A 137,869-nucleotide genomic window follows, 5' to 3' on the forward strand; every position below is an offset into this window, starting at 1 on the left:
GACTGGGCAATTAACAAACAAAAGAGGTTTATTGGACCTATAGTTCCACATGGCTGCAGAGGCCTCACAATCATGGAGGAAGGCAAGGAGGAGCAAGTCACCTCTTACGTGGATGGCAGCAGGGAGAGAGAGAGCTTCTGCAGGGAAACTCCCTCTTATAAAACCGTCAGATCTCGTGAGACTTATTCACAATCACAAGAACAGCACGGGAAAGACCCGCTCCCATGATTCAATTCCCTCCCACCAGGTCCCTCCACAACACGTGGGAATTCAAGATGAGATCTGGGTGGGTACACAGAGCCAAATCATATCATGTGTGTTCCCCCAAAGTCCATATGTTGACATCCTTGCCCCAAGGTGATGGTTTTAGAGAGGTGGGGCCTTTGGGAGATGAGGTCATGAGGGCTGCTTCCCTCATGAATGGGATTAATGCTCTCAGAAAAGTGGCTGGCTGGGCACAGTGGCTCACATCTGTGATCTCAGCACTTTGGGAGGCTGAGGAGGGAGGATTGCTTGAGTCCAGGAGTTTGAGACCAGCCTAAGCAACATGGCAAAACCCTGACTCTACAAAAACTACAAAAACTTAGCCGGTTGTGGTAGCATGTGTCTGTAGTCCCAGCTACTTGGGAGGCTGAGGTAGGAGGATTGCTTGAGCCCAGAAGGTTGAGGCTGCAGTGAGCTGAGATCACACCACTCCACTCCAGCCTGGGCGACAGATTGAGAACCTGTCTCAAAGAAAAAAGAAACAAGAAAAAAGAAAAAACGTGGCTGGAGGGAGCTTGTCTGCTGCTTCCCCCATGTGAGGATGCAGGAAGAGGGCACTGTCTATGAACCACGAAGTGGCCCTCACCAGACACGGCATCTGCCAGCACCGTCCTGCGAAATGAATAGTGGTTTATAAGCCACTTGGACTGTGGTGGTTTGCCATTGCAGTGTGAACCAACTGAGGCAGGGAGTAAGGCTCCCTATGTGATGTGAAGGCATAAAGAATGGAGCCAGGTTAGAGGGAGAATGTGGAGAACTGCCCTGGGGACCGGTTAGGTGCCCCCTGCTGCAAGTGCCCCAGGAAGCTTGGAAACATTTAGGACTGACTGACAAGCTCAAAGAGTCAAGCAAGGGCGGCCGAGGGGCACCAGTGCCCTCAGAGCACCCACACTGGGCACCCAGCACCAGCTCCCTGTGCCCAGGGTCCTCTGTACTCATTCAGCCCTGTGAGGCAGGACCCTCACTCGCACCGCGCCAAAGAGGACGCTGGAAACGTGCAGTGATCTCCGCTCTGGCTGTAAACAGGGAGAGGCTGTGGGCTTGCCCCTAGACCTGACTCCAGCACACAGCAGCAGAGCGGGGCCCAGGCTGGGGGTGTGGGGCAGGAACATTCCTTCATGGGGGCCCCAGAGAGCTGGAAAGTAACGTAGGTGTTGCACTGAAATGAGAGAATTGCTTTAATCTGAACTGAACGTGCTCGTAAAACTTAGACCAGGAAGGATTTCCTTTTCTCAGGGCCTGAGAAAAATGACCTGACCAGCGGGGTTAGAGTTTTGAAGGACACGCCTAGGCACCTGCAAACTTCCCCCTCCTGGAGGCTTTCTTCATTCATGGTGTCTTTTGTTTTTGGGTTTGTTTTGTTTTGTTTTGTTTTTGAGACGCAGTCTTGCTCTGTCCCCCAGGCTGGAGTGCAGTGGCGCCATCTCGGCTCACTGCAACCTCTGCCTCCCAGGTTCAAGCGATTCTCCTGCCTCAGCCTCCGGATTAGCTGGGATTACAGGTGCATGCCACCATGCCCAGCTAATTTTTTGTATTTTTAGTAGAGATGGGGTTTCACCATGTTGGCCAGGATGGCCTCGATCTCCTGACCTTGTGATCTGCCCACCTCAACCTCCCAAAGTGCTGGGATTATAGGCATGAGCCACCGAACCTGGCCTGTTTTTTGGGGTTTTTTTTTTGAGACTGAGTCTCGCTGTGTCGCCCAGGCTGTAGTGCAATGGCACGATCTTGATGTACCGCAATCTCCACCTCCCGGGTTCAAGCAATTCTCCTGCCTCAGCCTCCCAAGTAGCTAGGATTACAGGCGCCTGCCACCGCGCCCAGCTAATTTTTGTATTTTTAGTAGAGTCAGGGTTCCATCATGTTGGCCAGGCTCGTCTTGAATTCCTGACCTCAAATGATCCATCTGCCTTGGCCTCCCAAAGTGCTGGGATTACAGGCGTGAGCCACCGTGCCAAGCCTCATCGTGTTCTCATCTGTGGTGCTTTGACATCTTGGGGTCTTGTGGACCTACAGAGGGACTCCCCTCCCAGGGTTAGCTAATTCCTAGAGACAGCTGACCACTTGCCTCTGAGTATGCCTTATTTACTGTATTTTTTCTTTTTTTCTTCTTTTTTTGAGACAGGGTCTCACTCTGTCACCCAGGCTGGAGTGCAGTGGTATGATCATAGCTCACTGTCGTCTCAAACTGCTGGGCTCAAGAGATCCTTTGGCCCCAGCCTCCCAAAGTACTGAGATCCCAGGCTTGAGCCACCGTGCAGGCTGAGCATACCTTTGATATGCAGAGCAACCATCATGAGTCCCACCTGCCTCCTTTCATCAGGCTCCTGCATTCCTGAACACTAGCCCCCTGCCCTAAATCACCCCAAGGCCAGGTACCAGCTAGCTAGATACCACCCCCCAAGCCCAGAGCCCACTGAAATGACCCAGTTCTAATTCTGCTCAGCTTGCCTCCTCTGCCTTGCCTGGAAAATGGCAATAAAGGCTCTTGCCCACCCTTTCCCTTCACCCCCTCCGTGTCCTGACTGGCCCTGGGTGCTTCCCCACGTGCCCCTCCTCCTGGGAACTGTGAGTAATAAACTCCTCTTTCAAAGGCGGTTGTCTCTGTGTTTGTCATCTTATCACATTTGATCAAAATAACTCCTGGGTACTCAATAGCCCTGTCCCCCCATGCAGCAGTCAGCAGGGGAAATGAGAAGGCAAGCTTCTATGGCCTTCTCACCTGCTGCCTGGCCTTGGGCAAGTGCTTCAATCTCTCTAGGTTTCTATTTCCTCATCTGCATAACAGGGATAAGAATAGCCCACTCTAGCACTGCGGAGTATGATGGAGGACATGTCTGGTAGACAGACTGCTCAGAAGACAAGTCCCTGTTCCTGTCTGTTCTCTGCAACAGTGAGACTTGGTGAGGCTCCAGTCCACCTTCCACCACAGAAGTCAAGGGCCAGGCCAGGACAGTGGCTCACGCCTGTCATCCCAGCACTTTGGGAGGCAGAGGTGGGAGGATAGCTTGAGCCCAGGAGTTCGAGACCAGCCTGGGCAACAAAGTGAGATCCCTGTCTCTACAAAAAATTTAAAAATTAGCTGTGCGTGGTGGTGCGTGCCTCTAGTTCAGCTACTTGGGAGGCTGAGGCAGGAGAATCGCTTGAACCCAGGTGACTGAGGCTGCAGTGAGTTATGATCACACCACAGCACTCCAGCCTGGACCACAGAGTGAGACTCTGTCCCCAAAAAAAAAAACAATTAGGCCGGGCACAGTGGCTCACACCTGTAATCCCAGCACTTTGGGAGGCTGAGGTGAGAGGATTCATTGAGCCCAGGTGTTCGAGACCAGCCTGGGAAATATGGCAAAACAGCATCTCTAACAAAAATACAAAAATTAGCCAGGTGTGGTGGTACATGCCTGTGGTCCCAGCTACTCGGGAGGCTGAAGAGGGAGGATTGCCTGAGCCCAGGAGACGGAAGTTGCAGTGAGCTGAGATGGCACCATTGTACTCCAGCCTGGGCACGACAGAGGGAGATTCTGTGTTTGTTTGTTTTTTTTTTTTTTTGAGATGGAGTCTTGCTCTGTCGTCCGGGCTGGAGTGCAGTGGTGCAATCTTGGCTCACTGCAACCTCCACCTCCTGGGTTCAAGTGATTCTCCTGCCTCAGCCTTCTGAGTAGCTGGGATTACAGGTATGAGCCACTGTGCCCAGCTAATTTTTGCAGTTTAGTAGAGACAGGGTTTCACCATGTTGGCCAGGCTGGTCTGGAACTCCTGACTTCATGATCCGCCTGCCTCAGCCTCCCAAAGTGCTGGGATTACAGGTGTGAGCCACTGCGCCCGGCCATGACTCTGTCTCTAAATAAATAAATAATTTTTTAAAACCCTTAGGGACCCAGCACAGTGGTTCACACTTGTAATCCCAGCACTTTGAGAGGCTGAGGCAGGAGGATGGTTTGAGTCCAGGAGATCAAGCCTACAGTGAGCCATGATGGCACCACTGCACTCCAGCCTGGTTGACAGAGCAAGACCCTGTCAAGAAAACAAAAGAAAAAAAAAGAAAAAGACAAACAAAACCTAACAAAACCAGAAATCCATCCCGCACGAAGAGCACTGAGGTTGAGTGTTGGTTGACACGTGTTGCGGTAATTGCTGTTCTGATGTCTGTGAATGTCCTTGGCTGATTTCTGTATTAGGGCCTGGGTGTTTTCCTTTCTTTTCTAATATTTAAGTTATGTCCTGGCTTATTGTGATGATATTCTATTGTGGGAAAGAGAGAAGTGTTAAAATTTATGCATCAAGGTCCCTCTTAATCTTGGGGCTCAGGATAACCACAGTCAAGAGGGGAGAGTTTTATTCCTGAATCCAGGTCATGCTGTGTTCAACTTCACACCCTGATTTGTCACACAATCACATATCCTGAGAATTTCCCCGTGTTGCTAAAACTGAGGCAGCGTTCTGTTTTGCTGGTTATTCCACGTCCCATGGGGTGGATGTGCCAGGGCAAGTTTTGTCATTTCCCCTGGACTGGACATTCCTTTCTGTAAGTGTTGCTGTTTGAAATATTTCACACACCTGGACCTGCGTCCCTGTTGACATTTCCAGTGTCACCTGCAGGATGCCATGGGATACCCATGAGCCCAGGCAAATCTCCCAAGACGCTGCCAGGCCACTCTGCAGAGCTGCTCCGGGTCCTGCCCCAGGTGCTGTGTGAGGGAGCTGCGCTGCCTGCGCCCAACCCAGGAGGGGAGCAGCGTGCAAGACACCGAGGATGTCATCACGACCTTAGGTCTGTATTAGGTCTAGATTAGCCTGCATTAAGGAGAAGGTGGTGATGTGTGTCTTTTTTTTTTTTTTTTTTTTTAGACGGAGTCTCACTCTCTTGCCCAGGCAGGAGTGCAGTGGCACAATCTCGGCTCACTGCAAGCTCCGCCTCCTGGATTCAAGCAATTCTCCTGTCTCAGCCTCCTGAGTAGCTGGGACTACAGGCGCCCGCCACCACACCCGACTAATTTTTGTATTTTTAGTAGAGACGGGGTTTCACCGTATTGGTCAGGCTAGTTTTGAACTCCTGACCTGGAGATCCACCCGCCTCGGCCTCCCAAAGTGCTGGGATTACAGGTATGAGCCACCACACCCAGCCATGTGCATCTTTTTATAATTTACAATTCCTGATAGTAGTGACAACTGTCTCACTTATTCTTTTGTGAATCTTTTGTAGCTTCTCTAACCATTTTCCACTGGGAATTTTTTAATGGTCTTATGGACTTGTATGATTTCCTTTGATATTAAGAATGTTACCCTAGTGAGCCGGGCACAGTGGCTCACAGCTGTAATCCCAGCACTTTGGGAGGTCGAGGCGGGCGGATCATGAGGTCAGGAGATCGAGATCATCCTGGCTAACACGGTGAAACCCCGTCTCTAATAAAAATACAAAAAATTAGCCAGGCGTGGTGGCAGGAGCCTGTAGTCCCCCCTACTCGGGAGGCTGAGGCAGGAGAATGGCATGAACCCGGGAGGCGGAGCTTGCAGTGAGCTGAGATGGCACCACTGTACTCCAGCCTGGGCGACAGACAGAGCGAGACTCTGTCTCAAAAAAAAAAAAAAAAAAAAAAAAAAAGAATGTTACCCTAGTGAAACATTCAGTATTCTTACAAAGATCATCCTCAATAGTTTGTTGCGTTGGGTGAGGGTTCCCTTTGCACGTTTGTTTTTTTCAGGACGGGGCCCAGCCCCAGCCAGATGGCGCCCGGCTCTCCAGCCGGCGGCAGCTCACCCTGCTGTGGTTTGATTTTCCCTACACAATTAATACATGTTCATCATGGAGAAAATAGGAGATAAAGATAAGCAAAAAGGAGAAACCAAATCAATGGAATCCCCATCGCACAGAGATACTTTCTTAACACTTTGGATTAATTTGTATCCTATCAATATTTTTCTATACCTGAAAATAGGTGTTTTATATGTATAATCACTAACATGTAAATACATACTGCACATGGACGTGCATTTTCACATACATTTTTGTTTTTTTGAGACAGAGTTTCACTCTTGTCACCCAGGCTGGAGTGCAGTGGCACAATCTTGGCTCAATGGAACCTCTGCCTCCTGGGTTCAAGCGATTCTCCTGCCTCAGCCTCCCGAGTAGCTGGGATTACAGGCACGCACCATCATGCCCCACTAATCTTTTGTATTTTTAGTAGAGATGGGGTTTCACTATGTTGGCCAGGATGGTCACAAACTCCTGACCGCAGGTGATCCGCCCACCTCGGCCTCCCAAAGTGCTAAGATTACAGGCATGAGCCACTGTGCCCGGCCTTTTTATTTTTATTTTTTGAGATGGAGCCTGGCTCTGTCCCCCAGACTGGAGTGCAGTGGTGTGATCCTGGTTCACTGCAACCTCCACCTCCTGGGTTCAAGTGATTCTCCCACCTCAGCTTCCCAAGTCACTGGGATCACAGATGCGCACCACCATGCCCAGGTACGTTTTTGTATTTTTGTTAGAGATGGGACTTTGCCATATTGCCCAAGCTGGTCTTGAACTCCTGAGGTCACGGGATCTGTGCGCTTTGGCCTCCCAAAGTGCTGGGATTACAGGTGTGAGCCCCTGCGACTGGCCTGTTTTTAGCTACTTTTAACTCACTATTTCTGCCAGCTGTAGAATATTCTATCAGGTTCTATCATGACTCACCTAACCCTGTTCTACTCTACAACCCCGGGGTTGATTCCAGGCCTCACTCTCAGCAGTTGAGCTGCTCTAAGGGTGACCGTGGGAACTGTCCACAGGTGCGGCTGCGGGTGCAGCGATCTCAGCGGTCTTAGAGCTCTTGGCCATCCCCCACATGGCTTCCCAGAAAATGCCTCCAGGAGGAAGGCCCTGCTGTACCTTTTTTGTGACCTTTCCTCCTCAGCCTCAGTGATGGCCACGTGCTCCAACCACGGGAGTGGACGTGGCAGGGCCTGTCTAGGGGTTCGGCAGTTCTGTCCCTCTGCCATAGCATGGGCTGGGCAGGGACCTGGCCACGTGGGGCTGCTTCCTCAACCCAGCTCCTGGCAGGAGAAGGAGTAGGGGCGCTGTGGGCTGGAGCCGCCAACTGACCACTGCTGGCCCTGGAGGAGGCCCCTCCCCCACTCCCCGACTTCAGCAGGGCCTGCTGTGTGTCTGTGTCATCTTAGCCCAGGCTGAGGAGATGAATGCGTTTCCAAGCAGCCCATGGTCCTGGCGCCCGACTGGAAAAGCCTGAGCCTTCACCCTAGGTGGAGGGACCTAGCGAAGCCAGGCAGACAGAGGAAAGGCCTCGGCCCATCCTGTCCCATGGTTGGGGGTTGGGGCTTCGTCTTTTTAATACCAATGGAATCCTAGCCAAGCATTCAGAACCTTGAGGCTTTAACTTCTTAAATAATAATAACTCCCACAACCTCCGGGGACCCCGGGCAGCACATGGTAGGACCAGCTTTCAGGTTGTCCTCCTGAGACCCCAGGGCTCTGAAGGATCCTCTTCTTGGACCTCCTCCCCAACCGTGCCCAGCCACCCCAGTCATCCGAGAGGTTTGTCTCAAACCAAGTTCCTGCTTTAAAGAAAACGCTACCAGAGAAAGCACCTGTGCTCCAAACACAGGGGTGAGGGCTCACACCATGCCAGGGTCATAGGGTCATGGGGAGGGATGCCTCCCAGCCTTCAGGGGATCTCCTCCTGTGAGCCACAGCCCTCAAGAGAAGGACCAGCACAGCGTCATTTTCCGACAGAGGAGGGCAGTGCAAATAACAGGTTCTGGCTGAAAAGTTACTCTGATCACCCAGGGGACATCTGTCCACTTGGAAAATACAGAAGACCACAGTCCCATCACCACCATCCCACCTTAAAAACAAACATAAACGTGGTTGCAGGCGTGATGCACGGTGTGTTTCGTGTCCCCGCTTTCCTGCCTGGCAGAAGCACTGATGTAGACCCACCATACGGGTACTTGGGGCCACTCTGGTACAGACTGTGTGGGTCACATCCCGACCCCTGGCAGCTGCATAACCTCACAGGCCGCCATCTCCTCTTTTGTCACTTGGGATGGGACAGAGCTGTCACATCCCTTAAGGGCTCACAACGGTGCCTGGCACAGAGGAGGGGCGCCGCTCAATGGTGGCAGCTGGTGCCAAGCCCTGCTGTGCACGGCTTAGTCACCCCGCATCTCCTCACTTGACCCCCAGTTGTAGTCCCTGCCTGGGTTAGACGCTGGCGCAAGCAGGCACCATGTGTCAGGCGGCCCATCCGTCTGACTGCAACTGCACGCTCGCCAGGTCCAGCAGCGCCGTACGCTCAGTTCTGGGGTCAATGGGTGCCTGTCTCCTGCCCTCCCATCACAGACAGCCTGTCCTCCTGGGGTATGGCTACCCCCTCTCTGGACATAGTCACTTCTCCCCCTACCCTGTCTCAAAGGTATGAGATCCACAGGCCCTCTGCCCGCCGAGCAGCTGGCCAAGGTCAGACAGACCCTCATGGCTCTCAGTGTACCACCTTAGAGGAGCGGGGGGCGCGTGGGAAACACAGAGTCCCTTGTTCTCTCCGAAGTGGGACCCTGACTTTAAGCAGTCGCAGCTGTTTGCAGTTCTAGATACAGGAGTTACAGCTGGAGGCTGAGCTCTCTCAACGGAGGAAGCAGCGGCATGAGGGCCTTTGCAGAAGGAGCTGACGGGGCACTGGGGTGGCAAGCCCCGTGGGCCAGGAAAGAAACCAGCTCCAGGTCAATTTGCTCGGGCTGGATTTGTTTCAGTAAAACTACTTGTAGACAACAAGACACAGGGCGGAGAGAAGAGCAACTGTAAACTAACTGTGAAACAAGGAAACAGAAGAGAGGCCAGAAAACCGTTTCCTAAATCTCGGCTCGGCATCTGGTGCTGGACCAGAGCCGCTGCCAAACAGATGGGGGAAGCACCCTCCCTGAGCCCCAGAGCCTACACGTCGGGCCCCAGCGGCTCTAGCCATTGCCTCCTCTTTGCTTGGGTCCCCAAGTTCACTGTTAACCCCAGGGCCAGGAGCCAGCCTTGGCCCCAGACATATGTTCTCCATTGTCCTGAGCACAACGCTGAAAAGCGGCGCTGAATAAGGATGCTGGGACGCAAAGAGGGCGCCCGGGGTCATCTGGAGCCCCGGAGGCTAAGCTCGGGAGCCTGGCGCCCCGAGTGGCTTCGAGTCCCCGCGACCGCCGCCAGGCCCGGCCACCTCCCTGCCACCACCCTGCGTCCCGGGGAACCCACGCAGGGGGGCGCGAGGGAGGGGCTCGGGGACGGGCGGGGCCCGCACAGCCGGGCCAACCCAGCGGGGGTCGGCAGGAGACAAGGGGCGGCGAGGGCAGGGGGGCGGGGAGACTCGGGGCATGGCGGGGTGGAGGCGGGAAAGTGTCGAGGCCGGGGAATCCGCGCGTGGGGAGGCGGGCATCGCCAGGGCGACGATGAGCTTTCCTTAGGGGTCGGCGCCCGAAGCTGGCCGGGACCCGGTGGACCCCCACGTCTCTCCCGGCCCTTGCCCGCGGCTCCCGGGGGGCGGGGCGGGGCGCGCAGGGCGGGGTCTGTGCGCAGGCGCGTGAGTGCGCGCTCTCGCGCACCGGCGGGCGGGGACGCCCCGCGAGGCGCCGCCGGAGGAAGCGCGCGCGCACCTCACTTCCGGCGCGCGCTGCGCCGGCGGCGATTGGGCCCGAGGCGGCGAGCTGGCGCCCCGCCCAGCCAATCGGCGGCGCCGGCGCGGGTCGGAGGGCGCCGGGCGCGCGCGGGGCGGCCGGGGGCGCGCGGGGCGCGGGCGGGGCGCCGGGCGGGGCGGGGCGGAGCGGCCGCAGCTCGTCGCCGCCCGCGGGCCTGTCCGACGCCGGGGCCCGGCCCGTCCCCTCCGCCGCCCGGCAGCCATGTGACCGCGCCGCCGCCCTCCGCGCGCCCGGCCCGCCCGCCGCGCGTCCGCGGCCCGGCCGCAGCCCCAGGCCGCCGAGGGAGCGGCGGGGCCGGCGCCATGGCCGAGCGAGGCCGCCTCGGCCTCCCCGGCGCGCCCGGCGCGCTCAACACGCCCGTGCCCATGAACCTGTTCGCCACCTGGGAGGTGGACGGCTCCAGCCCCAGCTGCGTGCCCAGGTACGCGCCGCCCGCTGCGCTTTGTTCCCGCCGGGCACCTGCTGGGGGTGTCCTGGCCGCGGCCTCTGCGCGCCCCATCCCCGGCCCGGGTACCCCAGCGGAGCCCAGGTCGCCCCCCGCGCCCCCGCCCGCCGGTTCGACGCGTGCAGCCGCCGCCCCCCGCAGCTCCGGCAAGCGCGGCCCCAGCCCCCCAGGTCCCGAGCGCCGGGGGCCGCGCTCAGCTTCCGAGGACCCGGTGCTGCTCAGACCCGGCGGGACCTTGGGGCTCCCGGGCGGCGCTCACCTGGCTCGCCGCAACCGCACCTGCACACCTGCCTCAATGCGGTGCCGGCCGGGGTGACGAGGGTGCTTCCTCTCTCGGGTACCACATGCTTCCTTTCGCGTTCGGCGACACTGTCAGACCTCGGCCTGGGAGCGACCCCCGGCGCACGGGGCGCGCAGGACTCAGTTGTATCCTCCGTCCAGCGCGCGGTGGAGATGCCCTGTCCTGCGGGGCGGGGTCGTCCTCGCGGGTACCTGGTTGGCACTGTCTCTCATTTAGAGACGTCGCCAAGCCAGTACTGCTATTTGCGCCTCCCTGTTGATCTTGCCATTGCGGAAGACTGGCTGTTCTGCACTTGGTAGGGGGGCGCCCGGTCGCCCAGCGGTAACGATTGGACAGGGTTTACTCTCCGGCCATAGCCCAGCCTTCCTTGGACTTGCAGCTTCCCTGAGTCTCCTGCTCAGTTTGAAACTTTTGTAATTTCTTCGTGACTTGGTAGTTCCTGCTCAGGAAGCTCCCAGGCTAAGGAGGAGAGAGACACGCTCTCCAGAAAAGTTCTGGTTCTAGAATAGATAGCAGGCTAGAGGAGGAGGCGGTTGGGGGTAGTGAGAGTTCTCCCTGGGGAGATGGGAGGGTGAGCGGACCTTCCAGGCACTGGAAGTGGCCAGTATGCCTGGAGGGGACCCCACGTGGCATTGAGTTGTTCCACCCCTAGTCAGCTGCAGGTGGGCCTCTCGTGCTTTCCTGTGGCTCCCACAGCCTGCATTCCTGAGCGTGGTGTTGGAGTTGCAGAGCCGCTGGACAGTGGGGCTTGCCCTCCTGGAGCGCAGGGTTGGGACCTCGGGGCTTTGGTTTTGCTGAGTGGACAGGAAGGATGCCCACCCAGCACGACTCTTGCACCTGGCGGGGCCTCCCGAAGGACCCAGTGTCCATATGAGACCTAAGGGTCAGCATTTGCCCAAGGTCTGGGGCCGAGCACTGCAGATGTGCCTGCTTGCCTCTCTTCTGGGGAGTCTCTGGGGCCTCAAAGCCAAAGCCAGGAGCATCTCCCCAGGCCTGGCTGCTTCTCCATTCCAGGTCTTGGCGATTGCCCCAATGTCAGGTCCCACAGCCCCACAGCCCTTCTCCTGTCTGCCCCTGTGAGTCACTGCCTCACCCACAGCCCCAGAACCTTCATGCTGGCTGTTGGCGCTCCCCTGCTCCAGCACTGCAGCACATAGCCTGCCCTTGCTGAACCTCTGCAGCAGCTTCCTGGGGCCCTCCGAATAAGCAGCAAAGTCTTTAACCCAAGGGAGGTGGGGGCGTGTGGCAGGAGGGGCCGGGGGCCTTATCAGCCCCCCTGTGGAGCTGTGCTCTATTCTCCAGGGGTCTAGAAAGCCCACTCTGGTGTCTGTGGGGAGGGTACGGGTAGGGCGGGTTTCGAGAAGCCTGGTTAGGACAGGCGGGGGTAGATGGGGGCACCTGGGCTGGTAGCACTAAGTGCTGGGGGGGTCCCGAGCTCTGGCCTGGACAGGGTTGGGAGGAAGGGTAGGCAGGAGGACAGGATTTGTTCTGTTGGTGTGGAGTTAATGGGCGGAGGGGCGAGTGGCGCAGCTGTCTAGGTGGGCAGATGCAGTTTGTTCGTAGGACATGCTCAGCCTCATAATGAGCTCCTGCCCTTACCTGTCCTGGAACAGGGCCCCTCATAGGCGGGCTTGCCCCCAGCTTTGCTTTGTGCTTGTGTCGCCTGTCCGTGCATCCTCGGACAGTCTGCTACTTAGTTTTGCTTCGTTCCTCCTGAGTTCTTCTGTACTCCTCACTTTTGCCCAGCCATGAAGCTTCTGGGCTGCGTGTGTGCTGATGCCTTTCGGCGTGTTCACTGCTGCATACTATTCCCTGGCATGACAGTACCTCGGCTTTGCTTCTGTCAAGGGACCTTGGCTTGTTTCCAGTTTTTTGGTTAATTGCAAGCCCCGTGCTGCTGTGGACATCCTGTGCCAGTCTTCTGCGTGTGTCTTTCTGGATGGGCAGGGCCTGTCTTAAGCATGTGCCGCCAGCTACCAGGATTTATGGTGGGGGTGTGCACGCACTCAGCGTTACTGCTGGGCAGTTTTCCAGAGTGGTTGTGCCTGCTCCGGCCCCCACTGACAGGGACGAGAGTCCCCACTGCTCCACATTTGTGCCAACACTCATTTGACTTAATTTTTGCCAGTCTGGTGGGTGTGAAGTGGTATCATGGTTTTAACTTGAATTTCTCTGATTACTAATTTAGGCCATTTGTACTTCCTTATCAGTGAAATTCCTGTTCCTTTGCCAGTTTTTCTTTCTCTTTTTTTCTGCTTGAGTTTCAGCAGTTTCTTTAGAGATAGTCATCCTTTCTCGGCTGTGTTGAGGATGTCCCCGTCCAGTTATGAGCGAGTCTTTGCTCTCTGAGCAGCCTCTGGGTGCACTCCCCGTGTCAGCCTGGTGGAGTGTGCACATTGACCGTTCGCCAGGCTAGGGTGCTGGTCTCGTTTCGGTTCTCCTTCTGGGAGGCAGCCGGAGAAGTCTGCCCCCGGGAGCTTGAACTGGGCATGCTGGGCTGTTGTTGGGGAGGCCTGTGCCCCGGGTTTCCTTGCGACGCTTTTGGCTCAGCACTGTTACACACGGTGCTCCTAGGTGGCCCACGGGGTATGCGTCAGTGCCTGTCTGTGGCCTCTGCCTGCTGGGTTCCCAGAGTGTCCTCCTGGTGCCCATGTCCCTGAGCACCCCCACCCGCTCTTCAGCAAGGGCTGGGCTGCTTTGTACCTTGCCCTTCCCACTTGATTGTTTTTTCTGTTGATGTTTATTAATTTGTTTTTATTTATGTATTTTGTTGTTGTTGTTGTAGAGACAGGGTCTCCCTATGTTGCCCAGACTGGTCTTGAACTCCTGGGCTCAAGTGATCCTCTCACCTCGGCCTCCCGAAGTGCTGAGATTACAGATGTGAGCCCCTGGGCCTGGCCATCTGTTTGGTTTTTAGAGAGAGAGCCTCACTTTGTGGCCCAGACTGGGGTGCAGTGGCTCGATCATGGCTCATTGTAACCCCTAAAACCTGGGCTCAAGCAGTCCTCCCACATCAGCTTCCTGAGCAGCTGGGACTACAGGTGTACACCACCATGTCTGTCTAATTTTTTTGTTTTGTTTTGTTTTTTTCAGACAGAGTCTCACTCTGTCACCAGGCTGGAGTGCAGTGGTGGGATCTCGGCTCACTGCAACCTCCGCCTCCCAGTTTCGATTTTCCTGCCTCAGCCTCCCAAGTAGCTAGGACTACAGGCGCCTGCCAGCATGCCCGGCTAATTTTTGTATTTTTATTTTATTTATTTATTTATTTATGTATTTTTATTTTATTTTATTTTATTTTGAGATGGAGTCTCGCTCTGTCGCCCAGGCTGGAGTGCAGTGGTGCTGTCTTGGCTCACTGCAAGCTCCGCCTCTTGGGTTCACGCCATTCTCCTGCCTCAGCCTCCAGAGAAGCTGGGACTACAGGCGCCCGCCACTACGCCCGGCTAATTTTTTTTATATTTTTAGTAGAGCTGGGGTTTCACCGTGTTAGCCAGGATGGTCTCGATCTTCTGACCTCGTGATCCGCCCGCCTCAGCCTCCCAAAATGTTGGGATTACAGGCGTGAGCCACCACGCCCTGCCTATTTTATTTTTTTGAGAAGCTCTGTCGCCCAGGCTGGAGTGCAGTGGCGCGATCTCAGCTCACTGCAACCTCCACTTCCCGGGTTCAAGCAATTCTCCTGCCTCAGCCTCCTGAGTAGTTGGGACTACAGGCGTGCACCACCACTCCCAGCTGATTTCTGTATTTTTAGTAGAGACAGGGTTTCACCATGTTGGCCAGGATGGTCTCGATCTCTTGACCTCGTGATCCGCCCGCCTCGGCCTCTGAAAGTGCTGGGATTACAGGCGTGAGCCACCACGCCCAGCCAGAATTATCTTTTTAAGTTTCACACAAAGCCACGTTTGGTTTATAATTGGAAGTTCTTTAACTCTGTAGAGCAGGTTGGGGAGAATTGACATTTGTGTGGTACTGAGTCTTCTCATTCATGATCAAGCTATTTACTTAGGTCTTGAATGTATTTTGAGAGTTTTACAAGATTCTGCTGTCATGCATATCCTTTGTTACATTTATTCCTAGATGCTTGTATTTTAGAAGTCATAGTAAAAGTCAGCTTTTTATTATGTTTGTTGCTAACATATAGAGATTCAGTTGATTTTTCAAAGAAATCAGTGATTTTACTATTTTTAACCTAGTAACTTATCTATAGATTATTTTGTGTTTTCAAAATGTATGTTTTATCTTTTGCAAAAGACAAAGTTGTTTCTTTTCAATCCTCATACTTTTCTTTCTTTCTCTTGCCTGACTGTGCCGGTTGTCATAGTACAGCGTTGAATATGGTTGGTTGCGTGGATTAGCCGTGTTCTGTCTTGACCTTAAGGAAGGTTTCCAGTGTTTTACCTTTAAGGACGATGTTTGCTGCAACTCTTTGTGGATAGCCTTTATGCAGTTAAGAAGTCTCATCCTATTCAGGACTTGCAAAGGCTTTTTAAAGAAATCATTATGAGTGGATGTTGAATATAATCAAATACTTTCATTAAGAGGGTTATATAATTTTTATCTTTTCATTACTATTGTGGTAAATTACATAAATTGATTTTATTTCTTTTCTTTTCTTTTTGAGACAGAGTCTCGCTCTGTTACCAGGCTGGAGTGCAGTGGCGTGATCTCAGCTCACTGCAACCTCTGCCTCCCAGGTTCAAGCAATTCCCCTGCCTCAGCCTCCCAAGTAGCTGGGACTACAGGTGTGCACCGCCACGCCCAGCGAATTTTTGTATTTTTAGTAGAGACGGGGTTTCACCATGTTGGCCAGGAGGGTCTTGATCTCCTGACCTTGTTATCCGTCCACCTCAGCCTCCCAAAGTGCTGGGATTACAGGCGTGAGCCACCATGCCTGGCCGTAAATTGATTTTCTAACATTAACCTATTCCTGGAAAAATACTGGTTTAAGCATGTTGTATTACCCTTTTTAAAAATTGGTGGATATATGTTTATTTATGTATTTATTTTTTGAGACAGGGTCTTGCTCTTTTGCCTAGGCTGGAGTGCAGTGGTGTGACCATGGCTCAAGCAATCCTCCTGCCTCAGCCTCCTGAGTAGCTGAGACCACAGGTGCATGCCACTGGCCTGGCTAATTTTAAATTTTTTGTAGAGACGGGGTCTCACTATGTTGCTCAGGCTGGTCTCCAACTCCTGGCCTCAAGTGATCCTCTCACCTTGGCCTCTCAAAGAGCTGGGACTCCGGGTGTGAGCCTCCCCACCTGCCCACATTGGTGGGTTTAGATGATTAGTGTCTTGTTTAGGACTTTTGCATGTGTGTCTGGGGTCTATGTGCTTCCTTTCTTCTGTAGTCCTTAGCAGATTTTGGTGCTAAGATTTCCTTGTGAAATGAAATGAGTACTTCCTCTTTTGCTGTATCGTGGTATAGCTTATGTAAAATTGGAATCATTTCTTCCTTGAATGTTTGGGATAATTCACTTATAAAATAACCTGACTGGCCAGGCCTGGTGGTTCACACCTGTAATCCCAGCACTTCGGGAGGCTGAGGTGGGTGGATTACCGGAGGTTAGGAGTTCGAGACCAGCCTGGGCAACGTAGTGAAATCCCATCTCTACTAAACATACAAAAATTAGCCAGGCATGGTGGCACGCACCTGTAATTCCAGCTACTCAGGAGGCTGAAGCAGGAGAATCACTTGAACTTGGGAGGCGGAGGTTGCAGTGAGCTGAGATGGCGCCGCTGCAAAAACATTTTTTTTTTTAACCTGCTTTCTGGTTCGGTGTGTCAATTTTAATGCCCGTTCTGTTTATACTTAAAAGGAATGTGTGTTTGGCAGTTGATGGTGCAGTGTTTGTCTATTAGATCAAGCTTGGTTTACTGTGGACTTCAAGTCCATTCCCTTTTTTTGTCTACTAGAAATGTATGTTAAAATCTTATAATCTGAGAATAGATTGGTCTGTTTTTCTAACAGTTCTGTCAGTTTCTGTTTGATACTTTTTTTTTTTTTTTTTTTCAGACAGGATCTCACTCTGCCACCTAGGCTGGAGTGTAGTGGGACGATCACAGCTCACTGTAGCCTTGAACTCCCAGGCTTAATCGATCCTCCCACCTCAGCTTCCCGAGTAGCTGGGACTACAGGTGTGCACCACCACACCTGGCTAAATTTTGTATTTTTTGTAGAGACTGGGTTTTTCCATGTTGCTCGGGCTGGTCTTGAATTCCAGGGCTCAAGCAGTCTACCTGCCTCAGCCTCCCAAAGTGCTGGGATTATAGGCATGAACCACTAACGCCCCGTCACTTGATATATTTTTGAGGCTATGTTATTAGGTACATACATGTTTAGAATTGTAATTCTAGGTATTTTGAACTTTTTCTCATTGTATGACTGCTTTTATATCTAGTAATGCTTTTTGTCTTTAGTATTGACTTTGATGCAAGCATTCTTTTGGATAATTTTTGCCTGTTAGCTATTTTTCTATCCTTTTTAAAAACCTTTGTATATCCTTACATGTTAGATGTGTCTTTGGTTATTCAGCATGTATCTAGATTTCATTTTCATTCACTCTGACCTTTTCTGACTTTTTTTTTTTTGAGACAGAGTCTCGCTGTGTCGCCAGGCTGGAGTACAGTTGTGCAGTCTCGGCTTACTGCAACTTCTCCTCCCGGGTTCAAGCGATTCTCCTGCCTCAGCCGCCCGAGTAGCTGGGACTACAGGCGCCTGTCACCACGCCCAGTTAATTTTTGTATTTTTAGTAGAGACGGGGTTTCACCATGTTGGCCAGGCTGGTCTCGAACTCAACCTCGTGATCTGCCCGCCTCGGCCTCCCAAAGTGCTGGGATTACGGGCTGAGCCTCTGTGCCCGGCCTTTTTTTATTTTTATTTTTTATTTTTTGAGACGGAGTCTCTCTCTTTTGAGATGGAGTCTTGCTCTGTCGCCCAGGGTGGAATGCAGTGGTGCAATCTTGGCTCACTGCAACCTCCACCTCCCAGGTCAAGTGATTCTTGTGCCTCAGCCTCCCGAGTAGCTGGAACTACAGGTGCGCGCCACCGCACCCGGCTAATTTTTTTGTATTTTTAGTAGAGACGGGGTTTCACCATGTTGGCCAGACTGGTCTCGAACTCCTGACCTCAAATGATCTGCCCGCCTCGGCCTCCCAAAGTGTTGGGATTACAGGCATAAGCCACCATGCCCAGCCTACCCTGTAAATTTTAATGTGCATAGTTAATTGTATCTTTACTCTCCTGCTGAACTATGCAGGGACCTTAGACCACTTTACTCTAATCCAACCCTTTCATGTTTATATTTATATGCGTTTGTTACTGTGTATCTTAATTGTTTTCTTGTGAAGCCCACAAGATGTTGTTACTGCTTTATACTGTGATATTTGATGAGCTTCAAAACTCACCACTTCCTTTGTTGCTCATTCTTCTCGCTTGTCAGGAATCATTTTCCTTCTTCTGTTGAATATTTGTTCTTAGGATTCCCTTTAGTGAGGATCTGCTGATAACTACCTTCTCTTTCTGTTTGTCTGAAGATGTTTTAGTTTACCCTCACCCTGAGCAGGGCGTGTGCTGGTTGTACGAAGCTGGGGTGGTGTGTGCTCCTGCCACAAGTCCAGGCAGGGCGTCCCTGGCTTTGACTTCCAGCTTTGCTGTAAGAGGTCAGCGGCCGTGACAGGCTGGAGGGAGACGTCTGGGTGGCTTTGTGGTCATGTCATCGTTGCCGGCGGTCGTCTCATGGTGGGTCCTGGTGTGGGTTCTCTTGTGATTGCCTGAGTCGGGGTTACTAGACTTGCTGACTTTGTGGATCGATGATTTTCATGAGTCCCGGGAAGCTCTCAGCCACTTTTTCTTCTGCTGTTGGTTCTGTGCTGTTCTCTCTCTCACCTCTGGAGCAACAGTTGGACGTGTTGCTCTTCCTGCCGGATCCTCCACATCCGTAGATGCATTGGGTGGTGTCAGTGGGCGGCGGCTGGCTGGGGCAGTAGCCTGTCTCCAGCCCTTCCCCCTGCCTCTGTCCACGTGCAGGGGCGTCTCCTCAGGACGCATGTTGCCTACTGACCGCTGCCAGCCTGCATGAGACTCCCATGGCGGGACCCTGTCTGCCTTGCTCGGTGCTGCCCAGAGCCTGCACAGTGTAGCTCCTTGGCGGACGTTCCTGTAATGGAACCAGGATGTCATGCCAAGGAGTGTGGTTTCATTTTGAGTGGTGGGGAAGTCGCTGGACTATTTCAAGCATGTGTATTTGGGAGAGCAGTGCTGCTGGAGTGGTGGACCACACTGGAGGTGGAGATTGCCTCAGGCTGTGCAGGTGGAGATGGGTGGGAGGTGTCGTGCAGGGCTTGGGACAGGGCTTTCGGAGGTGGTCTGCAGTGATCCAGGGAAGACAGGCTGCTCTGAGGGAGGGGGTGAGGACTGGACTTTCGGAGGTGGTCTGCAGTGATCCAGGGAAGATGGGCTGCTCTGAGGGAGGGGCTGAGGAAGCTGACCTGGGCAGCCAGTGGCCTGTAGGCTGGGCAGCCCTCGAGCTGGGGCCAAGGGGCAGCAGGACGGTGCCCGTAGCCCTGGAGGCCTTGGGGATTCGGAGGAACTGGCCCATCGCCGTGGCCTGCACGGTGCGTGCACACCGCCCTGTCCGCGCAGGCTGTGCCCTGCTTTCAAGATGCCTGGAAACCTCTGGCAGCTCTGTCCTGCTGTCAACACTGCAGTCACATGGCAGTGGGTCTCCTGCTGGGGACTGGCTTTTGTGCAGGAGACGGAGGGCAGGGGGCTACAGTGCCCTTGGACTAAAGGATGCTTTCCTTGGATCTGGGCACTAGAACCAGCCCTTTCCCTCTCTCTGCCCAGCATTCTCAGCATGCGTCTCAGGAAGGTTTGATGGAGTGGGGCAGCTGCGGTGCTGTGGCGGGGTCGGGGGGCTGCTGCAGAGAGCGGGTCTGCGGTCAGTCACAGTGACAGGGGTCTCTTTGGACCCTGTGACTTGTGTGTGGTGGTGGCAGGCAGTGGCGTTGCCGAGACAGGGTGCTCAGGTGCAGGTGGGAAGGGGTGGTAGGATGGAGGTTGTACAGTGCTTTCCCCAGGACCAGGGGGCAGGGTGCGGCGTGCTTATTCCTGCCTGGCCGTGGAGGGTCTCTGTAGGACAGGCTCCCACTGAGGGCAGCCCTGAGGCCTGTGAGCTGCTGGCCCCGCAGGGTGGCTGGGCCTGGCTGGCTCAGCAGCTGCTCTGAGAGTCAGCCCTAAAAATAGCCGAGCGCTGAGAGGCTGTCCCTTTCTGCTCCCCAGGCGCGCGCCGATGTGTGCTCAGCTCAGGCCGACTTAGCAGGGTTGTGAGAGTGATGAGAGCGTGGCTGCTGGTCATGGTGCTGGGGTCGTCAGCAGCTCTTCGAGGGCTCCGGCCTGTGGAGGCCGGTGGCGCCCCGTCTCACCCCACGGATGGGGGGCAGGCTCTCCAGGAGCCCCGGGGAGCACTGGCTACTGCTGGGCTGCTCTCAGGCCCGGGACATTCATGGCCGTAGCCCCAGGTCCTCTGCATGGTCAGGGGCCATGCTGGGTCCCCTGGGGTGCAGGTGCCGCTCAACAGAGGAGTCAGGACCCAAAAGGGGCAGAAATGGGCAAGGGAAGACACTGGGGAAGGGGTGGGTCTGCCCTTCCTGCTGGGGGTGCACACAGGCCTGGGGCTGAGCAACCCGCTCTGGGCCTGGCTGTTCTGCTCCACTGCCCCAACCAGCCTTTCCTCAGCACCCCCCTGGCCAAGCTGTGGGCACCCCCTGCCCCTGGACACAGGCAGCACCTGGCCAAGTGCAGAGACACTCCAGCTGGCTCTTCGCCTGTGGCCCAGCCCTGAGGGCACCGTCATAGGGTGGTGGGACGGGGTGGGGCTGGGACACAGTGGTTGTGGAGGGGTCAGTGCTGTGGCTTCGGGGTGGGGTGGGGCTGGGGAAGGGTTTGCTTCAGGGCAGCGGCTCTCTTCAGGGGTTCAGCAAGGAGACAGATGGGTTGTAATGACCCCTGAGTCCTGAGACAAGGTGGGGTGAGCTGGAGCAGGGGAGGGGACTTGGAAGGGCCTTCAGTCCCCACGCAGCCCTTGCACAACCTTTCGGGCCAACATCCTGGGCCTTGCTTGGCAGAGGAGTTTGGGATCCACGGGCTTGAGGCCCAGGTGGTCAGCTCGCTCGGTCCGATGCTGTGTCTCGCATTTCTGTCTCTCGACTGCCCCATCCAGCCCGTGTCTCAAGAGCAGCTGGCAGCAGCCGCCACGCACAGGCAGCTCAGCTCAGCAACCCCGGGAGCCAGGTGTGTCTTGAGCTGGGCAGCAAAGTGGCCATGCAGTCCAGCCTCCCTTCAGCCTTCCCCAGGATGCCTTTCATCTTGCGGAGATGGCCATTGTGGGGGTGACCAGCACTGTCCCTTCCCTGGCAGGCCAGGATGTGGATCCACAGCGAGGCAGACCTGCAGATGCACATCCCTCTTCTCAAATGTTGTTCTTGTTCTGGTGAGCACGGGGAACGGCACCAAGCCAACGCTGATGGGAAGGGCCCTGACCTTGGGCTGCTGTCCTGCGAGCTTGGCCCCTCTGCTGGGCCCCTCCTCCATGCCTTTGTTTACTCTCCAACCTTCTGGGAGGCCCACGTCTGCATCAGGAGAGAGGTGACTAGGGACCAGTTGACAGCTAGGATGCCACCAGCATCTTTTGTTTAATTTGAGCCTCATTTCCCAGTGTAATTCTGTAGCTGACCTTGCAGGAGGCATTGACAATATTTCTTTATTGTATGGCCCCAGCCAGGACTTCCCTCTTTTTAGATGCAAAATAATTGGGCAAGACTTTTCATCGGCATTGCATGCTGGGCTCGTGCAGGTGTCTCCAGGGCCGCCTTGAGACCAGCGCCCGCCTCCCTGGTCCTGGATATGGGTGGGGCAGGGGCTCCCCCGCAGCAGTGGAGTTGAGACCTGCACCCGCTTCCTGGTCCTGGACACAGGTGGGGCGGGGGCTCCCCTGCAGCAGCAGTGGAGTTGAGGCTTCCGTATGAGTTCGCTCCTGGTCAGTTTGAGGGTGGACATACCAGACATACTGCATCTTCCCAGTCGCCCCAGGAGCGCCTCAGGAGGGTGAGTGGCAGGAGGCCGATGCCCTGCTAGCAGGCAGTCCCTCAGGGCCAGGCCTTCCTGGTGCGGTGCTGAATTGGGCTGTTCGTTCCTCTGAGTGCCAAGGAGAGGGATGGCGGCTCAGGCTTCGGACAGTGCCCGCCGGTGCCTCTAGAAGGTGCTCCATGGTGGGGCCCGGGAGAGTGGCCCTTCCACATTCTCGGGCTGCCCGTGTGCCACACAGGTGTCAGGTCATGAGGCCCCTCGGTCTGGCCTAGGGCTCTCCTTCCTCCCCAACCTCAAGCCTGGGGTGTGGCCTAGCCAGGGAGCGGAGGGGGAGCTTTGGCCGTGAAGACCCACCCTGAGGTCTGGGCTCTCCTGGCCTGAGCGTGCTTTCTGCTATGAGCTCCACGTTCACCCTGCGGCCAGGACTCTGCTGTTCTCCTGGTGGGAGCTGCTGTGGTGCCCTGGGTGGCCTCCAGTCCCCGCCAGCCTGCCCCTTGCAGTCAGTCCTGCTGTTCCTTCGGATCCTGCAGTTTCCAGCTTGGCCCTGGACTTCCTGTTTTTCCCACCTAGCTGGACGTAAAGGTTGTTGCACCTTGGAAAGTTAAGTCACCATACCCGAATCGGCGCACTCGTGGCTCGCCTGGCTATGGCTTCAGCTGGAAATGGAGCTGAGCGTGGCTTATGTTTATAAATACAGCACCTATCAGGTCCAGCGTCGCTGTCTCCTGCAGGAGGTGTCGGCTTTGGGCGTGAAGAACAGCTGCAAGGCCACAGGGCCAAGGGGTATCTCACCAGCTGGGAGGCCGGCGTGCCTGACCTGGCCACACAGAGCGAGCCTCAGAAGCGAGGGGGAAGGAGGGCAGGCCTTGGGGAGGGGTCCAGGAAGGTCAAGAGGCTGCAGTGGTGGTAGCCTGAGGGGATGTGCGTGGCCAGGTCAGCGCCTGCCGCTACTGCCTGCTGCGCTGACTGCCTGAGCATTGGAGATCGTGGGCCTGAGGGGCGGGGACCTCGGCTCCCGTGGATAGCTCCTGCACCATCCTCTTGCTTCTCAGACCCTCGGCAAGTGGGGGCTGGGGCGGAGTTGTTCTCCTGCCGTGGTCCTGTCAAATGGTGCTGGGGGCCGGGCCAGGAATCACAGCAGGTGTCTGCCGCTAGCGCTCGGAGCCTGTGCTGGGGGCAGGGTGGTGCATCTCATGCCTCTGCCCCTTGCTCCCTGTACTCGCCTGGGGAGGATGTGGCAGGGGCAGAGGGCAGCTGGCCAGGCTCTTGGACTGCACCTGACTCTGGTGGGCTATCGAAGGTTTTGGAGGTTTCTTTAATTAGCAACATGATATCCAGAGATTGCGACTGTGGCTCGAGCGGTTCCCTGCCAGGGAGCAGGACCATTGACAGCCGAGCCTTGGCTCACCGGCCCAGGCCACCCGAGGTTTCACTGCGGATTCTATCAGAACAGTGCCTCCCCCAGAATTCGTCAACCTTCAGTGGACCAGGCCCTGCAGTGGTTCCAGTTATTCCCTGGGAAAATTTCCAGCACTGATTAGGGGGTGACTCTTGGTCAGAGGTTGAGTGTTTCCTTAGGTGTGGAGGTGCACGGAGAAGAGAGGGGTGCAGTTCTTAAAGGACACATGGCTTATGCCGCACCCCCTGCCCCAACCCCCGGAGTGGCCAGCTTTCCTTTGACTGGGGAGGAGGCAGCTGTCCAGGGTTGTCCTCACCTCTCCTCCTGGAGAATGTGGTCCCTTCAGAAAGGGGACCCAGTAGTGGGTGACCTGGTGCAAACCACCCACTGCCTCCTCTGGGCCTTCCTGGGGCTCTTCAGCTCTCAGGAGAGGAGGGAGCTCAGGCTGTGGCTGCTCTGTGAGTTGGACACGGACGCTCCAGCCGCTGGGCCCAGCAGTGTGAATGTCCATAGAGAACAGGGGCCCAGAGGCTGCTCTCGGGGACACTGGCAGCAGTTGCGCTCTGGGCTCGCCATCCTTGAAGCTGGAATATTCCACAAGTGCCACGCACTTGCTGGAGGTACTGCCTGGGGGTAGACTGTGGCCAGGCCCTCCCAGCAGCCCGAGTCTTGGCGCGTGGGCTGGACTCCCACACTCAGCACCTTTCTGCTGACCTGAACACCCAGGGCACAGTGGCAGCGGCGTCATTAGGATTTCCAACTAGCTGTTTCTGTTAAGAGTGAAGAGAAAACCTTGTTTGATTAGACTCATTGAAAAAAGATTCCAGTGAATCTCTTGCCTGCTGTCTTTGCAGTTGCCTCTAAGGGTCACGAGGCAGGGCGGCGTCCTCTCTCAGTGCCACTGTGACCCGGCAGCACCTCTTTTGCATATTATTGACCTAGAGAGAGAGGTCAATTGTAATTCGGAGCTGCACAGTTGGGAAATTTGTAGCAACAGAGAATTATAGGCGCTCTAGGCATTTGATGAATCTTCTCCACCTTGCTATGGGGTTAATTCAGGGGAGCAGTGGGGAGTGTGCTGGGAGTGAGATTAGAGGGAGGACTCCCTGGAGGCTGGCCCTGCGCCCTGGAGGCCAGCATGGCCCTGGTGCTGGCTACATCCTCTGGGGCTTGCCTCATCTGTCTGCAGAGGAGGCAGCTGTGGAGCGAGCGTGTGTACGGGAGCAGGGTGGGCTGCACAGAAGCCTTTCCGGGGGCGCCTGTGGTTTGCAGGGGCCTGGCTGCAGCTGCCCTGTGTGATCTCTGTCCCCGTCTTCTCCCGGCTTCCTTGGGTCCTGTGTGCCCAACTTGGCACTTCAAGATTTGCTCCCTGGCAACTGTTGCCTTTCCCAGAAGAGAAGTCCCTGGAACCAGGGCCAGCCTGCTGTCACCTGCCTGCTGCTCCTGCCCCACCAGAACCATCCTGGGTCCAAACTGGCTGAGAGTCAAGGGGGTGTTCAGGGCCTCCAGGAGCTCTGGGAGAGTCTAGGATGCTCTAGATCTTTGGGCTCATGGGGCAGTAGAGTCGGGGGCTGTGGTCCTGGGCACCCTCTGGAGAGACCGCTCTGGTGTCAGCCAAGTGGCGGGCACCTTCTGGGCTTGGGGGCGGGGCTTCTCACGATGGCTCAGGGAGGTCCAGACAGCCCCCTTGTCTAGGTGCGCACCTGGAGTCCTTTCCTGCGTGACTTGCAAACAGGCCTTGCAGGGCTCTAGTGCATCAGCTCCCGGACTGCAGGCAGCAGCAAGCTCTGCCGTGTGGTACTGCTTCTTCTCATGGACAGGAGACCACCAGGCTCCTTCCAGGAGGGCGAGGTCTCTGCAGCGGGAGTATCCAGGCCTGGAACTCGAGCTGTGGTGTGATGGTGCCAGCCCAGGAGCCAAGCACCGCCAGGAGATGAAACCCATCCCTGTGGTCTGCACGTCCACACCAGGGCCGAGCCCCCAGCTGGGATGCCCTGGGAGGGTGCAGGGTGGGCTCTGGATGCCTGCTGGGGGATTTCAGTGAGAACCAGGAAGGGTTGAGCCAGAGCCTCCGAGAAGCCTGGGGTCCGTGCGTGGGAAGGAACGGGGATAGGGAGCCTCCAAGAAGCCTGGGGTCCGTGCGTGGGAAGGAACGGGGACAGGGAGCCTCCAAGAAGCCTGGGGTCCGTGCGTGGGAAGGAACGGGGACAGGGAGCCTCCAAGAAGCCTGGGGTCCGTGTGTCCGTAGGAACGGGGACAGGGAGCCTCCAAGAAGCCTGGGGTCCGTGTGTGGGAAGGAACGGGGACAGGGAGCCTCCAAGAAGCCTGGGGTCCGTGTGTGGGAAGGAACGGGGACAGGGAGCCTCCAAGAAGCCTGGGGTCCGTGTGTCCGTAGGAACGGGGGACAGGAGGTTGTGAAGGGCGTGTGGGTTCCGGGAGGCTCACTATAGTGGAGACGTCCTGCCTTAGACGAGGTCACACAGGGGAAGCTTACTGTGCCGCAGAGTTTTCTTTCCGAGCACTCAGTGCTCACCTCCTGGGAGGGAGTGGGGCCGCAGCCAGCCCTGACCCAGCTGGGTGTGTGGCTGCTCTCTGGACCCCTGGTCCCAGGGTGGCAGCTAGTGCAGCCTAGGCCACACCAGCATGACCCCTCGCCCCTGTCTCCACGGAGCACCGTGGGACTCTGGCATCAGAATCCTGGGGCCCCACCCAACACCCACGCATTTCCTGTCTTTTCTCAGGCAATCGCCATGGTACCCAGGGCTGGCCTTGTTTCAGCTTCCTGGCGAGTGCCCTGTGGTCAGTCATTTCTGTCCTCGCCTTTACCTCAAATCCTGCTTTTTGCCTTAAGTGCATTCCCAACTCCATCTCTGTGCCAGCTGTGCCCCATGCAGCCTCTGCCGGCATCTCCTCACGTGATGTCAACCTTCTGGGTCCTTGGGGCCTAGCCTTGCTCTGGTGAACGGCTTTGTTGGATGCTGGGGTTGGCATTTTTTTTTTTTTTTTTTTTTTTGAGACAGAGTCATCCTGTTGCCCAGGCTGGAGTGCAGTGGCACAATCTCGGCTCACTGCAACCTTTGCCTCCAGGGTTCAAGTGATTCTCCTGCCTCAGCCTCCCGAGTAGCTGGGATTACAGGCATGCACCGTCACACCCAGCTAATTTTTATATTTTTAGTAGAGACGGGGTTTCACCATGTTGGCCAGGCTGGTCTCAAACTCCTGACCTCAGGTGATCTGCCTGCCTCGGCCTCCCAAAGTGCTGGGATTACAGGCATGAGCCACCGCGCCCAGCCTGGGTTGGCTTTTAACTGGCAAGTTTAGTCTGTGTTTCTGTGCGTTGATATAGTTGCATGTATTCCTGTCATTTTGATCATTTTGATTCTGTTTATTACGTATTTCCTTTCCTACGTTTTGTTATTTCCTCCTTGGAAATTAAGGAAGGATCAAGACTGATTGAATTTATTTGTATTTTTGAGACAGGTTCTCACTCTGTTGCTCAGGCTAGAGTGCAGTGGCATGATCATAGCTCCCTGCAGCCTCAAACTCTGGGGCTCGAGTCATCCTCCCATTTCAGCCTCCTAAAGCGCTGGGATTAACAGGCACGAACCATTGTGCCTGGCCTGAGTTTTATGTATTACCCACTCCAGGAAATCACTGTAGTCCTTTTAACTGTTACTGATTTGCTTAAAATGTGAAAGGCCTGTTGACATTTAAGGATAGTCAACAACCCTCCCACCCTCCAAAGGAAGGAGAGCTGAAGTGCAGGAGAAACAGCAATGCCTTTGATGACTGTGGCTTTGCTGCTACTTTGCTCACCTGTGGCCCCGCCTTTCCCAAGGATAGTTTTTGTTTTCCTGGAGCACATCCTTCAGAAGCTCTTTCAGTCTTTCAGTGCCTGAAGATGGCGTTTTTGTCCCCCTCACACTTGGCGATCACAGAGTTCTTCTAGGTTGACAGTTTTGTCTCCTCGGTACTTTGACGATTGTTTTATTGTCTTCTGGCCTCTGTTGTGGTTTTGAGGAGTCTGCGATCAGCCTGCTCCTTGTTCCTTGTGGGACACGTGTGATCTGTGGTTGCTTTTAGTGTTTTTATTTTGATTTGGTGCGGATTTGTTATCAACATTGCTTTTGATCCTCCTTGGGACTTACTGAATATGAGCATCTCTCTTCTTGTTTTGGAAGAATCCTCAGTCAGACATTGCATCTCCTTCCTTGGGTGGAAGCTGCTCGGTCACTGTCCTGTGCCTCGCCGCGGGGCTGCCTGTGCCTCTGTGCCTGCTTCTCCTTCCATGGGGAGCCCCTCCCAGCCCCTCACTGGCGCCGGGAAGCACAGTGGTCCTCCCCTCTGTGGGCTGTGTTGAGAAATGTTGCTGGCTAGTCCCAGACCCACTACACGGAGCACGGGGGTTTTGCCTGGTGCCCGTGATATCAGTGGGGAGTGAGAGGAGCAGGTGGCCCCCTCGGCTGTGTTCAGGGTGTGCCTGTGTGGCCGACCACCTCCGGGACTGAGGCCACACAGGAAGCAGTTGGGTTTGTGAAAACCCCCATGGGAAGCTGTGCTGATCCTCCCCTGAGCCTGTGACAGCTGAGGGCACAGGCAATGGTGGGGCTCGGTGCCTGGGTCTGAGTTGGGAAGGTTTGGTGTCTGACCCACTTCTTCCCAAGTGGGAGCTCCCTCCTCGAGCACTGCACGGCTTCTCTGCGGGGCCTCTGCCTGGTCCTCTCGTGGGCGGTCCACAGACCTGGAGCCCAGGAGATGGATTCTGAGGTCTGAGTCCCCCGCAGGACAGCAGTTCCATCCTCTGGTCCCTCTCCTGCCCCCAGGGGCCAGTAGGTTACAGACACCTTCCTGAAACTCCCTGGAGGGGAGCAGCCTTGATTCCTAAACAAGAAGTTGGTACTAAGTGCATCCTCTTGATGTGGGGCAGAGAAGAAATCTGAGACAGTCTCATGCCCCCACCGCCATCGTCCCCCCACTTTTTTGTGGGGGTGCCCAATCTGTGCTCTGCCCCCTCCCCAGGCTCCGCTCCTGTGGGCTGCGTCGTGGTTTCTCCTCTCTGTGGGGCGTGTGCTGGGCCCCTGGGGGTGGATGCAGACCGAGCCTGGGCCCATGTAGACCAACTGGCGTGGGTGTGAGAGAGAGAGAGAGACGCATACCCACTCAGGCACATACACATGTGCGCACACACCCTGGCCCTGTTCCCTACCAGTCCCCACCCCCTCCTGCTGCAGGTGCTCCTGGTTCCCTCTCTTCACCTGACAGCTGGAGTCATCCTCCTGCCCACAGCCGTGCCCTGTGCGGAGCAGGTGCTGGTTCTGCCCTCCCCTGGCCTGCCCCAGGCGGGGACACTACACTGGGAAGCTGCCCCGTTGCAGGCGTTCCCACGGCACCACTGCTGTGTTAGCTGCCTGCAGCACAGGCTGGCCGGTCCTGGGGTGCTGGACAGACCCTCCTGGAAGCCGGTCCCTGGCCGTCCTGTCCTGCTGGGGGCACAGTGTCTCGGCAGAAGGTTCTGGCTGCTCCCTGGGGTGCTGGCTTGTGTCACCTGGCTTTGCTGGGGCCCAGTGACATGCAGTCTGGGGATGTTCCTGGGACCCGTTGGGCTTGCGGTGGCCACTTGGAAAAGCTGAGCACCGAAAGTGCCAAAACCTGGGACACCTTCTTGCAGGCCCACTCTTCAGCCTTTGCCCCGTGGGCCATTGGGGAGGGAGGAGGTGGGAGGTTTTGGCAAAGCAGCCCAAAGGTCCACGCAGAACCAGGGCTGGCGACCAGCCCGGCCTCTCACCCTTCTCACTGAGTCACAGCCTGTGGCCCGTGGCAGGGCTGCCCAGGACAGGGGCTTGGCCCTGGAGACCTGCAGTGTGAGGCCTGGCCCACAGGCCTTCCCAGAGGGGGTTTTGGGAGCCTCCCCCAGCTGTCGCACGCGCCTGCCTGTGCCTCATCTGTGCTAAAATAGCCCCTGCACAGAAACGCCCTTGCTGGGCAGGGCCCATTCCTGCTGGGAGACACCTGTCAGGGCCCTTCCTGCCTGGGGCCATATGGAGTGTCCAGCCTGGGGGTGGTCGTGGGGTGTTGGGGGCCTGGGCCTGGATCCACGATGCCCTGTCTGGTCTAGAGCCTGGCCTGGCTTCCCCTTGGCGTGACTGCCCACAGGCAGTGGCCGCCGTCTGCTCAGCTGCATCCTCCTGCGTTGGGCCCATCTGTCTGCCTTCCCCTGACACCTCCTCCTGCCAGACTCCAGGGCCAACGGAGTGGGCCCCGGCTGCAGAGGCAGTGCCAGCCAGCCGAGTGGGTCAGGCCACAGACCCCACCTGACTCCAGGGCAGCGTGGCCAGGAGGGCATGGGAAGCCACCTTGAGGCTGACGCAGACCAGACCTGGCTCCGTCCTGAGCAGCAGAAAGTATGTGCAGGGCCTCAGCCTCTTCCCTCTGTCTGTGTAGAGCCCCACCTGAGGCCCAGTGTGTGCGTAGAGCCCCACCTGAGGGACAGTGTGTGTGTAGAGCTCCACCTGAGGGACAGTGTGTGCGTAGAGCTCCACCTGAGGGCCAGTGTCTACGTAGAGCTCCACCTGAGGGCCAGTGTCTACGTAGAGCTCCACCTGAGGGCCAGTGTCTACGTAGAGCTCCACCTGAGGGCCAGTGTCTACGTAGAGCTCCACCTGAGGGACAGTGTCTACGTAGAGCTCCACCTGAGGGACAGTGTGTGCGTAGAGCTCCACCTGAGGGCCAGTGTCTACGTAGAGCTCCACCTGAGGGCCAGTGTCTACGTAGAGCTCCACCTGAGGGCCAGTGTGTGCGTAGAGCCCCACCTGAGGGACAGTGTGTGCGTAGAGCCCCACCTGAGGGACAGTGTGTGCGTAGAGCCCCACCTGAGGGACAGTGTCTGCGTAGAGCCCCACCTGAGGGACAGTGTCTGCGTAGAGCCCCACCTGAGGGACAGTGTCTGCGTAGAGCCCCACCTGAGGGACAGTGTCTGCGTAGAGCCCCACCTGAGGCCCAGTGTGTGCGTAGAGCTCCACCTGAGGCCCAGTGTGTGCTTGGTGCCCACAGCTGAGTTAGCCCAGGCTCGTGGTCATGCTCACAGGTGCACGTGGCCACACAAGTCACTGAGCACAGACCCAGATGGGACGCAGCTCATAACGTGCACTGCGGGGGGAGCTGTGGCATCTTTTCCCAGAGCCCCTCTGGTCTGGCAGCCTCGGGAGTGTGTGCATGGTATGGGAGGTGGGAACAGAGCTGGGAGGGGCTCCCCTCCATGGGGTGGGGTTCCCCTCCAGCTGTTGGTGAGGCACACTGTACACCTGCACACCTGTGCCTGGGACTGTTGGGCTGGACGTGTAGGAACATGGAATGGCCCCTGGGCCTTCGGGTGACTGAGACAGAAGTACAGGCCCAGCACGTCTGAGGACAGGGCCTCCTGATGACTGGACCCAGCCTGGACAATGGCCGGCAGCTCCCAGCCTTGCCACAGGCTGACTGGAATGCGTGGTATGGTGGAGCCCAGCACTGAGGGCCGGACGTGTGTTTGCAGCATTGTTCTCACAGCCACCTCAGAGGCTTCCCTGCTCTGGGGCAGATGCCGCTGCTGGAGCCGTGGTGCTCCCAGAGGCACCCTGGGCTCAGCTTGGCCCCCATAGGCCAGTGCCTGGTGCGGCTCTGACACTCTGGCCGGTGCCTGGCGTGGCTGTGACGCTGTGGCCGGCGCCTGGCGTGGCTGTGACGCTGTGGCCGGCGCCTGGCGTGGCTCTGACGCTGTGGCCGGCGCCTGGCGTGGCTCTGACGCTGTGGCCGGCGCCTGGCGTGGCTGCGATGTGCTGACTCCGGCACCATCAGTTCCTTCCCCTATTCTGGGGCAGGTGGGGACCACCTCTTCACAGGTGGTCCCTCATTGACAGGGCTGGCCTCTGCTGAGGCGGCCCCTCACTGGGCCCAGGCATGGAGACCCAGTGGTCCTAGCCCTCGGTGTAGTCTATCCATGAGGCACCTGGCTGAGCCTGTTCCTCTCACTCCACAGCAGCCTCCTTGGCCCTGACCACTGGCCGACGAGGACACTGAGAAGGCACCCTGACCTTCTGTCCTCATTAGCAGGGAGCAGCCACGTCCAGATAAGGCTGGACCTCAGAGAAAGCTGAGTGAGGCTGGCAAGAGCTGGCAGGCAGCTGCCCTCGGCCACCCGGGCGAGCCTTGGGACGGGCTGGATGGTAAGTGCTGGTGATGCAGGAGCAGAGAGCCCCGTGGAACTCTCTCCATGAGGACGGCGGTGCCCTGGGGCCCAGCTACAAGGATGGCTGTGTGGGCACCTGGAGCCTGGGGATGGCAGGGCGTGGGCTGAGCACGTGGAGCACCAGCCTGTGACATTCCTCTGCCCAGGGGCAGCAGGGCAGGGAGCGCGTGTGGCCAGCTGCTGCCACAGGCCCCCAGCTCCCACGCGGGCAGGCTCGCGACTGCACCGAGGGGGCAGCTCCTGGAGACAAAAGCTCCTCAGTTTTCCCTTCCAACAAAACACAGTCAGCAGGTTTGGGACCAGCTGCCTGGGGTCTTAACCATCTGTGCTCTGTGCGCACCCCCACCCCCTTGCCTGCCTGGAGGAAAGTGGTGGGGTTGACATGCGCCTCGAGGGCCAGCCGAGCGCTGGTGCGTTTCTCAGAAATCCGTGAAGTGCTCCCTTGTCCTGCTCGGGTTCTGTGCTGCCCTTGGGAGTGGCGCGGCCGCTTGCCAGGGCTGCGGAGTTGGCCACGCAGCCTCTCCAGGAGGCCTTGAGCCAAGCACAGGATGCCGCCCAGCAGTGATGGCACCCGTGGAGTGGCTGGGCGGAAGAGATCCTGGTCCACGCTGCTGTCTGGAGGGCAGGGTCCTCAGGTGACCAGAGTCCATGCAGGAGCGAGTGAGGACAGGGCTGGGGCAGGCGGCAGGATGAGGCCGCCCAGAGCAACTCAGTGAGTGAATGAGTGAAAGCACGCACGCCCCATGCTCCGGCGGGGCCAGAGTGTGCTGTTGGGTGAGTCTGGCCTTCCTTCCTGGGGTTGAGGGCCCTACTTGTGGGAGGCCACTGTGGGGAGGGCGTCCTTGTAGAAGTGTTAATCAGGGTGAAAGCCGGTCCCTGTGCACTGCTGCTGGGAATGTAGCATGGTGCAGCTGTTGCGGGGAACAGGACGGCAGCCCCTCGGGAAATGAGACACAGAGTTACCGTCAGAGTTACCGTGTGAGCTAGCAGTTGCACTTCTCAGTAGAACCCGGAAGCACTGATGCAGGGCCTCCAGGGGAGATCCTCCCACTGTGTTCACAGCAGCCTTACTCACGGTGACTGAGTGATGGACACAGCCTGTGTCCATCCTCGGACAAACAAGTCAGCACCGTGTGGCCCTCCACACTGCTGAGCATCACTCGGCCCTCAGTCAGCACCGTGTGGCCCTCCGCGCCACCGAGCATCACTCGGCCCTTAGCACTGTGTGGCCCTCCGCGCCACCGAGCATCACTCAGCCCTCAGTCAGCACCGTGTGGCCCTCCGCACCACCGAGCATCACTCGGCCCTCAGTCAGCACTGTGTGGCCCTCCACACTGTGGAATATTACTTAGCCCTGAAAAGGAAGGAAATGGACACAGGCTGCAAAGTGGATGGACCTTGAGTATATTGTGCTGAGTGGAATAAGCCAGTCACAGGAGGACATGCACTGTATGATCCCATTTGCGCCAGGTCCCTAGAGTCGTTGCATTCATAGGGACAGAGGTAGGATGGTGCGGCCTGGTAATGCCAGGGGCCGGGGAAGGTGGGAATGGGGAGTTGGGGTTGAATGGGTAGTTTCAGTTGGGCAAGGTGAAGAGAGTTCTCGGGATGGGTGGCGGTGAGGTCTGCACAACAGCATCCACGCACGTAGTGCCACTGACCTGCACGCTGAAAAATGGTTCAAACGGCAAGTTTTATGTTACATTTACCACAATAAAAAAGAGAAATAGACATCGTCAAGCTGTTCTCCAAAATAAGGCTGTCACCGTTTACCTCCCTACCAGAAAAAAAAACAGTTAAATCCCAAAGCCAGGGGGAGCACCAGTGTTAACCTCCTGGGTTGGGGCTGGCTGAGCCCGTGGCTATGCCTCCCTGGGCTTGGGTGGCAACCCTGCGAGGAGCTCGGGCCTCTTGTCTTTTGGGTTCCTGTTCAAAATGGGAAGTGGTCTCCAAACCCCAGGGCCCACCTGAGCCCCCTGAGATGGGAACCTCTCCAGACCTGCCCCTGAGATCCTGTCCCACCCCTGGACGAGGGGCTCTGTGCCTCTGAACAAAACTGGGGGGCCTGGTGCAGAGTCCTAGCTCAGGCTTCCAGAAGTCAGTGAAGGGCTGCCCACCCTTGCTCCGTTGGGACATAGGGACGCAGGTGCCTGCCTCAGCCCCCACATGTGCACCCCCAGGGGCAACAGGGCCCCCCTCCAGTCTCTGTTTTGCATCATGCACAGGAGTGGGTGGGTGGGAGTTTCAGTCTCCCAGAGAGCATACTGTTGGGCCATGCTGTCTCTGGCCTCCTCACCCACGGAGGTCCTGCCCCACCCCCATCTGAGGCTGGGTGGCCGAGGGGTCTGTTCTCACACTGGGGCCTGGCGCTGGCCCGGTTTCCTGGAGGAGGAAGCGGGGGAGTGATCGGCGGAGGACTTCCAGCCTCCCCTTCTGCCTGCTGTGGGCTGCATGGTGCTGGGGCTCTGCTCAGCCCTGGAGAGTGTTGGCTGCTCTCCTTCCAGCTGACATGGAAATGCCATGCAGGGCACGCACGTGGGGCACTTTCTGCTGAGTCAGGTTTCTCTGACCTTCCTGAAATGTCATTTGTTCTGTAACTCACAAAAACTGGGGTGCTGGGATATGGTGCCGCCTTTCTCCCGGAAGTCCCTGCCGAGGGGGGCGGTGGTGGGGCATTCCCAGGGGGTGTTTGTCCTTTGCTGTCTTTCCTTTCCCACCTTGTTCCTTGGGCCTCCCCTGACCTATTGACCGTGCCACAGCTCGCTCACCCCAGGTCCCTGGGGGCTGTGCAGGATTCTGGGTCCTCCAGGGCCGGTGTGATCCTTGCTGGGTTCTCAGAGTGACCCTGGAGGGAGGTCCCCTGCCGACCCTCACCTCCCGTTCCCAGGTCATCTGCCCCAGGGCCAGGTGTCCATCCACCCTGACTGTGACCATGTGCCTGTGACCTGCGTGACTGACCCCTGCCCTTGGGTGCCCAGGCCTAGCAGTGCCCCATGCCACTGGGTCCCCAGGCATCCGCCAGGAAAGGACAGCTCTAAAGTGGCCAGGGCAGCAGGGGTCCTGGTGTCTGTTGAAGGCCCTTGGAATTCCCTGGCTTCATTTTGCCATCTCCCCGCTCTTCTCCCTCCCTCCTGCCTCCTGTCTTCCTCCTCTCTCCCCTCCTTCCACCCACCCAGCTGCTCTCCTCTCTGAGCCTGGCCCCACAACCAGAGGTGCTCACTCCTGCCTTCAACTGACTGCAGGTATCCAGGCCTCTGGGCTGAGGGTGCCTCTGTGGCTTTGTTGACCAACCCAGGCTGACTTCAGAGGTGCTCCTCAGCCCCTGCTTTGCAAGTTCCTGGGGACCCGTGGCTGTCACTTTGGCCCCTTGATGTTTATGGTGGTTCCCATAGCTAAGTGGATGCTGCCAAAGATGGAAAGTGGGGGGCGCTCTTCCACTGCCAGTCAGATCGAGGCCAGGTGCTTCAAAAAGACTGGCAGGGTTGGGTGTGGTGGCTCATGCCTGTAACCCTAGCACTTTGGGAGGTCAAGGTGGGGGGACCACCTGAGGTCAGGAGTTTGAGATCAGCCTGGCCAACATGAGAAAAGCCCATCTCTACTGAAAATACAAAAATTAGCCGGGTGTGGTGGTGTGCACCTGCAGTCTTAGCTACTTGGGAGGTTGAGGCGAAAGAATGGCTTGAACCCGGGGGCAGAGGTTGCAGTGAGCTGAGATCGTGCCATTGCACTCCAGCCTGGGCAACAAGAGCAAAACTCCGTCTCCAAAAAAAAAAAAAAAAAAAGGAAGAAGAAGAAAAGACCAGCAGGGCCAGATGTGGTGGCTCATGCCTGTAATCCTAGCACTTTGGGAGGCTGAAGGGAGAGGATCTCCTGAGCACAGGGGTTCAAGGCTGCAGTGAGCTGTGATTGCACCACTGCACTCTAGCCTAGGTGACAGAGCAAGATTTTGTCTCTATTAAAAAAAAAAAAAAAAGGAATGGAGATGACAAAGAACAAGTCTTAATTGAATATTAACAAAAGCCAGAAGCTGATTGGAAAAGCTTAATAAAGTAGCAAACATGTCTGGCTAATTTTTGTATTTTTAGTAGAGAGGAGTTTCACCATGTTGGCCAGGCTGGTTTCAAACTCCTGACCTCAGGTGATCAGCCCGCCTCGGCCTCCCAAAGTCCTGGGATTACAGGCATGAGCCACCACATCCGGCCAATTTTTGTATTTTTTGTAGAGATGGGGTTTCACCCTGTTGCCCAGGCTGGTCTTGAGCTCCCGGGGTCAGGTGATCCACCTGCCTCGGCCTCCCAAAGTGCTGGGATTGCAAGTGTGAGCCACCACGTCTGGCTAAGGAGTATTTTCCTTAGCAGATACAAATTTATTTAAATTAGCTATGCTAGTTAAAATATGGAATTGGCAGAAGTATAAACATTGACTAATGGAATGTACCAGCAGAAACACACGCGATCGTAATGTGCTTCAGAAATGGCCTCATTCATCTGTGGGGAAAGGATATACTTTTACGTAAATGGTTTGGTGATAACTGAACATTCATGCAGGAAATAAAATGCAATCACTCACAACACACACAACTCCAAATGGATGAATAATCTCATTGTGAAAAAGAGGAAGGAACAAATGGGGGAGTGGGATGGATTAAAGCAGTGGTCCCCAACCTTTTTGCCGCCAGGGACCGGTTTTGTGGAAGACAGTTTTTCCACAGACGGTGACGGGAATGGTTTCCAGTGAAACTGTCCCACCTCCGATCATCAGCCATCAGATTCTCATAAGCAGCGTGCAGCCTGGATCCCTCGCATGCAGTTACAATAGGGCTCTTCCGGAGCTCAGGTGGGAATGCTCGCTCCCTGGTGCTCATCTCCTGCTGTGCGGCCAGTTCCTAACAGGCCAGGAACCTGTCCTGGGGGTTGGGGACCTCTGGTCTAGAGCACAGGTGACTTTTCTGTACCAGAGCCAGGAATGAAGGGCTGGCTGAGCTGGTGCTTCCTGCCACCTGTGTAGTGGTGCAGGTGTCCGTGTGTCCGTGGTCCAGGGCTGGCCAGGGGCATCTCCTGTCCTGGCTTGGCTTCTGCCTCTGGGTCCGTGGTGGCTGCCTGGGACCTGCCCTAGCAGCCAGGGTGAAAGGAGTGGGCAGGGCCTGCTGCCCGGGGTGAGCCTGCTGCCTCTGCTCAGGGCCCCTAGTGGGGCTGCTTGCTCAGCACCCTTGCCCCGTCTCTGGCCAGGTAGCCGTCACCCAGCTAGCATGGGGAGGCTCGCTACCAAGGGGTGGGGGGCTGGAGAACGGAGCTTGGAGACAGCTGGCAGTCTCGGCCACGCATAGAGACACCCGCTCCTGAGACCTGCAGTGCCTGCAGAGGGGAAGAAACGGGGCTGGCGTGGAGAGCACACAGTGCGTTTCTGTGGTCAGGCCCCTTTATTTCTTTAAACAGATCCCAAGTGTGGAGAACATTTGCTCATTCTTGTTGGCAGGCCCGTGGGTTTTTGTGTCTCACTCTGAACTTTTCCTGTATGCCTCTCGCTTCTCTCTGTCAGAAAACAAAACAGAAGCCTCTATTCTCTGGGATTCGGATTCAAGTCGGCTCTTTTGTTCACCTATTTCGAGCAGACACAATGAAAGAGGAAAGAGATAACACTGTGGGTATTCAGCAGGTTGTCTTGGATGTGAACACTGAGTTTCCACTTGTCACTGTGATTTTATTTTATATTGAGTTGTTTTTAAAATATGCTTTGCCTCACTTTCGTTGCGTTGAATCTCTTACAGCTGCACAGTGTCCTGAACACAGTGGCAGGCTGGTGATGAATCGTCTTCTGTAGGTTTTCTGGTGTCTTTGTTATGATTCTCTCAGGGCCAAGTGTGGTGCACCTGACCTAGGCAAACCTTTAGGCCTCTCTCTCAGAACCAACTGTGGATAATAAGCAAATAACATGTTTTGTTTATCTGCACAGTTTCTGAATGCAAATGATTCTTTTTATTCTTTATTTTATTTATTTATGTTTTAGAGACAGAGTCTTGCCGTGTTGCCCAGGCTGGAGCTTTTTATTCTTCCAGTGTTTGCACGGTGGCTGTAGCTATGTGTAGTGACAGCAGAGACAGGCCTGAAAGGGGCAGCCATGTCCCCCCCTGGGCAGGATCTGTCTACTACGGGACCGCGAGCTGCGACTTTTTCCTTCTAAGTGTGCGGAGAGGAGCCCCTGCCTAGGGACGGGGAGCTGTAGCCTGCTGTTTTTGTGACAAGCATCGTGGGGGAGGGGGCACTGGGCTGTGCTGCATAGATGGTGAGCACTGGACTCACCCCCAGCCCCAAGTCAAACGAATGTAAGGAACGTGAGCTTCTGGAAACGAGCATGGAAGCCTGAGTGGTGAGGAAGGGAAATCTTGCAGTACCTGCCCACTCCCCAAATGCTTCTTGTGGATTTGTTTGTTTGTTTGTTTACAATTAGTTCATCCACAGCAGGATCCAAGCTGCTGCCTGTGTGTGTGTGTGTGTGTGTGTGTGTGTGTGTGTGTGTGTGTGTGTGTCTATGTGTGAGAGAGAGAGAGACAGGGTCCTCTGTCACCCAGGCTGGAGTGTAGTGGTGCAATCACAGCTGACTGCAGCCTCCAACTCCTGGGCTCAGGTGATCCTCCCACCTCAGCCTCCCAAGTAGCTGGGACTGCAGGTGTGCCCCACCACGCCCAGCTAATTTTTGTATTTTTTTGTAGAGACAGGGTTTCGCCATGTTGGCCAGGCTGGTCTCGAATTCCTGGCCTCAAGTGATCCACCCGCCTCGGCCTCCCACAGTGCTGGGATTACAGGCGTGATTGTGCCCAGCCACCGTAGAGCTTCTTGTTTGCAGTTGGTTGGTGTGTGTCTTGTGGCTGTCTTTAATAAAACAAAAACTTTGCAAGTATCGTCTGGTAGGCCAGGCGCAGTGGCTCACGCCTGTAATCCTAGCACTTCGAGAGGCCGAGGTGGGCGGGTCACTTGAGGTCAGGAGTTCAAAACCAGCCTGGCCGATATGGTGAAACCCCATCTCTAGTAAAAATACAAAAAATTAGCTGGGCGTGGTGGTGCACGCCTGTAGTCCCAGCTACTCAGGAGGCTGAGGCAGGTGAATTGCTTGAACCCGGGAGGTGGAGGTTGCAGTGAGCCAAGATCGCACCACTGCACTCCAGCCTGGGTGACAGAGCAGGACTCTGTCTTAAAAAAAAAAAAAAAAAAGACAGTATTGTTATGGTAAAGGTTCACCCCTCACGCCTTTTTTCGTATGCAGCTCTGAGCTTAACATCCACCACACAACCAGGCACAGAACACTGGGCAGTCCACCCAAAACAGTCCCCAGCAGCCACCCTCCCTACTGACCTGGCCTTGTCCCCCCAGCTCTGCCTTTTCCAGAGTGCCATAGAGATGGACAAAAATGGTGTGTGCCCTCTTGACACAGGCGTCTCTCACTCAACACGATGCCTTCAAGATCCATCCTGTCATGTATCAATGATCGGTTCCTAGCTGTTGCTGAGTAGTAGCAAAATGTCCTTGTCTTTGTGTGAAGGACATCTGGGTTTCCAGTGGGTGGCAGTTATGAATAGAGCTGCTGTGAATGTGCATTACGGATCTGTGTAGGGACACATGCTTTCATTTCCCTTGGACCAATTCCAAGGGGTAGGATTGCTGGGTCCTGTATGTTTAACTTTGTAAGAAACTGCCAAACTGCTTTCCAGTGATTCTGCCATGTGGCGTTCTGCGCGTTCAGAGTATATGGAAGTCCCAGTGGTTTTGCTTCCTCGCCAGCATTTGGTATTAGTTTTTTTTTATTTTTCATGTTTTTTAAGCCATTCTAATAGGTGTAGTTGGTATCTCGTTTGGTTTTAATTTGCGTTTCCCTAATAACTAATAATTTTGAGCATCTTTTCATGTGCTTATTTGCTATCAATGTATCTTTTCTGGTGAAACGTCTGTTCAAATATTTTGCTCACTTTTTTTTTTGAGATGGAGTCTTGCTCTGTCACCCAGGCTAGAGTGCAGTGGCGCGACCTCAGCTCACTGCAACCTTTACCTCCCTGGTTCAAGCAATTCCCCTGCCTCAGCCTTCCGAGTAGCTGGGACTACAGGCTTTTCTCACTTTTTATTAGGTTGTTTGTTTTCATATTGTTGAGTTCTGAGAGTTCATATATTTACATATTCTGGATAAAAATTTTGTCAAATATGTGATCTGCGGCCAGGTGTGGTGGCTCATGCCTATAATCCCAGCACTTTGGGAGGCCGAGGTGGGCAGATCACTCGAGGCCAGGAGTTCGAGACCAGGCCTGGCCAACATGTAGCTGGGACTACAGATGGGTGCTGCCGTACTTGGCTAATTTTTATACTTTTTGTAGAGACAGGGTCTCCCTGTGTACCCAGGCTGGTCTCAAACTCCTGGGCTCAAGTGATCCACCCACCTCAGCTTCCCGAAGTGTTGGGATTACAGGCATGAGCCACCCTTCCCTGCCTCGACTTTTAATATACGGTTGAATTTGCCTGGAAGTTTTTTTTTGTTTTTGTTTTTTTTTTGAATATTTAATTAATTAATTTATTTATTTTTGAGACAGAGTCTCACTCTGTCCCCCAGGCTGGTGTGCAGTGATATGATCTCGGCTCACTACAACCTCTGCCTCCCCAGTTCAAGTGATTCTCCTGCGCCCGGCCCAGAAAATTTTAAACAATTAATTCAATTTATTTAATAGGTGTAGGACTATACCAGCTATCTATTTCATCGTGGGGAGTTTTAGTAGTTTGTGGCTTTCTAGGGAAATGAAAATTGATACATTTTATCAAAGTAGTCAAATTTTTGTGCATGAAGTTGTTTATAGTATTTCCCAGTAGTCTGTAAGGTCTGTAGTGCTTTCCTTCTTTTACTTCTGATAATGGCAACTTTTGTCTACTTTCTTCTTTGTTTGGGTAGAGGTTTTATGAATTTTACTGATCTTCCCAAAGAACTAGCATTTGGTTTTATTTTATTGTTTATCTATTTTCAGTTTAGTTGTTCCTCTTTATCATTATAATTTCCTTCCTTTTGCTTACTTGGGGTTTAATATGTTCTTCTAGTTTCTTAAGATGGAACCTTAGGGCTGGGCGCGGTGGCCCAGTAATCCCAGCACTTTGGGCGTGGTGGCCCAGTAATCCCAGCATTTTGGGAGGCCGAGGTGGGTGGATCACCTGAGGTCAGGAGTTCAAGACCAGCCTGGCCAACATGGTGAAATCCTGTCTCCACCAAAAATATAAAAAATTAGCTGAGCGTGGTAGTGCACACCTGTAATCCCAGCTGCTTGGGAGGCTGAGGCATGAGAATCGCTTGAACCCAGGAGGTGGAGGTTGCAGTGAGCCGAGATCACAGCACTGCACTCCAGCCTGGGCAACACAGTGTGACTCCATCTCAAAAAAGATGGAATCTGGCTGGGTGCGGTGGCTCAACGCCTGTAATCCCAGCACTTTGGGAGGCCAAGGCAGGCGGATCACAAGGTCGGGAGATTGAGACCATCCTGCCTAACACGGTGAAACCCCGTCTCCACTAAAAATACAAAAAATTAGCCGGGTGTGATGTCGGGCACCTGTAGTCCCAGCTACTCGGGAGGCTGAGGCAGGACAATAGCGTGAACCCAGGAGGCAGAGCTTGCAGTGAGTCGAGATCACGCCACCGCACTCCAGCCTGGGCGACAGAGCGAGACTCCGTTTTGAGAAAAAAAAAAATGGAATCTTTAGATTGTGTATTTGAATCTTTTTTCTTTTCTGACATAAACACTTAATGCTATAAATTCTCATTTCAGAATGGCTTTAGCTGCACCTGGCAGATTGACGTGCTGCGTTTTCATTTGCGTTCCATTCAGAGTGTTCTCTGACTTCCTTCGATCCTTAGGTTTTTGTTTTTTAGTTTCCCAGGCATCCCAAGAGGATTTCCCCACCGTCTTTCTGTGATAGATTGCTCGTCTAACGCCATTTTGGTCAGAGAACGTATTCTTTGTATGATATCAGCTCTTTTGTATTTGTGAAGGATTTGTGGTGTGACCCAGCATATGGTCTATCTTGGTTCATATCACCTCTCTCTTAGTCTCTCTCCTCTTGCATTGTGTTGAGTAAGAGAGAGTCTGTGGGAATCCGGGCAGCCCCAGTGGAGTGGGGTGGAACCAGGGCGAGGGTCCCTGCTGGAGGAGCGCCCCCTCAGGCCAGGCCCTTCCGCGTTGCTGCCAAGTCCTAGGAGACTCTGACTTAATGCCTGACTTATTTTGTGATATACTGAGCATGAGAATGACTTTAAAGCTCACAGGTGGCCTCGGAGTGCACCTTGTGCACACAAACACTGACGGGCGACAGTGGACAGTCTGACTGCAGCTCGGGGAATGAGTTGAGGGACTCTGACAGAGATGTCTGTAGTAGACAGGCTTGTCACACTCATTGTTTAAGCTCCATGCCTGTTTACCTAAAAAGCTGGACTTAAATACATCGAACTTGGAACTCAGAAAAATAAAACATCTTCTGACCTGGGTAGGTCCGTCTTCCAGTGTTGGAAAGCAGACTCATTTCCGGGTTAGTCCTGTGCTGCTTTTTGAGCTACGCTGACCCGATCTTGTTTGGAACAGGCCGCCCTGTGCATGACTTGGTCCCATGCAGAATCACACAGCCCGGTTGGTGACTTTGGTGGCTGTCAGGCACTGCTCGCGTCTGCAGCCCTGTCTGCAGAGAGCACTCCGTGGCCCTGCGTGCACGGCTCCCCCACCCCCGCCCACACAACATCCCCCCCACTGCCTGCACAGCTCCCCCACCACCGGCACGGCTCCCCCACCCCCACCCCCACCCGCACAACTTCCCCCCCACCCCCTGCACAGCTCCCCCACTCCCACGCGCACGGCACCACCCCCACCGCCTGCACGGCTCCCCCACCCCCACCCCCACCCGCACGGCATCACCCCCACTGCCTGCACGGCTCCCCCACCCCCACCTGCACAGCATCCCCCCGCCACTGCATGGCTCCCCCACCTCTGCCCACACAGCTTCCCTACCCCCGCCTGCACGGCTCCCCCACTGCCTGCTGTCCGCTGTCCCCGTTGCACCTCCCACCTGCTGCCCTGCTGTCAAGTCAGGCGCGTCCCACACAGAGTGCTCTGGTGTCTGCCCCTTGGCTTCTCTCAGCAGCTCAGTGGAGTGTAGACAGTGTCGATATCATCACCTGAGCAGCCAGGATGCGAGTGGGGTCTCCGTGGTCTCCATTTTACAAATGGGTTGACAGGTGCTCAGGAAGCCCTGTGACGTCCTGAGGCCACCCAGGCAGTCATACACAGGCTGTATCCGTCCAGTGCTCCCGCTGCCTGGGGGCAGAGATGTGTGCTGGAAGGGCCTGGGACTGCCTTCCCACTGCCATGTCCACACCCAATGCCCAGGGGTGGAGACGGAAGCACGTGGCGGCCACTGTGGCACTGGTGGGTGGCTGCGTTCCATGGCCTGACTGTGTCTGGTGCCTGTTCTGGTGTTTTACATTCATACTTTGAGGGCCAAGCACCAGCCCAGGAAGTGGGTGCCACAAGTCCAGACTTCCCCAAGGGAAAGTGTCCCCACCACAGACACAGCCACTCAGAACTTGTTGGTCTTGGAGCCTGAAGCCGGGCGGGGCAGACAGTGCCATCCCTATCTGGATGGTGGTGCCTTCAGCCTTCTACTGTCCTGAGCAAGAAGAAAAATGAGCCAAGCTTCAAAGAGAGCTGTGCCAAAGTTTCTGGAAAGCTTGCCAGTGTGGGTGTTGCACCCCACACACTTTCAGGCATGGGTGGGTGGTGTGGGCATCTTCACTGGATGGATTTGGAGCCCTGGCACGTGTACGGCAGATGCCCCGGGGAGATGGCATGTTCACACAGGGCAGCACTAGGCAGAGTGGAGAGTAGGGTCTACACCCCTCCACTCCTCAGCAACAGAGCCCTGGACACTGGGTGTGTCCTTCAGACTGTCCCTGGTGTCTCCAGGACTCCTGTGGCCTCAGGACGGAATGATGGAGGTGAAATGAACAGAAGGAAGGGTAGGGGAAAGCGTATCCCAGCTATGGGCAGGGGGTCCTGGGGTGGGCAGGATTTGGGCGGCTGGGCCTGGGGCTGGATAGGGCCGCGGGAGAGGGGAGGCCTGTGCTCTCACAGCTGGGAGCTGGCTCAGGACTCTCAGATCTTCTCTTTGTGGCCTGTCATCCCTCCTACCTGCCTGTCCACAGGCCCACACTGAGTGAGTTCCATGGGAGGGAGGCTCACCCTCAGGGGCCTTCAGGAGATGGGACCTCTGGCCCGGCAGCCAACGGATGCTGAGGGGTGCCCACCATGTGCAGGGACAGCTGGGGTGATGTCTTGGAGCCCTGTGAGGTCCTGGGGCCGCCCAGGCAGTCACACACCGCCCTGCACCCCAGGGTGCAGGCTCCCGGGGTGACGCAGTGCTGGGACGGCACCAGGCCGCGTCCTGAGGAGAGGGCGGAGCCCCGAGGCTGAGCTGTGCCTTGCCTCACAGGTTGTGCAGCCTGACTCTGAAGAAGCTGGTGGTCTTCAAGGAGCTGGAAAAGGAGCTGATCTCCGTGGTGATCGCTGTCAAGATGCAGGTGAGGCCCCTTGTGACCCCGGCCGTGGCTGGGTGCTGTGTAGGCTTTCCATGTGCCTGGGAGACGAGTCAGGCGGTGCGCTAGCGTGGGGCCTTGTGCCAAAACAGCGGGCAGCCCATGCCATCTCCGGGAGCCGGGGGGCTGGGAATGACAGGATGCTCCTGGGTCCAGTCCTGTCCCGCACAAGGGAGGCAGGCCTGGCCTTCTGGGATGTGGAGGTCACATGCATGGGGCCTTCCCAGGGCAGAGCTGCCCTCGAGTCACCTCACAGTGATGGACGGGCCCCCAGCACCTGGAGCCAGGGCTTCCCTGCTGCACTCAGCACCCACTTCCTGCCCACTTTCTGTGGGGTGGAGGGTGTCGGTGGGAGAGGGGAGCAGGGCACTCTGGGAGGTGAGGGCCTAGCCAGAACTGCCAGCCCCTGGTGCCAGGGCCTCTCTCCTGACCCTAGTGGGTCCTGTGACCTCTCGAAGGCTTTGAACAAGTAGCTGTTCCAGAGGGGTTGTGCTGGTGTCTTCCCCATGCCTGGCCCAGGCCCCGCCCCCTCCTTGGGGTAGAGCTGCCATGACCCTTGCAGCATGGCCTTTGCCCAGTGGCCCAGACAGGGAGGTGTCCCCGCCAACTGTCAGGGCCACCCCTGCCCTTTCAGGGCCGTACGGTTCCAGGTGTGTGGCCTGTATAGGGCCACCGCCAGCGGGCTCTCCCTAGCCGGCACCACTCATGGGCAAGTCTCACCCATGTCCTCAGCATACAGGAGTGTCCTCCTGTGTGGCCGTCCAGCGTGACAGGGTGGGGTCTCAGTGGCTGTTGTGCTCCTGACCCTAGCCCATCAGCTCCTCAAGGATGGAGCCCTGCTCGTGGAGCCCATGTCCAAGGCCCCACACAGGTCCCTGCAGCTGGCCGGATTCCTGACACCTGCTGTGGCTCTGACACGGGGTCTCTGGGTCTCCCGGACCTGCAGAGTAGCACCTGAGCCTCGGCCAGCGTGGCTGAGGTCACCAGCCAAGCACTGGGTCTTGAGTGCGAGGAGGCCTGAGGCTTGTTGTCTGTCCCAGTCAATTGCCGCTGTGTGAAACCTACTGCATCTTAAATAAACGTCTGGAGAAACCCTTTTCCTCGCTGAACATGCTCGTGGGTTAGCAGCAGCCTACATCTGCGGCGTGTGTTGGTGGCCGGGTTCCCCAGGTGGCGGGGCCTTGCCCCAGGAACTTCCAGGAGCGCGTGGCTAATAGCAGGACCCCAAGAACTTCCAGGAGTGCGTGGCTAATAGCAGATAGCAGGACCCTGAGAACTTCCAGGAGTGTGTGGCTAATAGCAGGACCCCAGGAACTTCCAGGAGTGTGTGGCTAATAGCAGGACCCCAGGAACTTCCAGGAGTGTGTGGCTAATAGAACCCCAGGAATTTCCAGGAGCGCATGGCTAATAGCAGGACCCCAAGAACTTCCAGGAGAGCGTGGCTAATGCAGGACCCCAAGTACTTCCAGGAGAGCGTGGCTAATGCAGGACCCCGAGAACTTCCAGGAGCGCGTGGCTAATAGCAGGACCCCGAGAACTTCCAGGAGAGCGTGGCTAATAGCAGGACCCCGGGAACTTCTGGGAGCACGTGGCTAATAGCAGGACCCCGAGAACTTCCAGGAGAGCATGGCTAATGCAGGACCCCAAGAACTTCCGGGAGCACGTGGCTAATAGCAGGACCCCGGGAACTTCCGGGAGCGCGTGGCTAATAGCAGGACCCCGAGAACTTCCGGGAGCGCGTGGCTAATAGCAGGACCCCGAGAACTTCCGGGAGCGCGTGGCTAATAGCAGGACCCCGAGAACTTCCGGGAGCGCGTGGCTAATAACAGGACCCCGAGAACTTCCGGGAGCGCGTGGCTAATAGCAGTACCCCAAGAACTTCCAGGAGTGCGTGGCTGATAGCAGGATGGAAGCGTCTCTCCGCCTGTCCTGCCCATGGGTGTGGCCATGCCCAGGGTGCCCAGTACCTGCTGCAGTCTGGCTGCGGGTCATCCCTGGGGAACAGGGAGCTCTCTGTGGGCCGTTGCCACCAGGCCGTGAGGCTGTGTCTGGACCTCTTGGCTTGGGGGGCAGGGGTCAGGGTCTCATTGGGTCTTCAGAGCAATGCAGAAAGGCATGAAGGCAAGAGTCGACCCCTCACTGGCTTCTGAGTCTGGTGCTGTTGACCTCTAACCTCTGGCATGGGGCCCCACCCCACACTGACCCTGTTCCTTGGCCCCATTCCTTCCTCTGCCTGTCTCTGGTCCTGCCCCAGCCTGTGTCTTGACCGAGAGCTTGGCCCCAGGGCCCCTCAGAGCCCCACCTCTCCAGCCCCTCTGTGTAGCCCATGGACTGGCTGCCCATGCCCTCCCTGCCCACCCCAGCTCAGCAGCCACGTGGCCCTTGGCCTCCCTTAATCACCCCCAGCTCCTCATCTGCTTCTCTTGGGGTGTCCTCTCCGCCCAGGCCCCCTGTTGGGGAAGCAGCCAGCCTGGCCCCGCAGCCCCACCTGCCCCTCAGCCTTCTCTGGCGTGCACCTTCGCCTCACTGGCTGGTGGCACACACTGTCCTTTTCCCGACACAGCTGGGTCCCTGCAGGTCCTCTGAGGGGGGAATGCTAAGAGGGACCCGATGCAGAGCACATTTGCAGGGAAACGTCTCTGAAGGGTCAAGGGGAGGAGCAGGGAGAGTCCAGACCACAACACAGGGACAGCTGGGGAGAGGAGAGGGGACAGGAGGGCTGGCCGAGGAGAGCCGCGCTGCCCCTTGCCGCGCTGCACGTGAGGCCCCAGCGCGAGGGGAGGACCAGAGTCCCCCATGGACGTCTCATGGAGCCCGAGTACGGCCGTGCGGGCCACCCGCACCTGTCCTGAGGCCCCACTGCTCCCACCCGAACCTGGGCTGGCCCCGGGCTCCTGTTGTCTGTCCTGGACCCCCGCCCGCCCTCCAGCCACCTGGCACCTCTCATCCACTGTGTCCCGCGCGCCGGCCTCCGGGAGCCTCTCATCCACTGTGTCCCGCGCGCCGGCCTCTGGGAGCCTCTCATCCACTGTGTCCCATGCGCCGGCCTCCGGGAACCTTGTGCCTGGGACCCCACAGCGGCTGCTTGTTTCTCGGGGCACGAGGTCCCCGAGCTCATCCTTGTTGGGATGGTCCCATTTAAAACAGCACCGCGATAAGCACGTTCAATCCATTAGGAATCTATTTTGATATAAAGTTTGTGGTTGGGGTCCTGTTGTCTTTCACGCAAATGACTCGTTATCCACTTAGCACAAGTGCGTGTGATGTCTCCTGCTGGCCTGAAGCTCACTGGGTATGAACTGTGTTTTCAGGTGCTCGTGCATTTCCTGCACCTATATCTAGGCTTCTACTACCCTCATTTTTGTGACAGCATCTCCGTATTTTAAGTATTGTATCTCTGTACGTTTTATTTTCTGAGAGGACCGGTCAGCCCTGGTCATTCTTCTTTTTAGAAAATGCTTTAGGCCAGGTGCAGTGGCTCATGCCTGTAATCCCAGCACTTTGGGAGGCCGAGGAGGGTGGATTGCTTGAACTCAGGAGTTGGAGACCAGTCTGGGCAACATGACTAATCCTTGTCTCTTAACAAAATACAAAAATTATTGTATATTTTTTTGTGGTGGTACATGCCTGTAGTCCCAGGTGCTAGGGAGGCTGAGGCTGGAGGATTGCCTGAGCCTAGGAGGTCAAGGCTGTAGTGAGTTGAGATTCAGCCACTGCCCCACAGCCTGGGTGACAGAGACCCTGTCTCAAAAAATAAAAACAAAAAATAAAAAAATGCTTTAAGCCAAGCATGGAGGCACATGCCTGTAGGCTGAGCTACTTAGGAGGCTGAGGCAGGAGGATTGCTTGAGCCCGGGAGCTCAAGTCCAGCCTGAGCAACACAGCGAGACCTGTCTCTCAAAACCAAAACCAGAAGAGGCTTGGTGCCTCCAGATTTGTTCTGCCAGACAGACTTGGGCAGCGCAGTCAGGTGCTGCTGCACCTGGCCGTGGAATCTGTTTTGTGATCGCGTTAACTTCAGCAGGAGCCGCTCCTGGTTTCTCATGTCTTAGGGCAGATTCCTGGAGGTGGAACATGTGGGCCGAAGGGTCTCCATGTTTTTAAGGTTCTTGGGAAAGATGCCAGGGCACCTCTGAGAATTACCCCAGCCTGTGCCTACCACCCCCAGACTGCAGGGCTGCAATCCTGCCAGTTTTAGAGTGCAGGAGTCACGGTGTCTTTGCCTGGTTTCCTGCTGATATGCAGTCCTTTGAGCTAGAACAGGTCTTGCTTAATCACAGGGCTCCAAACGAATCCTGCGGTCCCATGAGATTGTGCTGCCCCCCAGTGGACAAGTGGAGACAGACCTGGCCCTGACCTTCTCCTTGCAGGTGAGTCTTTCACCAGTGGTGACGACACCCTCATCACTGTCCCCTGGGGAGATGGGCCCCCCTCATCACTGTCCCCTGGGGAGATGGGCCCCCCTCATCACTGTCCCCTGGGGAGATGGGCCCCCCTCATCAGTGTCCCCTGGGAAGAGGGTACCCCTCATCACCATCCCCTGGGGTGATGGGCCCCGTCATCACTGTCCCCTGGGGTGATGGGCCCCCCCATTACTATCCCCTGGGGTGATGGGCACCCTCATCACTGTCCCCTGGGGAGACGGGCCCCCCTCATCACTGTCCTCTGGGGAGACGGGCCCCCCCTCATCACTGTCCCCTGGGGAGATGGGCCCCCTCATCACTGTCCCCTGGGGAGACGGGCCCCCCTCATCACTGTCCCCTGGGGAGACGGGCCCCCCTCATCAGTGTCCCCTGGGAAGAGGGTACCCCTCATCACCATCCCCTGGGGTGATGGGCCCCATCATCACTGTCCCCTGGGGTGATGGGCCCCCCCATTACTATCCCCTGGGGTGATGGGCACCCTCATCACTGTCCCCTGGGGAGACGGGCCCCCCTCATCACTGTCCTCTGGGGAGACGGGCCCCCCCTCATCTCTGTCCCCTGGGGAGATGGGCCCCCTCATCACTGTCCCCTGGGGAGACGGGCCGCCTCATCACTGTCCCCTGGGGAGATGGGCCCCCCCTCATCACTGTTCCCTGGGGAGACGGGCCCCCCCATCACTGTCCCCTGGGGAGATGGACCCCCTCATCACTGTCCCCTGGGGAGATGGGCCCCCTCATCACTGTCCCCTGGGGTGATGGCACCCCTCATCACTGTCCCCTGGGGAGACGGGCCCCCCCTCATCACTGTCCCCTGGGGAGACGGGCCCTCCCCATCACTGTCCCCTGGGGAGATGGGCCCCCTCATCAGTGTCCCCTGGGGAGACAGGCACGCCTCATCACTGTCCCCTGGGGTGACGGGCGCCCTCATCACTGTCCCCTGGGGAGACGGGCCCCCCTCATCAGTGTCCCCTGGGGAGATGGGCACCCCTCATCACTGTCCCCTGGGGTGACGGGCCCCCTCATCACTGTCCCCTGGGGAGACGGGCCCCCTCATCACTGTCCCCTGGGGTGACGGGCCCCCCCATCACTGTCCCCTGGGGAGACGGGTCCCCCCATCACTGTCCCCTGGGGAGACGGGCCCCCCCATCACTGTCCCCTGGGGAGACGGGCCCCCCCATCACTGTCCCCTGGGGTGACGGGCCCCCCCATCACTGTCCCTGGGGTGATGGGCACCCCCTCACCACTGTCTCCTGGGGAGACGGGCACCCCCTCATCACTGTCCCCTGGGGAGACGGGCCCCCTCATCACTGTCCCCTGGGGTGACGGGCCCCCTCATCACTGTCCCCTGGGGAGACGGGCCCCCCCATCACTGTCCCCTGGGGAGACGGGCCCCCCCCATCACTGTCCCCTGGGGTGACGGGCCCCCCCATCACTGTCCCTGGGGTGACAGGCACCCCCTCATCACTGTCCCCTGGGGAGACGGGCACCCCCTCATCACTGTCCCCTGGGGAGACGGGCACCCTCATCACTGTCCCCTGGGGAGACGGGCCCCCCCATCACTGTCCCCTGGGGAGACGGGCCCCCCCATCACTGTCCCCTGGGGAGACGGGCCCCCTCATCACTGTCCCCTGGGGTGACGGGCCCCCTCATCACTGTCCCCTGGGGAGACGGGCCCCCCCCATCACTGTCCCCTGGGGTGACGGGCCCCCCCATCACTGTCCCTGGGGTGACGGGCACCCCCATCACTGTCCCTGGGGTGACGGGCACCCCCTCATCACTGTCCCCTGGGGAGACGGGCACCCCCATCACTGTCCCCTGGGGTGATGGGCACCCCCATCACTGTCCCCTGGGGAGACGGGCCCCCCCCATCACTGTCCCCTGGGGTGACGGGCCCCCCCATCACTGTCCCTGGGGTGACGGGCACCCCCATCACTGTCCCTGGGGTGACGGGCACCCCCTTATCACTGTCCCCTGGGGAGACGGGCACCCTCATCACTGTCCCCTGGGGTGATGGCCCCTCCTCATCACTGTCCCCTGGGGTGATGGGCCCCCCTCATCACTGTCCCCCGGGGTGACGGGTCCCCCTCATCACTGTCCCCTGGGGAGACGGGCACCCTCATCACTGTCCCCTGGGGTGACGGCCCCCCCCTCATCACTGTCCCCTGGGGTGATGGGCACCCTCATCACTGTCCCCCGGGGTGACGGGTCCCCCTCATCACTGTCCCCTGGGGTGAGAGCATTTGTCTCATTATTGCCACCAGTGTCCTGTGTTACTGCAGATCTTCTGTTGATTATGGTTTATTCTTAAATGATTAGAAGATTTGTATTTGTTTATTAGGTTGAGTTTTTCTTTGTTTTTTGTTTGTTTGTTTGTTTTTGAGATGGAGTCTCTGCTTGTCACCCAGCCTGGTGCAGTCTCGGCTCACTGCAACCTCCACCTCCCGAGTTCAAGCGATTCTCCTGCTTCAGCCTCCCGAGCAGCTGGGATTACAGGCGTGCGCCACCACGCCCGGCTATTTTTCGTATCTTTAGTTGAGACGGGGTTTCACCATGTTGGCCAGGCTGGTCTCGAACTCCTGACTGCATGATCTGCCTGCCTCGGCCTCTCAAAGTGCTGGGATTACAGGCGTGAAACACCATGCCCAGCCTAGTTTTTCATTCCTTATCTATGATAAAGAGAATGTAAGGCCGGGTGTGGTGGCTCATGCCTGTAATCCCAGCACTTCGGGAGGCCGAGGCAGGTGGCAGGAGAATCGCTTGAACCCAGGAGGTGGAGGTTGGTTGCAGTGAGCTGAGATCATGCCATAGCACTCCAGCCTGGGGGACAGAGTGAGACTCCATCTCAAAAAAAAGAGAGACTATAATAATGAGGGCAAAAAAACACTTACTGAGTCAAGGCTATTTTGCTCTTCTATTTAAAAAGATAGGGGAAACTCCGAGTTCACAAGCAATGCCAGCTGTTCGGGAGGCTGAGGCAGGAGGATCGCTTGAACCCGGGAGGTGGAGGTGACAGTGAGCCCGGCTAATTTTTGTATTTTTGTAGAGATGGGGTTTTGCCATGTTGGCTAGGGTGGTCTCAAACTCCCTACCTCAGGTGATCCGCCCAGCTTGGCCTCCCAAAGTGCCGAGATTACAGGTGTGAGCCACCGCGCCTGGCCCAGTGCTCCATGGTTCAGTGGGTTTTGATAGGCATGCTCAGGCATGTCAGCACCACCGCAGTTAGGGTGGTGAACAGCCCCATCTTCCCCTAAGTATTTACACTGATTTTTACTTGTGAACTCTGAGTGTCTAAGAGATACTTGTGAACATCAGCTTGCTGGAGCCCTGCTGGACAGGGAGCCTGTGGTGAGATGTGCAGGCGAGTTGGGTGCACAGGGGGCATCGGAGGGAGAGCCCTCCCCGCCCTGTGTGCCCCTCACAGAAAAGCGTCCTGGGTCACACCTTGCTGATTGCCTCAGGCACATGAGCCGCCGCACTGTTTCCGAGTGTCTACAGGCGCTCTCGGCCATCCCGAACACTGCAGCACGTAGTCCTCGTCCGCCTGCCGTGGCTGTTAGCATGGGGCGGAGCCCTCGGGGCCTGAGCTCTGGCGACTGGCTCACTCTTGGTTGTGTTGGGTAAAGGAAGGGCCCTGGGGACCGGCATGCCACTGGAATGAACTTGGGGGCCCGACTGTGGGTGTCCTTCCGATCGCATGGGCAGCAGGTTGGCCTGGTCGCAGGCTGCAGGGTGGCTGGGCCGTCAGAGGCCGTGATGCTGCCTGGGGCCCCGGTGCACCCTCAGCTGCCACTCGCACTTGTGCCCACAGTATCCTCACTTCTTGAAGAGGGAAGGCAACAAGCTTCAGATCATGCTGCAGCGCAGAAAGCGCTACAAGAACAGAACCATCCTGGGCTACAAGACGCTGGCTGCGGGCTCCATCAGCATGGCTGAGGTGAGTGCTCCATCTGGCGTGGCCTGCGTCGGGCTGGCCACCCGGGCGCCAGAACATTCGCCCATGGGAGATGGCCACCCGGGCGCCAGAGCATTCGCCGTGGGAGATGGAGATGTCTCTCCTGGGTCCAGATGTCCAGGGATCAGGTGAAAATGATGAGAGGAGCCTGGGCGGCCAGGCTCCACCATAAGGGCCGGGTGCGGCCCCAGGTGGTGCTTCCTCTCTGACTTTCCCTTGCCGCCTAGCATGGCTCCCCACATGCCTGCAGCCGCGCGCACTCCCCTCTAACGAGCCTGTCGTGCCCTTCAGTGGAGGCTGGGTTTTGGGTCAGGCTGCTCTGGAGTCCTTCCCATGGAGGAATCGCTGCTGTCCCCACACCACAGGTGCATCCTGCTCAGCACGTGCTCTGGCCCAGGATTGGCTGAGCAGGAGCAGGACAGGTGTCAGTTCTGTGAAGGGGCTAGCGACGATACCCGAGCAGGGCGGGGGCAGCATCCAGAGGTCAGAGGGGTGTCTGGAGTTCCCTGGAGGGGAAAGAAGGGGAAGTACCTCAAAAGGAAAAGAAACAGCCAAGCAGCAGCACACCTTGCTCCAGAGGACCCAGCGTTCCAAGGAGGCTGCGGTAGGGCGTGGGGGCCTGGGAGAAGACACCCCAGGCTGAGGCCTCAGACTTTCTCATGGACCCTTTCGGGGCTGCAAGATTGGCTCTGGGAGAAGGGGCAGCCCAGGGTCCCAGACCAGTTTGTCTCTTTTGCTGCAGAACTTTCCCTATCGTGGGGCTCATTGGGAGCCGGAGATGCCAGAGCCCCCCAGCCCCTCTTCTTCCCACTTTGTCCCCCTGCTCCTGGGGCTTGGGGCTAGGACAGTGGGGGTGCCCACTTGTAGCTGGTTCCCCCACACTCCCAGGCCCAGCCTGCAGGCCTCCTGTCTCCCAGGTCAAGCGCTAGATCCCCCAGATCCTCACACACCCCCACTTACACATCCAGGACAAGTGCCAAGTACTACTCTGGGCTCAGCCCTCCCTGCTGCCCTGGGAGATGGGAGCGTGGAGGGTACAGGAAGCAGCAGTGGCGTCCCGAGGCCTCGCTTCTCCGTGCCGCCGCCTCAGACAAGCTTTGCAGTCTTCCCGGTTCCTTCTGCAAACCACGGACAGCACAGGTGGACCGGGCCTCCAGGCTGCACTTCCCAGGGCCCTGGGACCCCTCTGGTGGCCTGGAGCTGCCCATCATCCTAGCCTCCCTCCTGCAGGCTGAGCGATGGGTGAACAGGTAGCTCAGGGATGCTCTCTGGGCTGTGAGAGCCTCCTGGGAGCCACCGCATGCTTCCTGTGGAGCAGGAGGGTCCAGGCACTGTGGGGAGCTCATGCAGGCTCTGTTTCCCATTAGCCATGCAGGCGATGTCCTGCTGATCCCTGCCAGTCCCTGTGTTTCCCATTAGCCGTGCAGGCGATGTCCTGCTGATCCCTGCCGGTCCCTGTGTTTCCCATTAGCCATGCAGGCGATGTCCTGCTGATCCCTGCCGGTCCCTGTGTTTCCCATTAGCCATGCAGGCGATGTCCTGCTGATCCCTGCCGGTCCCTGTGTTTCCCATTAGCCATGCAGGCGATGTCCTGCTGATCCCTGCCGGTCCCTGTGTTTCCCATTAGCCATGCAGGCGATGTCCTGCTGATCCCTGCTGGTCCCTGTGTTTCCCATTAGCCATGCAGGCGATGTCCTGCTGATCCCTGCCGGTCCCTGTGAGCTCCTGCCCCAGGCTGCTCCGCCCACATCTCTCAGTCTGCACCCCAGTGCCCCAGGCGGCTCCTCCCAGCCCCTCTCAGCATTGGTGCTTCTGTGTTTGGCATCCTTGCCCTGAATGCTGGCCTCTGCTCCCAGGCCCCTCCCTCGCCTGTCCTCCCAGCCTTGGGCTGTCCCCTCCTGATCCCCGGGGGGAGGCTGGAGCAACCTTCCCCCACCCCAGGTCACACCAGCCACATCGTCTGCTGCTTGAAATCCCATCATCTGTTCTTCACTCTTGGCAGAAAAGCCCCACCCCTGGATGTAGTTCCAGTGCCCTGCCCCTGAGCCTGCGGCCCCCACCCCAAGGCTCCCTCGCCCTGCACCTGTGGCTTCCAAAGCCGAGGTCATCTGACTGCTCCTCGCTCTCCCCTCCACCATCTCCTCCAGACCCTCAGGGCATCCTTCCACCTTCCACTGGCAGCCTGGTCCCAGAACCTAGTTGGGTCCTCCCATGTGTCCCCGAGCACCAGGGCGGTTCATGGGCTCTCTGTGTCCTGCCACCTTTTGGGGCTGGTTCCCACCTGTGAGCGTTGCTGGCTTATTGAGAGTGTGAGCACGGGAGATTGCGGAGGCGGGACAGCCCCGAGGGCACAGATGGACACAGGTGGCAGAGGTGGGGGGCTCTCACCAGCTGCGCTCAGGCAGCTGTGCCGTGGGGGCTTGCTGGCTCCGAGACTGCACACCTGAGACGGGGGTGAGGGCATGGGTGCTGCCATAGGGACTGTCGTGAGAGTGGGGTGTCGGTGAGGCTGGCGCCATGCATTTGAGAGTAGTGCTCGGCGGTGGGGAAGGGTCCTTGAGGGTACAGGGTGGGGTGAGGCGGGCCGTTGAGCAGACTCGAGGCCAGGGCTGAGAGTGTGGTGGGAGAGGATGTGGGGGGCACCTGCCCAGGACCTCCAGGCTGTGGGGAGAGCAGGAGGCGATGGCTGTGGGGACACAGGTGTCACCTCCCTTCAAATGGGTGCACACGCAGGGGGCAGGAGGGGCTGGGAGCAGCCTGGGCCCCTGCCACACCATAGCTCTGCCCTCACCTGGCACTCATTCTGTGTGAGCTGAGGCCCAGAGCCCTGGACTTAATCTGAGGCTGAGGAAGTGAAGTCCAAGGTGGCCCAGGGTAGGGGCCGGGCCTCATGGGTGCCAGGAGCTGGACGCCGGCGTGGGGTGGCTTAGGTCTGCAGGCTGACCAGCAGTTCTGGCTGAGACCATCAGGAGTGACCGCAGCCCCAGGGCCTGCTGGGCATGCGCCTCCGCCTGCCACCTCTCAGGAAGCTTGAGCTGACTGCAGGTGGTCCCTCTCAGAGGCAGCTCCGCAGAGGCAGGTGTGCGGTGGGGGCAGACGTGGGGCCTTCTCCTGTGGTGTGGCTCTCGGAACTCACCCCAGCACCCATAGAGGGAGTGTGTAGGGGTGGGCGTTCGTGTGGCCAGACCACCCTGGCGCTGCAGCCTGGGGGACGCAGGCATGCCAGCTGGTGGCCATTGTCTGAGGCTGGGGCCTGTGGGCTCCCCAACAAGACAGGAAGGTTGACAGACCCATGACCAGGCGAAGGGGTGACCTGGGAGTGCGGTGGTGGCTGAGGGAGCAGCCATGCTTCTTTGCACAGCTGGACTCCTCTTGTGGCCTCGCCACAAGCTGCACATGCCACTGGGGCCAGGTCCAGCCCAAGGGGACCTGTGAGGGCCGGGCGGCTCATGGTGGGATACAGGAAGACCTCAGGGTAAGGACAGCGCGGGAGCGTCACCCTGACCATTTGCATGCTGGATTCCCTTTAGTTTCTCTCTGTGAGTGTCTGCACGGCCACAGGCTGCTGACGACAGCCCAGTCAGGTGTGGGCTGCATATCAATGGGTGGCCCCGTGAGAATATGATGGCACTGGACACTTCCTATCTCCTGATGACATGGTAGCCATCGTAACACCATAGCACAGTTACTTTATTCCTGTATGAACTCAGTGTGGCCCAGGTGTCCAGGGCCTGGTCACACACACGTCCACCCCTACACGGCGGTGCATGGCGACCTCCCAGGCCTTCGCATCCACACACACGTCCACCCCTACACGGCGGTGCATGGCGACCTCCCAGGCCTTCGCATCCACACACACGTCCACCCCTACACGGCGGTGCGTGGCGACCTCCCAGGCCTTCGCATCCACACACACGTCCACCCCTACACGGCGGTGCATGGCGACCTCCCAGGCCTTCGCATCCACACACACGTCCACCCCTACACGGCGGTGCGTGGCGATCTCCCAGGCCTTCGCATCCACACACACGTCCACCCCTACACGGCGGTGCGTGGCGACCTCCCAGGCCTTCGCATTACTCACTCACCCACCAGCTTGTCCAGAGCCACCTCCAGCCCCGCAGGCTCTGCCATCGTCAGTGCCCTATTCACAGGCACCACTTTATGTCTTTTATACTTTATTTTTACTGTGCTTTTTATTTTTAAATTTTTTTCGTGACGTGGTCTCACTTTTATAGTGCAGTGGCACGATCTCAGTTCACTGCAACCTCCACCTCCCGGGTTCAAGTGATTGTCCTGCCTCCGCCTCCCGAGTGGTTGGGATTACAGGTGCTCGTCACCACGCCCAACTAATTTTTTTATTTTTAGTGGAGACAGGGTTTCACCCTGTTGTCCAGGCTGGTCTTGAATCCTGACCTCAAGTGATCTGTCTATCTGGGCCTCCCAAAGTGTTGGTATTTCTTTTTTTTTTTTTTGAGACAGAATCTCGCTCTGTCGACCAGGCTGGAGTGCAGTGGCGCGATCTCAGCTCACTGCAACCTCCACCTCCCAGGTTCACGCCATTCTCCTGCCTCAGCCTCCCGAGTAGCTGGGACTACAGGTGCCCGCCCCTATGCCTGGCTAATTTTCTGTATTTTTAGTAGAGACGGGGTTTCACCATGTTAGCCAGGATGGTCTGGATCTCCTGACCTCGCGATCCGCCCACCTCGGCCTCCCAAAGTGCTGGGATTACAGGCGTGAGCCACTGTGCCCGGCCAAGTGTTGGTATTTCAAGCATGAGCCACCGTGCCCAGCCTACTTTTTCTGTGTTTAAATGTGTTTAGACACATAAATACTTACCATGTGTAACAATTGCCTACAGTATTCAGTACAGTAACATGCTTTACAGGTCTGTGGCCTAGGAGCAGGAGGCTGTCTCTCATATAGGCTGACCTTGAAGATATTGTGTGTTCAGTTCTAGGCCACCCCAATAAAAACGGATATTGAAATAAAGTGAGTCACACAAATTTCGTGGTTTTTCAGTGCATATAAAAGTTATGTTTACACTGTACTGTAGTCTGTTAAGTGTGCAATAGCATTATGTCAAAAAATATATACATACATTAATTTTAAAATATTGCTAAAGCTGGGTGTGGTGGCTCATGCCTGTAATCCCAGCACTTTGGGAGGCCAAGGCGGGCGTATCACCTGAGGTCAGGCGCTTGAAACCAGCCTGGCCAATGTGGTGAAATGTCGTCTCTACTAAAAATACAAAAAAAAATTAGCCGGGCGTCGTGGCTCACACCTGTAATCCCAGCTACTAGGGAGGGGAGGCAGGAGAATCACTTTAACCTGGGAGGCGGAGGTTGCAGTGAGCCGAGATCACGCCACTGCATTCTAGCCTGGGTGACAGAGTAAGACTTCCTCTCAAAAAAAAGAAAAGAAAAAGCTAACAATCATCTGAGCCTTCGGGGAGTTGTAACCCTTTGGCTGGTGGGGGTCCTTAGTGTGGGTGGGTGCTGACTGGTCAGAGTGTTGGGTGCTTACTGGTCAGAGTGTTGGTTGCTGAAGGCTAGGGTGCCTGTGGCAATTTCTTAAATAAGACAAGAAAGAAGTTTCCTGCATACTTGACTCTTCGCAAAATAGTTCCCTATAGCATGCGGTGCTGTTTGGTACCATGTTACCCACCATTATTTCAGAATTGGGGTCAGTCCTCTCAAACCCCGTTGCTGCGTTACTAACCGAGATGGTGGACTCTCCCAAGTCCTGTGTTGTCACTCTACAGTGTTCACAGCATCCTCACCAGGAGCAGATTCCATCTTAAGAAACCACTTCCGTTGCTCATCCATGAGAAGCCACTTCTTATCAGCTGAAGTTTCTTCATGAGACTGCAGCAATTCAGTCAGTCCTCAGGCTCTGCTTCTAATCCCAGTCCTCTTGCTATTTCCACCACATGTGCACTTCCTTCCTGCACTGAAGCCTTGAGCCCTCAAAGTCATCCACGAGAGAGTTGGAATCCACTTCTCCCAAATTCCTGTCAATGCTGATATCTCAACTTTTTCCCATGAATCACAGATGTTCTTCATGGTATCAAGAATGGTGAATCCAGGCCACGTGCGGTGGCTCACGCCTGTCATCCCAGCACTTCGGGAGGCCAAGGTGGGCAGATTATTTGAGGTCAGGAGTTCTAAACCAGCCTGGCCAATATGGTGAAACGCTGTCTCTGCTAAAAATACAAAAAAAGAAAAAAAGGCTGGGCACGGTGGCTCACACCTGTAATCCCAGCACTTTGGGAGGCCGAGGCGGGTGGATTACCTGAGGTCAGGAGTTTGAGACCAGCCTGGCCAACATGGTGAAACCTTGTCTCTACTAAAAGTACAAAAATTAGCCAGGTGTGGTAGAGGGCACCTGTAATTCCAGCTACTTAGTAGGCTGAGACAGAAGAATCGGTTGAACCTGGGAGGCGGAGGTTGCAGTGAGCTGAGATTGCACCAGTGCATTCCAGCCTGGGTGACAAGAGTGAGACTCCGTCTCAAAACAAACAAACAAACAAAAAAATTAGTGGGCTGGGTGCAATGGCTCACGCCGGTAATCCCAGCACTTTGGGAGGCCAAGGCGGGCAGGTCACCTGAGGTCGGGAGCTCGAGACCAGCCTGACCAACATGGAGAAACCCCGTCTCTACTAAAAATACAAAATTAGCTGGGTGTGGTGGCACATGCCTGTAATTCCAGCACTCAGGAGGCTGAGGCAGGAGAATCGCTTGAACCCAGGAGGCGGAAGTTGCGGTGAGCCAAGATCACGACATTGCACTCCAGCCTGGGCGCCAAGAGTGAGACTTCGTCTCAAACAAACAAAAAAAACAAATGAGTGTGGTGGCAGGCACCTAAAGTCCCAGCTACTCGGGAGGGTGAGGCAGGAGAATTGCTTGAACCTGGGAAGTGGAGGTTGTAGTGAGCGAGATTGCACCATTGCACTCCAGCCTGGGCAACAAGAGTTAGAATCTGTCTCAAAAAAAAAGAATGGGCCAGGTGTGGTGGCTCACGCCTGTCATCCCAGCACTTTGGGAGGCCACAGCGGGCGAATCACAAGGTCAGGAGATCAAGACCATCCTGGCTAACACAGTGAAACCCCGTCTCTACTAAAAACATATAAAATTAGCTGGGCGTGGTGGCAGGCGCCTGTAGTCCCAGCTACTCGGGAGGCTGAGGCAGGAGAATGGTGTGAACCTGGAGGTGGAGCTTGCAGTGAGCCGAGATCGCGCCACTGCGCTCCAGCCTGGGCGACAGAGTGAGACTCCGTCTCAAAAAAAAAAAAAGAAAAAAAAAGAATGGTGAGTCATTTCCAGGGGGTTTCCAATTTACCTTGCCCAGATCCATCAGAGGAATCACTGTCTATGGTAGCTATAGCCTTATGAATGAAATACATTTTTTTTAAATAATAAGACTTGAGGCCGGGCGCAGTGGCTCACGCCTGTAATCCCAGCACTTTGGGAGGTCAAGGCAGGTGGATCATCTGAGGTCAGGAGTTCAAGACCAGCCTGACCAACATGTTGAAATGCCATCTCTGCTAAAAATATAAAATTTAGCCAGGCGTGGTGGCGGGCCCCTGTAATCCCAGCTACTCAGGAGGCTGAGGCAGGAGAATCACTTGAACCCGGGAGGCGGAGGTTGTAGTGAGCCAAGATCGCGTCATTGCACTCCAGCCTGGGCAACAGAGCGAAACTCCAACTCAAGTAATAATAATAATAAGACTTGAAAGTTGAAATGACTCCTTGATGCGTGGGCTGCCTGATGGATGTCGTGTGAGCAGCCATGAAAACAACGTTCGTCTCCTGCGAGTCTCCAGCAGAGCTCTTGGGTGACCAGGTCATGTCAATGAGCAGTCATATTTTGAAGGGAACCTTTTTTTTCCCAAGCAATAGGTCTCACAGTGGGCTTAAAACATTCAGCCAATTGTGCTGTAAACAGATGTGCTGTCATCCAGGCTTTGTTGTTCCATTTTCAGAACACAGACAGTCGACTTTGCATAATTCTTAAGGGCCCTAGGATTTCAGGAATGGTAAATGAGCATTGGCTTCAACTTAAAGTCACCAGCTGCCTTCACTCCTAGCAAGAGAGGCCGCCTGCCCTTTGAAGCTTTGAGGCCAGGCATCGACTTCTCCTCTCTAGCTATGAAAGTCCTAGATGGCATCTTCTTCCAATGGGAGGCTGTGTCTTCTACGTTGAAAATCTGTTGTTTAGTGTAGCCACCTTCGTCGATGATCTGAGCTGGATCTTCTGAATAACTCGCTGCAGCTTCTCCGTCAGCATTTACCGTTTCACCTTGCATTTCTATGTTATGGAGACGGCTGCTTTACTAAAACCTCATGAACCAACTTCTGCCAGCTCCAAACTTCTTCTGCAGCCTCCTCGCCTCTCTCAGCCTTCACAGAGGTGAAGGGAGTCAGGGCCTTGCTCCGGATGAGGCTTTGGCTTAAAGGAGTGTTGTCTGGTTCGATCATCCGGGCCACTCACTCTCTCCACACCATCACTGAGGCTGCTTTGCTGATTCTCCTTCCTGTGTTCGCTGGAGCAGCGATTTTCCTTTCCCTCAGGAGCTTTCTCTTTGCATTCACTGCTTGGTGATTTAGTATAAGAGGCCTCGCCCTCACCCTGTCTCGGTTCTGACGTGCCTTCTTCACTAAACTCAGTCATTTCTAGGTTCTCATTGAAAGAGATGTGCAACCCCTCCTTTCGCTTGAACACTTAGGGGCCCGTAGAGTTAGTAATTGGCCTAATTTCCATATTATTGTGTCCCGGAAGAGAGAGGCCACAGGAGAGACAGACACGGGAATGGCCCGTGGGCTGAGCAGTCAGACGCACACACCTACTGATTAAGTTCACCGTCTTACATGGGTGATGTTCGTGGTGCCCCAGAGCAATTGTAATAGTCACACCATAGCTCACTGATCACAGATCACCATACAGATATAATAGTGAAGAAGTTTGAAATATTGGGAGAATTACCAAAATGTGACACAGAGACACCAAGTGAACACGTGCTGTTGGAAAAGTGGCGCTGATAGACTTGCTTGATGCAGGGTTGCCAAAAGCCTTCACTGTAAAAAACAAAAGATCAGCAAAGTGCAGTAGAGCAGAGTGAGGGCTGCAGCCCGGGTGCGCGGTGGGCGGCGGCCTGGGTGCGCGGTGGGCGGCGGCCTGGGAGCACGGTGGGCACTGTCCTGGGTGCGCGGTGGGTGGTGGCCCGGGTGCACGGTGGGCGGTGGCCCGGGTGCGCGGTGGGCGGCCCGGGTGCGCGGTGGGCGGTGTCCTGGGTGCGCGGTGGGCGGCCCGGGTGCACGTTGGGCGGTGGCCCGGGTGCGGGGTGGGCGGTGTCCTGGGTGCACGGTGGGCGGCGGCCCGGGTGCACGGTGGGCAGCACCATCCAGGCTTGCTTGCTGCGATGTTGGCAAGATGACAAGGTCTCCTCACCATGCATGTCTCAGAACATACCTCTGTCGTTACGTAGTGCATGACTATTTGTTTTTGCAAAATTTTTATTATAGTATTTGTACAAGTAAGTGTGACATTCTGAGCAATTTTCTTTTTCTTTTTTTTTTTTTTTTTTGAGACAGGGTCTTACTTTGTCACCCAGGCTGGAGTGCAGTAGTGTGATCTTGGCTCACTGCAGCCTCAAGCCCCTGGGCCCAAGCAGTCCTCCCACCTCAGTCCCCAAGTAGCTGGGACTACAGGTGCGCACCACCATGCCCGGCTAATTTTTTATACTTTTTGTAGAGATAAGAGTTTTGCCATGTTGCCCAGGCTGGTCTCAAACTCCTGAGCTCAAGCCATCCACCTGCCTCAACCTCCCAAAGTGTTAGGATTACAGGCGTGAACCACTGTGCCCGGCCTCAATTTTCCTTGTCACTAAAATCTATTTGAAAATGGAAGAGGGAGGAGCCTGTCAGGGTCAGGGGTGGAGGGAGCTGGGCCCTGGGGCCACCCTCGGTGAGGCAGCTCCAGCCCTTTGCTGAGGATCGCTGAGCATCCACAGAGCATCTGCTGGACTAACCCGGGAGGGTGGTCTCAGGGTCAGCAGGGGCAGGAGTGGGAATGGCCACAGTCCAGGACAGTGACTTGCCGGCCAGCATCACCCCAGGGGAGTGCCCAGCTCAGGGGTGGCTGGCCCTTTGACAGGAGGACGCACGCCCCAAGGAGCACTGTCAGGAGGAGAGGAACATGCAGCCTGGAGTGTGGGGGCCTGGGACTTCCAGGGCCTGCAGATATCAAAATAGTGTTCACATATAGGTCGACCACAGGCTGAGTGGAGCAGGGGCTAATCAACAACCCGCCCCTGGCCTGCTGCGGGCCCAGCAGAGCATTCCCACTACAGCCAGCTCCAGGGATCCCGGCAAAAGCATCTTTGATAAGAGGCCCCATTCCTTCCTGCCCTCCCACCCGAAGGAGGAAGTGAGCAGGGTTTTCTTAGGAGAAAAAGGGCCCAGACCCCTCTGAGCCCCATGGAGGTTGGTGTGAGCAGGTGCAGCACCGCCTGAGCCCCACCTCGATTCCTCCAGGATCCCAGCCCGGCAGTCCCCTCCCCACTGAGCTCATTTTATTGGGATGCCCAGCAAGGGCTCAGCATTTCTGACCGAGGGCTTCGGAGCTTCCAGGTTCTCACCCCTGTGTGACACTGAGACCCTGCCACATCAGATGCCACTCTGAGAAGGCGACTCAGGGTGCTGGGGGCCTGGACAACAGCAGCCTCCAAGTACGTGAAGCTGCGTGTGCCCCAGCGAGTTGTGGGCACGAGGGCATCAGCAGTGGGTGCAAGTGTTGGCAGAAGCTGCCAGCTGCCCTTCGTCATTTTCTGAAATGAAGATGAGGGCAAATGTAAACTTTTAAACATTGTTTTACCTTGATTAATTGAAGAATTAGCAGCCTAAATCAGGACCCCACAATCAAAATAAATCTGGTCGGCTGGGCGTGGTGGCTCACGCCTGTAATCCCAGCACTTTGGGAGGCCGAGGCAGGCAGATCATTTGAGGTCAGGAGTTTGAGACCATCCTGGCCAACATGGTGAAACTCTGTTTCTACTAAAAATACAAAACTTAGCTGGGCGTGCTGGCAGACGCCTGTAAGTAATCCCAGGTACTTGGGAAGCTGAGGCAGGAGAATCACTTGAACCCAGGAGGCGGAGGTTGCAGTGAGCCAAGATCGCACCATTGCACACCAGCCTGGGCCACAGAATGAGACTCTGTCTCAAAAAAGTAATAAATAAATAAATCTGGTCTATAAAATCCTAACATCTGGATGTGAACCGATAGCCCCAAAAGGTGGCTTCTAGAGCACAGATGGCCCCAAGGCTGTGATGTCTGAGAGTTGTCGTCATGGCGTGTGGTTCTGAGGCTGGCGTGGGGCACAGCGGGGCTGTGCCTGGGCACAGGTCATGGCTGCAGGAGGGGCCGGGGCTTGTTCTGCCGCTCCCTGGTTTGAGTGTGTCACAATACAGGAGCTGGGCCTGGCCTGTGAGCCAGGCCTGGTGGGTGTCTCCTGCTGCTGGAGATTCCGGTCTGGCTCAGAGTGCTGGCGGCTCCTCCTTGGTACCCCACAGACACTGGTCCCTGGGCGTAGGCTCCTGTGGGTTGGGCGGCCGGCTTCACACACTGTTTTGCTGCTGCTGAGCTCTTGGGTGGGTGGAGGGGTGGAGGCAGGGTTGGAGCAGGGGGCCAGGATCTTCCTGGGTGGCACTGCATGGACAGCAGTCGTGCCTGAGATCAGGAGGGCCGCGGACACCCCGTCTATCCATCTCAGTCCCTCGTGACTGTGCCTGGCACTGGCCTCTCCAGCACAGCCCAGTGCCCTCTACTTATGGCCCGTTCGTGAAAGCTCCCACGTGTTCCTCTCGTCTGTCCGCCTGGCTCCTGTGTCCTCCTCTCGTATCTGTCCCGTCTCCCCAGTGGCCACGTTTCCTGTCCACTGGATGCTCCCTGCCCTGTGGCTGCCCTGCTGAGGGTCCCCCTTGCTGTCACTGAGAGAGAAAGCCCTTCAGAAACCCCAGCCCACACATCAGGGCACCGGGGCTCCTTCCCGTCGTGCTGCTTTCTAGAACCGTGCCCCTGGCCTGCAGGTGATGCAACACCCGTCTGAAGGTGGCCAGGTGCTGAGCCTCTGCAGCAGCATCAAGGAGGCCCCCGTCAAGGCGGCCGAGATCTGGATCGCCTCCCTGTCCAGCCAGCCCATTGACCACGAAGACAGCGCCATGCAGGCCGGCCCCAAGGCCAAGTCCACGGGTGAGTGTGGTGCCAGCCCGCTCCTGCCCCTGCTGTGGGGAGGCCCTGCCTTCCAGCCACGGCACATCGGGTGGCAGAAACTGTCCAGCCTGGCTTAAGGAGTGGGGGGTCCGGAGCATGTGTCAGTTGCTCTCCTGTCTGGAAGCCACAGCAGAGGTGCGCACTGTTGTAGGGTCCGGGCTGCCACAGGTCCCTGTTCTGCCCCCGTGGCTGCAGCTCCTTGGTCAAGAGGCCTGAGTCCTGAGTGTCCTCAAAAAGGAGGTGTGGGGTCGCACTGTGATGCCCTTGCTGGTCTGGGTGCAGGGCCCGCCATGGGCAGGTGCCACAGCTGCCGCCACCCCAGTGGGGTCACCAGGGCCTCCCCTACTCCTCAGGCGGGGGAGACCCAGTCGGTGCAAATTCAGGCTGAAATGCCAGCTGGCAGGAGGGGCCGTGGAGGCCGGAGCAGTTCATGTGGCCCCCTTTGCCCTCCCTGCCCATCCCCACTTCCTGCCAACCCCGACCTGGACCGTTGCCAGTGGACTTGGGGGACTCGGGGGCTCGGGGCCACGGCACCTGTGTCTGGAGCCCCTCTGTCCTGCATGGATCCACCTCCTCGCTGCCCCCACTCTCTGTCCAGGGAAGCCTGGGAGCGGTCACTGCCTGGTTTCCCAGGTGGAATCTCACGGCACCCTCCCTTCTGTCTGTTCATTCCGCAGATAACTACTCCGAGGAGGAGTATGAGAGCTTCTCCTCCGAGCAGGAGGCCAGTGACGACGCCGTGCAGGGGCAGGTGACCTGGGGCCGGGGCTCCGCACCCTCTCCCGGCTCACACCGGGTGTCCTGGGGTCTGTGGGGTCCTCACCAGCTGTCACCAGGGCCTCGTGAGGGTGGGTGAGCCACGGGCCTGGCCCCTGGTTGGCCGCCCATCTCTCGTCTCCCGACCCCAGGGGCCCGAGTTTGTGCTCAGGTGGCTCTGAGAGTCTTGGGACGCAGGTGGGCTCTCAGTGCCGGGCCTCTCCCATCGCCCACGCTGAGGCTGGCAGGGTCCTGCCGGCGCTATGCAGGCTGCCGTGGCCTCAGCCACTGCATATGTCTCTGCAGGACTTGGACGAGGACGACTTTGACGTGGGGAAGCCGAAGAAGCAGCGGAGATCGATTGTAAGAACGACGTCCATGACCAGGGTCGGTGGAGACTGCTTCTATGAATGCTGGGGAAGGCGAGGGTGGGGGAGGACGCTGGGAGCCTGGGCGTGGGGGGGACACGGGCGTGGGGGGGACACGGGCGTGGGGGGGACACGGGCGTGGGAAGTGAGATCTCACCCCAGGTCACAGCAGCATGTCCCGTGGCAGACCCCCTGATTGCCAGTCTCCTGCCGGGTGCCACTGTCTCCCCTGCCTCGCCACATCTCCTGGCTTCAGCCTTGTGTGGCCACTAGGCTCAGTGGGCCCTGAGCAAGGCTGGGAGGCTGCCTCGCTGCCAGGCTCACTCCATGTGCAGAGCCCCCGGGAGGCCATCCTCCCCTTTGTCCCGTCAGGTGCCCACATACACCTGAGTGGGCTGGTTCCCCCGTTTCTGTTTGGGATCTGGCCTACCTACCTCCATGGTCCCCAGGAGCTTGGCAGGGCTGTTCAGCATTTTTTCCCTGAGGAAAGCTCAGGCAGCTCTTTCCTCAGAGGCCGTGTCCGGCACTGGCACAGAGGGTCCACCGCCTGGCGCCTGGACACCCCAAGGACAGGCACAGTTCCGGGGAGGCCAGCGCAGGTGGGCGGGGAACCGTGTGCCTGGTGCTGACAAGGGACGTGGGCACAGCCCAGCCCGGACACCGCCGCCGCCTCTGGCAGCATTCAAGGGGGCGCTGTGGACAGATGGTGCCAGGGACGGGCAAGCTGCTCCCAAAGTGGTGAAGCTGTGTCTTGCTGGCCTGGAGAGCAGCCCCCGCTGTGCAGAACACCAGCTTGAGCCTCCATTCCAGGGCCCCCTTGGGCCCAACTGTTGTGAAGGGAGGGCGTGGGCTGCCTTTGTAGGGTTGGTCCCCGAGAGGGTGGCTGAGGGTCCCAGTCACCCAGTGGCTGGAGCCGAGGTTCTGCAGTCCAGGGTGGCACGAGGCACCCATGGGGCTCAGGCTCTTGGAGCACACCCCACCCCACACTCGCCCACCTGCCCACCCCACATGGGTGCCCAGCACCTTCCTTCTGGGGTCGGCCAGGGCCTTTCCTGGGAGGGGGTGCTGAGGGAAGGGCCCCGTGAGCCTGGGAAGGGCTGCAGAGGCTTCTGGAAGAACCATGGAGTCCGCACACACCTCCCCGGGTCCCCCTTGGCCAGGAATGGAACTGTCAGACCTCAGGCCTGTTGGGAAGCTTCTGGGAGCCACGTGCGAATCCATCAGCGTGGCTGGTGCTGAGGCCTTGCTGCTCTCCCACGGCGGGCCTGGGTGCGGCCTGGGCCTGAGGAAGGGGCTCCAGCGGCGGGTCTGCGGCTCCGGCGGCGGCTCTGACTCTACACCGCCTGTCTTGCAGCAACAGAACTTCAAGCAGAAAGTGGTAGCGCTGCTGCGGAGGTTCAAAGTGTCCGACGAGGTGAGTGCGCCGTGCCTTCTGCTCGCGGTCCCCACGCCTGCAGCAGCGCCTGGTCGGGAGGAGGCCTCTGGGGTCTGTCTCCGGGCCACCTCTGGTTCTGCCACTCACCGTCTGCACAGCCCCGCCAGCATCGCACAGTCTGCGAGGCGCAGTGACAGTGGCACTGCCTCCCAGGCTCCAGCTCACCCGCTGGGTCTCTGCTGAAGAACAAGTCGTGAATACACTGGAAGTTGGAAAGTCGTTTTCAGGGGGATGTAACCATTAGTTTGTGTGTGTTTTTTTTTTATAAATAGACTTTAGTTTTTAGAGCAGTTTTAGGTTTACAGCAAAATTGAGCAGAAAGTTCAGAGTTCCCATGGACCCCTCCCCACCTGACAGCCCCCCACTATTGACATGGACCCCCCCTCCCCACCTGACAGCCCCCCACTATTGACATGGACCCCCCCTCCCCACCTGACAGCCCCCCACTATTGACATTCCCACCTCTCCACCTGACAGTCCCCCACTATTGACATGGACCCCCCCTCCCCACCTGACAGCCCCCCACTATTGACATGGACCCCCCCCACCTGACAGCCCCCCACTATTGACATTCCCTCTCCCTACCTGATAGCCCCCCACTATTGACATGGACCCTCCCTCCCCACCTGACAGCCCCCCACTACTGACATTCCATGGATTTTTAATGTTCATCTTTTAGCTTTTCTCTAATCTCTGAATTTTCTACAATGAGCTTGTATAATTTTCATACCGAAAAGAAAAACATGGCTGGGCTCAGTGGCTCATGCCTGTAATCCCAGCACTTTGGGAGGCCAAGGTGGGCAGATCACTTGGGCCCAGGAGTTTGAGACCAGCCTGGGCAACATAGTGAAACCCCATCTCTACAATAAAATACAAAAATTAGCTGTGGGTGGTGGTGTGTACCTGTAGTCCCAGCTACTTGGGAGGAAACCTGGTAGGCCAAGGCTGCAGTGAGTGGAGATTGAGCCACTGCACTTCAGCCTGGGCAACAGAGCGAGACCCTGTCTCAAAAGAAAAAGCTTCAAATCTCGGCTCACTGCAACCTCTGCCTCCCAGGTTCAACAGGGTTTCACCCTGTTGGCCAGGCTGGTCTTGAACTCCTTGCCTCGAGTGATCTGCCTGCCTCGGCCTCCCAAAGTGCTGGGATTACAGGCGTGAGCCACCGCGCCCAGCCTTTGTTGTTTCTTTAATGTCAGAAGAAAAACGTGCCTGGGTTCAGGACCTGAAGTGGAGAGGTGGCGTTTAAGCGTCTCAGCCTTGAAGCAGGGTTGTCACCCGTCGGCCTGAGAGCACACTGCCTGTAGATGGCGCTGTGTCCTAACACACTTGGGATGCATCCAGCTCAGCCCCTGGGGCACACACTCAGCGAGGCTGTCAGGTGCATGTGCCGAAACAGGTGCATTGTGGCCCGGTGGGGCAGGCAGCATTTCTGGGAACAGCGTAACATCACCAACTGGCTGCAGAGGAAGGGCAGCTCCACCACTGGGATGGTCATCGGGCCCCTGTGTCTTTTGGTTTGCATCTTGGATTGGAACATTCCCAAGTCCAGCTGAAGACGGGACTTAGCCAAGTCGGCTCCCTGGCCTGGGGCTTCCTTGAGCCCTGCTGAGCGCCTGTGGGTTCAGGGGTGGGTGTTCTTGGTTGAATCTGGACCGTGGGGTTCTGCACTCACCTGGGCAACCGAACTGAGTCCCAGAATGCATTTCACTTACACAGATTATGGTTCTGAGACTCGCAACCCAAACTGTGAAAAGATGGGCCAACGTCACAGATGCTGTTCAGGGAGAGGACATCGTTTTCATAGGGATAATTGCACAGCGTTGTGTGACATTCACGCAGGTCAACACAGTAGTTTAATGGAGTGATGGGATCTCTTTCCATATTTTCCACCCATCACTCCCTTTCCTGAAAAGACCAGACCATCTCCGCCACAGCTCTGAACCTGTGTCTTGGCCACTAGGAGCGCCACACGTGGCACTGCCCCCTGCCCAGGACTTCACAGCAACCCTCAGGGGGCAGGAGATGCACAGTGAGACGAGGTCACCTGCCTGGATTACAGCCATCTGAGACTGTTCATGCTGCTATAACAAAATACTTTAGACTGGGAAATTAATAAACAACCAAAGTGTATTTCTCACAGTTCCGGAGGCTGTGAGTCCAAGATCAAGGTGCCAGCAGACTCGGTGTCTGAGGGCCTGTTTCCCATAGAGGGCACCTTCTGTGTGTTGTGTGGTGAAAGGGACTGACAAGCTCCCTCAAGCCTCCCTCATCAGGGCCCTGAGCCTATTCAGCAGGGCAGAGCTCTCAGGCCCTAACCACCTGTTGGAGGCCCCACTTCCTAATTCTAGCACCTTGGTGGTCAGGTTTCAGTGTAGGAATTTTGGGGGTACAAACGTTCACAGCCCCCAGGCTGACCACAGAGCACTGGCATCCAGGCTGCCCTGTGCCCAGGTGCCACACAGTGGGTCTGGTGAGGAGGAGAGCAGGGCTCTGCTTGGGACCCGTCCTGTGAGGAGGAACCAGAGTGAAGTCTGTTCCTTACAGCCCTCAGCTTCAGCTCACAGCGAAAGCGTCCGCTGAGGGCTGCCTTCTGAATTTTTCATTGTAAAAGGTGGCACACCTGGATAGTCAGTTGATTTTCAACAAGGGTGCCAAGTTCATTGGAGAAAATATCTTTTCAAAAAAACTGAGGCTTGACAATGCATACCATGTGCAGAATTCAGCTTGACTGGATCATATTCCTAAATGTAAAAGCCTAAAATTTAAATTACCTAGATTCTAAGCCTTAAAAAATATGAACTTAAATCCTGCACTAATGCCACTGAACTGTACACCTAAAAATAGATAAAATGGTAAATATTATGTTTTATATATTTTTAACACAATAAAAAAAGTAGAAATTTGCTTTCTGAAAGGTACTGTTAAAAGAATGAAAAGATGGCCAGGTGCGGTGGCTCACGCCTGTAATCCCAGCACTTTGGGAGGCCGAGGCGGTACGAGGTCAGGAGATCGAGACCATCCTGGCTAACATGGTGAAACCCCATCTCTACTAAAAATACAAAAAAATTAGCTGGGTGGCTAATTAGCTGGGGGTGGTGGCAGGCGACTGTAGTCCCAGCTACTTGGGAGGCAGAGGCAGGAGAATGATGTGAAACCAGGAGGCAGAGCTTGCAGTAAGCCAAGATGGGGCCACTGCAGTCCAGCCTGGGCGACAGAGCGAGACTCCGTCTCAAAAAAAAAAAAAAGAAAAGAGCCACAGGTTGACAGAAAATATTTGCAAATAACATACCTGGTAATGATTTGTATCCAATAGATATATTAAAAACTCTCAAAACCCAGTAAGAAAAGCAACCTGATTTTTAAAATGAGTAAGACTCATACAGTGAAACTATGAAACATTTTTTAAAGAAAGAAGATATAAATAAGTGGAAAGATGTCATATGTTCATGAATTGGAAAACTTAGTCTTGTTAAGGTGGCAATACTCCCTAAATTGATGTACAAATTCAACAAATTCAAGTGCGTATCAGATTCCCAGCTGTGTTTTTGTAGAAATTGACCAGCTAAAATTTATGTGTAAATGCCAGAGACTCAGGGCAGACAGAACAGTCTTGAAGAAAGAAGATTTATACTTCCCAATTTCAAAATGTACTACAAAACCACAGTAGTAATCCTGACCATGTGGGGCTGGCCCAGGGACAGGCATGGAGATCAGTGGAATGGAGGTGATAGTCCAGAAGTGAACCCTTCCATTTATGGGCAAGTGATGGTCAACAAAGATGTCAAGATATCCATGGGGGAAGAATAGTCTTCAACAAAGGTGCTAGGACCACTGGATATCCACATGCAAAAGAAGGAATTACAGCCAGCTGTGGTGGCTCATGCCTGTAACCCCAGCACTCTGGGAGGCTGAGGCAGGCAGATTGCATAAGTCCACATAGTGAAATTGCATCTCTACTAAAAATACAAAAAATTGGCCGGGCATGGTGGTATGCACCTGTAATCCCAGCTACTCGGAAGGCTGAGGTGGGAGAATCACCTGAGCCCAGGAGGTGGAAGCTGCAGTGAGCTGAGATCATGCCATTGCACTCCAGCCTGGGCAACCAGAGTAAGACCCTGTCTCAAAAAAAAAAGGAATTTGGACCCCTACCTCACACCATATTCAAGAATTAACTAAATGGATCAGCTGGGTGCGGTGGCTCACGCCTGTAATCCCAGCACTTTGGGATTAGTGGCCGAGGCTTGAGGCTCAAGTGACCCGGATCACTTGAGGTCAGGAGTTCGAAACCAGCCTGGCTAACATAGTGAAATCCCGTCTCTACTAAAAATACGAAAACAATTAGCCAGGCATCGTGGCGGATGCCTGTAGTCCCAGCTACCTGGGAGGCAGAGGTTGCAGTGAGCCAACATCGCATCATTGCACTCCAGCCTGGGCGACACAGCGAGACTCTGTCTCAAAAAAAAAAAAAAAAAAAAAAAAACTTGAAATGGATCAAATATCTCCATCTGTGAGCTAAGACTATAAAGCTCTTAGAAGAAAATGGGCCAATCTTATGACCTTGGGTTAGGCAGGGGTTTCTTAGATGTGACATCAAAAGCATAAGGGACAAAAGGTAAGTTTTTCGGGACCACAGCAACATTTTACAGTTTTGTGCTCCAAACAGTGCCATCAAGAAAACCAAACAGTAGAACAGAAGAATGTTTTTTGCAAATCATATATGTGATAAGGGGCTTGAATCCAGAACACATAAAGAATGCTTATAACTGAAAAATAAAGACACAGACAGTCTAGTTAAAAGCTGAATTGTCCATTGCTTTGAGAACGATGCAGCCTCAGGTGCCACGGAGCTGGGGCCCGCCCACTCCTGCCCTGACTCGCTGCTGTCCACTTGTGCTGAGAAGTCGACCAGGAAGCCGCCTCGCGGCCACGGCTTTTAAAGACACCGGGAGGACACCTCTGGAGCCCGTGGAGTGATTCCTTGAATTAGAATTACTCTGACCAGCTGCAATGTAAAATCCCTGGAGGTGTGTGCTGGCTTATGAGGGGCATGGAGAAAAACAATGTCAGAGTGAAAGAACCAGTTCTGATGCCTGCCAAGTCTTTGAGAATCACTACGAGAAACACACTTTGTGGTGAAGGTTCTCAGACACAGGATCACTTCCAAACGAGAATCCATAAGCAGCTCGTGGACCTGCCTGGTCCATCCTGGATTGTGAGGCTGATTGTTCCGTTGGAATTGAGCTGCGAGCTGTGGTTGACATCACTATTGCAGATGCTTAAGCCAACTATTTTAATAAAGTGATTATCACTTGTCAGAACCAGGCACAGTGGCTCACACCTGTAATCCCAGCACTTTGGGGGCTGACGTGGGAGGATCACTTGAGCCCAGGAGGTTGAGGCTGCAGTGAACTATGATTGTGCCACTGCGCTCTAGCCTGGGCAACAAAGCAAGACCCTTTCTCAAAGACAAAGAACAGTGAATTGTCCAATTAAGAAATGGGCAGGGGGCCGGGTGTGGTCGCTCACACCTGTAATCCCAGCACTTTGGGAGGCCGAGGCGGGTGGATCACAAGGTCAAGAGATCGAGACCATCCTGGCTAACACAGTGAAACCCCATCTCTACTAAAAATACAAAAAGTAGCCGGGCGTGGTGATGGGCGCCTGTAGTCCCAGCTACTCAGGAGGCTGAGGCCGGAGAATGGCGTGAACCCGGGAGGCGGAGCTTGCAGTGAGCGGAGATCATGCCACTGCACTCCAGCCTGGGCAACAGACAGTGCGAGACTCCATCTCAAAAAAAAAAAAAAAAAAAAAGGGATCTTTCTAAATAGATTTCTTCAAAGACACACAAGTAGCCAATAAGTACACGATCATCATGATCATTATCACTGGTCATTAGGGAAATGTAAACCAAAACACAATGAGACACTACTTGATCCCCACTAGGATGGCTGGAACAAATGAAATGCAACAGGGTGAGGTGTAACAGCAGGAACCCACACCCTGCTGGGGGAATGTAAGGTGGTGTGGCAGCCACAGGAAGCAGTTGCCAGACACCCAGCACCCCTTTTCTTCAGTGTTGATTTCAGGGAGGTGAACACACACATGCATGGACCCACTCAGACGTTCACAGCAGCTTCATCTGTGATGGTCATAATGCCCGTCAGCTGGTGATCTGTTAGACTGGGGTCCACCCACTCAGTGGCGCACTGCAGAACCATCAGAGGAAGTGAATAAAGGAAAGAGGTTTAGTTGACTCACAGTTCAGCATGGCTGGGGAGGCCTCAGGAAGCTTCCAATCATGGCAGAAGGGGAAGCAGGCACCTTCTTTATGGGGCAGCAGGTCGGAGTGGGTGCCAGCAGGGGAAATACAAGATGCGTATAAAACCATCAGATCTCGTAAGATGTGCTCATTATCATGAGAACAGCGTGGAGGAAACCACCCCCAGGATCTGGTTACCTCCACCTGTCCCGCCCTTGGCACGTGGGGCTTATGGGGATTACAATTCAAGGTGAGACTTGGGTGGGGACACAGTGGAACATGAAGTGTGCCACGCTGGGTGGATGACGCCCTCCTCCCCCCGCCACCGAGAGCTGCAGGCCACAGGATTCCTTTTGGGTAGCACTCGGGAAAGGGCAGAATGTACAGGAACAGAGTGAGATTCGCAGGGCCTGGAGCTGAGGGAGGGGACGCACTAGAGGAAGGCAAAGGGGAGCCTCCTGGGTGTGGGGAGCACTTTCTATCTTGGTTTTGGTGGTGGCTGCACAGTGGCCCACACCCGTCAGAGCTCACCTGCCTGCACCCAGGCCCTCCGTGCACCCTGGCAGCCCAGATGACTGTACCAGCCCAGGCGAGGTGGAGGAATGCCACTCGCACCAGTACCTGGGGACCGGGGGTCCTCGGTGATCATCCCGAGCTCCAAGACAGAAGCTGGACTACAGCCGTGCTGAGCGGAGGGGTTTGGTGGCTGGGCGCCCGCCTCCTATTGCTCCTGCAGACTCTGGGGTCTCGGGCGCCCCCAGTGGGCCAGCGTGGGCCGCTGCAGGGAATTCACGCGTGCCTGGCACCCGTGCAGGTCCTGGACTCGGAGCAGGACCCTGCGGAGCACATCCCCGAGGCAGAGGAGGACCTGGACCTCCTGTATGACACGCTGGACATGGAGCACCCCAGCGACAGCGGCCCCGACATGGAGGATGACGACAGTGTCCTCAGCACCCCCAAGCCGAAGCTGCGGTGAGCCCTACGGGGCGGGGCGGGGAGGAACAGCCATTTCAGATGCCCTGGCCACTCTGCGGCCACTCTGGCAGACCCATGTCCAGCCCTGGAGACGGGGTGGGCAGGGCCAGCTGCCTCGAAGCCTGGGAAGGCTCTGGTGGCTGGAAGGAGGGGTGTGCGGCTGCCTGGCAGGCCCAGGCTACGGCTGCACTGAGCCAGGCAGCTTTCCTTTCATAGGCCAGGGGGTGCAAGCTCTGGGCTGGGGAGGACCGAGAGGGGTCCCCCAGGGTGCTGGCTGGGCTGGGTGTGGCACCCCGTTGTAGGGGATCCGTCTCTGGGGGATGCCCTGGGAACTGCAGGGGACCTCCGTTCACTCAGGTAGGGAGTAGAGCTCCCATGCTGGGTGCCCCTCCCTGAGGAGGAGGAGGCAGAGGCAGGTGGGGAGGGAGGGCAGGTGTCTCTGTGGCTGGATGGGAGGAGGGGCTGGCTGGGGGGGCCTGGCCTGGGCAGGAGGAGAGGATGCAGGGCAGGCAGCTCTGTGCATGGGTCTGGGTGTGGAGGCCTCGGTCAGCCGGGGGCAGGAAGGCAAGCACACCAGGCAGAAGGCAGGTGCCAGCCGCTGGGCAGCTGCTGAGGAGCCAGAGACCCCAGTCAGAGTCAGGAAGCTTGGTAGACCTTTTGCTCTCACGCTTTTTTAACCTAAACAACACGAAGAAGGTGGCCTTGCTGCATGTTGGAGGCGCAGCCCCAGTTAGCCCTGCAGCCACGCAGCGGCCTCCCACCTCACCTGCCCCGGCCCGGCAGCCCCAGCCCAACTTGCTGCTCCTTCAGTTGCCAGCAGCCACCATAACAGGTGACTGTGGATGTGGCCACCAGAAACAGCCTCTGTTCCTCCTGTTCTGGAGATTGCCATCCCGAGGCTGTGGCCTCATTCTTGGCCAGGGTCTCGCTGGGCTCGGGTGGAGGTATTGGTGGCTGCCCTGACTGGGGCTCTGAGGTCACGCAGTGCAGGCCCAGCGTGGTGGTTGGTGGAGTTCAGCTCCGTATGGCTGCGGGATGGGGGTCTGGCTGCCCTGCCGCCTGGTGGCCGTTGGTCATTCTTGCCTTCTGGCAACCGTCCTCGTACCCTGGCCCAGGGTCCCTCCTCCACCTTCGGAACCAGCAAGGCCCAGTGAAGTCCCCCTCACACTTTGGGTCTCCCTGGCCTTCCTGCCTCATCTCTTCTGCCTTCAGCCGGAGAAAGTTTTCTGTCTTTAACGGCTCACGTGATTCCATAGGAGACATCTTTGTGGCCCAGATCCTCTCCCATCTTAAACTCCGTGGCATTGGCTGTATCTGCAGAGCCCTGGCCAGCTAGCATTCATAGTTTGGGGAGAGGCGTGTGCGTCTCGGGGCTATGATCTTGAATGGGCACACACAGCAGCAAGTTTCCACGTGGCTTTGTCACCCAGGGTGGAGCAGCAGACACTGCTAAGTCCCGTCTGTTTTTTTAGGGGGCGGGGGAGTTGTTTGTTTCTTGAGATAAGGCCTTGCTCTGTCAGCCAGGCTAGAGTGTAGTTGTGCAGTCGTGGCTCACTGCAGCCTCGACCACCTGGGCCCAAGCGGTTCTCCCACCTCAGCCTCCTCAGTAGCTGGGACCAATGGCATGCGCCACCACACCCAGCTAATTTTTATATTTTTGTAGAGACAGGGTCTCCCTATGTTTCCCAGGCTGGTCTCGAACTGAGCTCAAGCGAACCACCTGCCTTGGCCACCCAAAGTGCTGACACTACAGGTGTGAGCCAGTGCACCTGGCCTCCTGTCAAATTTTTTTCACTTGAAAGGTCTTTTAAGTCTTATTGAATCTGTAGGTCTCCCTTCCTCCTTTTTCTTCGTACATATTATATCAACCAGGGATGAGACATTCGGCCTGGATGGCCTGGATCGGCCAGATGGTCTGCAAGGGTCTGGTTGGTCCGGTAAGGCATGGGTGGTCCGGAAAGGCATGGATGGTCTGGATCTGCCTGAGTGGTCTGGAAAGGCATGGGTGGCCTGCATCAGTGTGGATAGTCTGGATAGGCCTGGATGGTTTGGAAGGACCTGGATGGGCCTGGGTGGTCTGCTCTGCCTGGTGGGTCCGGAAGGGCCTGCTTCATCTGATGTGCCCTTGCTGTTTTGTCGAGCATGTTCGCCTGTTTGCTGCAGGCTGGCTGCAGATCCCAGGGCTGCCCTCCAGCAGGATTGGCCAGTGGAGCTCTCCCCAGAGCCCCTTCGTGTTTGTGGCAGCCTTGCCTGGAGCTAAGGCCGTGAGTTTCAGGGATGTGTGTTTTCTGCAGCTGATGTCAGGGCAGGTGGAAGAACCAGGACGGGGCAGCCAGGTTGGCCCAGCGCTTAGTGTTGCCAGCTCCAGAATCGTTCTGTGCCCTGTGCTGCAGTTGGTGCGAGCGGGGTGTGCGCTGACACGGTCTCTTCTCTGGACCCAGCTCTGCTCTGCCGTTGGATTCTGCAGTCTGTCCCTCCAGGTGTGGTGGGAGAACTGCGCTTTCAGTGCAAGAAGGGTCCTGGAAATTAACATGTCCCCCACCCCTGTTCCCTGAGCCAGGCCATACTTTGAAGGCCTGTCGCACTCGAGCTCGCAGACGGAGATTGGGAGCATCCACAGCGCCCGCAGCCACAAGGAGCCCCCAAGCCCGGTGAGTGGGGCCACACTGATCTCCCAGAGCAGACTGTGGTCTGACTGGGCTGTGGTGTGGCCCAAATCTCCCAGCATGTCCTGGGCCCAGGGCTCTGTCCAGCTGTCCTGGAGCCACTCTGCACCCACTGTCCAGCACACTGCCACGCAGGTGCCCCGGGCCTCCCTGAGTCCCAGCATTCCCAGCCCAGAAGTCAGCGCCTTGGCACCTGCAGTTGAGCACAAGCTGATTCCCATCTCCTCCCCCACAGGCTGACGTGCCCGAGAAGACGCGGTCCCTGGGAGGCAGGCAGCCGAGTGACAGTGTCTCTGACACGGTGGCCCTCGTAAGCAGGCTCGGGCTGCACCCACCCGTTCCACACACCAGGCACACCAATGCTGCCTTTAAGGGTCTGACCTGGAGGGGCGGGGCCCACATATAGGTCCTCATGTCACACCTGGTGTGCAGAGGTGGGGTCAGCCCTCAGGGGTGGCCAGGCCGCCAGATGGTCAGAGTATCCCAAAATCCACTCCAGCCTCAGGGTCCGGGTGCCCTGGACTCCCCCCACCCTCAGGGTCAGGGCACCTGGACTCACCCCACCCTCAGGGTCAGGGCGCCTGGACTCACCCCACCCTCATGGTCCGGGTGCCCTGGACTCCCCCCACCCTCAGGGTCTGGGTGCCCCGGACTCACCCTACCTTCAGGGTCAGGGCACCTGGACTCACCCCACCCTCATGGTCCGGGTGCCTTGGACTCCCTCCACCCTCAGGGTCAGGGCACCTGGACTCTCCCCACCCTCAGGTGGATGGCACCCAGGAATGCCTGGTTCCCCCCTGCTGCGTTGCATGGGGTCTCCTCAGTTAGGAGGTCCTGGGCCCAGGGCAAGTCAGGTCCTGGGAGGTTGGGGGCTGGTCACCCTGCATGGCCCGGATGGGAGCCCTGTGCTTGGAACTTGGCTCAGCTAGGCTCCCTGGTCAGCGTATGGCCGGGTCCACGTGTAGGAGCCACGGCCTAGAGAGGCCTAAACCCTCACCCGAGCCAGAGGCCACAGGGCTGGAGAGGCCGCAGCACGGGTGTGGTTTCCACGGGAGGCTCCAGGCCCGTCTCTGCTCAGCAGGGTGTGCCAGGCCCGAGGGAGCACCCTGGACAGCCTGAGGACAGCCCCGAGGCTGAGGCCTCCACCCTGGATGTGTTCACGGAGAGGCTGCCGCCCAGCGGGAGGATCACCAAGACAGAGTCCCTTGTCATCCCCTCCACCAGGTGATGGGGGCTGCACGGCGGGGTGGGGCGGTGATGCATCTGTCGGGGGAGGGGCCGTCAGGGGCATGAGTCAGGGTGGGTGCGTGTCAGTCCAGCCTGATGAGCTCCCTCGGGTGTAGACAGCAGATTCAGGGCCTCGTCCTTCTTAAAAAGGAGAAGCAAACCCCCTGCCCCAGCATTGGGTGTCAAGCCTGCAGCCCCAGATTCCACCCTACCTGTTTGAGGGCAGGGTCAGGCGTGTCTGCCCTCCTGCAGGTGCCCCCACAGCCCCCTGAGTAGCCCCTGCCTCAGCCAAAAGACACACATACACCAGCTTGATTCTTCCAGGATTTCGATTTCATGTTTCTGTGATATTTGGTACTTTTTCCGAAGCAGCGAGTCTGGGCACTGGTTTTTACCTTGTGGTGGCACCCAGGTGCCTGTGTCCGCGCTTTGGAGCCAGGTCGCCCTGGCAGCCTCAGTGCCCTGCACTGACCTGCACCTGGCTCTGCCCAGCTCTTGGCCCGGGCAGGGAGGGTGAGCTCAGTCCTCACGGTGGCTCCAAGCCTCCTGGCCTGGCTCGCAGTCTCACGGGCAGAGCTGCGTGGGGTCCCATCGGAGGCACGGCCTCACTTGCACTCAGCTGCTGCTGTGGCCCTCCCAGGGCTGGTGGCCTCTCTGTGCAGCCCATGTTCCCACTGCCCATCAGTCGGCCCTGTGCTCACCCTTCCCTGTCCCCACCACAATGTGTAGGCCACTGCAGGCCTGCCCCTGCCTCTGCCCCGTTCCTGTTCCTGCTGCCACAGCCACTTAGCCTGTCCTGGTCCCCAATAGGTCCGAGGGGAAGCAGGCTGGCCGACGGGGCCGGAGCACATCCTTGAAGGAGCGGCAGGCAGCACGGCCCCAGAATGAGCGGGCCAACAGCCTGGACAACGAGCGCTGCCCGGACGCCCGGAGCCAGCTACAGGTGCAGGTGCAGGTGGGGGTGGAGGGCGTGGCACGCCCAGGAGGCAGGGCTCGTGGTCACCCTGGCACCAACCAGAGCAGGGCAAAAAGAGAAGCACAGGGGGCCAAGGGTGCTGGGCCACAGAGCATGCCTGGGCTTTGGAGGGCTCCTGCTACACAGCAGGGCGGGCAGGTCATGGGTTGGTTTGTCAGGAAGGCCATGTGGACCCCAGGGCAAGTTCTAGTCCTTCTGCTGCCCTCCCTGGTCCAGGGCAGCCTCATTGCTTGGCTGATTTAGCCCAGGGCAGTTCTCCAAGCTGGCCAGCTCTCTTCCTGCCACCGAGCCTCTGTGGCTGCAGGGGGAGCAGGGGCACTGCAGGCACCAGGGCTGGCGTGGTGGGGATGGGCGCTGTGCTTCTCTTCTGGGTGTGGACAGGGCTCTGTGCCTCCAGATCCCCAGGAAGACTGTGTATGACCAGCTCAACCACATCCTCATCTCCGATGACCAGCTTCCCGAAAACATCATCCTCGTCAACACCTCGGACTGGCAGGGGCAGGTAGAGGGGCAGTCTCTTGGAGTGGAGGGTCAGGGTGTAGGACAGAGGAGAGTGGGCTCCTGAAGCTGCCCCCTACCCGGCACACCTGGGTGCTGGAGCTGCTGGCTGTGGTTTGCCTGGAAGTGCCTGGGGTCTCTGGAGCCCCTGAGAGCTTTGGTGAGGGTCAGGTGCTGGGGGTGGCCTGGGCGGCTGTGCCGAAGTCAGCGTCTGCCTGTCTTCTGCCAGTTCCTCTCCGACGTCCTGCAGAGGCACACGCTCCCCGTGGTGTGCACGTGCTCTCCTGCAGACGTCCAGGCGGCCTTCAGCACCATCGTCTCGCGGATACAGAGATAGTGAGTTGGGCTCCACCCTGTACTCACCACCCAAGTACCCCTCGGGGTCCCTGCACCCCCGCCTCTGCCCATTGCTCCGGGGCTAGGTGCGTCCTGCACCTGAGGCTGTGGCTGGTGTCCACAGAGGTTGACCCATGCGCTCTTCGCAGCCTGGCCTCCCCTCAGCTGTGGGCGGGAGCAGCAGCCTGGTGGGTGTCCTGCCGCACTGGAGTGGTGGCCTCCTGGCCCGTCCTTGGAAGCCTGGGCTGAGGCCATGACTGTGTGGTCCCTCAGCCTGGGCACGTTTGGGCATGTGGGGGTCCTGGGTTTGGGCAGCTCCAGGGCAGTTGTGGCATGAGTGGCCACAGGCACGGAGCCCCCTGGGCTCACACTGGCATCCTTGGACGGAGGACGGCTCCCCTGAGGCGTCTGTCCCCTCTCCGTCCCACCTGCCTCTGGATTGCAGCTGCAACTGCAATTCCCAGCCCCCGACCCCCGTGAAGATCGCCGTGGCGGGAGCGCAGCATTACCTCAGTGCCATCCTGCGGCTCTTTGTGGAGCAGCTGTCCCACAAGACACCCGACTGGCTCGGCTACATGCGCTTCCTGGTCATCCCGCTGGGTGAGCACCGCGCCGTCCACCTGGGCCTGGGCACAGATGCCACGGGCAGTGTGGCATGGCATGGAGTGGTGTGGCGTGGTGTGTTGTGTGGCGTGGCGTGTTGTGTGGCATGGCGTGGCGCGGTGTGGCATGGTGTGGTGTCCCTGCTTGCTATACATTTGTTGTTTTTAAATGTTTGTTTGATACAGTAACACTTTGTTAATTTTAATTATATGCCAGATAACTTGATTGCCCTAAAACAGCCATTTGGGTCAAGATAAAGCCATCGCCCTCTGAAGGGGCCTGAGCTGGGTGTCTCCTCCCTCAGTCGCTGTGATAACTCTATGCCAGTTTCGATTTCCAAAGTCAGAAGTGCAAAGCAGGGCTCGTTATTAATCCTCTCAAATCGTCCAGGTCCTGTGTCGTCGAACTCCATTACTTCTTTAGGTCCATACAATGTGTCTTACCACAAAACAAACCCATCCAGCCTTAATCAGTTGACCAGCAGCAAGGCCTGGAGGCGACACCTCTCCCGTGTGGCCCTCACGATGCGGATGTCAGAGCCCTGAGCCAGCCGAGGCCTCTGCACGGTCATATGTGCCCTGCTGGGCCTTCCTCAGTGGCACTCAGGGCTCTGGGACCTCAGCTCAGGGCTGGAGCTCCTTCAGCGGGGCCACAGGCATCCACCAGGGAGGGTCAGTGGTGGCTTTCTCTTTCGGTGGCAGGAAAGTGGGCTTGTCTGGAAGGCAGCAGCACAGGCCTGGGGTCGGGTGGCCCAGCTTTTGTGCCATGGTGGGAGCCTTGCAGCTCCGAGTCCCCCGTGGTGACACCAGCCCCACCCCTGGCATGCAGGCTCCCACCCCGTGGCCAGGTACCTAGGCTCCGTGGACTACCGCTACAACAACTTCTTCCAGGACCTGGCCTGGAGAGACCTGTTCAACAAGCTGGAGGCCCAGAGTGCGGGTGAGGCCTGGGCGCGTCCACAGCCCACGCCACCGCGGGAGGAAGGGGCCCCGGTTTCCCCAGATGCTGTGCCCAGGAGGCCCTGCACCTGCTCAGACTCAGCCTCAGGGAAGAGGCCGTGGACAGGGCCTGCTGGGGCCTTGGCCAGGATGCCTCCTATTCCCCTGAGCCTTGGAATGTTGGAAGCTGTGGGGCCTGTCTGGGAAGGGGCGGGCACAGCCCTTCAGGTCTTCCCACACTTGCCCTGGTACTGCCTTGAGAGTAGAGCACCAGGGCCCCTCAGCTGCAACCAGCGAGCCCTGCCGCACTTCGGGGTACGGGAGGCCTGGGCGGAGCACCGGGGAGGCCCAGCTCAGCCCCGCCTGCAACCCCACCTGGCACCAGCCTAACCCCCCACCGCCTCCTCCCCCTGCAGTACAGGACACGCCAGACATTGTGTCACGCATCACACAGTACATCGCAGGGGCCAACTGTGCCCACCAGCTCCCCATCGCAGAGGCCATGCTGACCTACAAGCAGAAGAGGTAATGCGGTGGGCCCAGGCACCATACCACAGGCTGCCGCCAGCCACCAACCCTCCGTGGGCCTCCCCACCCGCTGCTGGGCTTGGCCTGGTGGGCCGCAGAGCCCTGCACCGGGCTTAGACCAGAGCCTGGGCCAGCTGGGCAGCTCTGGGCCTCCCTGACAGCAGGTGCTTCCCCGCACCCCAGATCCCTCATAGTAAGCGCCATTTCCGCACCTGTTTCTGTGCATGTTGAAACCCTGCGTGATAAGAAGTTGACAGAATGGACAGCTGTCATGGGGCCAGGGTGGCAGTGGCCCAGCCCCTCCAGTCTGGGCACCTGTTCCTTCCACAGCCTGGGTTTCCCGGGCTGGGGAACCGAGGATTCCCTGGGCCTTGGGCCCTGTGGGTGAGCGATCAGCTCGTGTCCTCACCTGCCCAGAGCAGGACGGTGCTCAGGAGCCCCCGGCCGAAAGTCCTGCGGAGACCTGTCTGTCCCGCCCGGCGCCTCCTCCCTGCACATCCGGCGCCACTGTCCCACACCTTCCCTAGATTACAGGGGAGAGAGCGGAGTGCAAGGCGCAAAGCCAGTGCTCACGGGCTCTCCCACGCAGGAGCCCCAGTGAGATGGGAGCCACTGAGTGCCCTCGGCGGTCCCTGGAGGGCTCCTGAGGGCGTCGTAACGTGTCTGTTTTCTCTTTTGGTGGCTTTCTGAAAAGGAAAAAGCATTTTCATTTTGACTTTACCCTAAGGTACGGCTCTCTGGGTCTGCCTCCCACCCTGTCTGTCCCCAGGCTGGTCTTTAGGGCTTGTTTAGCAGAGTCACGTCTGAATCACCCTGCTGTCCTCTCTCCGGACTGGGAGTCAGGCCCTGAGGGGCCACCAGCTGCAGGCTGAGAGCCCACACGGGAGAGGGGAGGTGGCCCCAACCTGAGTCACTTTGTGCTGACGTGGACCCTTTTCCTCCATCCGATCTCTGACACTGAGTCAGGAGAGCAGCAGATGGGCCCTCCTGTCCCTGGCCAGGCCCGTGTGCTGGGACTCCACCCCAGAGCCCTGAAGCCTGCAGGTCGGCCAGGCAGGCCTTTCCCCCGCTCTGTTTTGACCCTGGGTTTTGATTTAAGAAGTGGCCAGGTTTAGCCCCTCCTCGTTTTAAACCAGGATCGAGTGGCTGGTGTGGACACCAGGGTCACCTGGGCCAGGCTGTTTCCTAGGCCCTTCACGTTTGTTAACCTGGCAGCAGCCTAGCAGGGGCACGGGTGCACGCCCTACACACGGGGACGCCCAAGCAAGTAGTTAAGGAGTTGGCCTGGTGACACGGCGGTCAGCGGCTGTGCCTTGGGCCGCCTCGGTGACAAGGCGGTCAGCGGCTGTGCCTTGGGCCGCCTCGGTGACACGGCGGTCAGCGGCTGTGCCTTGGGCCCCCTACACACTGCAGAGCCTGGCTCCCAGCGCTCCCTCGAGCACCTGGGGCCAGCAGAGAGGGGTTTCCAGCATCTTGTGGCTTACCTGGAGACGGGGCCAAACTACCGAGACGTCCAAATGGGGGTAAAGAGCTTTCATTCCGAGGCAGCTCCACCCCCTAAAACCTTTCATGTTTAGAGCCAAGTTCCAGGCACCCCCAAAGCTGCCCTTTCAGACAGAGCCACCCCTTTTCCTTGGCCAGGTGCGTCCTGCTGCAGGGTGGGGGCCCCTGCTGGTCCTCCCATGGGCTCGTTCTCTACCCCGTGTCTTCTGCCCTGTGTGAGGTCATTTGCTGTCCTAGGAAACCCCCCCAACCCCCTGCCCTCAGTGCAGGGTAGTTGGGTCCCCGGGGCCCCCTTGCTGGCCTAGGAGCTGCTCGAAGTAGGCAGCCTGGGATCACCCACAGCTGCAGGGCTGGGCGCTGGGAAGACACAGGAAGGGGGCTGAACATCCTATGTCTTGTCCTGCTAAACAAGCCTTCGCAGGTGAAAGACCAGCCGTGGGGGCCTCCCCTGCTGACCCCCGGCGGCCTGCGCCCTTGCCCCCTGGCTGTGGCACGAGGAGCCTGCAGCATGTTCTGGCCGCCCGGCCACCGCAGGCCGTGGACGCAGCTGCTTGTATCTCCCAGGTCAGCTCTTCCGAGCAGCAAGCCAGGGCCTTAGGGAGCCTTACACCCACTCCCACCCTGCGCCTCCTGCCCCTGCCTCTGCATTACAGGGGTGACACTGGCTGCCTCCGCGTTTCAGGGGTGACACTGGCTGCCTCCGCGTTATAAGGGTGACACTGGCTGCCTGGGGTCCTGGAAGGAACCCAGCAAAGGCCATAAGTGTCTTACCTGCTCTCTCTACCCAGAGGAGGGTCAGTCGGGAGGCTGAGAGTGCAGGCGGTGGCACAGCCCTTGTGACAGGGGACCTGTGCAGAGCCCTCTCCAGCCAGGCTCCCCTGCGAGAGTCCCTCGTGAGGTGACCCCTGCTGGCCCGCCCTCCTCTGCCGAGAATGGCACTCCTCCTATGAGGGCAGGCCAGGCCTGGAGGGCGGCTTCGAGCCCCAGCCTGCCCGTGCAGCGCATGGGTGGAAAGGGCTGCTCAGGCATCCGGCAGCTTGCCCAGGGCCATGCGGAGTGGCCCCCAGGGCATCTGCGCCCTCCGTGCCCGCGGGGCCTCCCCACGCCACGGTGGTATGCTCCTTACACTCCTGACCACACTGCCTCCACAGACATGTGTGTGCCTCCAGGGTCAGGGTGAGGGTCTCAGTGTCCAGCCGGTGTCACCCCTGTCATATTGGCCCATGTCCAGGGCTGGGTGCTGTCTGCATGGCCCAGAGGCGCAGCTTGGCTTTGAGAGTTCCAGCAACATCCCTGTGTTGTGACATCTCCTGCATTCGGCCCTCATCTGCCACGCACTGCCCCATGGGCCTCGGAGCAGAGCATGGATGGGAGGCCAGCCTGCCATGGCTGGCTGGGTGGGGGGGTCTGGCTTGGCAGAGGGCAGGTGGCCCTGGGAATTGGAGCCACCCATGCCCTGGGGACCAGCAGCCACCACCTGTCTTCTGTGCCTTCGCGTGCCTGGGAGGACGCAGATGTCACAGATTTCCAAACACCGGTCTGCTCAACAAGGATAGTGGGATGTCAAAGGCCATGTCCAGGCACTCCTGCCTGACAGCTGTGGACACAGTCAGGGTGCTGGGGGGCCAGGAGGCCGCCCTGAGGCAGAGGCGGGCCTGAACGCAGGATTTGCATCGCTTTATGTTATTTGAAATGGACAAGAAGAGGGGAAAGTTTCAACTCTTCTCCTTAGAAATGGAACTAGGCCTGGGGCATCTTTAATGGGATGGGAGGAATCTGTAGGTGGTTTCATCCAGAGGCATTTACCAGGTCTTCTGCAGAGGGTGGGCCATCTGCAGAGAGTGGGCCAGGAGCCATCCAGGTTGGCGTCTGGGGAGGGTGGGTCTTGCCAGCCGCCGTCTCCTCACACTGGCGCTGCGAAGACAAGGAAGGCACCTGCTGGGACCAGCCGCAGAGGCTGCCTCCTGGGAGTGTGCTCTGGACCGGCTGCCGGGCAGAGGCTGTTTTACTTGTGGGCACACCTTGTGGGGAGCACTGGGATCAAGCCTCTGCCCTGCAGGGCTCTTGAGGAGATAGCGCTGCTGGTCCTGGGAGCTGGTGCTCCAGGCAGACGGCTGGGCTGGGCCTGTTTCCCGCAAGGGATTCTCTCTGAATGACCCTGTGCTGGACGACAACCCAAGGGAGGGCCGGGCCGCTGTGCGAGCCCATGTTCTGCACCTGGTGCCGGGCTGTCCCTGAGGGGCACCCTGCTGGCCTGGCCATTCTCGTCCTGCCCCCGGCGCTCCAGGGGCAACAGGTGCTCCTCTGCACTGTGTGTGCACAGTCTCCCCCTGTAAGACAGCCGCTTGCTGGCATCAGACTCTGCAGTTTGGGGAAATGAGACAGAAGAAACAGCTGAGGGAACAGCCCAGAGAGAAGGCACCAGTTGCTGATGCGGTCTGGCTGAGGAAGCTGGGCGGGGAGGCACCTGTGTCCCTACGTGCAGGCCACGGGGAGCCTTGAGGCCAGGGGAGAGGAGGAAAGAGGAGAGCCAGACCCAGCCCACCACTCAGGATAGGCCCTGCCCTCTGGATCTTTCCTGGGGCCCAGAAGGAGATGCCCCCACCTCACCCTAGCTGCCGGCGGGGCCTCATGCTGTGCTGGCCCCTTGTCTTGTGGGAGAGCTCCCTGGGCCCAAGCCCAGGCTGCAGTGGGCACAGTCAGCAGGAGCCTGTGCGAGCTGGACCACAGGACAGCCCTGCTTGAGCCGCACACATCGGAGGGGAAGACAGGCGCGGCTCCTGTCCTCACACCCTTGGCATCTTCGTGTGGACGGGCTATGACCAGACTTCCAGGAGAGGCTGCTGTTACCTGCCAGATGTTGTATGGGGCCAAGTCCAGGCAAAACCTCCACTGCCCGCTGAGTACATCAGCTCACGCGGGGCATGGCCTGGGGTGTGCTGGGCCTGCCTGCAGGCTGTGCATGGGGTGTTCTGGTAGAACGTGGAGGCCCACTGCAGCCAAAGCCTGGCCTCTTATGTGGGCATGGACGTTACCCAGATAGTCTGGAGAAAACTTCTCCGCCCTGGCTTTGGTGCTGCTGATTACCAGAGAGGGCCCAGGCTCTTCCCGGGAGTCCCAGGGCACTGGCAGCTGCCCTAACCCCAGCAGAGCAGGGGTGCCCAGCTTGGTGGGGAAGTGGAAATGCAAGCCAGACAGGGCTGAGCTGGCTGTGTGGGCGTCGGGCACCTAGGATGGCAGAGTGAATCCCTCCGTGGAGCTGTGCCCTCTGGCCTGTCGTCCTGACCATGGGTGCACAGAGACCCCTTTGTCCTTCCAGCATGTCAGCATGTCAGAAGGGGCCCAGGCGTTGGTCCTTGGGGCCAGGCCAGGGCTGGCAGTGGTTGGGGATGGGTGGGGCCGGGACACACGGGGCAGGGCTGTCCGGCAGGGCCGCGGCCCCAGAGCTGCGCCAGGTTCTCAGGCCAAGAGGGAGCTGTGCCCACCAGGCGGGGCTGTGCCCTGAGGAGAGCTTAACTGTCTGTTTCCTTGCTCTTAGCCCTGACGAAGAGTCCTCCCAAAAGTTCATTCCCTTTGTTGGGGTGAGTACTGGCCAGCTTTATGTGATGGGAAACCGCATACCTGCCAACTTGTCGTTTACAGTCAGAACGTTTGGGGATTGACTTGATATATTCCAGAACCTTCCCACAGATACGAGCTGGGGATTTGCCTTCCCATCTGGCCTGTCTCAAAGCTCGCTTCCTTCCCTGCTGGAGTGGGGTGTGGGGCCAGAGGTTGTTAGTTCCCCTCAGCTCTGCCGTGGGGGCTGATAAATGGAAGCAGAGACAGGTCGGTGGGGCGAGGCCTCAGAACACCCAGCAGGCTTGGCCCCACATCTCAGGAGAGGAGAGACTGCCTGCCCGGGTTGGGGAGGGCGCCTCTGTCCTCTAGGAGCCCAAGGCCCCAGGAGCTTCCCAGTGCTCACTTGGGCTGCAGCCTGCAGTGTGTGGGTTTCACTTCCTGCCCTACCCAGGGTTAGGGCTGCTTCTGCCAGCCAGGCCATCTCCCTGCCAGCCCTGGGTCTCCACAGCCTGTTTCCTGCCATCTTTTCACTCTGTTGTGTGGCCTCCCTCCCGCCAGGTGTCTGCTGTGAGACAGACCCACAGGGCCTGGCAGACGGGTTGCCCAGGCAGCGGAAGGGTCTCTGGGCCTCAGTTTCCCCACTGGTGGAACAGAGGCCTTTTCGTGCACCGTGCAGTGGTTGGGTCTGCTGAGAGCTCTGGGGCGATGGCTGGCGCTCTGGGAGGGTGGAGTTCGTCTTGAACAGCGGCTGCCCAAGGAGCTTTCTCCGGTGACAAGAGTACACTGTGCTCGGGCACACAGGCCTTCCCATGCAACCAAGGCCCTGCGGTGTCACTGGGATTCACGGTAGATCTACGTAGCCGCCTGTGGCTCGTGGCTGCCACGCGGGGCCTACCAGGTCCGGGGCCTATCCCTGTCAGCCCGCCAAGGTCCCTCTCACCAGTGTCCTGTTTTTACTGCACACATAGTTTGCAGCTGCCCTGAGGGCCGCCTTTAGAGAGAGCAGTCCCTCCTGCTGAGGCCACGCACCCTGAGCGCTGTCTGTCCCCACGTGGCTGCTCTGAGCTCAGCTCTGCTCCATAGATGGGGAGAGAAGGGCAGGAGGGACCTGGCACCACCTGGCCGCTCCAGCATCATGGGAGTGGTGGCCACGGTGGGAAGTCAGGAGCCCCGCTGGGAGGGCGCTGGGCTAGCTGAACTGCACGGCTTTCACCAGCCAGTGCCTGTTGTTTTCTAGGTTGTGAAGGTTGGAATTGTGGAGCCATCCTCGGCCACATCAGGTAACCCCATCCCACCCTGAGGCCTTATGAGTGGCCTGTGGGTGGGCTGCAGGAGCATGGTCACTCTGGTCCTGCAGACCAGATCAACCCTTTAGGGCCTGAGAGCTGCCACGTCCCAGTCTTGCTGTGGTGCTTCTGTTCTGTGGGGGGTTCATCCTCCAGGGACTGCTGTCACAAAGCCCACATCAAGGCTGGCAGGGTTGTCTTCCAAAAACCGAGGAGAATCCGAGACCCTCCCGTCTCTCACAGGCCACTGGGGACTCCCGCCCTGCCCGCCCCCAGGGGCTGCCTGGCCTTCTGGCCACATCCTGGTCCGGAGGGCCTGGTGGCACCCGGGCAGAGCAGCAGGTGGGCTCAGCCTGCCCTGTGACTCCTCCCCAAAGGCGACTCGGACGACGCGGCCCCCTCGGGCTCTGGCACGCTCTCCTCCACCCCGCCGTCCACATCTCCTGCGGCCAAGGAGGCCTCACCCACCCCGCCCTCCTCCCCGTCGGTGAGCGGAGGCCTGTCCTCCCCCAGGTAAAGGTGCCTCACGGCTCAGCACGTTTCACTTACCACCCCACCACATGCTGCCTGATTCAGTCATCCTCCCCCATGTCACATCCACCTCCCAGGGCACCTGGCCTGTCAGCCACGCAGGCGGAGGGGCTCTGCAGGACGGCTGGGTCCTCTCTGGCCACCTCCTGCCACAGATCTGGGGTTTGGGGGCAGGACCTCTGGGGGACAGAAACTCCTGCACAGTGAATAAACATGGGCGTTGTGCTGGGCTGTCTCTCAGCTCTGTACACAGTTGGGGCTTTTAAAAAACAAGCCGAGGGAAGAAGGTGCAAGAGACGGGAGTCTCTAGACGGTCCTCATGGGATCAGCTTCGACAGCTGTGCTGAGGCCCCGCTGGCCCGCCCGGGTCTCTCCGGAGCAGACTTCACTCAAGTGGAACTAAGCCATGGGGGGTGTGGGCCCTGAGGCCAGGCGTGGTGCTGGTGCTGCGTGCAGGGCTCACACCAGCAGATACCCCCCCGACCCCCCTGCCTCTGTGTTTCCAGCCGCCAGCTCCTTCCAGGCTGCGCCTGAGGGAGCTGGTTCGCATGGGCCCTCACGACTCCAAGGGGCAGCTTGGAGAGCAGGTGGACAGGCCTCCCAGGCCGAGGCTCTCCCGTCGCCAGGGTCCCTGTAATTTAAGCAGGACCCTTCTGGGGGTGACTGGGCAAGTGAACAGCTCCACAGAGCATGCTCCAAACACCCGGCCCTCCTCTGCTGGCAAGTTGGCTCAGGTGCTGGCTGTCACCTCCTGGCCTGTCACAGGGACAGTGATGTCCCCATCACTAGGCCCAAAGATGCAGGTGTGAATGCCTCCCTCTGCCTTTCCCAGCCAGGGTGTCGGCGCCGAGCTGATGGGGCTGCAGGTGGACTACTGGACGGCAGCACAGCCTGCGGACAGGAAGAGGGACGCCGAGAAGAAGGACCTGCCTGTCACCAAAAACACGCTCAAGTGCACTTTCCGGTCCCTCCAGGTCAGCAGGCTGCCCAGCAGCGGCGAGGCTGCAGCCACGCCCACCATGTCCATGACCGTGGTCACCAAGGAGAAGAACAAGAAGGGTGAGGTGGGGCAGGCTATAAGGCCACACGGCGCAGAAGGGCAGCTCTGTGGGAGAGGGCGGCTCGCAGTCAACAGGGATGACAGCCCCCGGGCTGGCCTCGGGCAGCCCACATGCGCAGGCAGGGGGGGTGGGGTGAGGGAGCCTGAATCCTGAGGGCAGTGAGGGTCAGGTGCTTCTGACCAGAGCCTCAGGCGGAGGCCAGCTGGGTGGGCAGGAGAGCAGCTGTCCTCAGTCACTGTGGAAGGCAGGTTTCCTAGGTGAGCAGTGCCATGACCAGCTGAGCCCCCAGTGCCTCCCCCACACGTACCCCTGGCCCTGGCCCCAGCCCCGAAGGAGCAGCAAGATGACAGCAGGGCCTCTTTTCTCCTCCCAGTGATGTTTCTGCCCAAGAAAGCGAAGGACAAGGACGTGGAATCTAAGAGCCAGTGCATTGAGGGCATCAGCCGGCTCATCTGCACTGCCAGGCAGCAGCAGAACATGCTGCGGGGTGAGCACCACGGGCCCCGGGGTCTGTAGAGTGGGACGTAGGTGAGAGCACAGCAAGGCTGCTTTGGAGCCCAGCATAGGAGCTGCGGGTGTCTCGCCGTGACACGCACATTCCACGATTCAAGGTGCAAGCACATTCGATGAAGCCCTCAGTGAGGCTGACAACCTTCCAAATGCTGAGAAAGAATTTTTTTTCAACCCTTTTTGCTTTTTAAAAATAATGACTTGTTTCGGTTTTTTTGTTTGTTTTTCGTTTTGGTTTTTTTTTTTTGAGACAGAGTTTTGCTGTTGTTACCCAGGCTGGAGTGCAATGGTGTGATCTCCGCTCACTGCAACTTCCATCTCTCAGGTTAAAGCGATTCTCCTGCCTGAGCCTCCCAAGTAGCTGGGATTACAGGCGCGTGCCCACCACGCCCGGCTAATTTTTTGTATTTTTAGTAGAGATGGGGTTTTACCGTGTTGGCCAGGCTGGTCTCAAACTCCTGACCTCAGGTGATCTGCCTGCCTCGGCCTCCCAAAGTGCTGGGATTACAGGCGTGAGCCACTGCACCCGGCCTAAAAATAATGGCTTGTAGTTTAAAAGTGTTGGCTGAGCGCAGAGGCTGAGGCAGGAGAATGGCGTGAACCCGGGTGGCGGAGCTTGCAGTGAGCCGAGATTGCGCCACTGCACTCCAGCCTGGGTGACAGAGCAAGACTCCGCCTCAAAAAAAAAAAAAAAAAAAAAGGGTTTTGGAGAAGATACTCTGGAAGTAACTGTTTCAGAAACGGAGCTCTGGGAGGCTTTCCTCTTTTTGAGCACGGGTCAGATGACCTCCAGGTCGACGTGGCCCTGTCTCCCCACAGGGGTCTCTGTTTTAAGGGGGCTCCCAGTGTCTTCTTCCCACACCTGTGCAGGTGGAGGTGGATGTGGATGAGCAGCGCCTGGCGGAAGGTGGTGGGGTCTGCTCCTTCCACCTGCAGGCAGCCCTGGGAGAAATGCTGCCCTCCCCACCCCCCAGGGCTCTGAGGTGTGGGAGGGCAGGGGCAGGAATGGCATCCCTCAGGAGCCAGCATGGCCCTGGAGCCCCCGAGTCCCTGAGGAAAGTGTTGGTGCCCTCCAGCATGGGGCTCCTTCTCATCCTGTACCCCCGGCTGCTCCCCAGCCTGGTGGGCCAGGCAGGCAGGTGGACAGGGTGGGCAGGCCAGGCAGGTGGGCAGGCGGTCAGGCAGCCCTCTCCCACAGTCCTCATCGACGGTGTGGAGTGCAGCGACGTCAAGTTCTTCCAGCTGGCCGCGCAGTGGTCCTCGCACGTGAAGCACTTCCCCATCTGCATCTTCGGACACTCCAAGGCCACCTTCTAGCCCCACCCACCAAGGGGCCCACCTTCTGCCCCATGCTGTGAGGGGCCCAGCTGCATTTCTGTTAACATTTCAGTTTACTACAGAGACAGACGCTTAAAACACAAAGAGAAACAGTCTTAAGTATGAATGTGCTCACAACGTGGAAACTAACGGGGGAGCTCCCGCCGGGAGCCGAATAACTGCTCTGCTTATTAACCCGAACGTTCGGCCCGGGGCTGGGAAGCCAGAAGGACGGTGCTGAGCCATGGATCGCGGAAGGCGTCCTCTGGCCTCAGGAGCCACCCAGAGCCTCACAGGCTGAGTTCTTGCCTCTGTGTCCTGTCCTTCCTGGAAGTCAGGACTCTGCTTCCTCGGGGAGCCCGGGGCAGGCAGAGCTCAGTGGCCACAGGCCGAGGGCCATGGGGCCACTCAGTCCCGTTGGGGGTGTCCTGAGTTGAGCCTGGGGGGGCGTCCTGCCCGCCTAAGAGATGCCCCCAGCACCGCACACTCGTGGTTCCCAATAAACTCCTGCCTGTGGCGGAGGTTTTATAGCAGCAGATATTTTTAATGCTTTTCAATACATGTTTTAATGTAGCTGCCAAACATGTTGCTCTTCTGAAGTCCCCCTGGGGCTGGGCAGAGCCAGCAGAGCCTGCCCCCACTTCCCCAGCCCCTGCCCCACCCCGCCTCACACCTTCCCCACTTTCAGGCTGTTCTTGAAACACCGTGAGGCTTCTGCGTGTAGTCCCTGCCCCAAACTTAGCAAGCACAGGGGCCTCCACAGCCCAGGCGGCCCCAGAAAATGTTCCAGAGCCCAGCTTGGTACATAGTGAGATGCTGCTGGGGTTGGCCTGAGGTGGGGGCCACTTCCTCCACCCCAGTGGGTATGACTGAGGTCAGCCATGGGGGTATCTGGGTTGAGATTCAGGTTTTAGTGAATATGGGGCAGGCATCCAGGTGTGTTTGTGTCACCTGCTGCAACGCTGTAGCCAATGAAGATTCCAGCGGGATGGCCTGACCAGCGGGGCCGGCACTTTGGAGCCGTGGGTGCTGCCAGGTACCCCGTGCAGGGCCTGGGAGGCTCTCCAGGCCACAGTCCTCAGAGTGCGTTGGGTCCCATGTTGTGTGTGGGTTCCATGCCCTCCACACAGCAGGAGAGGGCCTCCCTGACCACACCTGCCCCCTCAGTCCTGCTTCTCCCCAGTAAGCCTGCACTCTGGGGTCTCCATAGGAGGAGCTGGGGAAGCTGGGGCCCGCCCAGGGGCCCTGATCGCCCCTGGGGGCTCTTGGCCTGGTTTCGTAAGATGGAGCACTGCAAAAGGCTATGCTCAGAAAGCAAACGCAGGGCAGGGTGGGCCTCGAGCCGGGGCTGGAGGGGTCTCCACCCTTGCTGGCCTGAGAGATGGCCCACATTTCTTACTTGTGAACCACCCTGCTCTTCCTGGCCGCCCCCGCCAGGTGGCTGAACAGGGTGATTTTGTTGTGGTGAGGGGCCAGGATGTGGCCTGGTGTGCAGCCTCAGCTCCCTGGGTTCAGGCCTCAGAGGTAGCCTGTGTGCAGGAGGCAGAGCCCCAGCCCCTCCCAACCAGAGCCTCTCCACACCAGGGCCTCCCCCTTCACCTGGGACCAGGAGCCTGGGGCATACCCCAGGGTGGGGGAGAGGGTAGGAAGGTCTCCCATTGAATCCTGGCTTCAGGCTCTGCCCCGGGAAGTGTCTGCGGTGAGGGTGTGAGCCCCGGGCTGATGGCCTCTGACCCCGGCAACAGGTGGGACCCTGACCAACTCGTTCCAGCTGCCCCCGAGCTGGGCTGCAGAGCATCTGTTTTTCTGCTTTCCAGTTTCTTTTCTTTTCTTTTTTTTTTTTTTTTTTTGAGATGGAGTCTTGCTCTGTTGCCCAGGCTGGAGTGCAGTGGCATGTTCTCAGCTCACTGCAGCCTCCGTCTCCCAGGTTCAAGCAGTTCTCCTGCCTCAGCCTCCCGAGTAGCTGGGATTACAGGCGTGTGCCACCACACCTGGCTATTTTTTTGTATTTTTAGTAGAGACGGGGTTTTGCCATGTTGGCCAGGCTGGTCTTGAACTCCTGACCTCAAGTGATCCACCCGCCTCGGCCTCCCACAGTGCTGGGATTACAGGCGTGAGTCACCGCGTCCTGCCTGCTCTTCCAGTTTCTTTCCCAAGGGTCACACTCAGTAGGGAGATGAAGGTGGAAACATCCTTGCTGTGGCTTTCTGGCCTCAGAGCAGGTTTTAGAGGAAGGGGCCACAGGCTGCCTAGTGCATTCTGGCTGTGGGCAGCCCCTTTCCTGGAGCCCTCCTGCCTACCCCGTACCTCCCATCTGGCTGCACAGCTCCATCCTTACCCACGCAAGAGGAGAACATGGGCAGAGTCTCCATCCAGCAGCTGGGGGTTCTGGTGGCACTCCCTGTGCCCCTGCTGCTGCTGGGCTGTGGGTCTGCCCTGCACCCAGGAGCCCCACGGTCCATCCCCCACACCATGCCCAGCACCAGGGAGGTTGGGCAGACAAAACCTGGGCCATGCCAGCCCTCTGTGCCTCGGTTTTCCCACTGGTTACACAGGATGGTCGCATTTTCCCTGCCTACCTCACAGAGCTGTTCTGAGGGTGCATGGAGGAGCACTCTGTCCCACCAAGGACAACTAGAAACCAAAGCCATCTGACAGCCAGTGCGGTAAGGGCGGGGGATGTGTGTGTGAGGTGTGCACACCCCCCGAGACCTTGGCCCTGGACTGGCCTCACAGGACAGGAGGCAGCCCCTTGTAGAGCTAGGGCTCAGCCCCATCAGTCTCAAAGGTTAAGCCACCAGTCACCACCGAGGCGCCCCTCAGGCCTGATGGCCACTGTCCACTATTACGTAGACAGACCCCACCCTCACCCAGGCCAGTTGTGGGCCAGTCCCGCCCTGCAATGTGGTCTGCTGCCTTCCTCTTCCATGTTGGTCCCCTTGGCCACTGTCTCTGGGCACGCAGGCCAGTGTCCTGGTTCAGTGCCTCGGCCAGAGCTGGGGCAGGAGAGGGGCCTCTGGGTGAGAGCTGGGGGTGTCTCTGCAGGGTACTGGCAGCCTTGCCACACTGTCCTCATTCCCAGATGGAAAGACCTGAGTGCCTCTTGCCTTCCTCCGGGAATGAATTCCTCATGAAAATGACCAGGCCACTTCTTCCGAGGGCCAGGCCGCCCCCTCCCCGAGACCTGTCCTGTCGTCCGCGGGTGTGTGGCCTGCAGGGGACTGAGAGCTGGGCTTGCTGGGCACCTCTGGAATCTGACCCTGTGGGCCAAAGAAGCACCACTGTAGTTTCTGCAGACCCCCATGCAGTTCATTGTGCATTGTTTGGTTTCTAGGATGTATGTGTTGCTAGTTTTTTTTTAATGAAACCCGAGATTAATGTAAATAGCTTTTTGGGGAACGGATTCTAATGTCACGTATGTGACCGTGTGGACTATTTCAAGGTGCTGATGCAACACTAATAAACCTGGAGGGGCCGGCCCCCGCCTGCAGTGTGATTCTCTCGGCCGTCCACCCCTTGGGGGCACGCGGCGAAGCAGCGCCTCCCTCCCGCCCGCGCGCCCTGTCCTGGGTCGCCCCGCCCCAGCCCTGCGGCCCCGCGCGCGCGGAGATGGCCCGGGGCTCAGCGGCATCGCGCCGCGGGAAGGGCGCAGGGCCGAAAGGGGCTCAGGCCGACAAACCCCAAGTTCAGGTCTGTGCCTCGGAAGACCCCGGAGGCCGACGCTCGGAAGGGCCCGTGGGGCGGTAGCGGCCATAGAGCCGGAAATGCGCTGGGGACACCCCAGGCCGCGCCCACCCCCCCACCCGCCGCAACGGAGCCCAGAACGCAGGCGCGGCGCAGACCGGAAGCGGAACCGGCGGGGGCGGGGCTTGCCGTAGCGGAAGTTCTGGAGCGAGGCGCCGGCCCCTTGGGCCTCCTCAAGCCGCGGTGTACTCCACCGGCCCCCTGTGGCCTCTCCGTCCGCGGCGGGTCTGTCCCTCCTTCTGTCTCCGGGTGCCCACGTACCCCCCACCTCCGACCGCCGTTCCCGTGTACCCCGCCCCCCGCCGAACCCCAGAGTGCCCACGGCCTCCAGCCTGGGTCCTGAGCCTTCTTCCCCCGTCCCTCCGCGGACCCCGGCCGCGCAGACCCCTCCTCCCCACCGGAGAGGGCGGGCACGTAAGGGCTCCGGGCTGGGCCTGGGGTGAGGCCTGGGCCGCGTGGAGGGGAGGTCTCAGGGTCGGGAGCAGGGCTGTGGCAAGAGCTCTGGGCCTTTCCTTCGCCCCCGGCGTAGCAAGGCCGGGCCCTGAGAGCGTGCCCGCAGTGCTGGCTGAGGGCTGATGCCCCTGGAACCGTTTGAGAAGGCTGGCAGCGGCGTGGAGTCTGTGCAGGAGGCTGCCGAAGGCTTTCCAGGCTCCCGAGGTGGGGTCGGCAGGGGCAGAGAGGACAGTTCGGGAGGCTGGTGTGGAGAAGCGCTGCGGCGGGAGCTGGGGGATCCACTCCACCCAGAGGAGTCAGTGATGCCTGATCTTTGGCTGGAAGGTGACCCTAGCAGACCCTGATACTGCCACCATCTGCCCCCAGGGACTCAGGTATTGGTGGGCACATGGGTGGCCTTGGGGGCCCCGCCCCACCTCATCCTGCTCCTTCCCCCAGATCTCAGAGGTGTGGACAAGCAGCCTACTAGGGCTAGAGATGGACAGCAGGAAACTGTCCCCCCAGGGGAAGAAGCTGGAGTCGCACCTCTCCGAAGAGCACAGGCGGCCCCCACTGGGCCTGACAGCAGCCTGGGGCCAGCCCAGTATCCAGAGCAGCGTTCAGCAGGGACTGCAGACTCAGGACTGGGTAAGCGGAAGGAAACCCTGGCCGAGGCTACTCTCCTGTCCCCAGCCCACCTGAGGCCGCTGTCTCTGAAAACTCCAGGCTGGTCGTGATGGGCAGCCTCAGGGGAGGACTGAGTGGGGACTGATGAGAAACAGATGGCTGGACTCAGGAGGCTCTCTTCCCCATGGCCCTGGACGAGCACCAAGGTGGACCTGCACCCTTCTTGCCTCCAGAACCGTGGGCCACCGGCCTCTGCTGGCCTCTGTAGAGAGGTCTTCCAAGGCCAGGAAGGAGGCAAGGCAACACACTTCCGTTAGCCCTCCCCAGTGCCTCCCACCCCAGGCTGAAGGTGGCAAGAAGCAGGAGGGAAAGCAAGGTCCCCGGGGGGGTGGTGTCCTCCCAACCAGGTGGGGCAGCTGTCAGGAGAAGGATTTGTCACTGAAAGTTGACCAAAACAAAATGGTGGGAGAGGCTCTGCTGTGATTCCCCAAACTGGAAGCATCTCCTGGTCTCTCTACTGCTGGACAGTGAGCTACAGGCTTGTGTCAGGCCCAGTAGTGAGAATGGTGGGATATAGCTGTTCAGCCTTAGGACGTTTTCTGAGGGCAGAGGAAGCCAGAACCCCACTTGTGTGTTTCCACTTTTGGAAGGTTCAAAGCCAGGCTCAGAGATGGCTCTAGGCTGTGGCGAGATGGGTGCAGGGGCTCCTGGGCACTGGCAATGCTTTGGCAGCTGGTGCTGGTCATGTGGCCAGTTCAGTGTGGGGAGCTCATTGAGCCATGCACACAGGCGTGTCTGCGTGTGTTCCCAGGGCTGCCCGCTGAGGCCCCTTTGTACCCTCTCAGTCATGTCCTTCAGGCCCAAATGCTTTCAAAACCCCTATGATGGTGTCAGGTGCTGGGGAGTGGGGTGACCAAACCAGCAGATGCAGGCGAACATCTCATGACAGGCATTCCGGACTATAAATACACATAGGTCACCTGTCTAGTGAGGGCCGCTCAGGAGGAGGGCCGGGGGTGTGAGGCTTCTGTCCTGCACAGGGCTGGGGACAGGGCACTATGTCTGAAGGGGTAGGGATGTGGATGCAGGAGGAGTGTGTATTGGACCCACATCCAGCAAGGACACAGGGACCCAGTGGCTCTTGGGCAGGGGCAGCCAGGCTGTATTTGTAGTTCCAAAAGATGGACTGGTGGCTATGGGTAATAGTGGTTGAGGACAAGGCTGGGAGGCAGAAGAGTGGGCTGAAGGCCTCCGAGGGCAGGCGAGCAGTGGGAGAATTAGGTTGTTGGCCAAGGGTGGAAAGGGGTATGGGTGCATCTCTGCTGACGGGCAGGTTTTTAGTTTGGGGACAGGGAATCTTCCCTAAAAAATGTGGGTGCCCAGATGACTTTATAGGTGGGCACTTGCAAACAAGAAATTAGTCATCCTCATTGATGAAGCTTCACCTGCCCAGAGCCACTTCTGATATGGAGCTGGTATCACCCAATACCAGTGCCAGAAGAGAACAGAGGGAGAAAAGGAAAAAGAGAAAACGATGTGCCAGTCTACCTGTGGGCATAGATTGAAAAATCCTGAGTAAGTACTAGACCAAATCCAGGAGCACCTGAAATGCTGAATTTCATAGCCATAAGGATGGGTCCTGCACACTTCCGCCTGCCAGGAGAGCAGGCACATGTCTCTTCACAGCTCTGTCCCAGTGCTTAGGACAGTGTCTGGCACATAGTAGGTGCTCAATGAATGTATATGGAATAAATGAAGTTGTATGTAAATAAAAGAAGATTGTAACCCAAGGACAAAGGAATTTTGAAATCTGTAAATAAAGTTCAGTAACAACAGGTGGAAAATCATATTATCTCAATAGATGTTGAAAAGTAATACTAATAAATTCCAGTATCTTTCCTTAAGAACAAAAGAAGTCGCAGCCATAAAAAAGGATGAGTTCATGTCCTTTGTAGGGACATGGATGAAGCTGGAAACCATCATTCTCAGCAAACTATCGCAAGGACAAAAAACCAAACGCTGCATGTTCTCACTCGTAGGTGGGAATTGAACAATGACAACACTTGGACACAGGAAGGGGAACATCACACGCCGGGGACTGTTGTGGGGTGGGGGGAGGGATAGCATTAGGAGATACACCTAATGCTAAATGACGAGTTAATGGGTGCGGCACACCAGCATGGTACATGTATACATATGTAACAAACCTGCACGTTGTGCACATGTACCCTAGAACTTAAAGTATAATTTAAAAAATACCGAAGTATAGAAACCTGTAGGTTCTGGATAAGGTGGGAAGAGATGGACATCTCCTTAGCCTGACGGAGGGGAGCTCTCAAAGCTTGCAGTGGCCACCAATGGAAGTATTTCAGATGCAAGCAGATGGATGCATGGTACCACTATGACGTCAGAAAAATCGCCAGGTGTGGTGGCTCACGCCTGTAATCCCAACAATTCGGGAGGCCGAGGCAGGCGGATCACCTGAGGTCGAGAGTTGGAGACCATCCTGGTAAATGTGATGAAACCCCGTCTCTATTAAAAATAAAAAAATTAGCTGGGCATGGTGGTGGGTGCCTGTAATCCCAGCTACTTGGGAGGCTGAGGCAGGAGAGTTGCTTGAACCCGGGAGTTGGAGGATGCAGTGAGCCTAGATTCCGCCACCGCACTCCAGCCTGGGCGACAGAGGGAGACTGTCTCAAAAAAGTAAATAAACAGTATTCTGGAAACCGAAGCCCTTATAGTAAATCAAGAAAATGAGATGTGTAAATATCTGAAAAGATGAAAATCACTATTTGCATCTAATATGTTACCTACTTGGAAAATCCAATTTAAGAAACATGAGTACCGATAAAAGAGGGAGTTTGGATATGTGATCACCATTCACAACTTTTCAACACAGTAAAAAGCAGAAAATGGAATGGAAACAAAGGATGCTCTTCAACTTAGCAACAGGAACTATGAAGTTCTTAGAAATAAACCTGTTACTGGCCGGGTGCGGTGGCTCACGCCTGTAATCCCAGCACTTTGGGAGGCTGAGGCGGGCGGATCACAAGGTCTGGAGATCGAGACCATCCTGGCTGACACGGTGAAACCCAGTCTCTACTAAAAAATACAAAAAAATTAGCTGGGTGTGGTGGCGGGCGCCTGTAGTCCCAGCTACTCGGGAGGCTGAGGCAGGAGAATGGCGTGAACCCGGGAGGCGGAGCTTGCAGTGAGACAAGATCGCGCCATTGCACTCCAGCCTGGGCGACAGAGCGAGACTCCATCTCAAAAAAAAAAAAAAAAAAACCTGTTTTTCAATTCCTTCATGAAGAACGCTTTACAATGTTACTGAATAGCATGTAGAGCTCCTGCTGGAGATGTTTATCATATTGGATGGGCAGATTTCATATGTGTGTTTTTGAGACAGGGTCTTGCTCTGTCACCAGGCTGGAGTACAGTGGCATGATCACAGTGTTACTGGAAAAGGGATCTCCATCTGGACCCCAAGAGAGGGTTTTTGGATCTCATGCAGGAAGGAATTTGAGGCGAGCTGCAGAGTGCAGTGAGAAGAGATCATTTATTGAAAGCCGCTCCACTGCAGAGCAGGGCATCCTCAACAAGCAAGCAGAGGAACAGACCTACTTTGTTTTTAGTTTTTCTTATATCGAGGTCTTATCTATGTAAAGACCAAGCTGTGCCTATGTGTGGGTGGGCTGACAGCATAAGAATTTATTATTCTATTGATTAAAAGGAAACTATTTTACATTTTAGTGTGCAAGTATATTAAAGCATAACTATAATTATCTTGAAAGCATATATTATTGTGGGTGTTGGGACATCTGAACTTCCTTTTCTACGAGTTTGTCCTTGTAGGCATTACCAAGCTGCTTCCTTAGCTGTAAACATCTTAGGACCATGGTTGTGACCTGCAAGGAATGTGCTCTATTAGTCTCAAGGTGGAGTTGAACATAAAATGATGTTACCCGGGCTCTCCTAGACTCCTGCTTCTCTAATCACAGCTCACTACAGCCTGGACCTCCTGGACTCCAGCTATCCTCCCACCTCAGCCTCCCAAGTAGCTGGGACCACAGTGGCATGCCACCATGCCTAGCTAATTTTTAAAAAATGTTTGCAGAGATGGGGTCTTACTGTGTTGCCTGGTGTGGTCTTGAACTGGGCTCATGTGATCTTCCAGCTTTGGGGTCCCAAAGTGTTAGGATTATAGGCATGAGCCATTGCGCCCAGCCAGATTTAACGTTTTAAACATGCCAAGCTTCCAAAAAACAATTCAGTGTTTTTTAAAAAAACAGACTTCATGAATCTTGAAAATTTCATTTTAAATGTACATAGTGATTCTGGAAATGTGTTACTAGTTTACTTTTTAAAAAAAATTACAGACAGGGTCTCACTATGTTACCTAGGCTGGTCTCTAACTGCTGGCCTTCCTAAGAGCTGGGATCACAGGCATGAGCCACCATACCCAGCCTTTGGCAATGTATTGGTTATCCATTGCTGCATGACAAATTTCTCCAGAGCTTAGCAACTTAAAACAGTAAGTATTTTTATCTTAGTTTCCGTAGGTCAGAAATTTGGGAGCTGCTTAGCTGGTGGCTTTGGTTTGAGATCTCTCAGGAGCTTATAGTTGAGATAGCAGTCAACACTTCAGTCATCTCAAAGCTTGAGGAAGGCTGGAGACTGCTTCTACGGCAGCTCACTCACATGACTGGCGAGTCCATGATAGGGGCTGGCAGGAGGCTCAGCTCCTTACCACGTGGATCTCCCCATAGGACAGCTTCAGTATCCTCAGTATGGGGGCTGGCTTCCCCCAGAGTGAGTGTTTGGAGAGAGTGAGCTGAAAGCTGCAATGACTTCCATGACTTAACCTTGGAAGTCACACTCCTCTCTTTCTACAGTATCCGTTTTGGATACACTGGTCATCCTATTTAGTGTGAGAGGGGACGACACAGGGGCATGGATACCAGGAGGTGAGGATCATTGGATGCCATCTTGGAGGACAGCTCTCACAGGCAGTCATTTAGTCTATACGCTTTAAGAAATTATGTACTGAGAAGCATAATAGTGAAATTGTAGAATGCCAGCGACAAACACCTCAGAAGCAATTCGAGTGGGAAGACAGAACCTTCAAAGCAGCCACGGGGGCTCGTCACAGTAGAGCAGCAGCATGCCTGTGCTCAGGGGAAGCCATGCTCAGCCTGGAATAGCAGGCCCAGCAAAAATGGATTATACAAAGGGCTAAGTAAATAAAGTTTTTAAATGATACAAAAGAGAATTTTCCCCCAGCACACTCTCACCTCAGTTCTGAAGAAATGATCTCAAAGCATCATGAAAGTGATGAAAGGTCTGAAATGGATAAAGCATGAGAGGAAGTAGGAAGTGTCTGAGTAAACTGAAACTGACAGTCACTGGATGTCACTCATGTACAGAAAAGCAAGGATACAATCAATATATGTACCTGCAATGGCATAAATGTCAAGATGGTGCCTGTGAGTGGAACTAAATTGTTCTAAGTTCCTCTGAGAAGAGGATGGGGATGGGCCATGGTGGCTCACACCTGTAATCCCAGCACTTTGGGAGGCCTAGGTGGGAGGATTGCTTGAGCACAGCCTGGCAACATGGCAAAACCCCATCTCTACAAAAAAATTACAAAAAGTTAGCCAGGCATGGTGGCATGTACCTGTAGTGCCAGGTACGTGGAGGCTGAGGCAGGAGGATCACTTGTGTCTGTGAGGCGGAAACTGCAGTGAGCTGAGATTGCACTGCCACACTCCAGCCTGGGCAACAGAGCCAGACCTTGACTCAAAAAAAAAAAAAAGATCGAGTTGCTTGTCATCTTCGGAGTTAGATGAGTTTGCCTGCCCTCACAGATTACAGCAGAAGAACAGAAGGAGATATGATGGCAGATAGAATCGTCGGTACGTCATTTAATTCAGTCAGTGAAAACGGACTAAGTGTTCCAGTTAAAAGACAGACATTGTCAGAGTGGGTTGAAAACAACCAAATTCAGCGGTAGGGTTGTGAACGTGTGCAGGGGTAAGCACAGGAATATTCCAACCGCAGGGTGAAGATGGACACCAAACGGCCGTGCATCAGTTCACGTTGCATTTTTGTGTCAAACAGCAAACTTACCTCGGATTTGGGAATGTGGTTGTGTGGACGCCTGTTGCATGCAGCCTCGAGCGTGAGTCTCATAGACTATTCCTGAGTGAAAGAGGCAAAAAGGTGACAAAATTATTCATGCCATGTGGCTTTGTTCAGAGTTCAAAAGCATGCAGAAGTAAACAAGATATTGCTAATATTCATTAAAGTATAATTTGAAAAAATAAAGATGTTTTAAAATGTTTACTTGGAAAAGGAACCATGCAACAATTTTGGAAAATAAGAGCAAGGCCTGGCTTGTCCGCACCAGCTCCAACAACTAAAACTGTGTGGCCCTGTGGCAGAAGGTGGCAAAGACACCACTGCCTGGACAAGTAGCCCGGAAACCAACCTGTGCATAAATGTGGGGATTTAATTTATGTTGAGCATGGCATTTCAGAGTAGTGAGAAACAGACCTTTCAATAAGTGGTATTGGGGTGATTGGCTGTATAGTCAGAAGACGGTAGAGTGCGGCTCTGTCTCTCAAAAAAATGCACACACAAAAAACATTAAACCCAAACCATGTAAGCACTGAGAGAGTATATGAGAGAATATTTGGGATCTGGAAGTGATAAGTGCCTTTCGTAGGCCAAACACAAAATCCTTGAAGGAAAAGCCTGACAAATCTAACTGCAGAGTTTTTAAACATTTCTGTGCAATCAAAGACACAAAAATGTTAAACGACAGTCTGGAAGAAAATACTTGTAATATTTATAACATTCAAATGTTTACCAACCAGAATCTATGAAGAGATGCTTGAAAGCAATGAGGAAACTATTTTTAAAACTGGATAGAAAAGTGGGCCAGGCACAGTGGTTCACTACTGTAAATCCCAGCACTTCAGGAGGCCAAGGCAGGAGGATCACTTAAGGCCAGGAGTTCAAGACCAGTCTGGACAGCATAGTGAGACCCTATCTCTGCAAAAAATAAAAATTAGCCAGGGTGGTGTGCCACTGTAGGCTCCCAGGTGCTCTGGAGGCAGAACAAGACCCTGTATCTTTAAAAAAAAGGAGAAAAAAAATGAATTAAGTCTGCGTACTTGCAGTTCCTAAAAAAAAAAAAAAAAAGGAACTAAATGAAGTGAAACAGTGAAAAAGTTGGCAAAAATTATAAAGGTGGATCTATGTGGAGTTGGTGAGGATGTAAGGAAAGAGTAAGTCTGTTTTTTGGTTTTTCAAAGAGCCCATTGTGATCATTATTCACCATTTTTTAATTTTAATTTAGTCATTAATCTTTCCTAATTTCATCTTTAAGCTTTCAGACCATTTCTTTTGCTGTTCTTTTTGTATCTTTTCAAATAATTTGCACGGTCATGGTTTGGGGACCTTTTTCTAAAGATGTATTTAAAGCTCCAGCTTCTCGCAGCACAGCTTTGACCATACCTCATGTTTTGGTGTGTCCTGATTTCATCGTTCGTTTCTCAGCCACCATGTCTGGCTAATTTCTTAATTTTTTTTTTTTTTTTTTTTTTTGAGACAGTCTCACTCTGTCACCCAGGCTGGAGTGCAGTGGCGTGATCTTGGCTCACTGCAGCCTCCACCTCTTGGGTTCAAGCAATTCTCCTGTCTCAGCCTCCTGGGTAGCTGGGATTACGGGTGCACACCACCATGCCTGGCTAATCTTTTATATTTTAGTAGTCATGGGGTTTCATCATGTTGCTCAGGCTGGTCTCGAACTCCTGAGCTCAGTCCATTCACCCACCTTGGCTTCCCAAAGTGCTGGGATTACAGGCATGAGCCACCATGCCCGGCCAGTTTCTTAAATTTTTTTAGAGATGGGATCTCACTTTGTTGTCTAGGCTAGAGTGCAGCGTGCGGCACCATGACGGCTCACTGCAGCCTTGAACTCCTAGCCTCAAGTGATCCTCCCATCTCAGCCTCCCGAATAGCTGGGACTGCAGGTACACGTCATCATGCCCAGCTAGTTATTTTTTGTAGAGATGAGGTCTCCCTATGTTGCCCAGGCTGGCTGGCCTCGAACTTCTCTGCTGAGGTCAAGCCATCCTGCCTAGGCCTCCCAAAGTGTTGGGATTACAGACGAGAGCCACTGCACTCTGCCCTTGTTTCTTTCTAAATAAATTGGTATTTCAGTCTTGATTTTCTTTTTCACTCAGGACTTAATTAGAAGGGTGTTTTGGAATGTCCATATCAATAGGAGTGTTTTGTTATCCTTTTGCTATTAATTTCTAATTGTGTCACTTTGTAGTTGCAGAACCCTGTGTTATGGGGGTCTGTCTGCATGGGGGTCCATCTGTGTTATGGGGGTCTGTCTGCATGGGGGTCCATCTGTGTTATGGGGGTCTGTCTGCATGGGGGTCCATCTGTGTTATGGGGGTCTGTCTGCATGGGGGTCTGTCTGTGTTATGGGGCTCTATCTGCATTGGGGTCTATTTTGTTTGTGGCCAATTCATGTGCATGTTGAGTGTGTTTGGGAAGAACATGGATTCTCTGTGAGTTAAAGAGTTCTGTGCATGTTCTCCTGTGTCTGTTGGATTACTCATTACTTAAATCTTATTTTTTTAATTTTAAATTACTTTTGTTAAAACATATATATTTAGAACAGCAGTCCCCAAAGCCACTCTCAGCCCTTGCAGACGTCCCACCACATGCTGAGGTGAGAAGTGCACTTTTGCCGGTGCGCTGCCTCCTTTTCTTTCTTTCTTTCTTCCTTTTTTTTTTTTTTTTTGAAACGGAGTCTCACTCTATCACCAGGCTGGAGTGCAGTGGCATGATCTTGGGTCACTGCAACCTCCGCCTCTGGGGTTCAAGTGATTCTCCTGCCTCAGCCTCCCAAGTAGCTGGGACTACAGGCACCCACCACCACACCCAGCTAATTTTTGTGTTTTGTTTGTTTGTTTTTTGTTTTTGAGACAGAGTCTCGCTCCATCACCCAGACTGGAGTGCAATGGCATGATCTTGGCTCACTGCAACCTCTGCCTCCTGGGTTCAAGCGATTCTCCTGCCTTAGCTTCCCAAGTAGTTGGGATTACAGGTGCGTGCCACCATGATGGGCTAATTTTTGTATTTTTAGTAGAAACAGGGTTTCGCCATGCTGACCAGGCTGGTCTCAAACTCCTGACCTCTGGTGATCTGCCCGCCTTGGCCTCCCAAAATGCTGGGATTACAGGCGTGAGCCACCGTGCCCGGCCGCACTGCCTCTTTTCATTCCTCTGTCTTGCATTCTGTCCATGCCCCACCGCAGAGACGAAGGGTGTAGCGCCCCTTCCCCATCCTCCCACCAGCATTCTGTCTACTCAGCAGAAACCCAATTCCACTGTTAGCTTTACAGTGACCATGTGGCATCGTGACCGTGGGATGGCCGTGTTTCCTTTGTGCTGTTTTCCCTGGAGGAAATCATTGTGTTCCCCCCTCCTCCCCCTCCCCCTCCTCCTGCTCCTCCTCCTCCTCCCTCTTCTATGAACTGATTATTCTTTCCTAAACCTTCCAGCAAATCTAGGACTCTCCTCTCACAGACCCCTGTACATTGGGTTGTCTGGAGCTGTGTTTTCTCCTTGGCAATGGCCTTCCTGGAGCCCTGGACTGCCAGCAACCAGCCCAGCTGGCAGGGCCACTGAGTAGCCTTCCCCACTCCCTCTCCCCTCCCCCCACAATCCGCCTGCCTCCTGTCTACAGAACCCCTTGTTTCCTGGGCCCCAGCTTGTTCTCCTTGGTTAATCCTTTGTTTTGGTGGAGTACATCTAGCAGCTTCCTCCAAAAGGGTTCAGAGGATGTGAAAGTTTTTGAGACTCTAAAGATGTGAAAATATCTTTATTCTGCCTGTATGCTTGAATGACACCTTGGTTGGTTGAGATACTAGGTGGGAAATAATTTTCTTTCAGGATTTTAAGGCTTTGTCCATTACCTTCTAGCTTGCAGCGCTGCTGTGTGGTGGTGCCCTAGACTATTAAGACTTCTTCTTCTTTTTTTTTTTTTTTTTTTTTTTTGAGACAGAGTCTTGCACTGTCACCCAGGCTGGAGTGCAGTGGTGCAATCCTAGCTCACTGTGGCCTTGAACTCCTGGGGAGTTCAAGGGGATCGAGCGATCCTCCCTCCTCAGCCTCCTGAAGTGCTTGGATTATAGCTACTGTGCCCAGCCAGGATTTTCTTACATTTTCTGTTTCTTTCTCCCTTCCTTTCTTTCTTTCATTCATTCTTTCTTTCGTTCTGTCTTTTTCTCTCTTTCTCCTTCCTTCCTTCTTTTTCTTTCTCTCTCTTTTTTTTTTTCCAGAGTCTTACTCTGTCACCCAGGCTGGAGTGCAGTGGCAAAATCACAGTTCACTGCAGCCTCAGCCTCCTGGGCTCAAGCAATCTCTGCCTCAGCCTCCCCAGTAGCAAGGACTACAGGCATGTGCCACTGAACTTGGCTAATTTTTTAATTTTTCTTTTGTAGAGATGGGGTCTCACAGGCTGGTTTAGAATTCCTGGCCTCAAGCGATCCTCCTGCCTTGGGCTCCCAAACTGCTGGGATTGCAGATGTGAACCATGGCGCCTAGCCTCCTTACCTTTTTTGTTTGTTTGTTTGAGACGGAGTTTTGCTCTTGTTGCCCAGGCTGAAGTACAATGGCGTGATCTTGGCTCAGTGCAACCTCCACCTCCCGGATTCAAGCGATTCTCCTGCCTCAGCCTCTTGAGTAGCTGGGATTACAGGCATGTGCCACCACGCCCGGCTAATTTTGTATTTTTAGTAGAGATGGGGTTTTTCCATGTTGGTCAGGCTGGTCTCGAACTCATGACCTCAGGTGATCTGCTCGCCTCGGCCTCCCAAAATGCTGGGATTACAGGCATGAGCCACCACACCCGGCCAGCCTTTTTACTTTTTAAGGCTTAATAATACTCCATTTTCTTGATCTGCCACATTTTCTTTATCCATTCATCCATTGTGGAAACCTGGATTCCTTCCACATTTTCGCTGTTGTGAATAATGACCACTGCTGTGTTGGAGTGCGCACATCTGTTTGCCTTCCTGCCTTCAACTCTTTTGGGTATATACCCCAAAGCGGAATTGCTGGATCCCATGGCAATTCTGATTTTAATGTTTTGAGGAATGAGAATTCACTTCGAGTTTGCATGAATCCCACTCTTAACGTGGTACTGCCTTCTCCCCTCTCCCCTTCCCCCTGGTGAGGGAGGTGGAGGATGGTGAACTTCAGGCTGAGCAGAGTCTGGAGGAACCGTCTCCTGCAGCCCACGTGGGAAGTTCCTTCTTGGGGGATAGAGGTCGTGCTGGGGACCTCACCTGCTTCTGGCCTTTCCCTGTGGCCCTCCCACAGCTTCTCCAGCTGGTGGTCCCTGCCCTCCAGTCTCCTGTACCCTGCCAGGGGCCCTCTTCCACTGGCGCTGGTCTTTTGTCTATGGATTCATGATCTTTATTTTCTCCCGAACTCTTTATGATCATTTCAGAGGGGTCTGGGGAGAAGGACAGTCTGGAGCTGGCCTTAGTCCTGCCTTTCCTGAGGCACACAACAGTGCTCGAGCTCCGGGGGTTCTCCTGCCGGTCAAGCCGGGGGCCGGCCGTGAGGACTAAGCAGTCCAGAGGCAGCCCTGCTGTACATGAAGCGGGGCAGGTACTGGGTTGGGCGGTGTCCTGGCACAGATTACTGTGCAAAGCCGCAGAGGGCCACACTGCCTGAGGCCCTGCGCCGGGAGCTGGCGCTGGAGCAGCGGGAGGCTGAGCAGACGGCGCTTTAGAAAGCGCCCCCGGCCGCCGAGGGGGCGAGCTCTGAGGGTCGGCGGGTGCTGGGTAGGAGCGGCGAAGGGGAGCTGGCGCCGAGGCCCTCGCCGACCCGCTGCCCTGTCCCCGCAGGTGTGCGAGCCGCCGGAACGCAGGCGCCCGGGCCGCCACTGGAGCGTCAGCATCGACGAGCGCCGGCGGCTGGCCACGCTGGGCGGCCGGGAGAGGCCGGGCGCCGCCGGGGCCCAGCTGCCCTGCAGGGTGCGCGGGGGCGGGTCCTCCCTGCCCCGCCCCGCCCCTCCACCTCGCCTCCCTCGACTCAGTCCCACTGGGCCCTTTACCCTGGCGCTCCCGGGCCCCGCCGTTGTCCCCTTCCCGCCCCTCGAGGCTCCCTGACCACCTTCGCCCGCAGGACGTCGTGCAGATGGTAGCCCAGCTGGTGTCGGAGGACGTGGACAAGGACGTGCTCCTTCCCCACCCGCTGAGGTCTACCGAGTCCACCAACGCCTTCCAGGCCTTCCTGGCGCGGAGTGCGCCTTTCTGGCATAATGCAACTTTCGAGGCCTCGAGGTCACCCCCTTCCTAAGAGCCCCATTCAGCCCATTGTCTGTCTTCCAGTGCCTTTCCTTGGGGGCCCAGGGTGGGGGCAGCCTCTGCGCCTTCTTTGTGCCCCACCAGGGGGTCACCACCCACCCATGTTAGGAAAACAGGCCAGGCAGGACCTGGCTCCGGACAGCCTGCAGCTGCTGAGGCCTTGGAGACCGGGCTAGGGGCTATGGGAGGCCATCTAGGGGAGGGGAACACTGCCCCGGGTCAGTCTGAGAGGGCCCTGGCAAGGCCTGGGTAGCAGGAGCTTGCCCTCGGGGCCACTGGGAGGAGGCCTGGGGTACCTGGGCCTGCCTGAGGTGCACTGGTGTCCTGGGAAGCCCCAGTGGCAGGCGCTGCCTGGAGACTCAGCTCCTTGGCTGGCCTGGTCTGGGAAACTGGGTATCTGCCTGCACCAGGCTGTGAGATGGGCCAGGCAGAGTTCTCCATGGGGCGGGGTCTCACATTAGGTCCTGCCTCTGAAGACCCAGAAGGGCACACGGGACCCCAGGGGTGCTGTGGTGGGGAGCAGCAAGCCCAGGGACCCAATGCAGTGCCCAGCACAGAGGGAGGCTGTCTGGAGGCAGAGATGCCTCCTGGCCTCTGGACAGCGATGCTGGTGGTGGACGAGGGCCAAGAGGGTATCCTGTGCAGGGGGTTTGAGCAACTGTGAGGAGCTGGCTGCCGCAGGGGCCTGTGGGCCATGGTCCACTGGGTGACTGCCTCGTTTCCAGGCTGCAGGGCCCTCGGAAGGGTGCTGAGCCGGGGTAACGTGTCCCAGCTGCATTTTGGGGACACTAAGTTGCAGGGGGACTGGATTGGGAGGCAGGGCAGGAGGGCTGTGAGCATGGGTTCCCAGCCTGGGGTGGGTGGGGGTGGGGAAAGGGCCCTGGACTCTGTGACTGACTGTTAGGGGCCTGACTGGGCTTCTGTGGAGGTGGCTAGGTGGAGGAGGCTTTGGGGCAAGCGGAGGTGATCACTCCTGGGCTCCAGGTGAGGGCAGGAGCTGGACCTGTGCGGTGGCCTGGACCACCAGACACACTACATGCTGGCTGTGCTGCCCACCTGGCCTCTACCCCTCCCCTTCCCGCTGCTGAGAAGCCACCTGACTGCACTGCCGGCCACCTGCTGCCCTGACACAGGATCCCTGGCCCGAGTTGAATCCTCTGCACCTGCCTGTCTCCCCTTCTTACTGTAAGACTCAGTGAAGTTCCCTCCTCCTTCAGGAAGCCTTCCAAGATTACACAGCCAGGTGCCCCCCTTCTCTCCCAAGTCCTCTGAATGTCATTTGGTGCATCCTAGGGATCCTCTGCATTTCTCAGGAGCCCTAGGGTAGGTGGATGGAGAGCAGATCCTCCAGGGGCTAGGGCAGGTGTCCTTAAGGGTGTGGGGAGTTTTGGGCAGGGCACTGTCCTTAAGGGTGTGGGGAGTTTTGGGTCATGACCTACCCCCTCTGAGGCCCCTGATGATGATGTGGGGAATGGGATCCTATGGGCCCAGCTCCATGCCAGGCAGGCATCCCCAGGTGTAAACAGGGCAGAGCGGAGCTGACAGGTAAGCAGTTGCCATGGGGGTGACGAGCTGGGCAGTCCTCTGTTGCTGAGTGGCTTTAAAGAACCACTCGTTGTTCTGTGACTTGGGGGTTGGCTGGGCTCATCCTGCCAGCTCTCCTGCTCTCATTTGAGTGTCTCCTGCGGCTGCAGTCAGAGCGTGGTGGTCCAGGATGCTGGTGATGCTGTGGTGGTTGCCGTCTCTGCTCCATGAGGTCTCCCTACAGAGCACCTCCCCCATGGTGGCAGCAGAGACAAAACCCTGGCCTCCTTCAGGCTGAGGCCCAGAGCCAGTCTCCTGGTGGGTAAGGTGGCCACAGGGCCAGCTGGCAGCAGGGTATTGGCACTGAGAGGCACAGGCCTCTCCAACAGAGGTGGTGCCGGGACAGGGGCAGTGCCTGGAGACCGCTTAGGTTGTCACAACTGGGATTTGTGTACTAGTTTTCTGTAGCTGCCATAAAAATTGCCACAAATTCAGTAGGTTTGGTTTCTTTTTCTTTTTCTTTTTTTTTTTTTTTTGGTGGTTGGGGCGGAGGTGGGGGCAGGCTTGCTATGTTGCCCAGGCTGGTCTTGAACTATTGGACTCAAGTGATCCCCCGACTTTGGCCTCCTGGGTAGCTGGGACTGCAGGTGCATCCCACCACACCCGGCCTTTTTTTTTGTAAGTTTTTGTAAGTTTTTGTAGAGAAACAGTCTTGGTATGTAGCTCAGGCTGGTTTTGAACTCCTTGACCCAAGCAATCCTCTTGCCTTGGCCTCCTGAGTAGCTGGGGTTACAGGAGTGTTCCACTGGTGCCTGGCTTTGAGTGTTTTAATACAACACAAATGTATTAGCTAAGTTTTGTAGAAGTTCAAAATGGGTATCTTTGGGCTCAGAATGAGGGGTTGGCAGAGTTCTGTTCCTTCTGGAGGCGCCAGGGGAGACCCTGTTTCCCTTTTTCTAGCCTCAAGAAGCCACCTGCATTCCTTGGCTGGTAGTTGTGGCCTCCTTCGGAACGGCCGAGCCCCCCCTCTCTGCCCTGCCCTTCTCTGCCCACCTCTCCATTGCCTCCCTCCTGCACCCTGAAACACCCTTGTGGCTACGCCGGGCCCACCCGGAAGATCCAGGGTCACCTGCCTGCTTTCGGGTGAACTGGTTAGCGCCCTTCCTAACCTGCCACTTAACCCAGCCACTTAACCCAGTTAACCCAGCCTGCTCCAAGGTTCTGGGGATTTGTACACAAGTAACTGTGAGAGGGGCATTCTGCCTTCCACAGGGGCTGCCGGCACCTGGTGGGTAGAGGCGGGGGTGCTGTGCTGCTCAGGATCCCGCAGTGCATGGGCAGCCCCAAACCACGAGGGCCCGGCAGGAAACCCGGGGGCAGAGGAGGGTGCGTGCGGCGGGAGCGCATGTGAAGCCCACCTTGCAAGGGGAGGGGCGCGCTCTTCGCGGGACGGCAGAGGGAGGGTCTCTGAGGCGCGTGGAATCAAGGGGACAGAAGAAGCAGTCTCGGGAGTGGGAAGGATCCTGGGAGGGGAGTGGGAAGGATCCTGGGAGGGGAGTGGGAAGGATCCTGGGAGGGGAGTGGGAAGGATCCTGGGAGGGGAGTGGGGATCCCCCGAAGTCTCGCAGCAGCAGTGTGGTGCTTAGGCCGTCGCCCGGGCCGCCACTGCGCCTCCCCACCCGCAGGCCTCCGCAGCGCCACGGGCGGCCGCGCGGGGTAGCGTTTGGGGGCTCCCGGGGACGCGGTCTCCGGCGCGCAGGTCCGCCCAGGGTTGGCCGCGTGATCCCCCGGGCTTCCCACGCCCGATTCGAATTGTGACTCCGGCTGGCTCCGGACCGAGCCGAGGACGCTCCGGCACCACAGCAGGAGCCGCGCGGAACGGGGCGCGGGGCGCCTGGGAGATGTAGTTCGCGGCCTTCCCCGGCGCACCAGACAATGCCCGACGCGGCCCCGCTGGAGAAACGCCTTCCTTGGCTTTGCAGAAACACCGCTTGCTATTAATACAGCAAAGAATACAGCTTTAAAAACGCGCCCAGTGTCCTCCCTGGAATAACAGCTGTTAACATTACCTGAAGGTTATCCCAGATATTTCTAAATGTATATGGGGAGATAAAAGGAAGTAATGGAAATACAGAAATACGTGTCGAGTTGCTACTTATACACTTTTAAATATTTAAAGAAAAAAATTGCTAAAAGCAAATGAATGCTTCTTCACCTCAAGTTTAAAAGTCTCCTTACGATGGCCGGGCGCCGTGGCTCAGGCCTGTAATCCTGGCACTTTGGGAAGCCAAGGCGGGCAGATCACTTGAGCTCAGGAGTTGGAGAACAGCTTGGGCAGCATAGCGAAACTCCATCCATACTGAAGATACAAAAATTAGCCGGGCGTGGTGGTGCGCTCCTGTAGTCCCAGCTACTTGGGAGGCTGAGGTGGGAGGATCACTTGAGCTCAGGAAGTCGAGGCTGCAGTGAGCCGAGATAGGCCCACTGCACTTGAGCCTGGGTGACAGAGTGAGACCCTGTCTCCAAAAAAAAAAAAAAAGAGTCTTCTACGATTATTTTTAGAAATTACAAAAACAAGAGATGAGTGTGTTTGGTTTCCAGCAGCAAAGCACGGTTTGGCTGAGGCGGCACAGGCTGACTTCTGCCTGTGAATGGTGAGGAACTGGCACTGACATTTCCGTATCCCCTGGCAGGGCATTTCTTACCAGAAGATCAAGGCTCACCGCCAGTATTTGACCCACTGAAAATCTTTGTTTTGATTTACATCTTTACTGGCTGGACTTAAGATCAGTTTTTGTTGTTGTTGTTGTTAGACAGGGTCTTGCTCTGCCACCCACGCCGGAGTGCAGAGGTGCTATCTCGGCTCACTGCGAACTATGCCTCTCAGGCCTAAGCTATCCTCCTGCCTCAGCCTCTCAAGTAGCAGGGACTACAGGCATGCACCACCACGCCCTGCTAATTTTTATATTTTTCAGTAGAGATGGGTTTTCACTATGTTGCCCAGGCTGGTCTCAAACTCCTGGGTTCAAGTGACCTGCCCAAAGTGCTGGAATTTCAGAGCCAGAGCCCTGGTTTTATACACTTTATTATGTTCCCCTCCCTGCTAGATTGCAAACCCTCTGAGGGCAAAGGCGCTGTTTCCTTACCCTCCAAGGCCTAGAGTGGCCTGTAGCTTGAAGTAGGTGTTTAACAAATAATAAATGAGTAAATTATTGTGTTAATCACTTTGTCTTGCTCTGAAATTATCTCAAGCCTTTCATCTCCGAGTAACTTGATATTCTGCTCTTTGCTGTTTTTGACTTAATCCAGCCACGGTGCGATTTTGGTGCTTCCGGTTTGCTTGGCTCTTAACTCTTCCTCCCATCCTGCTGTTTTGTCGTCAAGCATTTGAATTCCTGATTGTTGAATTCATGCTGCTATGAAGCTCTGAAAGCAGTCCTGTGGAGTCCTCTTCTGTTTCTTTGGTTGCGTTTTCTTATTTATTTATTTATTTTTTATTTTTGTTTCTTTGAGACGGAGTCTCACTGTGCCGCCCCCAGGCTGGAGTGCAGTGGTGTGGTCTCGGCTCCTGGGTTCATGCAATTCTCCTGCCTCAGCCTCCTGAGTAGCTGGGACTACAGGCACGCGCTACCACACCCAGCTAATTTTTTTGTATTTTTAGTAGAGATGAGGTTTCACTATGTTGACCAGGCTGGTCTCAAACTCCTGACCTCAGGTGATCCTCCTGCCTTGGCTTCCCAAAGTGTTGGGATTACGGGCGTGAGCCACCACGCTCAGCCCAGTTGTGTTTTCTTCCATACTGGGTTTCTCACCGGCCCCTCACACCCTCGCTGACTTGTTTTTCTGTTGAATGACATGGATGTGGTCACGTGCCACCTCTCAGCAATGTTCCCACCTCAGCCTCCGGGGATATGCCACTACTTCTGTAGTGCTTTCTGACGTGAAAGCTCTTTCCTGAATGTCTATTCGCTCTGCTACTAAGTGGATGGAGTGGATGGATTTTTTTTTTTTTTTTTTTTTTGGAGACAGAGTCTTGCTCTGTCGCCCAGGCTGGAGTGCAGTGGCACGATCTCGGCTCACTGCAAGCTCCGCTTCCTGGGTTCACGCCATTCTTCTGCCTCAGCCTCCGGAGTAGCTGGGACTACAGGCGCCCGCCACCACGCCCAGCTAATTTTTTCTATTTTTAGTAGAGACGGGGTTTCACCGTGTTAGCCAGGATGGTCTCGATCTCCTGCTCGTGATCCTCCCGCCTCAGCCTCCCAAAGTGCTGGGATTACAGGCGTGAGCCACCGCACCCGGCTGGATTCTTCTTAATTCTTTGTTTTTATTGTTTGACTCACCTGAGGTCTTTGGACTTTGCCTCTGAGCTGGCTTAAGGGTAATCCACCTTTTTCAGTGGTCTGGAGTGGGGAGGCAGAGTAGGGGTCGGCTGGAGGAGCGGGGCTCTGTGCTCTCTTTTGAGAGTTTACTAAACGTCACTCTGCATGGTGAGGGGTGTGTCCTCTCCGCTGGGGAGGCCTGGCTTGAATTTCAGATTGCCTCCCTGGGACACCAGACCCTGTGCTGTGCTCCCTCAGAAGGACAGCCTTGACTGTCTCCACTCCAGCAGTCAGTTCTCTCCACTCCCACTGGGAGAAGGAGCAAAGGCTGGTGTCTTCAGGAGGCTCCTCTCCAGGCTGGGGCCAGGGAAGAGTGTGCATGTCACTGTCAGGATGTGTCCCAGTGGCGTGGCTGGATTTCAGGGTGAAGCTCGTCCATTTCTGGGATGGCAGCGGAAGCAGGCACTACACACGCAGCTTCGAGGGGCTCTCCCCATGCTTCCTAGCTGCCTGGCACTTTCTGGTGTTTCTGGCTAACTTTCTGGCCATGCCAGGAGTTGGTGGAAGGAGATCTCAGGCCGCAGCTTTGCTTTCCTGCTGAGGAGACAGAGGTAGGCTGGGGCTGTAGGACAGGGGAGGCCAGCAGCCCCACCTTCCTTCTGGAGAGACGCTGCCTGTCTGTCATTGCCCCTCTCCTGCACCTGGCCGCTGGCTGGCTGCTCTTCCCTCCCAATCACCAGCAAGCCAGCTCCTGTTCCCTGCAGCCCAGCCCACAGGATGTGTCCTGGGACCCATAGCCCTCTCTCCCCAGAGACAGCACCGCCCTGCAGCTCGGGTTCCTGGCCCTGTGCTAACCCTGGTGGGGCTTTCCTTTCTGGTCTGCTCTGCAGCCATGACATTGTGGCCACCGCTCTCCTTGGGACCCCCACCTGGCTTTCCTCCCAGCACACGCTGTTTCCTACCCACCTGGATGGTGTCCTGTGTGCTGGATTCCCCATGCTGTGTCCCCAGCATCCTGACCATGTCTGTCCCACCTGCCTAGATCTTGCACCGTGGCCACGGGGCTCCCTCCTGATAGCCCTGAACGCTCCGCTCCATGTCCTACAGGGAGGGATGTCCCAAGTAGATGTCAGCTCCCTCCAGCATCTGAGCAGGCAGGGCAGAGACCCACGGTGCTGCTCACATCAGCAGCCTGGAACCCCGAGACAGCTCCTTTTGCTCACCTCCCCCAACACTGATGTTGCACCTGTCTCCAAGCCACTCTGGGACCATCTGTTTCTCTCCATCTGGGAAGCCCCCTTCCCACCTCATGCTCTTCCTGGCTGGGGCGTCTGGGTCACTGGACTCTCCTCTCCTTAGACCTGTGCACAAACACACACGGGAAGGCATCCTGACAGGTGGTGGGAAGAGAAGGCAGCTGCCTCACTGCGGAAAGAGCACAGCCGCTCCTGGACTCCAGCCCTGTTGGGGCTGGCGGGGTCAGCAGGCGCTGGGTTCCAGCCTCAGGTGGGGTCTTTGGAGGTGGCCTCTGGGCACAGGCACCTCCTCTGTGGCCTTCTCACCAGGTCACGGTTCAGGGAGGCTTTGCCGGCTACAGAGCCTGCCCACACTAAGGCGCGCACGGCCACCTGTCCAGAGATGCCACGCGGGCTGGGCGGCGAAGGCCAAGGACACGCGCTGCCTGGTGTCGGGGGCAAAGGTTAGGCCTGGAAGGGAGGTGTGGGGTGGGGACCCCGAGGCCAGGGCTGGGCCGCTGAGCTTCAGGGCCCTTGAGGGGCTCAGGGAGGAATGCCGGAGGACCCCAGCATCAGGAGGAACCCCTGGAGAGCTACGGCAGGACTCACCTGTGGGGCACAGGGAGGGATCACCAGGGAAACGACCCTTGTAGAGGATCTCCCCTCTACCCCCAGGGCACTAGGGGAGGATCTACCAGGGGGTTCTGGTGGAAGGGCCCACCCGGGAAGCGGCGCGCGGGGAGGACTCGGGGGCGCCGAGAGGAACTGCCCGGGAAGGGGAGCGCGGGCCGCGGGCGGTGCGGGGTCGGTAACGGCCCGTGCGGTGGGCGGCGGCGCCCGAGGCCCCTCCCCGCCGCCCGCGGCCGCTCCTCCTCTTCCTCTCCCGCCCGCGCCGCGGCCCTCCCGTCCCTGCGCGGCCTCGGCGGCCTCGGCGGCGGCGGCGGCGGCGGCGGCAGCAGCGCGGCCCCTTTAAACGCCTGCGGCGCCCCCCGCCCCCGCCATCGCGCCTCCATTTTCCCGGCCGCCCGCGCCGAGCGCCGCGCCCGCCCCGGGCCCCTCCGCCGCCGCCGGCCCGGACATGGCCGCCAACATGTACAGGGTCGGAGGTAAGGCCGCACCGCCTTTATGCCCGGCCCCGACCCGCCCGCAGCCCCCACCCGCCGCCGCTGCCGCCTCCCCCGCCCCTCTGCCCCACAGGCCCCGCGCCCCCCGCCCGCCCTCGCGGCCCCCGGCTCCTTCCCGAACCGCCCCCCGCCGTGCTCACCCCAACCCAAAATGGCCCCGCGGGTCGGCCCCATCGGGGGCGGGCGGGGCTCGGCGGCCCGGGGGTGGGGGGCGGCCCACCTGTTGGGGCCGAGGGGGCGGCCGCGGGGGTGGCGGGGGGGGCGCGGGAGGCTGGGGACATCCGGGGGTCCGGGGCCGGGAGCCCCCGGCGGGAGCACGTGGCCTTGGGAGGCGCCGGCTGCCGGTCTGGGAGCAGGAGTTTTGGGGCTGTGGGGTCTCCCCCGGCCCGCGGCCCTGTGCTGGGACTCCGGTGCATCCCCTCTGGGGATGGGGAGCCCCGGTGAGGGGCCACGTTCCTCCCTAGAGCCCTCCTGCAGCCTGGCCCCGGGGCTTCCCCCAGCAGGGATCCCTCAGGGGGTCTTCAGCAGGGAGCGAGCATCCCGAGCACGCCTCTAAGTCCCCCCAAACTTTTCCCTGCCTCCCGCTCACCTCAGCCCATTCGGGAGGCGCTTTGCAAGGGTTGGGGAGAGGCCGGAGGGCCTCCTGGGCAGGGGCCGGGGGCTTCCTCCGTGGGCCCAGCCTCCTGTTGCTCGGGCCCCGCGGGCCTGCAGCTTTGAGCCTTGCCCTCCTTCGTGTGCCTGGGACTCCGTGGGGTCTTTCACAGGAAGGTGGGGGGTCGTGCGCATTCCATCATTCCATCAGCGCCTCCCTCCCCAGGACTCTGAGACCCCTCCCTGCCTGTGACCCTCTCGGGTAGGTGCTCATTACCTCTCCCACCTGCAGCCTGCGCTGCTGGAGGGAGCTGGGGTCACTCCCGCTCTGGCCTGATCCCCATGCCCCTGACCCCGAGTGCCCAGAACACTCTGTGTCTCTCGAGCGTGGCTTCTGCTGCCTTGGACGCCGTGTGGTCTCGCCGGCCAGTCCTGTGACCTTGGGGACGGTGGGAGCCCCCTACATCCCGTCTGTGAGATGGGCAGTCCGCATCAGCAGCTCTGGGCCTCCCCTGTCCTCTCAGAGGGGCGGTGGGCCTGTACCCCATCCAGCGGCAGTCACCTCCTACAGCCTCATACAGCTTTGCCAGGTCCTTGTGTGGACCCAGGTGGGCTGAGCCCACCCCACGCTCAGGGAGCAGCCTGGGTGCGGGGTCCCTCGAGGGAGGGGCCTGTTCCTTCCTGTTCTTTCTCCCCACCTGGAGACCCCTCTTCCAGCCTGACATGAGGGCCCAGTTTCTCACCCTGGCAGAGAGGATGCCTGCTGCCTGGGCTCCAGCCGGGCCCACTGCGCATGGTTTTGGAATTGGTCCCAAGAAGAGCTCTCCCTGCCCCCACCCATGTTGGGGGTGGGGAGTGGTGGCAGCTTTGGGCTCTAGGGCTGGGGACACCCCGACCCCAACTCATGCCTTCCTAGTGGCTGCATTGCTCGGCCTTCAGGCCTGCCTGCCTGTGATCTTGGCGCCAGCCTGGCTGCCCCCCCTCCAACCTTCCCATGCCTCGGTTTCCCCATGGTGTGGGTGAGGACCTCGTCTCTCAGCCGTCCTTTTGTACCCTGTGGCAGCTGTGCTGTGGCTGATGAAAGCCAGGACCCTGCCTTGTCCCATCCCGGAGGTGCAGCTCCCCTGGGCCCCGCACAGGCTTGGGAGGAGCCCTTCGTGGGGCTGTGCCGCCTTCCCCGAACCCTCTGTCCCCCTGTGCCCGCAGGCCCGTCCCAGGGCCTCACTGACCCACCCACTCCAGTGCTGTGAGGGTGGGTGGCCTGGACTCCTAGGCTGTGGTGGAGGGGCCCACCATGCCTGGCAGAGATGCTGCTGGTCTCTTTTCCTGTGATGAGGAGCATGGGAGGTTGGGTGCTGTCTGCTGGCAGCACAGCCACGCGTGGGATCCAGACTGCTTCTGCGTGTGCAGTCCGTGGTCACTGTGGCCGGGTGTGCTCAGGGCTGTCAGGCCCCCCACGTGCCCGCCCCGAGGACGTCCTCTCCCTGCAGGTGAGACTGTAGGCCTCCCCCTCTCTACTCTGACGGTCCCTATAGGAGAAGCGGCATTTATCCCTGGCTTCTGGACCGGAACCCTGGGTTCCGGCAGGACGCCGGCAGAGCCCTGTGGTCGCAGTGGGCTGGGCGTTGCAGGTTGGCTTCCTGTCTTGGTGCTCGCTCGGGGAGGTGGGCGTCTGGATTCTTGAGCCCCCAGACAAGAAAGAAGAAGGTGTGCAGTGTCTCCTTAGCAGCCTTCGTCCGTCTGTTGCCGGCTGCCTGGCACGGGCTCCGTCTGGGTGGCCAGTCCTGGCCTGTGGGAGATGCCGGCAGGGACCCAGCCTGGGAAGGGGCTTGCTCCTGTGCTCCCCCACCCCAGGGACCTTGTGTGTAGAGGCACCAAATTTAGTTAAGAAAAGTACAGGACACCCAGGCAAATTTGAGTTTCAGATAAACAGAAATTTATTAGTGTAAGTATGTCCCAAATATGGCATGGGACATACTTGTCCCAGAAGATTCTTATCTGACATTCACAGCTACCTGGGCATCCCGTATTTTAGCTGGCAGGCTGCTCCGAGGCCCTGCCAGGTCGGGCTAGGCAGGGTGAAGGTGTGGTGGCAGTATTTTTGTGCCAGCTGAGCTGGGTGAAGTGGTGAGCAGGGAGGGAACAGGGCCTGTTTCTTCCCCATGGAGTGCCCTGGCCACGGACAGAGGCCTTCTGTCTGTGCCTGTGAGGGCAGCGGATGGCCTAGGCAAGGGTGGCGGGGTCAGGGTTCCCTGACCTCTGCTTCTCAAGGGTTGTCCATCCCGAGGGCTGGGGAAGGCTTGAAACCTGCTGTGGGATGAGCGGGCCCCAGGGCGATGGCGGGATGTTTCTTCTCTGGGTTGAACATGAAGATGTTAGATAGCATCCAAAACAGGACAGCAGGAATCGGTGCCTGCCAGCCGCCTGCAGCTTGCTCATGTGGGGCTTCTGCTTTTCAGTGGACAGGCCATTACCATTTTGCCTTGGGTGTTTCTGTTTTTCATTGCAAGAGGTTAACACGCCATCTTTTGGAATTTTTTTGTTTAATTTTTTTTTTTTTTTTGAGATGGAGTCTTGCTCTGTGGCCCAGGCTGGAGTGCAGAGGCACGATTTCGGCTCACTGCAACCTCCGCCTCCCCGGCTCAAGCGATTTCCTGCCTCAGCCTCCCAAGTAGCTGGGACTAGCCAGGCGCCACCACGCCTGGTTAAGTTTTACATTTTTAGTAGAGACGGGGTATCTCCATGTTGGTCAGGCTGGTCTGGAACTCCTGACCTCAAGTGATCCACCCGCCTCGGCCTCCCAAAGTGCTGGGATTACAGGCGTGAGCTCATGCCCGGCCTTTTTGTTTTAATTTTAATAAAAGTTGAGGCTGGGTGACAGAGTGAGACTCCGTATCAAAAAAAAAAAAATTTAATGTAGTTTGAAAGGATGCCAGAAAGCCCCTGCCCCTGCAGGGCCTCGGGCTCTGCCCCGGTCTCTGGCGCAGCCTGGGCGGAAGCACCCTGTCCGTGCTGCTGGTCCGTACTGGGCTTGGCATGTGCCATCATCTGCGCTCTGTCGCGCTGTTAGAAATGTTGCTTTTGTATTTTTGTTCTAGTGTTTTTTTGAAGTTTAAACTTTATTGCTCTACATACTTGCCAGTGGGGAAAAAAGTAAACTTAAAAAAAATTTCAGATTTGTAGAGGGCTGCAGCCAGCGCCCTACCCTGGAGTGCTGAGTGCACCGTGTCCCTAGGCACTTGCTGCTCCATGGGCCGACTTTTGGGGTCCCACCCATCTTTTTCCAAGAAGGCAGGGAAGAGCCCTGGAGACACGGCCGTCCTGTGAGCACCAGGAGCGGGAGTTGTAGACGTGGCGGGGGCCCAGGTGTGATGTCCTGGAGGGGATGGCATGGGGCTGTCCCACTTGGCCTGTGAGGATCGGCCTCAGCACTGCGCCATTGGCAGCCCTGGCTCACTCTCCAGGCAGGATGGGCTACTGAGCTTCTCCTGCCTCAGCCACTGAGCACTCCTGGCTTGCTCCAGGGTGGGCTTGCTGCCTAGTTTTGGCCTTCCATATCGTTTTTGTTTTTTTGAGACAGTGTCTCGCTGTGTCCCCCAGGCTGGAGTGCAGTAGCGCAATCTGGGCTCACTGCAAGTCCGCCTCCCGGGTTCACACCATTCTCCTGCCTCAGCCTCCCAAGTAGCTGGGACTACAGGCGCCTGCCACCATGCCTGGCTAATGTTTTGTATTTTTTTTTTTTTAGTAGAGACGGGGTTTCACTATGTTAGCCAGTATGGTCTCGATCTCCTGACCTTGTAATCCACCCACCTCAGCCTCTCAAAGTGTTGGGATTACAGGCGTGAGCCACTGCGTCTGGCTTTTTTTTTTTTTTTTTTTTTTTGGAGACAGTCTCACTCTGTCACCCAGGCTGGAGTGCAGTGGCACAATCGCGGCTCACTGCAACCTCCGCCTCCTGGGTTCTAGTGATTTGCCTGCCTCAGCCCCCTGAGTAGCTGGGATTACAGGTGTGCACCACCACACCTGGCTAGTTTTTGTGTTTTTAGTAGAGACAGGGTTTCACCATCTAGGCCAGGCTGGTCTCGAACTCCTGACCTCAAGTGATCCACCCGTCTCGGCCTCCCAAAGTGCTGGGATTACAGGCGTGAGCCACTGTGCCTGGCCCCATATTGTTCTGAGTGGAGAAACTGACCGTTAAGCTCTCAGAGTAATAAAAAAGTAGCTGTCAGTGAGAGATGTTGGAATATATGGTCCAATGAAGCACATCCCTCGCGCCCGACCCGCCCTGGCAGTGCCGTTCCCGCCCGTGTGTGTGGGTTCTGGGTGTCAAAACTGCTGCAGTGGCCCTGCAGGCATCCTACCTAGAGGTGGGTCCCCAGCTGCGCATCTGGACGCTGGTCAGCAGGTGAGGCCGGGATGCCAAGGGGAAGTGCCGTGTGCCTGGCCAGGTACCCGGGAGGCGGCTTGGGGGAGCACTGGCTGCAGGGCCTCCTTCCTTCTCCTGCTGAACTTGGAGTGCTCTTGCCAGATTATGGGCTGAGTCCTGCTAGGGAGGGTGGCCCCCCTTCCCCAAGAGGAGCCCACCCTGAGACCTGGTTGGGGGGCAGCTTAGACCCTACCTTAGACTCCAGCAGGCTGTCTTGGGAGCGTGTAATTATGGTTTTTTTGAGACAGGGTCTCCTGTTGCCCAGGCTGGAGTGCAGTCGCACCATCACAGCTACTGCAGCCTCCACCCCGCAGGCTCAGGCGATCCTCCCACCTCAGCTTCCTGAGTAGCTGAGACCACAGGTGCACACCACCATACCCAGCTAATTTTAAGATTTTTTATAGAGGCGGAGTCTCACTATGTTGCCCAGGCTGGTCTCAAACTCCTGTGCTCAAGCGATCCTCTTGCCTTGGGCTCCCAAAGTGCCGCTGGGGTTGCAAGGCTGTGAACTACCGTGCCCGGCAGAGCATTTAATATTCTCCAAATGTCTTTCCTCCTGTGCTGCCTGGGCTCACTGCTTTCTGGGGCTCTCGTGTTGCTGGTGTCCCCACCCCCACCCCCACCCCAGCTGGCCTGCTCCATTCCTGTCCCGGTGGGCTCGTGTCTGAGTGTGCGGACTGGGGGATCTTGGTGGCGATGGAGCCAAGCCCAGTGAGGCTGGGGCCACCCTCATAGTGCAAGGCCACCCAGCACCTCGCCCCTATACCCCACCCGTCCCACCAATGTGCCCCCCGCACCCCCGAGGCCAGGCCCCAAGGCTTGCTTCCATGGGCTTTGCACCACCCTCTAGGCTGTTCCCGCCTGGGCCATGCAGCGCACCTGAGGGGTCTGAGGTGACCGCTCCTCAGAGCCGCCCGGAAGCCTCCCCGGGGCGGGCCTCAACACTGCAGCCCCGTGATCTGGCCTGGCGTGGGCTTTGCTGCTTTCTCTGCCCGGTGGCCTGAGGAGCTTGAGTGCCCGCCTGCCCCCAGAGCCCTTCCACGGTCAGGGCCTGAGCTCTGTGGGTGCCATTAGGAGGAGGGTCTGCAGATCTGTGCGGTTGGGGGACCCCTGGGGCATGGAGGGGCCCATGCGTCCCTTCCCGTCCGTGCCCTGCCAGGCTGTCCTCACGGCAGCGTCGTCACAGGGGAGGAAACCAGGGCAGCGGCAGCGGCTCCTGGTACCAAGCACACCTTAAAAATGAGCCCATGGGTGTTGCAGTGAGCCGAGATCACGCCACTGCACTTCAGCCTGGGTGACAGAGCGAGACTTCGTCTCACAAAAAAAAAGAAAAAAAGAGCCTCAAGGCCTGTGCGGTTGGTCAGCGGTGGAGTCAGGTATGGGGCACACCTGATTCTGCCCTGGCTCATCCCCTGCCTTCAGAGGACAGCAAGGGCGCAGCGCACGTGGGGGCTGGCCCTGAGGTGTGGCGTTCTCTGGGCTGGGCTAGGGCAGTTCTGGGGGAGGGGCGTGTTCTGTCCCATTCCTCCAGGAGACACAGTGCCTGGGCCATCTGGCCACTTGCATGAGGGAACGTCTGTCTGCATCCCCTGGGGGCCGCTGTCCCCATCCCTGACTGCCGGATGCACCTCGGATGCTGGGGCTCTGGTCTCCGATCCTTCCTGGACTTTGTGGGGACAGCAATGGAGGAGGATGACCCCGAGGATGGGCTGGGCGCGAGGCTTGCAGCAGTTCCCAGGTTTTGCAGATAAAAATACAGGACACCCCTGCAGCATTTGGGACGTTGTCACATGGAGACCCGGCTCCTGGAGCAGGGGTGCTGGGGGCTTTCCTGACCACTGTTGCTGTTTCTCTTGACTCTGTTCCCAAAAGGGAAAAAACAAAGTTCCTCTCTGTGCTGCCTGGTCTCCTGTCTCTGACCATGGCAGACCTGGCTGTGGGTGAGCTCAGGAGAGTGGGCTGTGCCCTGGAGGGTCCCAGACAGGCAGGGACCACGGGCACCGCCCTGCCGCGCATCTCTTGGTGCTCAATGATCTTGGGGGTTGTGTCTGTTCTCCCCGAATTCTGTGGCCCCGTCCCCTATTTGTTAAAACTTACGTGTAACCCCAAAATTCACACATATGTCACTTTCCCAGTCATTTGCGGGCACGCACAGGCTGCTAAAAGCCCAAGTTGCATGGTGCTTGGGTGCCTGCTGGGGTGAGCGAGGCACCCTGCCCTCTGCCACTGCTCCCATGTTGGAAGCAAATTGTTCTTTCTCCATCTATTGAGGGCCATGCTTCTTGCATATGGGGGCTCTTGGTGATTTTGCTTTTTAGATGCCCCAGGGGGAGGTGCCGCAGTGCTGTTGAGTGTCCCTGGGCACAGGCAGGCTGGGATGGGTCCCATGGAGAGAACGTGTGTTGGACAGGCTCTGCCCCACGTAAGTTCAGTGTCGGAGAACAATAATAATTATAAAGTTCTTTGACAGAAACGTAAAATAAGGCTGTTGTGTATTGATTGGTTGCTGAAAATGTTGTGACCAGAGGCTTGTAGGAACCTGACCCTGTGTTTCCTGTAGGAACAGAGGTATGGTGTTGAGTATTAGTGGTGACTTTGTGGAACATAATTACTGCGAACAATGAGAATTGACTCTGGGTGCGTGTATATTTTTTTAACTTAAAGTAAGGTTTAGGCCAGGCATGGTGGCTCACACCTGTAATCCCAACACTTTGGGAGGCTGAGGTGGGCAGATCACTTGAGCTCAGGAGTTTGAGACCAACCTGACCACACAGCAAAACCCCATCTCTACTAAAAATACAAAAAAAGCCAGGTGTAGTGGTGCGTGCCTGTAATCCTAGCTACTTGGGAGGCCGAGGCATGAGAATCACTTGCGTGCAGGAGGCAGAGGTTGCAGTGTGTGGAGATCGCACCACTGTATCCCAGCCTGGGCAACAGAGTGAGACTCTCTCAAAACAAACAAACAAAAAAAAGTTAGGTTTATTGAGATACACGTTTCACATGGCAAACCCACTTATGTGTAGGGGCCTGTGGTTTTCCACTCATGCACAGCTGTGTGGTCGCTGCAGCTCTTCCACACCTGACATGCTTCTCTTGTGACCTTCTGCAGTCAGCCCCCTCTTCTCCCCCAGCTCCCAGCAACACTGACCTATTTTCTGTTCCTGCCGTTTTGCCTTGTCCAGAACGCGGTAGAAGTGGAATTGCACAGTATGTGGGCTTTTGAGTCTGGCGTCTTTCTTTGTTTTTGAGATAAGGTCTCAGTCTGTCACCCAGGTTGGAGTGCAGTGGTACAGCCATGACTCACTGCAGCCTCCACCTCCGAGGCTCAAGTGATCTTTCCACCTCAGCCTCCTGAACAGCCGGGACCACAGGTGTGCACCACCACACCCAGCTAAGTTTTTCATTATGTTGTCTAGGCTGGTCTCGAACTCCTGGGCTCAAGCGATCCTCCCACTTCGGACTCCCATAGTGCTGAGGTAACAGGAGTGAGCCACCATGCCCAGCCTTATAGTAATTCTTGAAATCAAGTAGTAGGAATCGTTGAACTTTGTTCCTCATTTTCAAAATTGTTTAGCCTGTTCTGGTTACTTGGCTTTCCCTTACAGAGTTTAGAATTGGCTTGTTAATTTCTACAGAAACCAAAAAGAAGTGTTTCTTTTTTTTTTCTTTTTTTGAGACAGCATCTTGCTCTGTTGCCCAGGCTGGAGTGCAGTGGTATGATCTTGGCTCACTGTATGTAGCCTCAGTCTCTTGGGCTCAAGTGATCCTCCCCACTTCAGCCTCCCTAGTAGCTAGGACTACAGGCATATGCCACCATGCCTGGCTAGTTTTATTTATTTTTGTAGAGATGGGGTCTCACTATGTTGCCCACACTAGTCTCAAACCGCTGGCCTCAAGTGATCCTCCTGCCTTGACTCCCAAAATGCTGGGATTACAGGCATGAGCCATTGTGCCCAGCCTCACCTTGCACTTTTATGTGGTAGAAATGGCTTCTTTCCTTGAACTTCATGAGCCAACTTCTGCTAGCTTCAGATTTTTCTTCTGCAGCCTCCTCACCTCCCTCAGCCTTCGTAGAACTGAAGGGAGTTAGGGCCTCGCTCTGGCTGGGGCTCTGGCTTCGGGGAATGTCTCTGCTTTGATTTCCCATCCCGGCCACTTCAGCTTTCTCTCTATCAGTACTAAGGCCGTTCAGCTGTCTTATCAGGCTTGTGTTCACTGGAGCAGCACTTTTTGTTTTTTGGAGATGAAGTCTCGCTCTGTCGCCCAGGCTGGAGTGCGGTAGCACGATCTCGGCTCGCTGCAACCTCCACCTCCTGGGTTCAAGCAGTTCTCCTGCCTCAGCCTCCCAAGTGGCTGGGACTACAGGCACGCGCCACCACACCTGGCTAATTTTTTTTTTTTTTTTTTTTTTTTTTTGAGACAGAGTCTCCCTCTGTCAGCCAGGCTGGAGTGCAGTGGCACGATCTTGGCTCACTGCAAGCTCTGCCTCCCAGGTTCACGCCATTCTCTTGCCTCAGCCTCCTGAGTAGCTGGGACTACAGGTGCCCGCCACTATGCCCGGCTAATTTTTTGTATTTTTTTAGTAGAGATGGGGTTTCACCATGTTAGCCAGGATGGCCTCGATCTCCTGACCTTGTGATCCACCTGCCTCAGCCTCCCAAAGTGTTGGGATTACAGACGTGAGCCACTGCGCCTGGCCTTCTTTTTTTTTTTTTTTTTTTTTTGTGACCAAGTCTTGCTCTGTCGCCCAGGCTGGAGTGCAGTGGCGCGATCTCGGCTCACTGCCACCTCCAGCTCTCGGATTCAAGTGATTCTCCCACCTCAGCCTCCCGAGTAGCTGGGATTACAGGCACACACCACCATGCCCGGCTAATTTTTGCATTTTTAGTAGAAATGGGGTTTCACCATGTTGGCCAGGCTGGTCTCAAACTCCTGACCTCTGGTGATCCACCTGCTTTGGCCTCCGAAAGTGCTGGGAATACAGGTGTGAGCCACTGCGCCCGACCCGCTTTTAGTTTCTTTCAGGAACTTTTCCTCTGCATTCACAACTGGGCTACCTGCTTGGTGCTGAAGACCAGGCTTTCGGTTAGGGTATCTTGGCTTTCGACGGGCCTTCCTAACTAAGCTTAGTCATTTATTTCCAGCTTTTGTTTTAAAGTGAGAGATGTGTGACCCTCAACTCTTCCCTTCACTGGACTAGTTAGAGGCCATGGCAGGGTTGCTAGTTGGCCCAATTTCAGTATTGTTGTGTCTCAGGGAATAGAGAGGCCCCAGGAGAGGGAGAGAAGTGGAGGAATGGCCAGTTCCTGGGGCAGTCGGAACACACACGTTTATCAATTAAGTTCTTAGGTGGGGTATGGCTCATGATGCCCAAAACAATTACAATAGTAACATCGAGGAGCAATGACCACAGATCGCCATCACAGATAGAATCATGGTTAAAAAGTTGGAAATGTTGAGAGAATTACCAAAACGTGACAGCAACACGTAGTGAGCACCTGCTGTTGGAAAAATGGCACCGATGGACTTGACTTGATGCAGGTTGCCACAAACCTTCAATTTGTAAGAAACACAATACCTGCAAAGCATCATCAAGCTAAGCATGATGCCCGTATAGATGTTTGGGAAATAATTGGCATCTAAACCAATCTTGGGTCCTCTCGTACAGGGATTGGCAAACTGGCCCGCTGCCTGTTTTTGATGACTCATGAGCTAAGAATGGGTTTTACGTTTTTTAATTGTTGAGAAAAAAATCAAAGGCAGAAAACTTCATGACACATGAAGATTATATGAAATTCACATTTCAGTGCTCAGAAATAAAGTGTTATGGGAACATGGCCGCACTAATGGGAGGGATTCCAGTTATTATGTGGCTGCTTTGAGCTACCGTGGTGGGGTTGAATATTTGTGATAGGGACAGGAAAAACCTAACTTTTTCCCAGTCTCACACGTTCAACACAGAACACTTCACCTCTGGTCCCTGGAATGTGTGTGGGGTTTCTCCCCACCAGCAGCCAGTCGGTTATCCAGTGATTTAACCCAATTTTGACACTGCTTACCTGGAGAGAATATTAGGTTCTGCAGCTGAAGGGCCGAGTCCCACAAGACTGTCCTCACTTCTCCTGCCTCAGCCTCCCGAGTAGCTGGGATTACAGGCGCCCACCACCACGCACAGTTAATTTTTGTATTTTTAGTAGAGACCGGGTTTCACCATATTGGCCAGGCTGGTCTCAAAATCCTGACCTCAGGTGATCCACCCACCTTGGCCTCCCAAAGTGCTGGGATTTACAGGCATGAGCCACTGTGCCCAGCCTACAAGCTGGTTATTAACAAGACCAATAAACTGAAATCTATAGCCAGACTGACAAAGAAATAGAAGCCACAAGTAACCAACATCAGGAATGACAGATGGGACATCACTACAGATCCTACTGACACGAGAAATGTGTGGCACAGAAAAGGGCTTGGTTGGACAAATTTACAAGGGTTGTTAAACATACAAAGTGCCAAAAGCCTATAGTTATTCATTCTATTACTTGTTGGCAGGTAAATATTTTGTGGAAAGTATTTGTTTATTTTTATTTTTACTTTTTGAGGTGGAGTCTCGCCCTGTTGCCCAGGCAGCAGTGCAGTGGCGCAGTCTCGGCTCACTGCAACCTCCGCCTCCCGGGCCCGAGTGATTATCCTGCTTCAGCCTCCCAAGTAGCTGGGACTAAAGGCATGCACCACCACACCTGGCTATTTTTTGTATCTTTAGTAGAGATGGGGTTTCACCATGTTGGGCAGGCTGGTCTCAAACTCCTGACCTCAAGTGATCCGCCCACCTCAGCCTCCCAAAATGCTGGGACTACAGGCTTGAGGCACTACACCCGGCCTGTGGAAAGTATTTGAGTCTGTCATGCCTTATTGAACCAGTAGTGTCAACAGTGAACTTCATTTGACCTTGTGGGCCTGACTGTCATCAGTTCTGTGAATTAAAAAAAACCTTTTTTAAAGAGATGGAGTCTCGCTCTATTGCCCAGGCTAGAGAGCAGTGGCACAGTCCTGGCCCACTGCAGCCTCAGTCTCCTGGGCTCAGGCATGAGCCCCTGTGCCTGGCCTAAAGCCGAACATCTTGACTTGCTCTCCTGTGCAGCAGCTTGATGAGTTGGCAGTGGTGAAGTTCTATTGCTTTTTTATTTTTATTATTTATTTATTTATTTATTTTTGAGACGGAGTCTTGCTCTGTCACCCAGGCTGGAGTGCAGTGGCATGATCTCGGCTCACCGCAACCTCTGCCTCCTGGGTTCAAGCAATTATCCTGCCTCAGCCTCCCAAGTAGCTGGGATTACAGGCACATGCCACCACGCCCGGCTAATTTTTGTATTTTTAGTGGAGATGAGGTTTCACCATGTTGGCCAGGCTGGTCTCGAACTCCTGACCTCATGATCCACCTGCCTCGGCCTCCCAAAGTGCTGGGATTACAGGCGTGAGTCACCGTGTCTGGCCTGCTTTTTGAAAAAGCGCCGAAATTGGAAAATTTCAGAATGAGAAGAACCGCTGTTGACTGCCATCATCAGTACGCCGGATGACTTGGGAAACTAGTTTTTGCTGCATGATGTTCTCTACGTTCTTTATGAATTCATCTTAAAGTTACAAGGCACAACCACATTTATTTGCAAAATTTATACTATGATGAAGTCACTTTGGCAACAGCTCATGTTTAAATCACAAACTGCTTTGTACAGTTTTCTTATTGTCAAGAGGTAAAATGAGAGGCAGAGTCTGCATTGCCACACAGATTTGCAGTGAGCTGCTTTTCTGGGCTCACACTGTGGTTACAGCAGAGTGTCTGTGACTTCCATGCAAGTGCAAGGGAAACGTCGACATTTCAAAATCCACTCAGCTGTATGTTAGGGAGCTCCCGCCTGAGCTTCAGTCGAAAGTGATTGGACTGTAGCGTAATCCTGTGCTGTGGTATAGGGGTCCCAAGACCACCCTCGGGTTCAGTAATTCACTAGGACTCATGGAATCCAGCAGAGCATTTCTGCCAGGGGTACAGTTCATTACAGCAAAAGGACGCAGACTCAAATCTGCAAAGGGAAGCGGCACAGGGACCGGGCTCGGGAGAGAGCAGGGGTGGGCTTCTGGCGTCTCTCCCAGCAGAGACGTGGGCGGTGTGTGGGTGTAGCAGTGGTCTGTGGCGACAGGCCTGGCGTATTTCCAACCAGGGACGCTCCCGTGAGCCTTGGTGGCGCAGGTGTTTTTAGAGGTTGGTCAGGTGGGCCTGGCTGAGCACCCGTGTGGCTGCCCTCGGTCCCTCCGTCTCAGCCCCTCCAGAGGTCAGGCTGATGCCACAAGGCACCACGGTATGTCACTGTCAGGGTAGCCTGTCTGAGGTGGCCTGAGGCCCTGGGTGAGCAGACGCTGTTGGCAGGCAGGATGCTCCAAGAGCTCCGAGGTAACGTCCTAGGAGCAGGTCAAGGGTCAGACCTCTCTGGAAGGAAGAATGCGGACAATCCAAGCCTGCTGAGCTGGCGCTTTCCAGGAAAGGGAGAACACACTGGCTACGCAGCGAGGCTGCTCACTTAGAGCTACGCACCTGGGGCTGACAGCGGGCTTGGCAGTACCTGTGTGGAAAGACACTTAGAGCTACGCACCTGGGGCTGACAGCGGGCTTGGCAGTACCTGTGTGGAAAGACGGTTACAGAGGAAACACATGAACTCACTATAAGCCAGCACTAACGGATGCACCTTTGTTGTTGATTTTGGTGATAAAGAACATTAAATTTGAACCCAATGAAGCAAAATGTCATCTCCCAAACAAGTCCTCTCATGAGTGCATCTGTATTATAGAAAGCTGCACTCAGCTTTTTTAAAAAATGTTTCTAGATGGGGTCTTGCTCTGTCACCAGGCTGGAGTGCAGTGGCACAATCTCGGCTCACTGCAAGCTCCGCCTCCCAGGTTCAAGCGATTCCCCTGACTCAGCCTCCCACGTAGCTGGGACTACAGGCACGCGCCACCACACCTGGCTAATTTTTTGTATTTCAGTAGAGACAGGCTTTCACCACGTTGGCCAGGATGGTCTCGATCTCCTGAAGCGATCTGCCCGCCTCCTGAAGTGCTGGCATCACAGGTGTGAGCCACTGCGCCTGGCCCAGTTATTTTGATTTCATCAGTATGAAATGTGTAGAAATTGTTACGTTAGTCCCTATGTAATATCCTTGGTGTGGCCTCTTGGCCTGCACAGCCTGGAGTATTTACCATCTGGACCTTTATAGGAAGCTCACCAACATGTATTTTAACCCTTGACACCTTATCTGTTACCATTTATTTAGATCTTTTGCTGATTTTTCTCACCAGTGTTTGTACTTTTCAGCATGTAGATCTTTGCACAAATCTTTTGATCTTTAAACATCTATAGATCTTTTGTAAAATTTATATTGTAAGTATTTAATTTTTCTTGGTGCTCTTGTGAATAGTACTTTTACAATTTTGATTTCCATTTGTTAGTAGTACATAGAAAGAGGACTTTTTTTTTTTTTTTTTTTTTGAGACAGAGTTTCACCCTCGTTGCCCAGGCTGGAGTGCAGTGAATGGCGTGATCTCAGCTCACTGCAACCTCCGCCTCCCGGGTTCAAGCGATTCTCCTGCCTCAGCCTCCTGAGTAGCTGGGATTACGGGCATACACCACCACACCCAGCTATTTTTTTTTTTGTATTTTTAGTGGAGATGGGGTAGCTCCATATTGGTGAGGCTGGTCTTGAACTCCCAATCTCAGGTGATCCGCCCGCCTCAGCCTCCCAAAGTGCTGGGATTACAGACGTGAGCCACCATGCCCGGCCCAAAAGAGGACTTATTTTTATATATTGACCTGTGACCTTGCAAAACTCTTACTCAGCAGTTTCAATAGCTTTTTTGTAGACTCTGGGGATTTCTGTGTAGAAAGTCACGTCATCTGCGTATAGAAAGTTTTATTTCTTCATATCCAGTCTGTGTGCCTTTCATTGATTTTTCTTCCCATTGTACTGGCTGGGACTTCCTCGATGGTCAGCAGTAGTGGTGAGAGTAGGGATACCCTTGCCACATCCCTCATCTCAGCAGAAGCAGCCCTTTTCTCACCACTGAGGATGATGCTAGCTGTAGGTTTTTTGTAAATGTCTTACCAGGCTGAGGAAGTACCGTTTAGTTCCTTGTTTGCTCAGAGTTTAATAGCGTATGTGTTGGATTTTTTCAGATTATATTCTTGCGTCTACGGAGATGGTCATAGGGCTTTTCTTACTTATTCTGTGAATATGATGAGCTACACTGGTTTTTGCATGTTTTTAAAAATTTAAGTTATATTTAGAGATGGGGTCTCACTCTGTCACCCAGGCTTGAGTGCAGTGGTACCATCATGGCTCACTGCAGCCCCAAACTCCTGGGCTTAAGCGATCTTTCTGCCTTAGCCCCCAAGCAGCTGGGGCTACAGGCACATGCTACCACACCTGCATAATTAAAAATAATTTTTTTTTAGAGATGGGGTCTGTGATGTTGCCTAAGCTGGTCTCAAACTCCTGGACTGAAGCAATCCTCCTGATTTCTTGTGTGTCTTTGGTTTTGGTATCAGGGCAATGGCGTTCTCACTGTCAGCTGGGGAGTGTTCCCTCCTTTTCTGTTTTCTGGAAGAGTTGTGTAGAATTGGTGTTAATTTTTCCTTAAATGTTTGATAGACTTCACCAATGAAGCCATCTGGGCGTAGAGTTTTTGTTGTTGTATTTCCGTAGTATGAATAGGGTTACCTGTTTCTTCTTGAATGAGCTTTGGTGTTTATATCTTTCAAGCAATTGGTTCATTTCATTTAAGCTGTCAAGTTCTGTGGCATAAAGTCCTCCATAATACTCCTTACACCCCTTCTTGTGTCAGTAGGATCCGTAGTGATGTCCCATCTGTCGTTCCTGATGTTGGTTACTTGTGGCTTCTCTCTTTGTTTCTTTGTCAGCCTGGCTATAGATTTCAGTTTATTGATCTTGTTAATAACCAGCTTGTAGGCTGGGCATGGTGGCTCATGCCTGTAATCCCAGCACTTTGGGAGACTGAGGCAGGTGGATCACCTGAGGTCAGGAGTTTGAGACCAGCCTGGCCAACATGGTGAAACCCCGTCTCTACTAAAAATACAAAAATTAACTGGGCGTGGTGGTAGGCTCCTGTAATCCCAGCTACTTGGGAGGTTGAGGCAGAAGAATCACTTGAACCCGGGAGGCGGAGGTTGCAGTGAGCTGAGATCGCTCCATTGCACTCCATCCAGCCTGGGCAACAAGAGCGAAACTTCATCTCAAACAAGCAAACACTCAGCTTTTGGTTCCTCTGATATTTTCCCCTCTACTATTTTTGTTTCACGTTATTTTTACTCTATCATTTCCTGCCTTCTTGCTTTATTTGTCCGTTTATTAAGGCATAATTTACATTCAGTACAATTCCTTTTACGTGTACAGTTCCGTGAATTTTGGAAGTCCATAGTCATGTTGTTGTACCACAGTCATGATACAGAATAGTTCCCAACTTCCCAAATTCTCACGTCTTCCACATCTTGGTTTTCCTGTGCCAGCAGCTTGTAGGTGGCCCCGCTGCACGCAGCTGTCGTGCCCGCCACCTCCCCCGAGAGGGCCTTCCGGTGCTGCAGACCCCGAGCTGCCAGGGGGCTTCACTCCTGGCCCCTGCCGAGGAGTCTTCCATCAAGTGGACGGACCCCAGCTTGTTTGTCTTTCCTCACTTAAGGGACATTTTTTCCCCCAGTTTTTGGCAAGTTTGATGCATTGTTTTGAATTTAATGTATTTGGTTTCTTGGAGTGAAAAGTTAGACCGTTGATTTGAGACCTTTTTTAAAAAAAAGTTTGAGATATCTACATGTGATGAAACCCACCAATTTTGAGTGTGTGATTCAGTGAATTCTAGCGTTTTTACCGCGTTGCACAAGCGTGGCCACATCCTGCATTCAGAACACTCCTGTAGCCGTGACACAGACCCACAGGCCCCCTGTCACTTCTGCAGGCCTTTCTGCAGGGAACGCTCACTGCTGTGCGTGTCCCCCGGGCACCGTGGCTGTGTCCCCTCTGGGCTCTCCATGCTCCTAGCCCGTTGTCCTGTGGAGCTCTATGTGGGCGTAGCCTCATCTGATCAGCTGGTTTGCTCAGGCAGCACGGGGGGCTCAGGAGCTGCATGCACAGGTGTGACTTTGCACATTGGTGCCCAAACAGGTGCGTCCTCCCAGGTGTGCACCCACAGATGTGTCCTCACGGGCGTGTGCCTGCAGGTGTGTCCTCATGGGCGTGTGCCTGCAGGTGCGTCCTCATGGGAGTGTCCTCATGGGTGTGTACCTGCAGGTGCGTCCTCGGGTGTGTCCTCATGGGAGTGTCCTCATGACTGCGGGTGCATCCTCAGGGGTGTGTCCTCACGGGCATGAGCCTGCAGGTGCGTCCTCACCGGCGTGTCCTCACGGGCATGAGCCTGCAGGTGGGTGCCAGCAGCAGGAGGGAGATGCTCTCCAGGCCCCTCCACAGGGTCCTCGCAGCACAGGTTTGGTCTCCGTGTGGACAGATGGGCTGGGCTTCTTTGGTGCTGGTCTTGCTGTATTTTGCTGAATCCCAGGCCTGTGTGGGCCTCTGGGATGATTCCAGCTGAGACAGGCCTCCTGCTCAGTCCTCCCTGCGGAGCTGATGCAGGGTGGGCTGGCGAGGGTGCTCGTGGTGCTGGTTCATGAGGACATGGCCTCACTGCCTCCCAAGCTGAGCCCCTGCGGCGGCCCCAGGAGGCCTGGAGCATCGGGGTGTCAGCACCACCAGCCTGGACTTCCCTGGGCCTTCCAGGGTAAGCCTCTGGGCTCCGGAATTTTCCGTGGCTCTCTGTCTGTGGAGCTGGTGAGAAGGCTGGAGGGCCAGATGGTTTCTTCGCTGAGGGAAGCGCTGTACTCACCTGATGGCCAATCTCGGGGCACTCCCAGTGCCTGCTGCCTGTTGCTGTCCCTGAGCTCTGGTGAGCTCTGGTGTCCCTGTCATTCCTGGAGCAACTCTGCCCTGTTTTTGAGCCTGCCTGGGCCCAGGAAGCCTCAACTGTGTTCTCTGTGTAGTCACTGCTGTTGGTTTTGGAGGGAAAGATGGGGGCCGCTGTGGGCAGGGCTGGTGGCTGGTGGTGGCCACATGGCTCTGGGGGTGTAGCATCTAGGCTGGCTGCTGCCAGTGGGAAGGTGTCCTGGGGCTCCCAGCAGGGTCTGGGCAGTGCTGGAGCTGGGCTTTGCCTGGGAAGCTGCCGCCTGGCCCCCACAGCTTCCCCAAGAAGGGCCTGAGCCCTTGGGGGCAGCTGGCGTCTGTGAGGATCCGGGATGGGGGCTGTCTGCTCCTGCTGGGAACGGCCCCTCCAGATGCATCTCCCTGGCCCTGACCCAGCCTGTCAGTCCATTTTGGTTGCAGCCACCCCTCCCTGATGGTGTGGGGGCTTCGCTTCCTCTGTTTGTTCCTCGCCTGAGGGAGCAGAGGTGAGGGGATGACACTGCCCCGCCTGAGCCCCGAGTCCCTGGGCCGCGGGAGGTGGGACTGGGTCTGGCCTTTGGTGCCACAGGTGGCACTCTCTCTGTTGCTGTTTGCAGACTACGTCTACTTTGAGAACTCCTCCAGCAACCCATACCTGATCCGGAGGATCGAGGAGCTCAACAAGGTACTGGGAGGCCCTGGTGTTGCTGCAGGGGGGTAGTGGGTGGGGGCTACGCCAGCTCCTGCCCTGTGGGTGGCCAGTGTGGGTGGCCCCCTTTCGGGGCTGATCTTGGACTGGCCACTGCACAGGCCCTTCAGTGACTCCGTCCACTGTCACCTGCACCGTGGCTCCTCCTTGGAGATACTGAGTGAGGGGCCTGGTGGCCTCATGCAGGACCCAGCGCAGCTGCCCTGAGCTGCCTGCCCACTCCACACTTGGTCTGTGGGTGCTGGGTCCCCTGAAGATGCCAGTGTCCCCTGGGGAGCCCGAGCGGAATAGCGTGATTCTGAAACCAACCAAAGGCTGCAGGAAGCCATACTCGGTGCCCCTGCCCTGCCCGAACCCTGGCAGCCAGCCCTGCAGGGCTGTGAGCTCTGCCCCCACCCCTGAGGTGTCTGCGTGGCTGGAAGCTCCCTCCCTGGTCACTCAGGCAGCCCTGCAGGGCTGTGAGCTCTGCCCCCCACCCCTGAGGTGTCTGCATGACTGGAAGCACCCTCCCTGGTCACTCAGGCAGCCCTGCAGGGCTGTGAGCTCTGCCCCCAACCCTGAGGTGTCTGCGTGGCTGGAAGTGCCCTCCCTGGTCACTCAGGCAGCCCTTGCTCCCACCTGGTTTGTGTCTGCCATGAGTCCTTGGCAGTTGCTTGCTATTTGGTCGGGGGATGTGGTTGTGCCCATGCATTGAGCCTGGCAGCACCAGATCCTTCCTGGGGGGTGGTGACACGTGGGCCCCTCAGCCCCAGCCACTCCTGGCCTCCACTGCCTCAGCACAGCCTCCGTCCCATCAGCTCGGGAGACAGAGCCGCAGATGGCCATGGAGGTGCAGGGCGCCCGCACACCCTGGGAGCCTTCTCGCTGTCCTCAGGGGTGGTGGGTGGGTCCCCCAGCCTCCCTTCTCCTCCTCCTGGTTGGAGACTTTCTAAGGGTGTTGAGGGAGGGCAGGTTGTCCCCACCAGTGGACACATGGTTCCAGCAGAGGGTGGGGTGGGGTGCTGGGTGCTTCACAGACCTCTGTGCCTGCCTGCAGGGCTCCTGAGCCCCCGATCCCCTGGAGCCAGTGGCCCGATGGCTGCCTTCTCCTAGGAGCCCTGCCCACTCGGCAGGCCTGCAGCGCTCGGGCCCTTGGTGTTCCATCTGGATGCTGCAGGCTCACCTGGGAGAAGCTGCCTTCCTGGACCTCAGGCTTGGTGGCAGCGGTGATGTGGGGTTCTTGGGATCAGAGGGGGCAGCGGGGGGAAGGTTAGCACGCCACCTCTGACGTAGCCATGCTGGGCTCCGGGCTTCCCTGGCTGCGCTTGTCGAGGGCCATTCCCTGCGGTATCTGCCACCACCTGGGGCCGAGGAGCGTGGGGTGCGACGTCTGCTCCCCTGCAGCTTCCTGGGAGGTCTGAGGGCCAGGCCTGTTTGTTGGAGGCACGGGCAATGACCTGGGTGTCTTCTGAGTCTGCCTCACTGCTCCTGCTGGGCAGGGCCTGCCCGCCTGCAGAGCAAGGCCACTTGGACTCTGGGTACTGCTGGAACGGGGCGCCGCTCCTGTGGCTGAGCCTCCTGAGTGTGGGGCAGCACTTTACGCATCCCAGCATGCGGACTGTAGGGAAACAGGTGCAGAGGGAGGTTCCTCAGCTGACGCTGAACCATGGCTGGGGGAGGTCCTGTGTCCCTCCTGGTCTGTGTAGTGGAGGGGCGGCCGGCAGACGGCACTGCTGGCCCCACACAGCCAGCTGGCAGGCAGCCCGGGGCGGGAGGCTGCAGTGCCTCCGTGGGCGCCTGGCT

General features: G+C 56.7%; 3 protein-coding genes and 1 long non-coding RNA gene across 25 annotated transcripts in view; 3 read left to right on the forward strand and 1 right to left on the reverse strand.

Annotated features, from left to right (window-relative positions):
• The first annotated feature begins 10,037 nt into the window (after positions 1-10,037).
• Positions 10,038-92,505, forward strand: PACS2 (phosphofurin acidic cluster sorting protein 2). Of its 15 annotated transcripts, none has more exons than XM_063698238.1 (26): positions 10,040-10,354; positions 43,886-43,973; positions 48,269-48,358; positions 52,220-52,345; positions 58,418-58,501; positions 64,452-64,614; positions 65,313-65,386; positions 65,698-65,778; positions 67,114-67,173; positions 74,268-74,425; positions 76,989-77,079; positions 77,330-77,404; positions 78,173-78,318; positions 79,132-79,264; positions 79,695-79,799; positions 80,025-80,131; positions 80,577-80,731; positions 81,563-81,673; positions 82,089-82,197; positions 82,895-82,927; positions 87,242-87,284; positions 88,502-88,544; positions 88,928-89,063; positions 89,914-90,140; positions 90,516-90,629; positions 91,851-92,505. In XM_063698238.1, exons 1-26 carry the CDS (start codon positions 10,236-10,238, stop codon positions 91,967-91,969), a joined length of 2,790 nt encoding a protein of 929 aa, XP_063554308.1. In that variant the 5' UTR covers positions 10,040-10,235; the 3' UTR covers positions 91,970-92,505. The 15 variants fall into 15 exon arrangements, with proteins under 15 accessions (XP_063554314.1, XP_063554308.1, XP_063554310.1 ...); XM_063698240.1 differs by having other exon boundaries at positions 65,698-65,754; XM_063698239.1 differs by having other exon boundaries at positions 10,041-10,354; positions 78,176-78,318.
• Positions 92,506-95,809: 3,304 nt separating this feature from the next.
• TEX22 (testis expressed 22) lies at positions 95,810-109,184 on the forward strand. 3 transcript variants are annotated; one of them, XM_004055800.5, is made up of 4 exons: positions 95,810-95,938; positions 96,605-96,793; positions 108,714-108,842; positions 108,994-109,184. In XM_004055800.5, the coding sequence occupies exons 2-4, from the start codon at positions 96,644-96,646 to the stop codon at positions 109,165-109,167; spliced, it is 453 nt and encodes a 150-aa protein (XP_004055848.1). In that variant the 5' UTR covers positions 95,810-95,938; positions 96,605-96,643; the 3' UTR covers positions 109,168-109,184. The 3 variants fall into 3 exon arrangements, with proteins under 3 accessions (XP_004055848.1, XP_055217733.1, XP_018865018.1); XM_055361758.2 differs by having other exon boundaries at positions 95,821-96,540; XM_019009473.4 differs by having other exon boundaries at positions 95,821-96,490.
• Positions 109,185-112,674: 3,490 nt separating this feature from the next.
• LOC101134544 (uncharacterized) lies at positions 112,675-117,067 on the reverse strand. The gene is made up of 3 exons (XR_002002597.2): positions 116,242-117,067; positions 115,985-116,119; positions 112,675-115,612 (listed from the first exon to the last, which is right to left on the reverse strand). It is a non-coding gene; the product is annotated as an uncharacterized lncRNA (long non-coding RNA).
• A 150-nt stretch (positions 117,068-117,217) lies between these two features.
• MTA1 (metastasis associated 1) overlaps positions 117,218-137,869 on the forward strand; it is a 50,871-nt gene continuing 30,219 nt past the window's right edge. For 5 of the 6 annotated variants that reach the window (XM_004055801.4, XM_019009466.4, XM_019009468.4 and 2 more), the window contains exons 1-2: positions 117,218-117,359; positions 135,996-136,063. In XM_004055801.4, coding sequence (XP_004055849.1) covers positions 117,332-117,359; positions 135,996-136,063 — 96 coding nt within the window. In that variant the 5' untranslated portion in view covers positions 117,218-117,331. Of the gene's footprint in view, positions 117,360-135,995; positions 136,064-137,869 lie in introns of those variants that run through there. The other variant, XM_063698246.1, reaches the window with a different exon arrangement.

Source organism: Gorilla gorilla, chromosome 15 (genome assembly GCF_029281585.2).
Source record: "Gorilla gorilla gorilla isolate KB3781 chromosome 15, NHGRI_mGorGor1-v2.1_pri, whole genome shotgun sequence".
Lineage (NCBI taxonomy): Eukaryota > Metazoa > Chordata > Mammalia > Primates > Hominidae > Gorilla > Gorilla gorilla.

Excerpts from the sequence above, each read along its gene's own strand:
- PACS2 (XM_063698238.1), top strand. The coding sequence starts at position 10,236 with ATGGCCGAGCGAGGCCGCCTCGGCCTCCCCGGCGCGCCCGGCGCGCTC. Across the intron at positions 58,502-64,451 it reads CAGCACTTCGGGAGGCCAAG|GTGATGCAACACCCGTCTGA; the intron begins GTGGGCAGATTA and ends CCTGGCCTGCAG. Across the intron at positions 77,405-78,172 it reads TCTCTGACACGGTGGCCCTC|CAGGGTGTGCCAGGCCCGAG; the intron begins GTAAGCAGGCTC and ends GTCTCTGCTCAG.
- TEX22 (XM_004055800.5), top strand. The coding sequence starts at position 96,644 with ATGGACAGCAGGAAACTGTCCCCCCAGGGGAAGAAGCTGGAGTCGCAC. Across the intron at positions 96,794-108,713 it reads GACTGCAGACTCAGGACTGG|GTGTGCGAGCCGCCGGAACG; the intron begins GTAAGCGGAAGG and ends CTGTCCCCGCAG. Across the intron at positions 108,843-108,993 it reads GGGCCCAGCTGCCCTGCAGG|GACGTCGTGCAGATGGTAGC; the intron begins GTGCGCGGGGGC and ends CTTCGCCCGCAG.